Source organism: Nyctereutes procyonoides, unplaced genomic scaffold, assembly GCF_905146905.1.
Source record: "Nyctereutes procyonoides isolate TBG_1078 unplaced genomic scaffold, NYPRO_anot_genome, whole genome shotgun sequence".
NCBI classification, from domain to species: domain Eukaryota; kingdom Metazoa; phylum Chordata; class Mammalia; order Carnivora; family Canidae; genus Nyctereutes; species Nyctereutes procyonoides.
This window is the reverse complement of record NW_026575020.1, coordinates 30,725,438-30,854,071: the sequence shown is the minus strand read 5'-3', so window position 1 is coordinate 30,854,071 and position 128,634 is coordinate 30,725,438. Positions and strand designations below refer to the sequence as shown.

The 128,634-nt window shown below is 59.6% G+C and overlaps 12 protein-coding genes, 2 long non-coding RNA genes and 2 other non-coding genes across 16 annotated transcripts; 8 read left to right on the top strand and 8 right to left on the bottom strand.

Moving 5' to 3' along the window:
• Nucleotides 1–11,920: 11,920 nt before the first annotated feature.
• DIPK1B (divergent protein kinase domain 1B) lies at nt 11,921–20,195 on the top strand. Its single transcript, XM_055325200.1, has 5 exons — nt 11,921–12,172; nt 15,256–15,390; nt 17,894–18,001; nt 18,145–18,321; nt 18,876–20,195. The coding sequence occupies exons 1-5, from the start codon at nt 12,110–12,112 to the stop codon at nt 19,683–19,685; spliced, it is 1,293 nt and encodes a 430-aa protein (XP_055181175.1). The 5' UTR covers nt 11,921–12,109; the 3' UTR covers nt 19,686–20,195.
• Nucleotides 20,196–21,012: 817 nt separating this feature from the next.
• On the bottom strand, nt 21,013–24,656 carry LOC129509569 (uncharacterized). Its single transcript, XR_008664374.1, has 4 exons — nt 24,561–24,656; nt 24,115–24,176; nt 23,238–23,302; nt 21,013–22,493 (listed from the first exon to the last, which is right to left on the bottom strand). It is a non-coding gene; the product is annotated as an uncharacterized LOC129509569 (long non-coding RNA).
• On the bottom strand, nt 22,999–23,134 carry LOC129518353 (small nucleolar RNA SNORA43). The gene has a single exon (XR_008666175.1). It is a non-coding gene; the product is annotated as a small nucleolar RNA SNORA43 (small nucleolar RNA).
• Nucleotides 23,891–24,023, bottom strand: LOC129518392 (small nucleolar RNA SNORA17). The gene has a single exon (XR_008666186.1). It is a non-coding gene; the product is annotated as a small nucleolar RNA SNORA17 (small nucleolar RNA).
• A 19,499-nt stretch (nt 24,657–44,155) lies between the features above and the next one.
• On the bottom strand, nt 44,156–48,745 carry LCN10 (lipocalin 10). Its single transcript, XM_055307776.1, has 8 exons — nt 48,635–48,745; nt 47,880–48,019; nt 47,474–47,548; nt 47,352–47,398; nt 47,185–47,292; nt 46,263–46,386; nt 45,933–46,091; nt 44,156–44,264 (listed from the first exon to the last, which is right to left on the bottom strand). Exons 1-8 carry the CDS (start codon nt 48,743–48,745, stop codon nt 44,156–44,158), a joined length of 873 nt encoding a protein of 290 aa, XP_055163751.1.
• Nucleotides 48,746–50,205: 1,460 nt separating this feature from the next.
• LCN6 (lipocalin 6) lies at nt 50,206–54,882 on the bottom strand. The gene is made up of 6 exons (XM_055307702.1): nt 54,793–54,882; nt 54,473–54,612; nt 51,158–51,228; nt 50,653–50,763; nt 50,419–50,520; nt 50,206–50,294 (listed from the first exon to the last, which is right to left on the bottom strand). Exons 1-6 carry the CDS (start codon nt 54,880–54,882, stop codon nt 50,206–50,208), a joined length of 603 nt encoding a protein of 200 aa, XP_055163677.1.
• A 7,249-nt stretch (nt 54,883–62,131) lies between these two features.
• On the bottom strand, nt 62,132–64,946 carry LCN8 (lipocalin 8). Its single transcript, XM_055315275.1, has 7 exons — nt 64,908–64,946; nt 63,890–64,020; nt 63,379–63,449; nt 62,998–63,102; nt 62,825–62,914; nt 62,699–62,724; nt 62,132–62,209 (listed from the first exon to the last, which is right to left on the bottom strand). The coding sequence occupies exons 1-7, from the start codon at nt 64,929–64,931 to the stop codon at nt 62,165–62,167; spliced, it is 492 nt and encodes a 163-aa protein (XP_055171250.1). The 5' UTR covers nt 64,932–64,946; the 3' UTR covers nt 62,132–62,164.
• Nucleotides 64,947–68,342: 3,396 nt separating this feature from the next.
• Nucleotides 68,343–70,535, bottom strand: LCN15 (lipocalin 15). The gene is made up of 6 exons (XM_055307613.1): nt 70,440–70,535; nt 69,981–70,120; nt 69,832–69,902; nt 69,512–69,622; nt 68,641–68,742; nt 68,343–68,377 (listed from the first exon to the last, which is right to left on the bottom strand). Exons 1-6 carry the CDS (start codon nt 70,533–70,535, stop codon nt 68,343–68,345), a joined length of 555 nt encoding a protein of 184 aa, XP_055163588.1.
• A 6,271-nt stretch (nt 70,536–76,806) lies between these two features.
• On the top strand, nt 76,807–78,569 carry TMEM141 (transmembrane protein 141). The gene is made up of 5 exons (XM_055330505.1): nt 76,807–76,899; nt 77,182–77,248; nt 77,407–77,490; nt 77,734–77,841; nt 78,119–78,569. The coding sequence occupies exons 1-5, from the start codon at nt 76,846–76,848 to the stop codon at nt 78,130–78,132; spliced, it is 327 nt and encodes a 108-aa protein (XP_055186480.1). The 5' UTR covers nt 76,807–76,845; the 3' UTR covers nt 78,133–78,569.
• A 2,508-nt stretch (nt 78,570–81,077) lies between these two features.
• Nucleotides 81,078–81,377, top strand: LOC129512922 (coiled-coil domain-containing protein 183-like). The gene has a single exon (XM_055330516.1). It carries the CDS (start codon nt 81,078–81,080, stop codon nt 81,375–81,377), a length of 300 nt encoding a protein of 99 aa, XP_055186491.1.
• Nucleotides 81,378–81,633: 256 nt separating this feature from the next.
• Nucleotides 81,634–85,644, top strand: CCDC183 (coiled-coil domain containing 183). The gene is given in 5 exon segments (XM_055330489.1): nt 81,634–81,753; nt 83,297–83,419; nt 84,636–84,764; nt 84,864–84,915; nt 85,415–85,644. Coding segments are annotated over 5 exon segments (603 nt in total). The 5' UTR covers nt 81,634–81,684.
• On the bottom strand, nt 83,415–87,022 carry LOC129512930 (uncharacterized). The gene is made up of 3 exons (XR_008665108.1): nt 86,953–87,022; nt 84,842–86,380; nt 83,415–83,870 (listed from the first exon to the last, which is right to left on the bottom strand). It is a non-coding gene; the product is annotated as an uncharacterized LOC129512930 (long non-coding RNA).
• A 1,158-nt stretch (nt 87,023–88,180) lies between these two features.
• On the top strand, nt 88,181–109,510 carry RABL6 (RAB, member RAS oncogene family like 6). Its single transcript, XM_055328723.1, has 15 exons — nt 88,181–88,541; nt 96,410–96,544; nt 98,054–98,101; nt 99,458–99,510; nt 100,138–100,229; nt 102,339–102,479; nt 102,837–102,942; nt 104,550–104,653; nt 106,071–106,375; nt 106,568–106,718; nt 107,376–107,591; nt 107,666–107,903; nt 108,089–108,260; nt 108,689–108,744; nt 108,825–109,510. The coding sequence occupies exons 1-15, from the start codon at nt 88,412–88,414 to the stop codon at nt 109,023–109,025; spliced, it is 2,148 nt and encodes a 715-aa protein (XP_055184698.1). The 5' UTR covers nt 88,181–88,411; the 3' UTR covers nt 109,026–109,510.
• A 1,270-nt stretch (nt 109,511–110,780) lies between these two features.
• AJM1 (apical junction component 1 homolog) lies at nt 110,781–117,036 on the top strand. The gene is made up of 2 exons (XM_055338066.1): nt 110,781–110,933; nt 112,513–117,036. The coding sequence occupies exon 2, from the start codon at nt 112,731–112,733 to the stop codon at nt 115,656–115,658; it is 2,928 nt and encodes a 975-aa protein (XP_055194041.1). The 5' UTR covers nt 110,781–110,933; nt 112,513–112,730; the 3' UTR covers nt 115,659–117,036.
• Nucleotides 117,037–117,602: 566 nt separating this feature from the next.
• PHPT1 (phosphohistidine phosphatase 1) lies at nt 117,603–119,107 on the top strand. Its single transcript, XM_055338059.1, has 3 exons — nt 117,603–117,843; nt 118,262–118,386; nt 118,888–119,107. The coding sequence occupies exons 1-3, from the start codon at nt 117,684–117,686 to the stop codon at nt 118,978–118,980; spliced, it is 378 nt and encodes a 125-aa protein (XP_055194034.1). The 5' UTR covers nt 117,603–117,683; the 3' UTR covers nt 118,981–119,107.
• A 910-nt stretch (nt 119,108–120,017) lies between these two features.
• On the top strand, nt 120,018–128,056 carry MAMDC4 (MAM domain containing 4). The gene is made up of 29 exons (XM_055307499.1): nt 120,018–120,128; nt 120,829–121,024; nt 121,095–121,268; nt 121,347–121,472; nt 121,593–121,723; nt 121,807–121,891; nt 122,048–122,173; nt 122,276–122,410; nt 122,483–122,571; nt 122,648–122,821; nt 123,095–123,179; nt 123,263–123,442; nt 123,536–123,664; nt 123,797–123,928; nt 124,020–124,141; nt 124,224–124,332; nt 124,464–124,580; nt 124,708–124,842; nt 124,954–125,090; nt 125,168–125,387; nt 125,456–125,593; nt 125,679–125,797; nt 125,880–125,970; nt 126,266–126,412; nt 126,550–126,684; nt 126,780–126,907; nt 126,982–127,090; nt 127,554–127,732; nt 127,861–128,056. The coding sequence occupies exons 1-29, from the start codon at nt 120,018–120,020 to the stop codon at nt 127,900–127,902; spliced, it is 3,801 nt and encodes a 1,266-aa protein (XP_055163474.1). The 3' UTR covers nt 127,903–128,056.
• Nucleotides 128,057–128,634: the final 578 nt, after the last annotated feature.

The following is a 128,634-nucleotide window of genomic DNA, read 5'->3' as shown; positions in this document are numbered from 1 at the left end:
TGTGAGGACTCCCTGACAGGCGTGCTCACCCCTGCCTGCCCCAGGTCCTGAAAATCCCTCCTGGGTCCCACATCCAGGGGAGGGCTCCCCAGGGTGCACACTGGGCCTCCCCGCCCTGCTGCAATGCCCAGACTTGGCTGAGCCTGGTAGTGGGTGCAAGCTCCAAGCCCTGGGCCGCATGTTATCCCCAGTATTTGGAGAGCCCTGTGTCTACAAGTGGGTTTGGAGGTTTTTTAATTTGGATTCAATGAATTACCATATAGTGTTTTACTAGCTTCAGAGGCACCTTCAGTGACTCATGGGTTGTAGGAAACACTGCTCATTCTATCACATGTCCTCCTATTTTGACACCAGCTCCATAACCTCCCATAGGCGGAAGATCACGCTCGCCCCGGAACCCAGGAGCGGCCAGCCCTACAAAGCATACGGCAGCCTGGCAGGCACCAAGCCTTCGAATAGCACAGCGTCACAGGAAAGTATCCAACAGGCTGCTGGGGGCCTGGACAGGTGCATGGCCCACAGCCTTCTGGGAGAAGGCCTCTGGAGGCTGGGGCCCCGAGAAAGGCCCTCATGGAGAGGCCATGCTGGCCTGGGTGGCTGTGTGGGTTTGGATCTGCCCATGGGCATGCACAGAGGAGACAATGCCTTTGTGTACGGTCTTCCCTTTCCGTTCCCACCTCCGTCCTGTCCCGTGGATACTGCCAGGGCCAGGGCTCCTCCAGTCCAGGTCCTGGTCCCTCGGACACCGTCAGGGTGCTCGCCACAGTACGCACTTACGATCCCATGTGCACTCCCACGCATGTGCACAGCTTCCCCCCACCCATCCCGCACACCACAGTGCACCCTGGATGCTCCCTGAGTCGCCAGCCAGTAGGATTCCAGGCCTGCCCCCAGGCTTCCACATTGCTAATGACAGCATGGTGGACACCCCATGGGGTACCTTGGACACACAGTGAGCATCCCTCCGGGTCAAACTCTGGAGAAGGGGATCCCTGGGTGGCTCAGCGGTTTGGCGCCTGCCTTCGGCCCAGGGCGCAATCCTGGAGTCCTAGGATCAAGTCCCACCTTGGGCTCCTTGCATGGAGCCTGCTTGTGTCTCTGCCTCTCTCTCTCTCTCTCTCTCTCTCTCTCTCTCTGTGTGTGTGTGTGTGTGTGTGTGTGTCTCATGAATAAATGAATAAAATCTTTAAAAATAAAACAAAACAAAACCCTGGAGTGGCTCTGCTGGGTGTGTCCAGACTATGACAGTTTAGGGGAGGTGGCCCAGAAAAACCTCGGTGCCAGACTGGAAGCAGGAGCTGGAACTTTTGGACGCACGACACCCAACCCCCCTGCAATTTATGCCAGCATCAGCCACCACAGCTGTGAGGGGACAGAGGGACCAGTCCTAAGGGTCCAGTCCCAGGGGACTCGAGAGGAGTCCGACCCACAGACATGGGGAAGAGAAGGAAGAGTGGAGGGAAGGAGGAAGGAAGAGGAGAGGGGAGGAGGAAGGAGGGAGGGGTCCGTGTTCAGTGGGGGCAGAGGCTCTGCCTGGGAAGGTGGACCATCCTGGGGTCCATGGAGGGGCCACAGCAGGGCAGTGTGAGTGCATTGACGCCCCTGAGCTGTGGCCTTTTTTCTTTTTTTCAGATTTTATTTATGTATTCATGAGAGACACACAGAGAGAGGCAGAAACAAAGGCAGAGGGAGAAGCAGGCTCCCTGCGGGGAGCCTGATGTGGGACTAGATCTTAGGACCCCAGGACCACACCCTGAGCCAAAGACAAATGCTCAACTGCTGAGCCACCCAGGTGCCCCTGTCTGTGCCCTTAAAAAACAGTTAAGATGACAAATTTTAGGTTGTGTGCATCCTGCTGCAATAGAATAACTAAAAGGCAATGGGTCATACCCTCAGCAGGGGTCCTTCCCCCCCCCCCCAGGGCATCAACACCTGCCATCTGTTTGTCTTGGGACTTGGGATGGGGTTTCAGAGTCCTAGATCCTGCGGGTGTTGGTGTGGGACAGGGATGGGGACGGGGATGGGAGGATTGAAGTGATAGGTGGAGGGATGCACTGCCCTTTAGGAGAAATGCCAGTGTCTGCCCTGAACAGGCTGCACCATCAACCTTCTCTGCATCTGACTCCCGCTCACAGAATAGCCGATGCGCGTCTATGTTGCCTCTGGATGCGCCGCGGTCTCTTCCCTGGTTGTTAACGTGGGAACAGGGCAGCCCCCCCCCCCCAGGTGGCCAAGTATCGCTGTCCCCAAGAGGCAGCAAGGCAGCCGAGGAAGCCCTGGGATGGGGACTGATTGGAAGTCCCCAGGACAACCCGGGGCCAACTCTGGGGAAATGAGAGGGACAGAGACTGGGTGTCCTGGCCCGGTCCCTTCGCTGACCCCACCTGCGACTGATGCTTCCCCTCCTCGGTTCCCTTAGATCTCCTCTAGGACTCAGCTCTGGAGTTCCTTCCTCCAGGAGGCCCTCCTGGGCTTTCCAACTCTGGTGAGCCCCTTGTCTGCACCCTCGTCTCTGCCATAGCCTCCAGGACAGTCATGTGTGCCGCGTGCCTCCTGGTATGTGCAGGGCTGGGTGGGATTCACATGTGCATCTGAGCACCTACCACTGGCTCCTTGGTGACCAGCTGCATTGATGTCCCAGAGCAGCAAGAGATCACGGAGATCCACTGGGGCTTTGGACCGCGAGTTGAAGGGGGCGCAGCTCATCCCAGCTTGTCATATGCAGGGTGCGCCTGTGGCCAGTGGGGTGACGGGCCGTGTGACTCAGGGGCTACAGCCATCTGCCCCAAGAAGCAGGCACAGCCAGCAGGCAGCAGCGGCTGACTCTCCATGTCAGGAGCCCAGGCGGGGCTGGCCCCCTCCCTAGGGGCACCCTGTCCCCCACTTCCTCCTGGACACCCCGTACCCCTGCTTCCCCTCCTAGAGGACAGACTTCCTTCTAGGCTTCCCCTTGTGGTCCGGGCTCCGGGTACCCCAAGTCGGGCCCTGCCCATGGGCCCTTCTTGCCCCAAGGAGCCCTAGCCACCAGAGTGCAGTCCCTGCCTAGATGGGACCCTCCCTAGGACCCACACGTTCTCATCACTTCACAGCTGAACTAACATGAATCTGTCTCTCCGCCACCTCGTGAGGCTTTGGTTTTTAGGGCAGAGGTTTTCTTTGCTCTCCATTCACAGGTCCTGAGCGACAGTGCAGTTCTCAGTAAATATTGAATGAGTGAATAAATAATGAGCATCCAACTGCGGATCCTTCCCAGGGGCTGAAGCTTCCCCAGAGCGGGAAGGTCGGTGCTTCATTGAACCCAGGCCTAGCCTACCTGCCTGCACCTGCCCTCCTTCGTCCACAACACTCACCATCCACACTGCTCAGCACTTCCAGGGCCTGGCAAGGCCCCCAAACCCTGCAAGCGGCCCACCAGGGTGCCAGGCACACTCATACCACCCACCCCTCTAAGGCCAGCATGGGGAAGTGGAGCTGCCGAGCTTCCTGGCACGGCTCTCCCACTTCCCAAAGCCACCTGTCCTCACCCGCTTCCCCTGAGCTGTCCTGCCCCCATGCCCACCGAGTCCTGTGTCTGGGGTCGCGGGGCCGGCTTTCCTGTGCTCTCTCACTTACGGTGGGTCACTGCCCACACGCTGTGCATCCTTCATGTGGAGCTCACGGTCTCTTTGACCTCGGTCTGTGGGAATCCTGTTGATCCCCCTCAGTGGTGCTGGGGGGTCAGAGGTCAGAGGTCATTGGTGGGGAAGGTGTCGGGAGTCCTCTGAGCCCCAGACCCCCGAGTTCTGTTGTTTTGCAGTGGAAGGGGCTCGTGGGTGTCCAGTGCACTGACTGCCTGCAGGTACTGGACAGGGGTCACCCGGACAGGTGTGTCCACACCCTCACCCCTGTGCCTGGGGTGGGACCTTGTTTGGAAAAGAGGTCTTTGCAGGTGTATTGGACTAAGGATTTTTTTTTTTTTTAGATTTTTTAGTTATTTATTCGTAAGAGACACAGAGAGAGAGAGAGAGGCAGAGATACAGGCAGAGGGAAAAGCAGGCTCCATGCAGGGAGCCCGACGTGAGACTCGATCCCAGTACCCTAGGATCATGTCCTGAGCCAAAGGCAGACGCTCAACCACTGAGCCACCCAGGCATCCCATGGACTAAGAATCTTGAGACAAGTAGGTCATCCTGGGTTATGTGAGTGAGCCCTAAATCCAGTGACTAGTGTCCCTAGAGGAGATGCAGGGAAAAGGGACAGGCAGACCCAGGGAGAGGCCACAGCTCAGGGTCCTGAAGAGGCAGGAAGCACCCTCCCGGAGAGGCTCCCAGGAGCACAGCCCTGCCCACACCTGGATTGTGGACTTCTGGCCTCAGAACTTGGAGAACAAAGTTCTGTTGTTTTAAGTAACCCTTTCTGGCCACTTGGTACAGAGGCCCCAGAAACCTCACTCACCTACCGTGTGTGCTGTTCCCAGGATCCAGAGCGTAAGGCAGAGTAGGTGCCCGTCCCAGGGATGCTTGCTGTCCCTGGGCCTCAGAGGGAGGCAAACAGTGTGCACTGGCTCTGCCTGGGGCTGCCCTGTAATCCAGGCTGGCTACCTGCAGGAGGCGAGGTCTCACCCCTGGCCACGGCTCATGCAGAGGTGGGGGAAGAGTACCTGAGGCCAGAAAAGAGAGAGAGGGAGGCCCTCAAGGACGAGAAAGTCCTGTGAGTCTGACATGAAGCATGCAGCAGGGCCCCAGGAGAGAGGCTGGTGGAGCTGACCCTGGGGGCTTCCAGCTCCCCCCAAGGAGTGTGGACTGGTATTAAGCATTTCCCTTTAAAACACCTTTTGGGGGATCCCTGGGTGGCGCAGCAGTTTGGCGCCTGCCTTTGGCCCAGGGCGCGATCCTGGAGACCCGGGATCGAATCCCACGTCAGGCTCCCGGTGCATGGAGCCTGCTTCTCTCTCTGCCTGTGTCTCTGCCTCTCTCTCTCTCTGTGTGCCTATCATAAATAAATAAATAATTTAAAAAAAACACCTTTTGGGGGGGGGAGGGGAGCAGGAGGCATCGAGTGGTTCAATGGGTTAAGCATCAGACTCCTGGTTTCAGCTCAGGTCAGGATCTCAGGGTCGTGATGAGCTCAAGGTCTAAGATGGGCTCAGTGCTCAGTGGGGAAGCTACTAGTCCCTCTCTCCCTCTGCCTCACCCCCCTCCCTCTCTAAAAATAGAATAAAATAAAATAAAATAGAAGGAAATAAATAATAAAATAAAATAAAATAAAATAAAATAAAATAAAATGCCGCTTGGACTCATTGTCACTCATTCTTTCTCGGAACATTCTCCCTGGGAAGGCACTTTTCCGGGCATCCAGTCCTAAAAGCGTCGTCCTGCATCCCTCATCTGTTGCTGCGTAACCAGCACCCCAAGCATAGCCACTCAAACGGGGAATGGCTCTAGGGTCAGGAATTCACTGCGGCTTGGTGATGCAGGCGTGACCCAGGTCATTGAGAAGACTTGGCTGGGGCTGAGGAATTCAGAGGCTGGCAGCACGCTGGCTATGGGCAGGACGCACAGGCTCCTAGGTGTTCTGACCCCTACGGGGCTGCTTGAGTGTCCCCCCAGCATGCGGGCTGGCTGTCCCTGAGGTGGGGTCTCTGAAGGCTGCCTGGGGGCCTGGCCCCACATGGTGTCAGGATGAGCCAGGTGCACAGAGCTGGTGACATGGGCCTGAAATCAGCAGGAGATAGCAAGGTGGGAGCCAGTACAGCACCTGACCCTGGCATGAATTCCCCTAACGGTGGGAGGTGAGGGGGTGCTGTTCCTCTAGGCCCTACAGACAGCCAGCCGTTCTCAGGGCCCCTTACTGGCCCCCAGCCTTCTGCCGCCCTCTGACACCACCCACGGCCGCAGGGGTCACGCACTGCCAGCCTGCCCACTGATGCCTGGTTGCTGTGCGGTTAACACCCTCTCTCCCCAATTTCATCTCCTCTGCCTTCCTCCTCCCCCGTCCGTCCCCCCCCCCCCGCTTTCTCAGTGGTGGGGGGGAAGGAAGAGGTCACGGTCTTTGACATCCTGAGGTCCCAAGGTGAGGTCTGGGGCAGAGGCAGATTCAGGCCTGGATGTGGGGAGCTGGGGGACCTGTGGTGAGCCTGACATGGTTGGGGGGGTGGGGTGGGGTGTGATGGGGGAGTCCTGGCATTCAAGGGGCCAGGTGACTTGGAGGGCCTCTGTGACAGGGCCGTTGAAGCTGGGACCCACCCAAAGGGGTTGCCTTCGGGTGGGGGTGGGGGTGTGGTGTGTGGAAGTCCCAGCAGAGGGAACAGCGTTCACAAGACTCTGAGGTGGCAAGACAGATGCATTCTGGGGCTGAAAGAACAGGAGGGAAGCAGGACCATTTAGGGGCCCCAGTGGGTTGGCTGGGTGGGGCTCTGCAGTGTTTGTCATGGACCAAGGCAGATAAGGCCTTTGACCCAGAAATGTCATCTGCAGGAACCTGTCCTGAAGTTAATCATTAAGGAATGGGGTACAGATTCAGCCAGAAGACCACACGCCCAGCCTTGCTCAGGAAGGAGGAAGAGCAGACCACCCTAAATACCCAGCAAGAGGCAATGGTTACACAAACCAGGGTTTCTTCAGGCAATGGAACATCGTGCAGCCCTTATAATGGTGCTATGGTTCTGGGCACTCAGGGCAGCCACTCAGACCTACGTTGGCCATTTATTTATTTACTTACTTACTTATTTGTGTATTTATTTAATATTTTATTTATTTATTCATGAGAGACACAGAGACAGAGAAGAAACACAGGCAGAGGGAGAAGCAGGCTCCCTGTGGGGAGCCCGATGTGGCACTCAATCCCAGGACCCCAGGGTTACAACCTGAGCCAAAGACAGACGCTCAACCACTGAGCCCCCCAAGTGCCCCTATAAATAAAATCTTCATAACACACACATGTTCTTTAACAACAAAACTGGTACTGTTTTGCAATTTGCACGTGTACTGTTTTGCAATTTGCTTTCGTCATTGTAGTGGGTTGGCCGGTGTCCCCACACCTTGATCACGTCCCCTGGAACCTAAGAGTGTGACCGAACCTATGACCCTTGCACAGATATCAAGGGTCCCGAGTCGAGCTCACCCTGGATTACCTGGATGGGCCCCACATCCCAGCTGGTGCCCTTATAAGAGGAGGCGGCAGTGAGGAGTGGCTGTGTCAGCTGTGTGGGGGGCCTCTGACAAGTGCACATGGCCCCAAGCTTGGGGCCCCCAGTAGCCCCCAGGCTGCTCCAGCCTCCATTCCACTGTCAGCGCCCCTAGCCACTGGTCTGTGCACCTGTCCCCGTGACCCTAGGCTCTCAGGGCTGTAGCTCTGAGTCCAGATTGGAGGTTCCACAGGGCCCCGCCTCCTAGCTCAGACCCCCCACCCCCAGTGCACACCCAGCTATAATGCAGGCATTTCATACCTGGTCCAGCCTGTTGCCTCTGGGCCTCTGCACACTCTGTTCCTCTGCCTGGAACCCCACTCCTCCCCGGCCACACCCCTGCCCCGTCCCTCATCATCCCGGAACGCCTGTCTGCAGGGGGCACGTGTCCCCTGACCTCCGTGCAAGGCTACTGGGGCCTGGGGTAAGGGGATGGGCTATGGAAGGGCCATGTGCCCAGGGGGCCTATGTCTTTATTTCTCCATTTTTCCTGTGACTTGTTCCAGCACCCTGGAGTTTAGTGGGACGTGTGTCTATCCAGATGAAGACTACATTTCCAGGCTTTTCTGTGGCAAGCATTGTCACGTGACTAAACTTACAGGGACTAGAACAGAAGCAGTATGTATTTCCGGGTCCTTAAAGGGGGAGGCATGCTTGGCACGTCTTCACTCCTCCTCCTTGCTGGAGCGTGGAGGTGATGGCTGGCACTAGGGCAGCCATTTTCAACTGCAAGACAGAAACCACGTTTTGAGGATGGCAGCACAATAAGGGCAGCAGGAATGTAAGTTCCCAGACAGCATGGGTTCCCAGCCTTTGCTTGCTTAGCCTAGAGTGCTACATGAGAGATAAATACCTTTTTCTCCTGATTAAGCCACTTTTCTTATATTGGGGTCCCTATATTTTCACTAACTCTTGGGCTATTTCCAATGATGCAGCTGTTTGGTCTGTGTAGTGATTGGATAGTGTCCCCTCCCCACCAAACACTCCACAGATTTACATCCACCTGGAAACTCAGAACGTAACCTCTTTGGAAATAGGCTCTTTGAAGGTGAGGACACAAAGACAGAGAGAGGACAGGCAGGGGACAACCAGCCTATGGCAGTGAAAGCTGAAACGGTGGGGACACATCCATAAGCCAAGGGACACCAAGGATGGCTGGCAACGCTTGCAGCTGGGAGAGGCGGGGCCTGTCCCCTGAAACCCTCGGAGGGAGGGCCACCCTGTTGACACGTAGCCTGCGGACTCTGCTCTCCAGGATGGCTGCGGAATCATTGCCTATTACCTGCAGCGATTCAGGCCGTGGCGTTGGGTCACGGAGCCCTAGGAAGCCAGTACAGCTACTTGCAGGGTTACAGGCTACAGGCTCCCCTCTTGGGGGCTGGGCACTGTGGAAATAAGTGACGGCGGCTGGCGGTCACCGGGCCACTTGCAGACACTCAGGGCGGCGGGCGCCTGCTCCCTGACCATGCCAAGTCGCTGTACCACCCAGCCACCGTTGTACCCGGCATTCCATATGCACCATGCATGGTGACAGCCTGCATAACAGATGGGGGGCAACATGCCAGACTTCGTACACCTGAGGCGGAGGTGGTCACAACACCCCAAATGGGACTCCTGCCCGGGGTGGGGCAGGGGACACAGCCCCAGGCAGCGACCCCCAGCTCTTGGCAAACTGATGCCCTCAGACGTCAATGCTGTCTCAGGGCTGTGGGGTATGCCTCCTACCTTGCCACTGGGCTGCTTTCCCAAGCACCCCCACCCCTGCTGACCGGCCACCTCCCCCCGGGGCCCCCAAAACACAGTGGGTCTCTGGTTTCTCCTGTGATCTGATAATGGTGCTCCTTGTGTCACTGAAAACAGCCATGTGGGCTGCTGCTCAGGTGTCAGGGGCCCTCCAGTGTCCTGCGGCCTGGCACCTACTGCTGCTGAGCTGGGTGCAGCCTCCCCCAGGGTGCGCTCTTCCAGGTTTCTAGTCCCACCCCTGCACTCTCTCCCTGGCCTGGGTACGACAGCTGCCCCCCGACAAGCACTCCTTGTTCAACCACCTCCCTAGTCATGACCAGGGTGAAAGGGTTGGGGAGCATCCAGGTCCTGTTGGGATATCCAGGCTTCTACCCTGACCCTCCTGAGCAGGACGCTTCTTTCCTCTCAGGGCACGTTTTGGCCAGCCCGGGTGCCCCAAAAGGCCCTACGGGGCATACACTTAATTCTGGTCCAGCCACCTGGGCTCCCCCATGTGACCGTCATGGGCCTAGTTCCAAGGGTAATGACCACTTGGTTGAGGACACTGAGTGGCTGAGGGTGGGCCACATGGTCCCAAGTGTAGGGTATAGTGGGTCTCAGTTTTATAAAAATGCTTGGGTCCTTTATTGTACCTGACCTGTGTCAGTCAGGACCCCATCAGGTGACAGAGACTGCGTGGCAATGCGCACAGTAGAGTTTACACGACAGAGGCACGGCCTAAAGAGCAAACCCCCACGAGGGCTGAGCCAGAGCCCCCTGGCCCCAGGCTGGGCCGCAGTGGTGGAGAGGTCACCGTGGTGCCTGCAGAATCGCTGGGAATCTGCCCAGTGGGACTTCCTGAAAACCAGTGTCCAGGCTGCTGGGGGAAGGCTGCTCGAAAGGTGGTGACCCACAGGAAGCACTGATAACATCACACAGGAGCTCATCTTTCAACAAATTTGCCAGAGTAACTAGACATCCATGTGGAAAAAGCCCACCAAAGAAAAATCCCTAAACACAAAACCAAAACCCAAAATGCCACCTTGCCCTGCATCCCGCACGGTTTAGAAAAGTTACCTTCGACCAGAATCATGGGCCTGCGTGCAAAACCCAAGACAGTAGGTCCCCTCACCCACATGGGACCCGTTCTAAGACCCCCAGCGGCCACCCGAAACCACAGACAGTGTTGACCCCCATATAGGCTGTGTTTTCTCCATGACATGCATGCCTGTGACCCAGCTCATAAACTAGGCGGACAACAGCAGTGACAATAATGTAATAAAAAGGGCAGCCCCAGTGGTGGAGCAGTTTAGTGCTGCCGGCAGCCCAGGGCATGATCCTGGAGACCCGGGATCGAGTCCCACGTCAGGCTCCTGCATGGAGCCTGCTTCTCCCTCCTCCTGTGTCTCTGCCTCTCTCTCTCTATCACAAATAAATAAATACATCTTTTAAAAAAATAATGTAATAAAAATAGATTGCCGGTAATGGCATGCTGCACCAAAGTTACATGGCTGTGGTCTTGCTCTCCTGCTGTCACGCCGCCCTGTGCTCACCCCTGTGGGACACCATGAGAGGTGAGGTGCCCGCTGGAGGAGAGGCAGGAGGCAGGGGTGCAGGCGAGGAGTGCTGCGGGCGCTGCTGCTGGCCTGAGCATCCGGCAGGAGGAAGGCCATCTCCTTCCAGGACCACGGCCATGGTGGGGAGTGAGACCACAGGGACACGGGGACACTGCTGTAAAAAGTCTCTAGAGGGAAACACCGAAGATGTTTGTGCAGCTGGGCTCCACAGATTTCTCCGATGCCACTGGTGAGAAACACACAAACCACAACAGGAAAAAGTGGGTCATGGGCTTGGTCAACATTAGGAGCTTGTGCTCTTTGAAGAAGACACTCCTGGGATCCCTGGGTGGCGCAGCGGTTTGGCGCCTGCCTTTGGCCCAGGGCGCGATCCTGGAGACCCGGGATCGAATCCCACGTCAGGCTCCGGGTGCATGGAGCCTGCTTCTCCCTCTGCCTGTGTCTCTGCCTCTCTCTCTCTCTCTCTGTGACTATCATAAATAAATACATTAAAAAAAAAAAAAAACCTTTGAAGGAGACACTCCTGGCGAATCACCAGTTTGATAAGGTAGCGGCTTCCAGAAGATACAGAGAACTCCCCACAGTGAATACGAGGACACAAACATTAGCGAAGAGAAGATGGGAAAAAATATTAAACGGTTTTAGCAAAGAAGATAATGTGTTTTAACATCGTCAGCGGATAGGGAAATGCACGCCGCGGCACCGCCACAGCTCACAGCGACACCGGCAGGTGACAGCAGCTCACGGGTCAGCGAGCCGCCCGGCGCGTCCGATGGAGGGAAAACCCACCCTCACACAAACCCCACTGCGGCAGCTCAGGGCAGCCGCGCCCCCCGCCACCCCACGGCCGCCGGCGAACGCGCACCGAGCACCCAGCCCGGCCCGGCGCGGCGCGCGGCTCCACCGCGACCAGGTACGGGATTTCCGGCTTCCGCCGGTCAAGGGCCGGACCCCGAGGCGCCCCTGCGGCATTGGTTCCCGGGACGCGGGGCAACGACCAGCGCGGGGGCTGCAGGGGCTCCACGCGGGAGGGCGCGGAGGGAGCGGCGGCTGCAGGGCCACGCAGCGACAAATGTGCGCCCCCCGCGTTCCGGGAAACATGGGCGAGACCCGCACCCGCTCACACCGCGCCCGCCGCTCCCCCGGGCCTGGGACCCACACGCGGACCCCCGCTCCTGGTCCCCCTGCCGTGGGGCTCCGGCTGGGCGTCCGCGAGGAGGGCCCCGCAGCCAAAGCCCCCGGGCGCGGCGGGGGCGGGGCCGCGGGCGCCCCCTCCCAAGGCCGCCCCTCCCCCACGCCCGCCGCGCTGCCTCCGCCCCTCCCCTCCTCCTCCCGGAGCCCCTCCCCTCCTCCTCCGCGGGGTCCTCCTCCGCGGGGCCCTCCGCCGCTCCCCTCCCCCGCCCCCCGCCTCCCTGCCGGTGCCCCTCCCCTCCCCCGCCCCTGCCCCTCTCCTGCGCCCCCGCCCGGGCCGGCCGGCAGAGTGCGCCCTCGCGTGGACGTGGACGTGGACGTGGACGTGGTCGCGGACGCGGGCGCGGGCGCGGGCGCGCGGGGAGGCGGCGGCGGAGGGCAGCCGTTGCGGGCCGGCCCGCGGGGCTGGGGCTGAGGCCGAGCCGAGCCGGGCCCGCGCACGCCGGGGCCCACCATGCGGCGGCTGCGGCGCCTGGCGCACCTGGTGCTCTTCTGTCCCTTCTCCAAGGGCCTGCAGGTAGGCGTCCGTCCCCGGGGTCTGCCGCGGGTCGCGGGGCTCCGACGCGCTGCGCTGCGGGGCCCCGGGGCGGCTGCGGGGCTGCGAGGGCTGGGAGCGGCGCCGATGGGCGGCGGATGCTGCGGGGGCCGCCCTCCCCCGGGCTGGACCCTCCCGCAGGCCCGGAAACCACGCCGTGGCCAGCCGTCTCCTCTTTCCTCACTTGAAAGAGGGAAGGTTTGTGTTTGTGTTATGGAAAACTTGGGACACCTAGAAACGCTCTCTGAAGGACATAACGTCCCCCCTGGGTCATCTCCCAGCCAGCCCGAGTCCAGGGGTGTGCCCTGACCCCACCGTGACCTTGGACATGTCCCTGTCCAGCCTGGGGCCCGCTGTCTGCCCCGGGAGACCCCGCTGAGAAGCCTGTCACTTCTGCTTTGGGTGCTCCTAGGCAGGCCCACCCTGTGACCGAGATGCCCCCACCTGGCCTCCCCAGGCTGTCTCAGGGCCCAGCCAATAGGGTCCCTGGAAGGGTGGTGGTGCCCTTGGGCACCAGCGGCCTGAATGTCCTCAGCTCCCCCGTGGGGAAAAACCTCAGAGCCAGGAAACATTGGGGTTTGGTGTGGGACACCCTCCTTGACCACCTAGGACCTCGGGGTACATCCTGGTCTTGCCCCAGCCCTTGACCATGTGAGAGCTGAGGTGTCCAAAGGCCCACCCCTAGGCCAGGAAGTCGGGTGTGTACTGCCCCCTCCAGGGGCCTTGACCGGGTTGCTGCAGGGATGGGGGGAGGGGGGAGAGCTTGACCTAGGACCCAGGATGCCCTGGTTCCCTGTGCCCTGCGGAGGCCCCACCCACTTGCTGTTGTCAGGTCCCATTCAGAGCCTCAGTTTCCCTCTTGGGCTGGAGGTGAGGTTGGTGCCATCGTGCTGGCCCGAGGCTAATGTGGCTGTGACTGACCTGGTCAGTGGCTGCATCAGGAACCGGGGCCAGGTGGTCCTGGGGAGCAGTTGCATGGGACGCTCTGCACTGAGGACGAGGGACTCCCTGGGGGCTCCCTCACTGGGGGAGCCAGGCCCCTGGGGGGGGGGAGGCAGGCAGGGGCTGCTCTTGGAGGAAGTAGGTATCTAAGATCAGGATGTTGGGTCAGTGGGAGCCTGCCAATGGGGACTGTGTCCTGGGAGAGCCTCAGGGGGTCTGGCTGGGGTATGGCTAGTGTGTGGGAGGGCCCACTGCCACTTTGTGAGCCCCCAGTCCAGCGCTGCTCCAGCCTGCCCTCCTCTTGGCTGGGAGCCCCCAACCCCCTGGGGCCAGTCTCAGGGCCAAAAGCCACACACACACACCGGCTGCCACCTTGCAGAGCATTGTTCTGCCCACTGGAAGTCTTCTGACCTTGTCCTGCCGAAACAACACCCCTAGCTCCCCAGCCCCCCACCCACTGTTTCTCTGCTTTCCTGTTTTTCATTTTGAACAAATCTGACGGAAGCAGATGTGGTGGCCGGGACAAGTGGGCCCTAGGCCCAGCCTCTTGGCCTGCACAGGGCACCCCAGCCTACTGCTCCTTGGCCACTGAGGCTCCAAGCATGCCCTGTGGCTCTTGGGGTCCTCCTGCCGCAGCCCCCCCAGGAGGGCCGCAGTGCGAATGGGTGCCATGGAAGCAGGAGGTGGGGCCCCTGCCTCTCCTGAAGGAACGTGAAAATGGCCATAGCCCCCGTGCTGGGCCCAGGGGCCCCTACCTACCCTGTGTTCACCAGAGAGCTGGTGGCCCCATCTCTCAGAGCCAGCCAGGACCCAGAACTAGCAGGCCCAGCGCTGTGGCCCAGTGGGGCACATAGGAGTTGGCCGGGTAGCTGGGGCACATAGCGCCCCTCCATGCGGGTAGGGGCCTCTTGCTTTCTGCGGCTGGGGTCCAGCCACCTTGACCGGAACACTGGTCACCCTGTGCCCTCACCTGGCTGCTCCTGGACAGCAGTCCGGGTGGCCTGTGGTTTGCCAGGGTGGCTTGGGGGCAGGGTGGGAAGGGAGAGGGTGCCCCTGGAACCCGGGTTTGGGAGCTGGGTGGGAGGCCACACCCTCAGTGCACCTGCTGCAGGTGGGTCTGGGCCCCTGGCCCCTGTGACTCTGCTCATCGGTTGGGGAACCTGGCGGAGGGCTGAGCCCGCAGAGACGCCGTCCCAGCCCACCGCAGACATGGGGGCAGTGCTCTGGCAGTGGGGCTGGGGCTTGTCTCATTTATTCTTTGTTGCGGGAAAATACACATAACTTAAAATTTACTGTCTCAGGGGCGTCAGCGCACTCACACTGTCATGCATCTGTTTCCTCTGTCCATGTTCTATTTCCCAGACTGGACTCTGTCCCTGTGACACACACCTCCCCCCACCCCCGTGTCTGTGAGTCTGACTCCTCAGGAGCCTCCTGGGAGCAAGTCCTTCAGGGCTGGTCCCCCTGCACCAGGTTCACCTTCCTCGGCACTGTGTCCCCCAGGTCCATCCGCATTGTGGCAGGTGCCGGGATTTCTTCCTCTTAAACAGTGAATGATTTTCCGTGCTGTAGATGGACCCTGTTCACCTGCCAGTGGTCCCTTGGGTTGGCCCTTCTTTGGCTCTGGGGACAATGCCCATGGGGGTACAGTCCTGTATGGGCAGCAGGGCTGCTGAGGCCTGCCCTCCACACCAGCGGCCTCCACGCCTCTACCTGGGTCCCCGACGCTGGCCCCGCATCAGCGAGGACTCCCCACCCATCAGAGGACAGCGTGCACAGGGTGGTGGGAGGTGGTGGTGGTGTTCCAGCTTGACCTTGTGCCGAGGTTAAAGGTCATCATGAAATGAGAGCAAGATGGGAGAAAAATCTCTGAAAAATACTTTTATTCATCGAAATAGAGTTGCCAATCCTGTGTCCTCCTTCCTTTTGAGGTTTATTTTTGCCTGCGCCGAGATGTAAGTCTGGGAGGACCAGGCACCTGCCCCCACCCCAGAGTGGGCGCATGGAGGGTGGAGGGTGATGGAGCGGAGCAGGGTGTTGGGCCCTGGGAGAGGAAGGCTGGGAAGGCCGGGGGACCCACGCACCCTGGGTTTGGTGCATCCTCACAGGCCTCTCTCCTGCAGGGCCGGCTCCCGGGCCTCAGGGTCAAGTACGTCTTCCTGGTCTGGCTGGGCATCTTCGTGGGCAGCTGGATGGTGTATGTGCACTACTCGTCCTACGCGGAGCTCTGCCGTGGGCGTGTGTGTCAGGTGGTCATCGTAAGTGTCGCCGGGGGCCGGCCTTGGGCTGACGCGGAGCAGTGAGCCCCGGGCCTCCTTCCCACCTGGTGCTGGCCACTCAGAGGTGGCCCTGGATCCTCAGAGGCGCCAGCATAGTGGACTTTTGAGATGGATCTGATGGCACTGGGTGTGGGAGAGGCTAGGGAGTGGCAGGGAGGCAGGGGGACAGTGGGGAGGCCGCTGTGGGTGGGAAGGAGGGTGTGAGCTGGTGGCTGGAACGTTCCAAGATGCCTGGGGGGAGGACTTTTAGCAGGGAGACCGTTAGTGGCCTTGAGCGCCCCTCCCAGAGTTAGGGATCGGATGCAGTGCCAGAGTCCCAGCCTGTGGCCTCAAAGCAGGCCACTCGTGAGTGCATGCAAGTCCATGGGTGTGCATGTGGGGGAGTGGGTGCGATGAGCCCAAGTGCTCATACACATGAAGGCACATGGGCTCACGTTTGCACCCCTGGTGGCCACACCGACTCGGGCTGAGGGGACAGGACCACAGTGGCCCTGGGGGCCCCAGCAAGCCCCAGACTCCTCTGACCCAGCTCTGCGCCCTGCCTGGCCTCCCCGGCGAGCTGAGGGCCTAGGCTCTGCTGCCCCAGGACAGGCCTAGAGGGCCTGCAGGAGCCGCCCTATCCACGTTACCGCAGCCTGGAGCTGCTCCCCACCGTAAACTGAAGGGGGCCCCATGTCCCAGCTCGGCAGGCCTGCTCTGGCCAAGTTTGGTGGGGTTAGAGTGGGGGCCTGGGGACCCCCGTGACAGGATTTGCAAGAGGCTGAGAGGGGTCTAGTCCCGACTGTTGGCTGCATACCTCCCCGGGGCCCAGTTAGCACCCAGTGCCCAGCATGCAGGACCCACACTGGGGGAGAGGCCTCTGCCTCCCCCATGATGGTGGCCTCCAGGGGCCAGGCCTGAGCTGGGCACTGGAACTCAGCTCTGCCCTCAATGTCCTGGGGTCTGGGGGTTGTGTAGGGCAGATGGGGGCATCTGGCAGGGGAGGCCCTGCTGTGTGGACTGCTCAGGGTGAGGGTGGTGCTGGGGCAGCCAAGGGCCCTGAGAGGTGGGTGAGGGTTGTAGTGAGCTCTGGGGCTGGGGTGCACTGCAGGTGTGAGGACGGCGGGGGGCGGGGGGGGCGCTTAGGGATGCAGGGAGCAGCTGCCGGAGGCTCAGCAGGGGATTCTGAGACCCACGAAACTTGGCTAAGGCTGTCTCCCTGGGTTGCCCCTGGGCTGTGGGGGCACCCTCCCCTTTCCTGAGGAGATCTGCCTGCCTTGTGGGGGTTCCACAGCGTGTCCAAAAGCAACCAGGGTCATGGGGCAGGTTCTTGCGGGCTCTGAGGCTTTAGCAGGTATGCAGCCTCCTGTAGATGGGGAACAGGCTGGGACGCAGGGCCCTGTGCCCCCAGCCTGATGGGCTGGAAGTGCCCTGAGGCCACGGGGCAGTCTGCCCCCTCAGCCCCCAGGGAGCCTCTCCCCAGCCTGGAGGCCAGTGTGGCCAGGAGGCTCCTTCCCTGGCCCTGGGGGGGGAGGGTTGCTGGGCACAAGCGTTTTCCTGGCTGCCCACCCAGAAGGCCCTGTGCTGCTGGGGCCCAGAGCCCACTGCTGGCAGGGGGATGACTTTTCCCTGTGTTTCCTTTACCATCTGGGTGAGCAGCCAGCGACTGCATGACACCATAGCTGACGCCTCCTTCTCAGGCCTCTGGTTCTGTCCCAGGCCTGCCCTCCATCCTCCCCACACTGCGGTGGTGCCCTGCTCTGCGTCCTCCCATCCTCCTCGTCCTCCCCACTCCTCCCCGCGCTCGCTTCCCTCTCCTTCCTCCCAGCCAGGCTCTATGAGGGCCGGATTCCATGGCAACGGTGATGCACTTCCAGGAATGCACCCCACCAGCTCCAAGCTGCAGATGCTGGACTCCCATCCCCTCGGGGTGCCCCCACCTTCCTGCTTGGGTCAGCCCAGACCTGCAGGGCAGCCACAGTGGAGCCCAGCCTGGTTCTGGCTGCAAGCAGCTCCCACTCACAGGGCATCTAGCTAATGAGGTGGCCTGGGGGGTGGGCGGGCGGGCGGCTTGTGTGAGGGACAGCCCCAGGCCCAGAACCTGGGGGTGGGGGGGAGCCCCACGAGACCCTGCTAGTAGCCCCCTCCCATCACCCTGGGGCAGGGGCAGGGCCCCATCATGTCCAGCTCTGCTGCTCCCACTTCCTGCCACAGGGGAGAGCCCACCTTGAGGGACGGTGGGGATGGGTGGTAAGAGTGGCTGTGACTCTGCGAGAGGCTGGCAAACAAACCCTCCTGCCAGTGGGGTGAGGTGCCCAGGCCCTCCGCGTGGCTCAGATGTGGCCACAGAGAGCTGAGCCAAGTGGAGCAGCTGAAGAACCAGGGGCAGCTGGCATGTGTGATGGCGTCACAACTTGCCCCGCACCCCAGAGGACTCAGAGCCAGCCAGGGGAGGGGCCCCTCCTCCTCAGGCCACGTCCTGGTGTCTTCCTCCCATCCCCAGTGTGACCAGTACCGCAAGGGCATCATCTCTGGCTCCATCTGCCAGGACCTGTGCAACCTGCACAAGGTGGAGTGGAGGACGTGCCTGTCATCCATCCCGGGCCAGCAGGTAAGCCCAGCAGGCTCTGGCCGGGCTCAGCCCCGGGGCCCTGCTGGGAGGCCCTCCTGCCCTTTGCCTGGGGGCCCGGGGCTCAGACACAAGGTGCAGCGGGAGGGGACGTCTGCTCGGAGGACCCCTGTGGCCCCATCCAGGTGTACAGCGGGCTGTGGCAGGGCAAGGAGGTGACCATTAAGTGTGGCATCGAGGAGGGCCTGGACCCCAAGGCCAGGTCAGACCTGGCCCCCCGGCAGGAGCTGGTGCTGTTCGACAAGCCCACTCGGGGCACCTCGATTAAGGAGTTCCGAGAGATGACCCTCAGCTTCCTCAAGGTCAGTGGGCTCCTGGGGGCCGTGTGGAGTTCAGGGCAGGGGGAGTCAGAGCCCCCAGCCAGGCATGTGGCTGGACCCCAGCTCCGAGCAGACCCTTGCTCAGGGGAGCACCTATTGGGTACAGAGGGGCCCCCCTCCGCCCAGGGGGCATCTGTGTGGGGAGAGCCAGGAGCTGTGTGTGCACAGAAGGCAGGGATTGGCAGGAGCACCTTCACCTCTGTGCTCCCCAGCTCTAAATCTTGGTGCAGATGCCGGGACCCAGAGCCCCGGGAGCAGCTCCTGGAGAAGTGAGGGGGCACCAGTGGTCAGCAAGGGCTTCCAGGAGACGGCAAGGGTAGCTTTGCACAGCCCTGAGTTGTCCCCTCCCTCTGTGTACTGGGAGGTGGGCTCTCCCCAGCTGGCAGATGTGCTGGCAATCATGGGTGCCCCCCCTTCAGTGATCATCCCAGGATCTGAGCCAGCTCCATCAGGGAGGGCCTCCTGCTACCTTAGAGACCTGCCACCAGGTCAAGCCCACTGGCCCTCATTCGGGCTCCTTTTGTTCTCAATGCTAGGCGACCCTGGGAGACCTGCCGTCCCTGCCTGCACTGGTCGGCCAGGTGCTGCTCATGGCCGACTTCAACAAGGACAGCCGGGTGTCCCTGGCCGAGGCCAAGTCGGTGTGGGCCCTGCTGCAGCGGAACGAGTTCCTGCTACTACTGTCCCTCCAGGAGGAGCACGCATCCAGGCTGCTGGGTTCCTGTGGGGACCTCTATGTCACCGAGGGGGTACCACATGGCTCCTGGCATGGGGCTGCCCTGCCGCCCCTGCTGCACACGCTGCTGCCGCCTGCCCTGCACTCAGCCCTGCAGCGGTGGCTGGGGCCCGCCTGGCCATGGAGGGCCAAAGTCGCCATCGGCCTGCTTGAGTTCGTGGAGGAGCTCTTCCACGGCGCCTACGGGACCTTCTACATGTGCGAGACCACACTGGCCAACGTGGGCTACACGGCCCAGTATGACTTCAGGATGGCTGACCTGCAGCAGGTGGCCCCCGAGGCGGCCGTGCGCCGCTTCCTGCAGGGCCGCCGCTGTGAGCACAGCAGGGACTGCACTTACGGCCGGGACTGCCGGGCCCCCTGCGACAAGCTCATGAGACAGTGCAAGGACGACCTCATCCAGCCCAACCTGGCCAAGGTGTGTGAGCTGCTGCGGGACTACCTGCTGCCCGGCGCCCCTGCCGACCTGCGCCAGGAGCTGGGCAAGCAGCTACGCACCTGCACCACGCTCAGCGGGCTGGCCAGCCAGGTGGAGGCGCACCACTCTCTGGTGCTGAGCCACCTGAAGACCTTGCTCTGGAAAGAGATCTCCAACACCAAGTACTCCTGATGGACGAGGACCCCCACCCCTGGGGCCGCCTGCTCCAACCCTAAGTACTCTTGATGGATGAGGACCCACAGCCTGCTCCTCCCCATCCCAGGGGGCCACCTGCTCCAACCTCAAGTACTCCTGATGGACAAGCGCCCCCATCCTGCTCCTCTCACTCCCAGGGGGCTGCCTGGGCCCTGGAGAGCCACCCTTGCTCTTGGTGCCCGTCTTCACTCTGCCTTCCAGCCAAGGACAGGAACACAGGAGCTTGGAGGCCTGGCCTGCTCCAGCATCCTGAGGCAGTTCCTGTGACCCTCCTGCAACAAGCCAGGGAAGCCCTGTGTAGTCCCCCCTCACCCTCGTTCCCCAGCTTCAGATGCCAAGAACCCTGACAGAGGGCCTGCGGAGCTGGACCAGGAGAGGCTGGAAGGGGATGGGGGGCAGGAGGGAGCAGGTGGAGCCTGACCAAAGGGCTCCCCCTGGGCTTTGTTACTTTGAAGAACCCGACATGTAAATAAACAGCTGTTCTGAGGCCGGAGTTCTCTCATGGCACATTGGGTCCCTGGCTTGACACCCACCATCCATGGCCTACAGGGCTCAAACATGGGAGCTGCCCTCGCCCAAGCTGGAAGGAATGCAACACAGTCCTTTGGGTCAGTTCACTGGAGAAGCGTCAGCAGGCATCCCGTACGGTCTCTCCTAGAGCCCCATTCTGGGGGGCGGGAGGGGAGTGATGGGATGCCAGACACTGAAATGTCCCACTCCTGCTGAAGACCAGCCCCCATGCCTGGTAGTGGCAGGGTTCACGAGGAAGGGAGCAGATGGAGGCAGCTGTAGGTGAGTAAGACCCAGGTGTCCTGGTAACAAGGGGCAGGGCCGGCTCACTCTTTACAGAACCCCCTCCTGCAGGCCAGCTGCACACAACACAGCCTCAGGGTGAGCAGACTTCAGGGAAAGACTAGATGGAAACCCAGGAAAGAGTCAAGCATTTGCCCTCCCCCTGCACAGGGGAAGCTGCAGGAGCCCGATGCCCTTTTCCTTGGCAGGTGCCCTGCATTTGAGGATGTGCAGGCTGTGACCTGCTGGGTGAAGGGGGCATAAGGCACCCCATGGGGTCAACAGGTGGCTCCCTCTGCTTCCATTCTGCAAAGTGGAAACCCTGGAATCGTTTTGATGAAAGATAAGGTTTCTAAACCTCCACAAAGTAGTCACAGGTCTTATTACTTCTCCATCCCAGATCTGGGGAGGCTTGGGGACCTGGGGGAGGAGCAGTGTCCCCATCCTGGGCCATGGGGGGAGGGGGGAGCAGAGGCCACTGATTTTTGCAGGCTTAACTCAAAGTGGTTCTTTAAAAACGCCTGGGAAAGGCAACATGGGAACCTGGAGCGGACACTCTGTGCATGTACTTCCCTGAATGTCATAGACTTGGGACCAGAGGAGCTTTCCTACCTGCACCCACAGGTGCATGCATGGACATGCACACACATGGTGTCCTGTTTGGGCCTCAGCTAATCAGTGCAAGGAAAAGCCAAGTTAAGACAATTTTTTTTATTTTTTTTAATTTTTATTTATTTATGATAGTCACACACAGAGAGAGAGAGGCAGAGACACAGGCTGAGGGAGAAGCAGGCTCCATGCACCGGGAGCCCGACATGGGATTCGATCCCGGGACTCCAGGATCACGCCCTGGGCCAAAGGCAGGTGCCAAACCGCTGCGCCACCCAGGGATCCCAAGTTAAGACAATTTATTCAAGACCAAGTTTTCAAGTTTTGCCAAGAGAAACACTTTTATTGCAAAAAATCACTCAACCCTTCAGCTTACCTTAAAACTCATCCTACATACATCTTTTTCCCCCAACTAGATTTTTCTTCCTTGTGGGGTAGAGGAGGAATAATCCAAATATAGCACAAAAAAGTTTAGAATTGGGGCTCCTGGGACGCCTGGGTGGCTCATCGGTTGGGCATCTGCCTTCAGCCTAGGGCGTGATCCTGGAGTCCTGGGATCGAGTCCCCGCATTGGGCTCTGCATGGAGCCTGCTTCTCCCTTTGCCTATGTCTCTGCTTCTGTGTCTCTCTGTGCCTCTCATTAATTAAATCATAAAAAAAAAAAAAAAAAAGAATTGGGGCTCCTGGGTGGCTCAGTCGGTGGAGCGTCCAACTCTTGGTCTTAGCTCAGGTCTTGTTGTCAGGGTCATGATCAAGCCCTGTGTCAGGCTCCCCATAGGCTGTGGACTCTGCTTCAGATGCTCCCTCCCTCTGTCCCCCAGCCCCACCCAGCTTGTGCTCTGCTTGTGAAGATCTTACTTCCCCCTTGAACACAATGGCTGGATTAAGAACCAGGACCCTGCAGGGAAGATCTTCCTCATCCTCAGTCCCCGACACAAGGTGCACATAGGGCACATGAAGGCCTGGCACCTCCAAGCTGGGGTGTGCCCTGTCCCTGAGGCAACTCATCTGAGAGCAGAGCCAGGGCCACACTGGCCACTGGGGGGTGCCTCTGCAAACCATCACTGCATCAGAAGCAAAGGCAGACGCCCCATTTGTCTGGACCCCTTCCCTAAGCCTTAGCCTGCCTGGATTTCCTGGAGTCCAAACAGTCTCTACTAAGCCCTTCTCTTAAGGGTTCCTGCTGCGTGGGCCCCAACAGAGCCATCTCATGGGGGCAAACTTCAGCTGAGCACACTCAACTGCTTTTCAACGCTTTGCAAAAATGCCTTAAAAAAATAATAATAATAAAAAAAAAGCAAAACATATTACTCTTATTCACCTGAAATCAGTGGGTCTCTCAGCCCCAGTCTTGTGTACTCATCCCGGTGTTGGGCTCTCCACCTGCAAGGAGGCAGGACAGCCCCAGTCACATCCCTCCACTCACCAGTGTCCTGGTTTGGACCAGGGCTTACTGGGCTCCACACAGGCCTGACCTTTACAAAGCCAGGTGCGGCCCTCTGGCCTCCCTCCCATCCCCAGCCTGACGAGACATCCTCTCCTCTCAAAGGGTCCTTAAAGCAGGGGTCTGGAGGCACAGGGAGGGACAACAGGCCACTCATAGCAGCTCTCAGCCAGGGATGCACAACACACTTGCCCAAGGACTTCCAGAAAGCCCTCTGCAGACAAACCTACAGAGGGAGTTTTCAGGAAAGAGACCTCCTCCCGGTCAATCCCATTGTGCCAAAAGCTCATATACATGCATGGTGCACTCAATATCCATAAAGGGTCTCTTTACAGACAAATCAGAAAAAGCGTTTGGTGCCAGGCTCCACATTCCCAGGCAGAAGCCGAGGGTAGGTGTGCCTGCCGAGCGTACGTAGAAGCAACCGCGTCCACGGCAGCTGAGGCATGTTCGGCTACAAACCATTCTTAGTGCCCACTGTTCTGAGCACTGAGCGTAGAAATAGCCACTTCCTCTTTGCCCTGACATCCCAGGTGCAGCAAAGCAGCTGTATCTGTGGTGCCAGTAGGTCCAGCACCTGCAGGGCAGCCAGTCCCTCTCACCTTCCCACCTGGCTTCCCACCTGGCCAGGCCCAGGAATATGGCCTCCCCCCAGGGGGAGCTAGCCTCATTTCTCCTCTTACCTTCTTCTGGATGGTGCTGGTCATTTATTCTGGCCCCCTTCACAGGCTAGCTATCACCTTCCTTCCTGTAACAGTAACAAAAATGCTTAGCCCCAAATCAGAATAGAATACAAGCTGGCTGTCATTGTTATTGTTAACCCAACCAGGGGCCAGTAAACCACCTCTGCAGGATTCTGAAGAAGCTGACCGGGTGGCTAGGCAGGTGGCAGAAGTTAACTATGAATAGCGTCCTTTACCTTTTCTGCCATCACCTTGCAGAGCCCTGGCAGACAGCCCAAAGTGGAGGTCATGGACCTGGACAGCCAGCGCTGGCACCTGGAAGTAGCTTAGTGTCTGAAGCACCTGGGATGGCTTTTCTTTAGGGACTCCCATACCCTCTCAACCTGAGCTTCTTTAATCTGAATTAATTTGAACTTTACTGGATTGTTAGGTTGTGGTGTTCACTTAACCCCAAGAAGAAAATCTCAGGCGCCATCGTTTGTTTCATCCACTGTGACAAATACGTATAACTGAGAAGTTCGGCAAGTCAGACCACCTGAACTCTGAGGGACCCACGTCCCCATCAGAGGCTACCCAAGAACTAGGACAATCCAAGGGCTTTTACACGGTGGCCTGAGGCTGCCAGCTAACAGGCACCGCCAGATGCACTGTCAAGTGTCAGACTATTAATCATCCAGACGTTCACCAGCTGAACACTGGGCGTAGATAAGCCTCTCTTCTTTCTGCCACCCAATGACACAAATGTGACACAGATGCAGCCACACCTGCAACGCCTCTGGGGGCAGTGGAGAGACGAAGGACCACCTACCTACCCCATTTCAGGAGATGGCACAGAAAGCGCTGAAGTTGCAAACAACAGTTAGTTGTTGACACTAACCTGCCAACTCACCCGAGATCCCAGGACGCTCTTCCAGGCCGGGTTTCCAGCAGTAAAGCTCCCTAGAGGAAAAAAAGAAACGGACCCTTTTCAGAAACCCGACACGTGCGCAAAGGAGCTCTGCACCCACACGGCTCTGCTGCGTTTGCAACCCCAAGACCCTGCCACCTGGGCCGTGTATTCCCAGAATACACCGGGCCGTTCAACTCCCACCGCCAACCCGGCTTGAGCGAGCGCAACACCGGGGTTAGGGGCGGGGGTCCCGCCTGACGTGCCAGCCGCTGGGGCCGGTGCACACACTCCAGCCGGCAGCGCTGGCACCTCTGCGGCAGGCGGCCCGGCCAGGGAGGGACCCAGGCACCGCGGCACGCGGACGCCGCCCTACGTTTGGCCATAACGCACTAAATAACGACCGGGCCGCCTTTCCAAACCGAGCGCGGACTTACGGAAAGCCGGGACCTGCGCGCCAAACCTCGGCTAGCGAGCCGCTGCCTGAGGGGGGCCAGGCCCGTCTGCTCTCGAGAAGGCACAGCCGCCCCGCCGCCGCGAAAAGGGGCGCACACCCACACGTCGCGCCTTTTATAGCGCGTACGGCGGCCCGCGAGGGTCAGACGACACCGCCCCGAGCCTCCCCGCTGCAGCGCCCTCTAGCGGGCCCTCCCGGCGTTGACGCGGCAGGCCCCGCAGGCCCTGCAGGTGGCGTCGGGGGCGGGAGCCAGGACCTCTCCCACGCCGGGGCAGCCGGGCCCCGCAGGCTGGGCTCCTCCTCCCTGAGAGCGGGACACGGCAAAATGGAAATCGCAGTGACCCTACATCCGTGAGCGACCGAACGGCCCGAGCCAGTCTACGCAAGGCACACCGAACAGCGCCAGGCACGCCAGCGCTCGACCCTGCCTCCCCAGGTTCCCGCCCTGCACCCCACGAGCGTCCCTTCAGCGGGCGCCACCTCCTTACTCCTGGCAGCAGGGCGTCTGGCTATGGGATCTCCCGGTGCACCGCCCGAAGCCCCTCGGGAAGACCCCTGCAGGGTCTTGGCCCTCACCCTCCCAGGACAGGTCTCCCGCTGACGGGAGGATCACCTTCACCGGCCAGCCCCTGGGGCAGGGTCTGGGAGGACCGGCCTGGATGCGTTAGCCCCCTGCTGCTTCCCACCAGCTAACCCGTTACCTGCTCACTTGGGCAGGTGGGGGTGACGTCATGCATCCGCCTTATCTTGTAAGCTCCCGCTGCGGGGGGCTTCCATGAAGAGCTCCACAGCATTCTCAGTGATGAGCATCTTCTGCCCTAGGGGCAAAGTGGGGCGCCCTGAGGTACACCCACACCTGCCTCCCTCTGCAGTCTAGCTGTTGGGGCTGAAGGCTCTGCTGCCTGTGACCTTTCTCTGCAGTACTGGGCAGTACTGGGCAGGTGGGCTGCTCTCCCCTTGCAGGTGCACTGCACACTGGAGGAGCAATAGTAGTCTGGCTTCGCTGGGACAGGCCAGGCTGGTTTGAGGAAGGAAGGACACCCACCCCCATTTACCCAAGAACTTGGAGGAAGCAAAATCCCAGCGGAAACAGCTAGACCTTTGCAGACCTAATGGTGAAAAAAAAAAAAAAAAAAGAGGACTTTCCTACACTCTAGTGGGACTCCTTGGCCCAGCCATGGCATATTGGGGCCCCCTGAATCCAGTGCTGTGCCACCCTGGCCTTGCGCCTGAATGTCACACTCTGGTCTTCAAAGCAGTTGGCCACATGGTTGGACTAGGTAATGATGGCATGGACAGTGGGAGGCAGGTGCTCATTGCTCTTCTTGACCTGCTGGGACCACATGTAGCCCAGGCAGCTGTAGGGCACCACCTTTTGGAACAGTTCCTGTGGGTCAGGGTGAGTGTCTGCCTGCCAGGCCCTGCCACACCTCAGGGCTCAGCATCCGCAGCCTCCCAGTTTCAGGGAGGATCCCTGGTCAGAACTCCAGCTCAGGAAGCTGAGGATGTGGCCCAAGCTTAGGGAATCCCTGGGTTTGCTCTCGCCCACCGAGAAAACCCAGCACAGGATGGCCAGGCCCCCAGACTGAAAGAAATGGAAATAACATCTCACTTCCTCCAAGCACCAGAAGGCAGCTCACACCTGCTCACCTGGAGGGGGCATCATCCACCCATCTTCACAGGCCCTTTGCTCCACGCCCCTGCGCAGCTTCACCCTTCCTATGGCCACAAAACATAGCATCATTTTTCTCACCCATAGAGTCTGGTGCACATCAGTGGTCTAATAAGTGCTATGGCTGCAGAGCCTCTTGGGCAAATGGGGCAAGTGACCAGCGCTGGCCCCATAGGGTTTCCTTTGCCAGAGTCCCTCCCCGGGAGCTCCCATCTCTGACACATATTCCCCGTGTCCTCCCCTCCCCTTGCTCGTGCATGTGTTGGTCTCTGTCCCTGTGGACCCCATGGACGTGGAGCAGTGTTTGCACAGAGGTTTGTGAAAACTTTCTCTGGCCTTGGGTTGTGACAATGCTTCTGCCCCCTGTGGAGTGTCTTCCAGCTTTCTGCATTTCCCTTGTGTCTGTGTTGGCCACAGGGAGAACCCACTGTTTCCTGCCTGGGGTCTGGCTGTGGGGTCCCAGAAAGATGGGGTCTGGACCACTAGAGTGTGCCCATATTTACTTAAGGGGCCTCTGTTATGACACCTCCTCTTTCATCCATCATGGATTTCAATACTGAATAAAGGAAATTCTGTGTTAAATAAACACACACAAATGGATCCCTTTGAAATATGTGAGCAGACACAAAGGCACCTACTGTGGGATTCCACTCACAGGAAACATCCAGAACACGTAATGGGACAGAGAGAGAGAGAGCAACTTAGGGATTTCCAGAGCCTGGGCTGGGGGAGAAATGGGTTGGGAAGGCTTCTGGGTCAGGGTGTCCTTTGGGGACTGAGATGTTCTACAGCAAAGTTCTGTGATGTGGTGGCACAGTTGCGGGAACACACTTCATACTTATGATTTGTTCAATTGAAAAGAAGTAATTTTATTTAAAAGAAATAGTATATGCCACACAGAATGTGTAAAGATAGAAAGACAGTGAACAGATACCAGAAAGAAAGACCACAGGGGGAGGGGATGACATGTGGGCGGTGGGTCGGGGTCAGGTGATGGACTGAAGGGTGATTGTACAAGGAGGTCTCCTCGAAGGGCTGTGGGCTCTGGGTGTGTCTCTGGGAGCCCTGCAGGAACAGGAGGAGGGGCAGGGGGAGGAGTAGGGTCCCTGTCAAGACCAGGGGCAGGGGCAGGATACATGTCAGGACCAGGGGCAGAAGCAAAGTCATTGTCAGGAGGAGGCGCAAGGCCAGGAGTTGGGACAAGGGCCAGCCCTGGAGCAGGAGCAATAACAGGTCCAGGGTCAGTGTCAGGAGCAGGACCAGGAGCAAGGTCATTGTCAGGAGCAGGAACAGGGTCAGTGTCAGTACCAGGGGCACAGGTAGGAGCAGGAGCAGGAGTAGGGGCAGGGTCAGTGTGGGGAGCAAGGTCAAGAGCAGGGGTAGAAGAAGGTTCATTATCAGGAGCAGGGGCAGAAGAACAGTCAGTGTCACAAACAGGGGCAGGGGCAGAGTCATTGTCAGGAGATGGGGAAGGAGCAAGGTCATTGTCGGGAGCAGGGGCAAGAGCGGGGGTATTAGCAGAGGCAGTGTCAGGAACAGGGACAGGAGCAGGGACATGAGCCAGGTTAGGGTCAGGAGTACAAGCAGGAGCAAGTTCAGTGTCAGGAGCAGAGTCAAAAGGAAAGTCAGTGTCAGGAGCAGGAGCACCAGCAGGGGCAGCAGCAGGAGCAGGTGCAGGACTAAGGTCATTTTCAAGATCAGGAGCAGGGACAGGATCAGGACCAAATTCAGTGTTTAGAGCAGGGGCAGGCACAGCGGCAGAAGCAAGGTCATCATCAGGGGCAGGGGTAAGTGCAGGGTCAGGAGCAGAGGCAGGAGCAGGATCATGGTCACAATCAGGGGAAGGATCAGGAGCAGGTGAAGGGACAGGGTCAGTGTTAGGAGCAGGAGTAGATTCAGGACAAGAAGCAGTAGCGGGTGTTGGAGCAGGAACAGGAGGAGCAGCTAGGTCAGGAGCAGTTTCCTGAGCAGGGGCAGGATCACTGGCAGCCGCTGGGGCAGGAGCAGGGGCAGGAGCAGGAGCAGGAGCAGGAGCAGGAGCAGGAGGTGGTGTGGGGGCAGGAACACTGGTTAGTGGCTGAGGCAAGGGCAGCAGCAGGGTCAGGAGCTGGAGCAGAGTCAGGAGCTGGAACAGAGTCAGGAGCTGGAGCAGGGTCAGGAGAAGGGTCAGGGTCAGGAGCTAGAGCAGGGTCAGGAGCTAGAGCAGGGTCAGTCAGGAGCTGGAGAAGGGCCTGGGGCAGGAGAAGATGCCAACTCCCCCTGCTTGGGATACAGCTCCTCTTCCTCGTGTGGCTGCTCTGCAAGCACTCCTGTCAGGTCACCTTCTGGCTCCAGGGCCCCTGCAGGAGTCTCTGTGGACACCCCCTCTTCCCCCAGAGCTGCGGATGCAGGAACAGCCTCTGCAGGGGGCCCTCCGGCTGCAGGGGGACCATCCTTGGGCTCTGCAGGGGTGCGGGCTCCCACCCCTGCTCCTGGCTGCTCTACATCTGTGACTGGGGGCCGTGGGAGAGGGCTCTGAGGGTTCCCCTTGTGAGAGGAGAGAGGCCCTCCCACCATGCCTGCCTCTCCATGAGCCCCTGTAGGGACAGACCCAGCTGAGGGCCTCCCAGAGGGGCCACAGCCAGGAAGGACCCCCCCCCCCAGGGCATCTCCCTGACGACTGTCCCCCAGCTGGGTGCTCTGAGCCCAGTTTTGGCTCCTGGCCCCACCTCAGCCTCTGGGGTTCCTCCTTGTGGGGCCCAGCACCCACACCTGCCCAGACACCCCACCCCAGCTTCTCATACTCGTTCTCTGTGGGCCATGGCTCCTCGGTCCCTGGTCCTAGAGACCCTGGTGCAGCCCCTCCAGCCCGGAGTCTGTGGTGGCCCTGCTGGGCTGCGGGGCACGGCTGCCCCTCTCCAGAGACGTGGGGAGGGTGTCCCCTGGCCTCTCACCTCTGGCCTCTACGGTGCTCTGCAAGGACAGGGACCAGCAGCCACCCGGAGGCCTCAGAGCCCCGCCCGGCCCTCCTCCCTGTGGTCCTGCCCACTCCCCCTGCTGCTCCCAGATCACACACAGACCTGGGTGTGCACAGCCCTGCACCCGGGACGCAGCGACCCATACAGGGCCAGGGTCAGCCCTGGGCAGAAAGACACCGCCCCCACACCCCATCCCACCAGCCAGCCTGGACCTGGGGAGTGAACACCACCTGCCCACCAGGTTCTGACCCCTCATCAGCCTGCGCCTCCTCAGGGAGGGCCCACCCCACATGACCCCTTCCCCACTCCCACATGCATCCTCTGGGAGGGGACCGGGGCTGCATAGATGGGAACAGAGCGGTATAGGGCTGGGCGGGATGGCCCTGGGGTCCCAGTGTTACCTTTCCACCCTTCCTGCCAAATGGAGCCCTGACAGGACACCTCCCATGAAAGGCACTGCTGGCAGGGCGCGCTGTCCTCAGCCTGTGGTCTCCAGACGTAGAGAAGCAGCAGGAAAACATGCTGTTGGTTTGCGGATCTCCAACCAACTGAGCGGGTAGGGGGCTGTGTCCAAATGCGGGTGCCTGGTTACTCAGATTCCAAATCTCAGGGGACTGTATGGTCAGGGAAGTAAAGTCACTATGGCCTGGGGTCCCCTCACCTGACTTCCTCCTCACACAGAAGCCCTCCCCCCCCCACCGAGGGAGTTCCACAGTGGGGGCCGGAGCAGGATCCAGCTCAAAAGGTGGCTCTGACCAGAGAACTGGCAAGAGAGCTGAGACTGGAGCTACCTCAATCTCTGGGCTGGCGCAAGCATCATGTAGGACCAGGCTCCAGCTGCGGGACAGGTACCAGAGCTGAATCCACCTCCAGAGTTGATCTAGACCTGGGTCTGCACTTGGATATAACTCTGAACCCAGGAACAGCCTCCTTCCCAGCCTGTTTTATGGAGGCAAAACTAGGGAGAGCAACAGGCAAGGCTACATGGGGACAATACCTAACAGGGGTGTTCAGACCAAGGATCCCGCATCCCCTACACCACAGACCCTGCCCGGTTCAGTCCTGAGCTCCCGTTAGGGACATCTGTGTGTCCCACCACCCCAGCAGCTGCTCCCATCTGAGCAGAGACACTTGCCAGGCACCCTATGCCCCTCTGACCTCTGGTCGGGGCAGGCCCACGAGGGTGGGGACAGTGCTTCCTCACTGCTCTGCCCACAGCCTCAGAACAGTGCCTGGAAGGTAATAGCACCTCACATGTTATACTCATGTGACCCCCCAGCAGCCCAGGGATGCAGGGGGTGGGGAGGATGTCCCCCAGGTGGGAGATCTGGGCATATTCTCCTGTTCATCCATCCACACCTGTGTCCATACCAGCACCCATGTCTGTCCCTGGGAGATGAGGTGCACCCCAGACCCCTCCCTGCCCTCAGGGCTACAGCCTGATCTACGGGTCAGCATCTCACCCACAGTCAGCAAGCGGGGGAGAGAGAGCTAGAGCATCTCCAGCGCCAGACCTTGCATGAGCTGTGGAGCAGAGCCAGCTCTGGTGGGAGCTACGATCTAGAACCATCTGACACCCAGAACTTGCACCAGAGCTAGACTCATACCATCTGTGGAACCAGCTCTAGAGCCTGAGCCAGTGCCATCCACACACGAGAGCCCCCTCTGGCTCAAGCACATGGACCAGCTACACGGTTACAAAAACCTCTGACCGGAGCTTCAGAGCAAAGGCCGCCTCCACCCCCACTTCTCCCTCCCATGCTGCCCCAGTGCCAGAGTTAGGGGCAGCCTGAGAACGAGAAGTAATTCTAGCACCAGCTCTAGCCCTGCTCTGGAGGCTGTGGGCTTTTCTTTTGAGAAGCCACATGGACATGCAATTAAGTTGGTGATGTTCTCTCCTCTTGCTGCCTCAGCACCACCTCCAGATGGAGACCAGGCCACTGTACCAGGGCTGGTAAACCCCCCAGAGCCCGATGCAGCTGCAGAAGCAGCTACGGAACCAGAGCCCGCTCCAGAGCTAGAGGTGCTTCCATCTCCTGCCGTAGCGCCTTCCTCAGGAGCTCCAGAGCCTGAGCCAAGTGTGCACCAGGGTTGGGAGGCCAGCTGCACCTACAGCCAGCGTCTGCCTCAGCCCCACAGGGAGACCTGGAGCAGGCACAGGAGCGCTTGCCACCCGGTGAGCTACAGCAGGTTCTTGTACCAGCAGCAGAGCGAGTGCACCTCCACCTACAAACCCAGAGCCGCTGTGAGCACGTGCTCTTGGCACCAACTAAGGACTCATGTCCACCCTGGCACCTGCCATAGAGCTAGAGGTGGGCAGGCTACGGATAGAGGGCTTCCAGTGGACACTTGGGCCAGCTCCAGAGCAACAGTCATCTCTCCACTGGTTCCTGCACCAAATCTGGCATCAATCTCAGAGTAAGAGTTAGCTGAGGACTAGTCATTTCTAGAAGCAGCTTGTGCACGACTACCTGTTACAGAACCAGCCCCAGCCCCAGCCCCAGCCCCAGCCCCAGCCCCACCCCCAGCTCCAGCCCCACCCTCAGCTCCAGCCCCAGCCCCAGCCCCAACTCCACCCCCAGCCCCACCCCCAGCCCCACCCCCAGCCCCAGCCCCAGTCCCAGCCCCAGTCCCAGCCCCAGTCCCAGCCCTAGTCCCAGCTCCAGCTCCACCCCCAGCCCCAGCCCCAGCTCCACCCCCAGCCCCAACCCCAGCCCCAGTCCAGGCCCCAGCCTCAGTTCCAGCCCCAGCCCCAGCCCCAGCCCCAGCCCCAGCCCCAGCCCTAGTCCCAGCTCCAGCTCCAGCTTAGGCACAGGTCCTGAGCCGGGTCCAGGGCCAGAGCCAGGGGCATCCCCAGCATCAGCCGCAGCTCCAGCTCCAATGCTAGACCCATCCTCGCCCAATGCCACGCATCACCTCTCTGGAGAGGGAGCAATGGTTTTTCTTCTACATGTTTCATGATTTCTCTATTTAATCATAAACATTTAGATTCAATAGAAAATAACCTTTCATCCCATCAAGCCGTACCATGGAGGCATTAACTCCGTCCTGTACTCTGCTCCCCTGTCACTGCCAGCTGGTCCCTGTCGTCTCCATCACCCCAACGGGACCCTGTACCCACGAAGCAGTCATCCCCAATCTCCTTCCTTACTCCCTGACAAAGACTACTCTGCTCCCAGTTCCGTGCACTTCCCTCACCAGGCCCGCAGCCCCCCCCCTCAGCACCACTGGGCCTCACCTCCCTCAGAACTGAAGATCCAGACAATGTCAATGTGCTCTATGCCATGAACTCTACGACCAGAGTCACTATGTCCTGAGAAGCCAATCTTCACCGAGGGGGTGGACAAACCCTGGAGCCAACTCTCCCCTTCCCACCTGAAGCAGAAGGGACCTGAGAGTGCATACAGGAATTTGTAATTGGTCCCCAGAGCTGGCCAGTTCCAGGGCCACCCTCCCCATGGTCTGGCTGGCTGGCTGGGTAGCTAAACCCCTACAGACAGGAGTGACATAGACCAGCCAGGCACCTTTACCTCACCTGCCGGGTCAGATCACCCCCAGGAATAGCATCAAGCTGGGCCCATCCAGCTGCTGGGCATGATGCCTCACTCCCAACTGGCTGACCTGGCCTTCCGTGATCCACACAGCCTCGGGTGACCGCTGATCGGGGATCTAAGGAGTTGCTCTCCTTCCCCGAGAGCACTGCCCGTGGGCACAGAGCCCTGCCAGCTCACTCACTGCCCACTCCACTCTTCCCTCAACCTTCCTGCTTATGGGTCCCCAGTCTGTGCCTGTGGGAACCCCAGAGCACCCACAGCCCCAGCTGGCCTGACCACTGCAGAATTCAACCTTCCCTGCATCCTCCAGGCCCTCACACAGCATCCAGGGCCTGGGCCAGGGACAAGACCAGCTCCCACTCACAAGGCCTGGAGTAGCTCAGGTGGGACCCAGACCTCAGCACTGGGGACACTGCCACTCCATGACCTCCCCTAACTCCAACGTGGAGGAGATTGGCATGAGCTATGACCCAGAGGTCCCAGATGGCCAGGAAAAGTGGCTGACTGTCCCATTCCTTCTCCCTGACAGCCCTTCCGAGTGCCAGGGATCCCCCCTCACCTGCACAGAAGGGGCCAGGAAATCCCAGCTCCTAAACGGAGCTTCTAGAACCCCTGGAGCTAGACCCCAGCCTGCAGTGCCCTGCAGGATCCAGAGAATCTACTGATCATACCGATCCCCCACCCCAGTGTCTGCCTCCTCATCATCTCTGATGATTTTTGGCACAACTGAGCCAACACAGCTCCTCCTCCTCTTGAGCCACCACCATGTCCCTGGTGGCCACATGCACCCTGCAAACACTCTGTCCCAGGAGTCTGCAACCACAGCTCCTCTTTGCAGCTCTCCATCCAGCACGAAGGCAACATTGCATGTCCATGTGACTCCAGTTGGAAACAATGGTAACCTGTACCCCATGGGTGAGGAGTCCCCGTGGGGCCTTCCCCTCTCAGTACAGGACTCTTCTGAAAGGCTTCCTGTGAAGGACCTAATAGGACCTCCTGGCAGCATGCCCATCCCCAGGCAGAGGGAGGCCTTAGCACCCTGCTCTGCACAGGAAGAGAGTGTGGCAGGACTCACCTAGAGCTAGAACTGGCTCCGAAACAGACTGCAGACTTACAGACAGAGCCGGGTTGGGAGGAGGAGTCAGCTGCACCATGGCTCTAGCTTGAGCCCCAAGCTTACAGCCCTTGCCCATGTTCCAGTTGTCCCACCAGCTCCAGCAGACAGGTGTCCTGGGACAAGTTCTGAGGGAGATAAAGCTCCAGCAGCTGCTCTCACACAAACTGGACAGGAAAACCTCGTACCACATCAAACACGATTTCTAGAAAGAGAGGCATTTTTATCACCGACTCCTGTGAAAGCTCCAGAGATACTTCTCTAGCTTGAGACCTAGAGCTAGAGCCAGCTCAGGTCAGAGTCAGGTCCAGAACTACCTGTGGCACCAGATCCCAGCTGGAGCCTGACAAGTTCCAGAGCCAACACCAGCTGCACATGATGCTCTAGATCCTACACACAAGTCAGCAGTAGGTCAAGAGCCTCCACCACCAGCATCTCCAGACCTACAGATGCTCCGTCACCAATTCCAATGTCGGTGCTGCTGCAGCTCTAGAGCTACTACCAGCTCCTTCACCATCGCCAGAGCTAGAGCAGGTGCAAGACCCAGAGCTAGACCCAGCTCCAAATCCAGGTGCAGCATCACCTCCTGACACACAGGCAGATCTGGCACCCACTGCAGACCTAGAGCAACTGGGCTCTGAACTGCAAGACCAAGTCTGGCACCAGCTCCAGAGCTGGAGCGAGCTCCAGCCTCACCTCCAGGACCAGTGGAGGAGATACAACCAGGGCCAATTCAGATACCAGAGTCTTCCTGTCCGCTCTGGGGAAGGCACTTTTTCTTTTCTTTTGGCTTTTTTTTTCTTTTCGTGATTACATGTGTGTTATATTTCAAAATTAATATAAAAGAAACTTTATCTTTTTTAACATTTCAAAATATTCAATTCACTGATATTACCTACATTTCCCATGCTGTGCAGCATCGCCACTATCCAGTTACAGAACATTTCATTGCCCCAGAGAGATACCTCCCACCCACTAAGCAGTCAGGCACTGGCCATTGCCCACTGCCCCTGCTCCCTGGCAACCACTAATCTGGCACCTACCCCTCTATGAATTTTCCTATGCGGAGGGTCATACAGTATGTGGTATTTTGCCTCGTCTCTGCCACTGGGTATCATGTTTTCCAAGTTCACCCACATGATACCGGGTATGAGCACATCATTCCCGTCATGGCTGAACGAATTCCATTGTGTGAATGTGCCACGTTGTGTTTATCCGTTCACCTGTGAATGGATGTGGGCGTCGTTTGCATTATTTGGGGATTGTGATGAGTGCTGCTATGACTGCCTCTGTGCAGGCTTTTGTTAGGGTGCCTGTATTCAATTCTCTTGGTTAGGTAATGAGTGTAATGGGGTCCAATGATGACATTACAGTTAATGTCTGAAGGATATGCCACACCTTAACCATTTTCCATCTCCCCCAGCATGTGTGAGGGCTCCTATATCCCCAAATCCTCTCCAACACTTGTTATTTCTGCTTATTCAGTATATTCCCCTCGGCATCAAAAGGTATGTCATTGTGGTGTTGGCTGCATTTCCCCACTACCTAGTGATGATCATCTTCCCATGTGCTTACTGGACTGTCTAACTACCTTCTTGGGAGAAATGTCTAGTATTTTCAAGGAGGTTGTTTGTGTTCTTAATTTGTAGGAGATCTTTCTATATTCTAGATGCAAGACCCTTATCAGATTGAGGACTTGCAAATAGTTCCTACCACTCTTTGGGTTTCTTTACATTCTCCTTTGATTTATTAGGGACACCATTGCCAAATCCAAGATTTGTCCCTAAATGTTCTTAGTTGACTTCTGGAGTGTTAAGAGTTTTCACTCTTTTTATTATTATTATTATTATTATTATTATTATTCATGAGAGACAGACAGAGAGAGAGAGAATGGCAGAACACAGGCAGAGGGAGAAGCAGGCTCCATGCAGGGAGGCCGACATGGGACTCGATGCCGGGTCTCCAGGATCACCCCCTGGGCCAAAGGCGGCACTAAACCACTGAGCCACCCGGGCTGCCCAGTTTTCACTCTTAAAGTTAGTTCTTTGATCCTATTGGAGTGAATTGTTTTATATGGTGTAAGACAGTGCTCTGACTTTACTCTTTTGTATGTAGATATCTGGTTTCCCAGCACCATTTGTTTGGGACCCTGTTTTTGTCTCAATGAAGGATCTTGGTATTCATGTTGGAAAACACCTGACCGTACATGTACCTATTCCCTGATTCTCACTGGTATTCTATTGACCCACAAGTGTTGGTCTTCTCTGCTCATATCTTGTGGATCATGTTTAATCTCCTATAGAGATTTTTAAACTCTTAGTATTTTTGCATATAAAATCATGTCATATATATATAAACACACTTTTCCTTCTTCATTTCCATTTGGGAGCTTTTAGTAATTCATCCTGTATAATTACTCTGAATAAATTCCATGACAATATTGAAATGAAGTGGTAGAAGTGGACATGCTTGACTTATTCCAGAGCTTAAGGAGAAAACTTTCAGTCTTTCACACTGAGAATGATATACATATGAGTTTTTTCATCACTAATCTTTATCCTACTTTTTAAAAGATTATTTATTTATTTATTTATTTATTTATTTATTTATTTATTTATTTAAGACAGTGCCCACTTGTGTAGGGGGAGGTACAGATGGAGAGAATCTCCAAGCAGACTCCCCTCTGAGGGCAGAGCCCAATGGGGCCTCGATATCAACACCCATGAGATCGTACCCTGAGCCCACACTGAGAATCAGATGCTCAATCTCCTGTGCCCCCCACGTGTTCATCCTTTATTGTATTTGTATCTTCTATTTCTACTTTCTTGACAGCACCTTTCATGAAGGTGTTTGGATTTTGTCAAAGCTTATCCTACATTAATTCATCCTGTTTCTTACTAATGTAGCCTAGGACACTAATTAGCTATGTGGAACAGCCTTTGCATTCCAGGCCTAAATCACACTATGTCATGATGTAGAGTCCTGTCAATGTGCTGCTTGATTCTGTTTGCTAGTATCCTGTTGGGGATTTTTGCATCTCTCTTCATAATAGATTTTGGGCTACCATTATCCTTACTCGTAAGGTCCTTGTCAGTCTTTGGAATCAGGATGATGCTGGCATTCTAGGGTGACCTGGAATATTCCCTCCTCTTGTATTCTTTGCAGAATTTCAGAAGCATGGGTATTATGTCTTCTTCAACTATATGGGACACATCGCCATGGAAAGCATCAAGTTCTGGGCTTTACTTTGTTGGGAAGTTCTCAAGACTGCTTCAGTCTACGTACTTCTTAAAGGTCTACTCAGGTTTTCCATTTCTTCTGGAGTCAGTTTTGGTAGTTTGTGTGCTTCTTGAATTATCTGCTTCACCTCAGTGAGCCATGGAAAATGGAAACCCAAAAGCACCCATTCACCCATGGTGTCTGATCCATGCAAAATCAGCCCTTCAGTTCTGCCACCAGACCCCCAATACAGCACCCAAGACCCGAACAAGCCCTCACTCTAAGGCCTGTGGTCAGCTCAGATGCAGCCCCCACCTAGGCAGCAGGGACATTGCCTGCCTCAACCATCTTCCCCAGCTTGATGCAGAGGAGTAGATCAATATGGGCTTGCCCCAGGGTCCCTCAATGGCCAGGATAAGAAGATGGCTGTCCCATCCTTTCTCCAGGACAGACAGCCCTTCCTGGGACCTGGGTCCCCAATCCACACCCACAAGAGGCCAAGGAGACACAGTCTCTAGAAGCCTCTGAGCTAGATGCTGGCAAGGGGTGACCTGCACAATCCAGAGTTTCCACTGACCCTTCCTTTCCTCAATTTCCAGAGTTGACCTCCCAGTTACCTCTGGAAACCGCAGGCACCAGCTAAGCTTCACGCAGCACCTCGTCCTCCTCAGCTTCCACCACACTCCTGGCAGCTTCAGGCTCACAGGAGCTCTGTGTCTCGGGATCTGCATCCATGGCTCCTCACTGCAGCTCTGCGTGCAGCAGGTGGGCGATGATGCCTGAACCGTGTCAGCCCTACTGTGAAGATCGGCAAAAGGTACAAGAGCGTCCTGGTGAACTGGCAGATGGGGAGTCCCTCCGGTAGCCTCACTCAGGCCTCTCTGAGTACTGGCCTCACTGGAGCTGCTACCCTGACCAGAAACCATCGCTGGATCTTCCAGGCAGCAAGTCCAGGGCTGGACAGAGACAGAAGACCACATGGACACCACTCTGCACAGGAGGAAACTGAGGCAGCCGCCTCATCCCTGGCTGGGGCTTGGTGATCCATGCTTGAGTGGGGGCAATAACATGCCCACCAAGCTCCCTCCACATCTAGGAGGGGTGGCTCTGGTAAGACTGTTCAGATTGTGTTCCCTGGGTCTCCAAACCTGCAATGACTCCCGACTCCTCACCCAACCTCCAGAAAGTCCAGCATGATCTGGTGCAGACACGCTCCCCAGTGGGCACCCCTCACCCCGCTCCAGCCTCCCTAGGGCTTCCTCTCCCAGGAAGCCCACTAAGCCCTTGCCCCTCAGAGCCCCCTGCCCCACTGCTTGACCCCATGGCCCCCTCCAGGATAGCCTGACCTGCAAACCTGGGCTCAAGAGCACTTCCTCAGGCCTCTGGGCAAGCTCAGGCTTTAGGTCAGATTGCTCTGGGTTCACACCCCCAGCAGGACCATGTCACAGCCCTGTTGACCGGGAAGCTCCTGTGGTAGCTCCTGGGACCTCCGCTTCCTAGTTTGAAAATGGAGTCAGTGGGGCACCTGGGGGCTCAGTGGTTAAGCATCTGCCTTTGGCTCAGGGCCCCAGGGTCCTGGGATCGGGTCCCACATCGGGCTCCCCACAGGGAGCCTGCTTCTCCCTCTGCCTGTGTCTCTGCCTCTGTGTGGATCTCTCATGAATAAATAAAATCTTTACAAAAGAAGAAAGAAAGGAAAGAAAGAAGAAAGAAAGAAAGAAAGGAAAGAAAGAAAGAAAGAAAGAAAGAAAGAAAGAAAGAAGAAAGAAAGAAAGAAAGAAAGAAAGAAAGAAAGAAAGAAAGAAAGAAAGAAAGAAAGAAAGAAAAGAAAATGGAACCAGTGACTCGGACCTCAGGACGGTGTGCTGGGGACTAAAGCAGGGAGATGAAGGTGTCTGAAGTATTGGACTGTGGGGCGCTTGGAGGCTGCCAGGAACAGGGGAAGGGATGTAGAGGAGGAAAAGGCAGCCTGACCTCTCCAGCCTGACCTGGACAAGTCCCCGCCCAGACTGGAGGCCACCTCCACCTCCTCCGCCCCTGACCCATCCACGCAACCAGCTGAACCCTGGAGTGGCACGTGGGGGCCAGGACGGCAGGTGGGGGGCATTTCCTGTCTCTCTGTCCCCAGGTCTCCATGTCCACTCAGGCCAGCGGCCCTGCCTGGCAGGACTGGAGGTGGCCCCGCCTAGAGGATGTGAGGGTCACCGAGCAGGCCAGGGAGAGAGGGACACGCGGGACCAACCTTTCAGCGACCCCTTGGCCGTGCGCGTGCCCGCTGCGAGGTGAGGTCCCGTGCACGCGCTTTCTGCTGGTCCGTGTGCGCCTGCGCAGGATCCACGGGCCTCCTACCCCTCCTGCCGTTGGTCGGACAACAGCGCCCAACCAGAGTGCTCTGCGTCAAACCCTCCAAAAGGTGGGAGCTGCCTGGATAGGCTGAGGCCGAGCCCGCTTAGGAAGTTCTTCCTCCAGCCCTTCCTGGGATAATGGGAACCTGAGGCCAGGGGAGGGGGGACTGGCCTGGGACCCTCCGGTGAGCAGAGGCTGGAGGAGCAGGAGGGTCCTCTTCCTAGGCCAGGACTTCACCTTTCCGGAGAGGGGGCGGGGGGAGGTAGGGAGGATGGTCCTGTGGGAACCAGAGCCCCTAAGGTCCTGGAGAGAATCCTGTGCATCACTCCACGTGGTACCCTTCCCCTGGGGCATTCCCTCCCCCACCCCCTGGGCACAAACACACGACCCTGTGCAAGGGCGCCCACACCCCCACATGAACTAGCCCCCAGGTGGGGTCAGAGGAGGCCCCCTGGAGGTGACAAGGGGGAAAGATGGAAGAGTTTGGAGGCAGCTGGACTGTGGGGTGAGGGCACTGACTCCTGAGAACCTGCCTGGACCATAGCATGGGGAGGGGAGACATGCCAGGCTGAGGGCCAATGGGGCCCCAGGGTGCCCAAAGGGCACACGGTTCCCCGCCTTCTAGAGTCAGCCTCCTACCTACCCCATGCACTTGGCTGGAGATGCTCCCGTGAAACACCTGCTCTCATGCTGTATCCCGAGGTCCCAACGATGTGGTCTCAGGAAAGCCTCAGTGAGAGCCTTTCCTGCACCACAGACTTTGGGTCAGGGTGCACCCCAGACCCTCTGGCCATGTGCCTGGAGGGACCCAGAGGTGTCAGTCCAGCCAGACACCACTGTGATCCGACGGAGCAGCCCCAGCTCCCTCCTCCTCTGCATGTCCACGTGTGTGTGTGTGTGTGTGTGTGTGTGTGTGTGTGTGTGTAAGGGAAGGTCCTGGGGTGGGCTCACCCCCAACAGGAGCAGGCTGACGAGAGGTCAGAGGCCTGGTAGGGGCTCATGTTTACTCCCAGGTCAAGGCAGGCTGGGTGGAAGGGGTGGGCTGGGTGGCATCCTTCTCCCCAGGGTTGGTCCCAAGCCTATAGGTGTATCTGGCTACATCCCAGATGAGGGCTGTCCACACACCAGGCTGTGTCTCAGGTGGAAACAGCAGTGGGGGTGGCACCAGAGCAGTGACTATAGCCGGGCAGGGATGTGACATTGGGGGGCCCGGGGCTGCTCCCTGTCTTTGCAGAGCCCCATGGAAGAACCTGGGAGGAGACTGGTCAACGGGACCATGATTTTCCTACTGCAGGTGTGGGGCAGGTGCACCATGACCCCAGGAAGGGCCGGAGCAACATCAGGGTGAGGGTGGGCATGAGGAGTCCCCAGAACTGGGCCTAGGGAGGGCCAGGGAGGGGCTCCTGCCCCCAGGTCATCCAGGAGACTGACTCCCTGGGGTTCCCCAAGGGCTTTGCCCCTCATGTGGCCATGGCCTCAACCCAAGGAGTCTGGGCCACTCCCTCCGTCCACCCCTACCCTCCCCACTCCGGTCCAGCCCCAGTCCTGACCAGGTACAAATCACTCTTCACATACGTGTAAGGATGATCCGAATCAATTGTTCACACACTGTTGCTCTTCAGGAGGTGACAGGAATATCTTACAGCTTCTCTGCTGTGAACTGTCCCTTCTGTGTCCACAGCTTGGCCCCGTTGTGAAAATGAGTCAGCCCTGCACATGGATGAGGACAGAGGGTGTGGACAGTCAGTGCTGCCACCCTGGGAGCTGCCGGAGCCCGGGAAGTGACCTTTCCGGGGACATCTGTCCCTGTGCACCTCCCAATGAAGCCATCCTCCTGGGGTTCCTGCACCTGCTGCCTGAAAAGGTGAGCAGGACCCTTGACCCCACAGCAGCTCCCCACCCACCTCCTGGCTGTGAGTCTCCGGATGGCACTTGCCCTCTGAGCCTTAGGTGTCTCGTGTGGACCCCGTGTGCCAGGAGGGCTGAGCCCACACGTGGAGTTGTGGTCGGGCCTTTGGGACAGGTCCCCACAGTGCTGACCCTGTGGCCGCCCATGGACAGGGGTGCCTGGAGAGGAAGTGGTTCCTCTCTGCCCTGGAGACGTTCTCTGCCTCAAGGCCCTGGGTCCTGTGTCCTCCCCTGACCCACCCCTGGGGCCACCTGCTCACATATGGGCCTTACACCTCAGTCCCCCTGTGGCACGTGGGGACTGGACCGGGGGTGCTACAGTCCCCAAGTCCAGTGTCAGAGAGAAGAGGAGACCCCATGTGCCCCAAAGGGAGTTAGGCAGCTGTCGGTGCAGGGATGGGGTGCCGAGGGGCCGTGAAGTGCAGGAACCAGTGGAGAGATGACTGTTGCTCTGGAGCTGGCCCAAGTGTCCACTGGAGGCCCTCTATCCGTAGCCTGCCCACCTCTAGCTCTACGGCAGGTGCCAGGGTGGACATGAGTCCTTAGTTGGTGCCAAGAGCACGTGCTCACAGCGGCTCTGACTTTGTAGGCGGAGGTGCACTCGCTCTGCTGCTGGTACAAGAACCTGCTGTAGCTCACCGGGTGGCAAGCGCTCCTGTGCCTGCTCCAGGTCTCCCTGTGGGGCTGAGGCAGACGCTGGCTGTAGGTGCAGCTGGCCTCCCAACCCTGGTGCACACTTGGCTCAGGCTCTGGAGCTCCTGAGGAAGGCGCTACGGCAGGAGATGGAAGCGCCTCTAGCTCTGGAGCGGCTCTGGTTCCGTAGCTGCTTCTGCAGCTGCATCGGGCTCTGCGGGGTTTACCAGCCCTGGTACAGTGGTCTCCATCTGGAGGTGGTGCTGAGGCAGCAAGAGGAGAGAACATCACCAACCTGGCCGTCTCTCCATGTGCCCTCTCTAGGAAAACCCCCTCAGCCTTCCCCGGCAGTGCTAGGGCTGGTTCTAGAATTGGCTTTCCATCTTGGGCTGGCTCTTACTCTGGCAATGGTGCCAGAATGAGTGGGAGAACTGGTGGGGAAGATGGTTTTGGCTCTGCAATTAAAGTCAGAGCTTCTTTTACCTTTGAGGGGGTCCAGGATAAGCTGGAGAGGCTGCATTCTCTGAGGTGAGATAGCGGTGTCTTTGAGCTAATTCCATAGCTGCCTCGAGCCCAGAGTTGGTGCAAGTTCTGGTGCTTTAGATCGTTCTAAATCATAGCTGACAACAGCGCTGGCTCCACTCCACAGCTCATGCAAAGTCTGGTGTTGGAGATGCTCTAGCTCTCTCTCCTGTACTTGCTGACTGTGGGTGAGATGCTGACCCGTAGGTCAGGGTGTAGCCCTGAGGGCAGGGAGGGGGTCTGGGGTGCACCTCTTCTCCCAGAGGCAGACACGCTGCTGCTGCGGGCACAGGTGGGTGGATGGATGAGCACAAGGAACAGAGAGAGGAAGGAGCTGAGGGTTTCCAAGGACTGGGCTGGGGAAGAAATGGGCAGGGAGGGCTTCTAGGTCAGGGTATCCTTTGGGGACTGAGATATTCTGGAACAATGTTCTGTGATGTGGTGGCACAGCGTTGTGAATATACTTAATGCTCATGATTTCCTTAATTAAAAACACCAAATTTTATTTAAAACAAATAATATATACTGTATAAGATGTGAAAAAATAAAATAACTTTTAAATGTACCAGAGAGAAAACATAAAGGAGGACGGGATGAAACATTCTGTCCAGGCCTAGGGGTGGGGCTTTCCCTGCACAGTTTCAGGCTCTCCCCGCACAGGTGCCAGCTCTCCCTGCATGGGTGCCAACTCTCCCTGCACAGGTGGCGACTCTTCTTGTACAGGTGGCTGCGCAGACATAGACCATAGCTCAGAGGGGCCTGGGTCTGCTCTGGGGTCCAGGCAAAGCCTGTTCCTCCTGATTGTGTCCCAGCCCCACAGGGAGGTTGAAAAGAATGGAGTCACACCTTGTCCCTTGGGGACACTCACTTCCAGGGGCCCCCAGTAGGTTTAAGTTCAGGTCTCGGGGCTTTGTCTGCGCCTATGTGCTGGGCAGTCCCCACCGTGGCTCCCAGCATTCCGAGTCCTCAGGAACATCCCTGTGGAATCCCATCCCCTCCAGGGTGGATGGTCTGGGGGACTGGGCTCTAATTGAGGGAATAGGGCCGGGTGATGGGATGTCATTTCCAGGCTGATTGAAGAATATCTGTGATGTCTCCTGGTTCCCTCTCTCCTGTGTTCATTCTTTGTCTCTGACTCTGAGTGTCTGTGTGTCTCTGATCCAGTGCTCTGGAGAAGCGAGATCAGATAGTATGAGCTGCCCTGGGAGACCCCAAGTGCAAAAAACCTACAGAGGGTCCAGGCTAACAGACAGAAAAGTCTTGAGACCCCCACTGAAACCCAAATCTTGCCAATAGCAGGTGGGTGCTCTCAGAGACAGACCCTGCCCCAGTCGAACCTGAGTGGAGGCTGCAACCCTGGCCTCCTGGGGGCCCTAGAGGCAGAGGGTCCCAGCTGAGCTGAGCCGGGATTCTGCTCGTGAGTACTGGGTTAGGCTCATGTGTTTGTGTGGACTCTGGAGGACTTGCGGCATGCCACAGTCAGTTCTCGAGCTGTGCAAAAGGGCACCTAGGGTGTGGAGACCCTGTCCCTCAGGGGGCTGATAGCCAAGCTCTAATAAGAAAATCTCTAGAAAGGGGCTGTGGCCTCAGGAACTGTGGCTTCTGGCAGCTGGAAAGAAAAGGACTGGCATCCACAGAAAGCCCAATGCTTCAAAGAGCAGTGTTGACAACAGCACTGAAGGAAATGTGCATGGTTCCGAAGGGCTTGCCCTGCACAGGCGTGCCCCCCAGTGCCTGCCCCCGAAGCGCTAAAAGCCACCTAAATGGAAAGTCAGGGGAGGGGGGTCTTAGAGGGCGGAGCTTGAGAACAACACACCAGGAGCCACTCAGGCTGCAAGCTTCGGGGAGCTCTCCTGTAGGAACCAGGAACCCAGGCTGCCTCCGCCGGACCCCAGAGCCACCATGGGGGTGACTGCCCTGCACCCCACACTGTGTGGTCTAGGGAGGCCTCTGTAGGTCACAGACCCCAGATGGCATCCTACTGCCCCCCATTAGATGGTATGAGGGGCCCCGGGGTGGAGGTGTGTGAGGACCCCTGACCTGAGCAGGGTGGTGCCCCCTGGGGGACCGGGCACAATGCTGTATACGTGGGTTCAGGGCAGAGCTTGTCACAGCCAGGAGCCTGCGGTCTGTCCCACTAAGGACACGCAGGACATCTCCTGGCCTCTTCAGGACTTCAGGTCTGGCTCTGCGACCTGCTTTGCTCAGCAGCTGAAGCAGAAATGCCCATGTGCCTGTGCCGAGCCCTGCAAGTCGCTGTGCCCTCATCGCTGTTGTGTCACATGCAAGACGCGGCCGTCTTCAGGGGCAGTGGGTGCAGGCAGTGGGCGGGGGCAGCAGAGCCCTCCGAACCAGTCACCTCCTCCCAACCCCAAAACGTCTGAGTGAGCTCTGCGAAGAACCACCCTGCTCCCCACAGTACCCCGCCAGCCCATGAGCCCACGCTGACCCCAGATGGGAAAGCCAGATACGTTTCTGATGGTTCCCAGCACAGGGATCCCATGGGTGGCGGTGCCCTGGTGACAGCAATCTGATTCAATCCTGTTTCCTCTGTGGGTGGCCCTAACCACGCCTGGTGACTCCTGATGCCCGGCTCCTGCCTCGTTCTGTCTTCTGGGCTCCAGCTCCCCCATGGACTCCAGATGTATCCTCCAGCCTGCACCCGGTGCTCCCTCTCCTCACCTGAACCGCCCGTGGCCTGCCTTCCCTCCCCCACGCCTCACCCCTCTCTGCGGCCTTCCAAAACCAGTTGTTTCCTCTCTCAGGGAGGCCCTGCTCCCGCAGCCCCACCAAACTTACTTCTCTGCCACTTCTTCACCCCTCCTTTGAGCGTCCCTTCCCCCGAGAAGCCCTCCCTGACCTCTCCTGCCCCTTCTGGAGTGAGTCAGACCAGCCACTGTTTTGTTTGTCCAGACACGCTTCTCTGCAGTCTTGTGTGCAGGCAGCTGCATGCCTGTCCTGGAAGGCATCAGCTCCCTGGAGCGGTGGCACCTATTTTGCTGACAGCCCTCTCCCCAGGAGCTGGCAATGTCAGGCCTGTCGCAGGCACTTATGAACGTTTGGCGAATAAGTGAATGACTTCCTGAGAAAGTGCAGGACGTCAGGGGCACGGAGACTGGTGGCGCAGGCTCACTACAGAGAAGGCACGTGGATGGAGGACACTGGACCAGCCGTGCTCTATTTCGCAGCCGGTAAGGTGGCAGCCTCTTTCCACCATGTAATCTGGGAGCATGAGACAGCTGTCCCCGCTCAGCACCTGCCCCCCATCCCTGTCTCTTGATGATCATAAAGGATCCCTTTGGGGCTGACTTCACCCCCTCAATGGCCTGGGGTCATCAAATGCGTGTGAAGAAGCTGGTGGATGTGAGGACCTGCAGTCTTGGTCAGTGATCCCGAGGTCTAGGGGGCCCAGCAATGGCGCCCTGACGGAAAGGGCGAGTGGACGACTTGATGGTGCTCAGGGCCGGATGGTGTGCGCACAGGAGGCTGCAGGAGGGAGACAGGTCCTGGGGGGCTGCTCTGCGGGGCCAGGCTGCCCACAGCAGGCCTTGGCTCTTCCTGGCATTGCAGGTGTGGGTCCAGGGCTCTGCAGAGGGCACAGCTGGGCAACCACGGGGGCCAGACCAGGGGGAGTGCCTAGGGCAGGGACGGTGATGGGGGAGCTCCCCCGTCGGGCACACCTGTCACCCTCCCCCCTCTGCCCCGAGAGTCCACTCTCAGGGGATGTTTGGGTGCCATGCGCGGTGTAGACCCGCACAGAAGGGCTCGTGGCCGCGTGTTACCGTCTTTTGGGAGGACAGTCACACCATTTGCAAGCTCCAGAATCTCACATATGTCTACGAATTTTTTCATGCTCGGGAAGCTGGACATGCTCTGCCTGCCTGCAGTTGGGGAGTAGAATCCTGATGTCAGAAGTCATAGCTCCGAGCCACAGGCACTTGCAGTGCACCCCCCCGCCCCGCCCCAAGCTGGCAGGGCAGGGAAGCAAGGATGCTGCAGGGTAGGCAGCAGCGGGACCGATGGGGAGGTGTCCTCTTGCCCCCTCCCTGCTCACATGGCCCCTCCACTGTGCTGCCTCCTCCCTGGACAGACCTCCCTGGACAGACCCTCATGGCTGCCCCTTGCCCTCCACCTCCTGTCCCTGCTTCCTGATCCTGCCTTCAGCCTGGGATGTGGAGGGGCTCTGTCTCCATGCGGGTGGCCAGTCCCACTCTTGGTCTCTCACCCCCTGGGCTCCTCCTCTGCACTGGCCTCCCCCACTTACCCCTGCTGTGGCCCTGCCTATGTGGTCTCCCCACAAGACCCTGATCGCTGCCACCCCCCACTTAAACCCCTGCCCAGCCCCGCCATCTGCGTGCACCGCAAGGGCCATGCCCCCAGCTGCTGGGAGTGACAGCGGGAGGTGTCAGGGCCTTGGGAGGTGTGTGGGGTCAGCGGGGTGCCCTGATGGGATTTGTGCGCTTGTAGGAAGAGGGAGAGACCAGGGCGCTCTCCCCGACTCCACACAGTGAGAGGGCAACCGTCTGTCCACCGATCAGGCTCACTGAGCTGTGAGAATCCATGTCCCTTGTGGACGCTGCACGGCCTGTGGCACTGTGATGCAGAGCTCCCCTCCTGCCCCTCCCCTGAGCTGGTCGCTCCTCTGTCCCCCATGACCCGGATGTCAGTGCTGGACTCACTGAAGAACAGCAGGGTCCTGGAGGCGTGGCCAGCTCGGCCCAGGCGCACGTAGACCACACCAGAGCTGTAGTCGGTAGACAGCACGTGGAAGCCCTCCACCCCTTTCACTGGCCAGGAGAGAAGCACAGGGCTGCCCCTCAGGCCTACACAGGGCCAACCCCACCACCACCACCCCAGGCCAAGGGTCCTGGGCCCCGTGGGCCCCCCGCCCACCTTCCAGGGGTCTGTGGCCATGAGGCTATGGATGCTCCCACCCTGGTCACCTCTCCATGCCCCAGGCTGTCATACGCACAGGTGTTCCTGAACATGGCCTTTTTCCTATCTTTCCGCAGAATTACCGTGTGTGCCTGGCACCCCTGTGACCTAGGGGGCAGGCAGGAGCCCTTTGTTGCCTCTTTTTGTGGAACGTTCCAGCTTGGATCAGGGCCAGTCCCCCAGCTTAGGAAACCCTCCAAACACCCTCTGTCCACCAGGGGCCCCGTGTACTGTGCTGGCCTCTCCCAAAATCAGACCTTGAATTTTAGGGGCAAGACAGGGTTCAGGGCAGCAGGGACCATCCCCATTAGATTTCCAGATGACCCTGGGTCTGCCCTGCCCCACACTCCCTCCCCCTGTTGGATGGGGAGATGGCCCAGGCTGTTTGTGTCCAGGGCTCTGTGAGGGCTGCGCCAAGCACCCTGTCCTGTCTGCTCACCGGCTGAAAGCCAGCACCACCTTCAGCTGGCCGGCTTTGTGGACCTTCACCAAGGATGCCCCAAGCTTCCTCCGCTCTCTGCCTGGCAAGAATCCCTGGTCATCAGAGGCGACAGCCAGAATGTACCAGAAGCCTGAAAACTGTGGAGAGCATGCTGGGGAAGCTGTCCCTTCCCAAGCCCCCAGCCAGGCCCCCAGGAACCCAGGGCACAGGGGCCCTGGCTGCTCACCCAGGCCTAGGCAGGCAGATGACACGCTGGCCAGGGCCCTGGGGGCTGGGCTGTGGACACTGTGTGCTCTAACTTTCTTCCAGCTCGGCCCTGCAGCGCTGTCCCCCTGACTTCTTGCCACAAACCCACAGTCCCTGGCACCCCCGCAGTCCACTCAGCCGGGTCCTCGGCCACCCTCACCAGAACCTTCCAGCCACTGGTGATCTTATTATTCCAGAACAGGCTCTGCTCATTCTACCTCTGCCTACCTGACATCTCCAGGTGCCCCCAGGCTGCATCTGCCTGGGGCCCTCTGCCCGACCCCTCCTGCAGGGCCATCAGCTCCCTGGGTGAGGCCAGGGTGACAGACCCACTGGGCTGGCCAAGGCCTGTGCCAGAAACTCCTGCCAACCTCGAGGTACTGCCCACCATCCCAGGATAGCCTTTTGAAGATTGTCAGAGAGTGATCTTCCAGCTGCCACACATGCTGCATCCCAGCCCCGATGGCCATGGTGTCTGGCTTGGAGATGACGGGCACAAGGCTCACCTTGTTCCAGTTGAGGATGTGGGACTCCCTGGGCAGCTGCTCCTGTGGCTTGGAACCTGTCGCCAGCACAAGGGCCAAGAGCAGCCCGGACAGCAGGCTCCCAGGCCCCATCTTCACCCACCTTCCTCGGCCATTGGGGCACTGAGTATAAATCTCCCCACCCACTGACCCTGAGCCTGCCGTGGGTGTCCAGCCAACCCAGAGCCTTGCACCAGCCTGTGGTGAGCCAATTGGAGGGACAGGGGCTTTGGACCCGCTCTTGGCCCAGGTGCTCAGCCTGCCCAGTGCTACCAAGGTCACCCCCCAGGGCCTCGGGGCACCATGAGAGACCCCTGGGCCTCCCAACCTAGCCCCTGGAAGAGAGGCCCATGGCCAGAGAGTGTCACTGTGAGTCACTTCACATGGATCCTTTTCTTTTTTTTAAAAAAAAGATTTTATTTATTCATGAGAGACACAGAGGCAGGGACACAGGCAGAGGGAGAAGCAGGCTCCATTCAGGGAGCCCGATGTGGGACTCGATCCCAGGACTCCAAGATCACGCCCTGGGCTGAAGGCAGATGCTAATCCGCTGAGCCACCCAGGGATCCCCCACAGGGATCCTTGGATGTGAGGAGCGAGAGCACTTAAAGACAAGGCTCGGATGGCGCCAGCACCAACCAGGGCTGTCCTCCCCCTGACCTGAGCGGGTGCTGATTACAGGCCGCTGAGCGTGCATGTGTGCGCGTGTGCACACGTGTGTACATGTGTGCATGCGTGTGTATGCTTGTGTGCAAGCGCACATTCTAATGTATGCACACGCCCACCCCCTCCCCACGCACCGCACCTCTCCTATGGCCGGACTTCTGCCAGGACTTGAGGCAGGGCCCCACCAGACCACAGGAGGACCTAGGGCTCAGGTCTTCGGGAATCATGCCCTACACCCTTGCTCCAAAGCCCCAGGCTGGGACAGCCGTGCTCTGTGCCCTGGACGCCGGGGCCCCCCAGCCAAGCTCCCTGGTGGGCACCATGCCCAGTTCCATCAGCCTGCACCTGTCCAAACTCCACAGGGTGTACTCTGACTCAGACCATCCTCCTGTCAGCCCAGGGACTGCAGCAACTTCCATGAGGAGCGGCTGTCCCCAGCCCAGGCCCCACTCCTGAGTCCCCCAAAGGGACTCTGTTGAGGGACACAAGCACAGCACAGCCACCCTGCCTCAGAGCTGGCTCTGCACCATGTGTCCCGCCATCAGTGGGCCTACCCCACCCATCCTCCTCAGTCTGCACCGACTGGAGCCCCAAGAGGGCAGTGCCCCAGCTGACACTGCTGTCCACCCTTGGCACACAGGAGAGAGGCATCTGCAGGGGTTTGTGGAGTCACTTTATTGGGAAATGCAGTGAGAGTCCCTGGCAGCAGTCCGCCCCACACCCAACACCCAGGCGGCCGAGCAAGGAGGCCAGCGCCCAGCCAGCCTCACCAGAACGCGTCGGGCACAGTCCTCCCAGGACTTCGAAGCACTCACTGAAAACCAAGAAGAGCACTGGGGGACCCTAAGTTCTCCCCCGAGGGGTGTCTGCCCCCACCCCGGTCCCCTTCAAGGCTGCAGAGCTCGGGGGGAGGGGGTGGGATCTGGGTGATGCTCAGGAAAGCGGCTTACCTGGAAGACCTTGTGCACACAGGTGACTAGGGGGCAAGAGAAGCCGTGAGGATGTTTGGGCCTCGCCTGGCACCCCCAGCACCGGGGACGGGGTCTGTCCACAGCCTCCCCTGATAGGATGCTGGCCCCTAAGCATTGGGCGACACTCACAGTCCCGCTGCAGAGACGCCTGCTGCTGGGACAGGAAGCCCAGGCCCCAGCTCCACCTGGTGAAGAGGCTCATGGCCTCCTGGCTGGCCAGTTCCGTCCGGCCTGCGGGACAGAAGGGGAGCTCTCGCCACATGCGCCGCCATGCCCCAGCCACCCCTCCTGCCACCTGAGGCTCTGGAGCCCCTCTCCGCCCTGAACCCTGGGGGATGTGGCTGCCCTTGGTCTCCGCCTTACTGTACAGCTCCACGGTGCTGAAGGCCTCGTCTTTGAACTCCAGCTGGGTGAACACGATGGCATAATCCCTGAAGTTGGTGCCCAGCACACGGTAGTCCAGAATGCCTAGGGCTGGGGAACACGTACCCCCGAGGGTAGCACCTGATCTCACCGGAGCGCCATCCAGCAGAGCACTCCCGGGCATTGTCCCCTGGTCCCCAGAGCCACCTCACCGGGGCCTCAGGGACAGGTGGCCGGCGGGTGAGTGTCTCACCCCCCTAGTCCTGTCCCACCTCAGAGGGAGGCCCGGGGTCCCAGCTGGGCACGCCAGGTCGAGGCCTCCAACCTCAATATCAGGCTCAAACCTCTGACCAAATGAGTCCTTTCACTTCCTCGAGGAAGTCTGAGAGAGGGACTTGCCCACTGCCCTTCCCACAGAACCCCTGCAGCAGAACCCATCAGGGACAGCCAAGGAGGCAAGCGCATCCCCACGGCCTGCGTGAGCCCATGGACGCTGGCTCCTTACCGGGGTTCTCAAACACCCATCCCGAGTTCTGTCTGAGCAGCTCCACCACGTTCACGTCACACCTCTCCAGCCTGGGAAACACATCGCCCACACTCAGGACCAGGAGCCGCAAGGGCACTGCCGCTGGGACCTGGAAGCCTTGTCTCACGAATCCAGCCTAGGCTGAGAGTGAGCACGACAGCCCTGCACAGTGCGAATTGCTCCCTTCCACCTCCCAGGAGGCCTCCCACACTGCCCCCACAGGAACCGCACAGAAAGGGGCCTCAGACAGACACAGGGTCGCCTGCAATTTGAAGCAGAGACGCGGCCTCCAAAGGGGCCAATGTTCCCCTCCAAAGGGGCCAATGTCCCCCTGAGCAGTCAGTCCATCAAGTGAACAAACGCAGCAGAGATGGTCCTCGCTCACCAAGATGAGCAGACGCCAAAGTTCCTGCAGCAAACACGGTGAGGGTAGCTGGGAATTCTACAAGGAGGAGAAGGGGTGAGAGCCTGCCAATCAACCAACACAGAGCCACATAAAGTTGTGGCAGGTGAAACAAGGTTTTGGCAAATAAATAGACTGATCACAGGAACGAATACAAAGTCCAAAAATAGAGACCTCTGGATGGCACAGGCTGTTAAGTGTTCGACTTGTAGTTTGGGCTCAGGAGAGGATCTATGGTTGTGAGATGGGGCATCAGGCTCCCTGCTTAGCGCAGTCGGCTGGAGACTCTCTCTCTGCCCCTCCCACTAGTGCTCTCTCCCTCTTTTTTTTTTTTTTCTCTCTCCCTCTCTTGAATAAATCTCTAAAAAAAAAAAGAAAGAAAGAAAGAAAGAAAGAAAGAAAGAAAGAAAGAAAGAAAGAAAGAAAGAAAGAAAGAAAGACCTAGGGACGCCTGGGAGGCTCAGCAGTTGAATGGCTGCCTTCAGCTCAGAGCGTGACCCTGGGGTCTTGGGATCGAGTTCCCATCGGGGTCCCTGCAGGGAGCCTGCTTCTCCTTCTGCCTGTGTCTCTGCCTCTCTCTGTGTGTCTCTCATGAATAAATAAACTATTTTAAAAAGAAAGAAAATCCAAAAATAAAGCAAAAAGCCTGAGTCAGTGGAGGACAGAGGGCAATTCGATACATGATATATGATAGTTGGGTAGTAATCTGAAAAAAATGAAGCTGGTCCTCCCTTCTTCCCAAACGCGGCAAGGGTGCCAGTAGCCCAGGGCGTGGGAAACAGTTTCCTACCTGACAGGATCACAAAAGCCAGGACCCTGTGTACATCTCTATGCAAAAATGGAAAGAAACCCTTCAGGTATATTAAAAACAAAAATAAGACAGACAAAAAAAAGCAACATCAATGTTATAAGAAAAATGACAAACTGGGAAATATATTAGCAACTATGTTCGGTTGGCACAGACAGGTGGTGAACCTCCCTAATACTTAAGGGTTCTTACAGACCAGTAGAAACACACCCAAGGGGAAAATATGCTGACAGGCCTGGCGTTGGAGGAAGCAGGAGAGGCATTTTGGCATGCATGGCAACCGTTGTCACTCCCGCTGTTGCAGGAGCACATGAAGCTGACCCAGCCATCTGCAGCCCGACAGTTGACAAGGAGCAAGAGTGAGGGAATGGGGGGGGGGGGGCACAGGCACGGGCCTGGGAACTGGTCACATGGGACATGGAGGCACGGCAGCTCCTGCAGACCTATGCTTCTGGCGGACCCTGCAGGGGCAAAGGCACTGGGCCTGCCTCCCACACCGTGTCTCCAGCTACAGAAGGTTGGGGAGCGCCAGGGTCTGTGCAACAGCAGGGCCATGGTGGAGGCCAACACAGCTGTGTAAGGAGCAGCGCGCCTCACTGGGTGGGATCCCTCTGCAGGGTGCCCAGGAGGAGTGAAGGGAAAGTCTCAGACATAGACTAGCACACCCAGTCCACAGCAGCATCACTTACGAAACCATGCAACCATGTAGCCCGTCCACACCATGGAATGTAAGTCAGCCTTAAAGGAATCCCTGCAACTGCCACAACTCGGATGGACCTGGGGGACACGGTGCTGAGGGAGGTGAGCCCAGCGCAGGGGGACCAGCCCTGAAGGACCCACTCTCAGGAGGCCCCCGAGGAGTCGGACCCACAGATGCAGGGAGGAGAGGGCTGGGGCCTGGGGAAGGGGAGGGACGGGAGGGGGGATGAGTGTTCAGTGGGGGCAGAGGCTCCGTCTGGGAAGGTGGACCGTCCTGGGGTCCACGGAGGGGCCACTGCAGGGCAGTGTGAGTGTGCTGATGCTCCTGACCTGTGCCCTTAAAAACATTGCCATGGCAATCTCCACACTGTTTATCTTACTATAAATTTTTTAAAAGTTTAATAAAATAGAATAAAATTTGAAATGTCTTCTTTTTTTAAAGATTTTATTTATTCGGGAGAGACAGATAGAGAGAAGCAGAGACACAGAGGAGAAGCAGGCTCCATGGAGGAAGCCCGATGCAGAACTCGATCCCGGGACTCCAGGAGCACGCCCTGGGCCAAAGGCAGGCACCAAACCGCTGAGCCACCCAGGGACCCCCCAAAATCTGAAATGTCTTAAAAGAGAGCAGAGCCTCTGTTCATGGCTACAGACCAATCCCAGCACCCATGACGCACAGCTCCATGACACATGTGTGCTGGCACATGCCTGCCCATGTGTGAGGAGCCACTAGGCGTCACAAATGCATGTCACCTATGTGGAGGACCCCCCACCCTGTATGCCCCTGGGACCCTGATTTCTGAGCCATGCAAATTTACTTCCTGTCCTAAGACCAACAGACGAAATTCAACAACAAAACACAAGAGGCCCCCTTAGCAGGTGTCCCTCCTTAGAAAGACCTGGCAAGAAAAATAGCTTCATCTTTCTTCCACCTTCCAAATCTTCCTTGTTTTTGTGTTGATAGAACCCTGTGTTTTCAGTGGCCTTGCACAGGGCTTGAGGCTCTCCAGATGCCCAGTTTCTGTGTTTGGAAGCCTGATTCTACCAGCCTTACTGGGACACAACCAGGCATGTGGGTTTGGGACCACCATCATGGCCCGTGTGACCGAGCTCACCCAACACAGTGGAGCTGCCATCATACCCCAGACCATCTCTGTCCTTGCTCGTCCCATGGCCAGGCCTGGCCCAGGTGTACCTGGGGCACCCACCTCCTGCGGGAATGGGAGGGAGGGCCCCCAGGGGCCCCAAAGAACCAGTGGCTCTTAAGTACCACGAACCAACGCGTGAGCCCTCTGTAAGCAGTAGCTGCAGAGGGGCTTGTTCCAGGAGGCCTCTCCCACTTGGCACGAGTCCCACCCAGACACAGGGTGCACACCTCACTCACCTGTGCCTGGAGGACAGCATTTTCAGGTTGTTTTCTGGAGTAAGGGTCACCACGACGCCCTCAATGTTCTTCGTGGCCTTCTCCAATGCAAAGCCCTTTTCACCTGAGGCCACAGCCAGAATATACCAGGACCCCAGAAGCTGGTGGAGGAGGGCCAGGTGGCGGCATCGTCCCTCCAGCCCTTCCAGGCATCCTCTCTCCATCTGGAAGCCCAGGGCCCCTTCCTCAGGCTAGCCCATCCCCCCCATAGCCAGTGCGGGTCCAAGCCAGCACTGGGAGGGTAACCCAGAGGCCCTGTGGCTCCACAGAAGAGCTGTTACCTGCTTAGGGTCCAGCCTTCCCAACCATACTGCCCGGGTCCTAGGCAATGAGACCAAAGCCACAAAAGCAATCAGCAGGACACCCCTCATCCTCCCAGAGATGTTCATACCAGCATACATGCCTCAGGGCCAGGGGTATGCATTCCCTCCAGCCCCTGAAAACCCATTTATACATCTTTGAATGGGTCACTGTGGGTGGCCACTAACCACCAGGACAGCATTCTGGCCTCTCTTCTTGCAAAGTGGGGAAATTACCCAAGGGCGGGTGGCATTATTATTCAGTGGTGGCCTCTGTGTCCTGCCCAGATGTGCCGGAGAATGGGGAGTGGGCCACTGGGGAACGTGTGCCAAGCTTGTTCTTGGTCAATGCTGCCATGCCAATCCCTGTTTCTGTCTGCTTCTTTCCATTGGAACCTTCTGAAATGAGCACCCTAATCCCAGTCATACCACCTCATCTCCTCCCCTAGGGAGTCAACACCCTCCCTTGCTTAGTCTGGGAAGGCCAGAGACCCTGGTCTTTAACCCTTGCTGGCTGTAGGCCAAGGCCAAGTCTGAGGGGAGGCACAGACAGTTCTTCCAGTAGCTGCAGTTTGGATCTCTTGCTTCAAGCATTAAATTTTTTTTTAAGAAGGAAAGAAAGAAAGAAACAAAAAAAAATTTTTAAAGCTCCTACTCCCTCCTGACTCACTCATTATTCTGCTCTGCTGGCCTTGGCCTCCTGCTCCCACACAGTCAACACCCAGTCCAGAATGTTCTGTTCCTTCCACTGGTCCACCCCCACTGGTCTGAACTTGCCCACTCTCTGGCCAGCCTTGGCCCTGCTGCCTCCCACCTCTGTACTCCATGACCCCAGCCAGGCCCCTCAGGAGCTGCACATCCCCCGGGGTCCCATGGAGCTCTGTATGGACCTGGGTCATCTGAGCCCCTTGATAGGATCTACCTGAGCCCCTGAAGCCCAAGAGGAGGTGGCTAGGAGGATCCTTTACTGGGAAATTGGAGGGACTGGTGGTGGAAATGTGTAGACCACATTTCCAGACCCCTTTGCCAGTTGGCTTCCAGGGGTTCTATCAACACAAAAACAAGGAAGATTTGGAAGGTGGAGGAAATATGAAGCCATTTTTCTTGCCAGGTCTTTCTAAGGAGGGATGCCTGCTAAGCCACCACTCCAACCTCTGCTTGGGAGATGAGTTTAGGGGTGAAAAAAGTAAACCAGTCCTTGCACAAATGTGCAGCCAAACTTTCCACTACCCCGGGGTGGCCTGGGAAGTCTCAGGTTTGTTTTTGCTTTGTTTTGGGATTTTTTTAATAGATTTTATTTATTTATTCATGAGAGACACAGAGAGAGAGAGGCAGAGACACAGGAAGAGAGAGAAGCAGGCTCCATGCAGGGAGCCGGATGCAGGACTTGATCCCGGGACTCCAGAATCACACCTTGGGCTGAAGGCAGGTGTTCAGCCACTGAGTCATCCAGGCATCCCAGTCTCAGGTCTTGAGCACAGATTATGGTGGCCCCTGACTACCAGCTTCCCCGATGCCAAGCAGAGGATGAAATACAAAGACAAAAATATCATCCTACTCTTCAAATTAATCCTGTTGACCATGTTTTTGTCATGTACAGTTTCCTGACATGACATTCGAGGAGACTAAGATGAATGGAGAGAAACATAGCTGAAGAAAGAGATAGTAGAAGCAGATCCATAAATGCTCCCTGCGTTAGAATTGCAAGGTAGGCTCTCCTAGTCCGCTGGGGCTGATATCACAGGAAAACACATACTGGGTGGCTTATAAACAACAGACATTTATTTCTCACAGTTCTAGAGGCTGGAAGGTCCCAGTCAAAGTGCTAGCAGGGTCAGCGGGGGCCTCTTGTAGATCACAGACTTCTAGTGTACTCATGGTAGAAGAGGTAGGGGAGCTCAGTGAGGTCTCTTTCATAAGGGCACTGACTCCATTCATGGGGGCTCCACCCTCATGACCTAGTCACCTTCCAAAGGCCCACTTCCCAATGCCATTATATTGGGGGGTTAAGATGTCAACCTGAATGTTGAGGGTAGACACACATCAAGACCACATAGGTTGGGATCCCTGGGTGGCGCAGAGGTTTGGCGCCTGCCTTTGGCCCAGGGCGCGATCCTGGAGACCCGGGATCGAATCCCACATCGGGCTCCCGGTGCATGGAGCCTGCTTCTCCCTCCGCCTGTGTCTCTGCCTCTCTCTCTCTCTCTCTCTCTCTCTCTCATAAATAAATAAAAAAAATTTAAAAAAAAACTACATAAAAAAACATTAAAAAAAAGACCACATAGGTTGTGAAAATAGCAGGATTGCCTTGCTTAACAAGTTGACAGCCACATTTGAAATTATATTTTCACAGTTCTCATAATACAGCTGGAAACCATAAGTGGTATAGACAAAAGACATCTGTGTAACCAAAATAATCTTACACATTGCAGATTTGAGGGGTACCTCGGCGGCTCAGTTGGTTAAGCATCTGCCTTTGGCTCAGGTCATGATCTCAGGATCCTGGGATCAAGTCCCGAGCAAGTCAGGTTTCTTGCTCTTGCCCTGCTTGTGCTCTCCCTCTCTCTCTTTCTCTTTCTCTCTCTTTCCCCATGTCAAATAAATAAATAAAATCTTTAAAAATAAATAAATCTTAAAAAAAAAACCATGGCAATTGAGGAAAAATATGTATACAGCAGGCTCTCATGAGCCAGAATGAACAGACTGCACTGCAAAGGAGACATCTTAAATCCTGGGAAAAAATAGATTTTCATAAATAAATTCTGTCAGGACAACTGGATATCCATTTGGAAGAAGATTAAAGTGAAGCACATTCACCTCATGTGTGAGAGTAAACATCAAATAGATCAGAGATCTGAATGTTAAACCTGGAAATGGGACCATATGAGTAATAAAAGAAATCATTGGTGAATTTCTCCATAATGTGGATATAGGGAAAGGCTTTCTAATTGCACCAGAGTTCACTCCTGAAGGTGGGACCACTAGGAGGCAAGTGTATTCACAAATAAGGGGTTCATGGCAGGAGTTTGATCTCACGTCGCTGTAGGAACTCATTTTACAGGCCCTGTAAGGCTCTTGCCTTCTGGGAATTCTGGGAAATCTCATGCAGGCTAAGGAAAATCAAACCACTACAAACCCATAGGCCCTACTAACTATTCATCAAAATCCAGATGTAACAAAAGAAATTACTGATAAAAACTAACTATATTTTTAAACTTTTTATAGCAAAAATAAAGCCATTAACAAAGTCAAAAGATGAATGATACATCTGGAGAAAGTATTTCTAACATATACAGTGTGTAAGGGATAACAGTCATAATCTATAAGAAAGTTTTTTAAAGTAAGAGGAAAAAAGGCCAAAAACCCATCAGAAAAATAGACAACATAACCAGACAATTCACACAAAAAAGTTAAAGTGACCCCTAAACAAATGAAAGATGTTTGTTATGAATTGCATCCCCCCCGCAAATTTGTATTCTGAAGTTCTGACCCCAGAACCACAGAATGCAACTCCATTTGGACATGGAGCCTTTTTAAAAAATATTCCTTTTTAAAAAATATTTTATTTATTTATTCATGATAGACAGAGAGAGAGAGAGAGAGAGAGAGAGAGAGAGAGAGGCAGAGACACAGGCAGAATGAGAAGCAGGCTCCATGCTGGGATCCTGACGCAGGACTCGATTCCAGGACTCCAGGATCGTGCCCTGGGCCAAAGGCAGGCACTAAACTGCTGAGCCACTCAGGGATCGCCTGGACATGGAGCCTTTAAAGAGGCAATTAGGTCAAAATGAAGTCATTCGGGTTACATATACCTGGAGTCCTTGTCAGAAGAGATTAAGGGACAGGCACACACACAGGGATGACAATGGAGACCGGATGAGAAGATGGCCATCCACAACAGGCCACGGAGAGAGGCCTTGGGAGGAACCAGCCCGGCTACACCTGGATCTCAGACTCATGCCTCTGGAGTTGGGAGGGAACACACCTCTGGTGTTGAAGTCTATGATACTTTGTGATGGGAAGGGGCAGGGGGAGAGAGAGAATCTCCAGCAGGAGTGGATCTCCCACTGAGTGCAGAGCCGGACATCCCTGAGGTCGTGACCCAAGCCAAAATCAAGAGTCATATGCTTCACAGACTGAGCCCCCAGGTGCCCCTGATGTATGTGATCTTGACTTTGGGATCATGGTAACCCATTACTCCCCCATAAACAAGTGGGATGCAGCCGTGTTATAAGGCAACGACGCAACCACATGAAGGGGGCCTAGGAACCTTGGGCAGAGGACTTCTATCATATTCTCAGGCCGAAGAGTAAGGGGCTATAAATCCCGGTTTCTGCCTTTCTAAGACTTGCTTTCAGTGCGCTCGGGGCCGGGTAGGAGCAGAATGGTTTCCCAGGGCTGGAGAGGGGGCAAGTGGAAGGGTGGCTCTCTCTGCTGAGAAGCCTCCACATCATCACACCCTGGGAGAAGCCACACTGAGTGTACCAGGTTCCCAGACCACGGTGTCTCAGGACCGTTCTCTACAGAAAGGAGCCAGACCCCTTGGAGAGATGACCCCAGGGCTGAGTCACAACAAACCTAACAGGAGCTCAGGGGGATTCTGGTGCCAGAGAGCAAACGTGTGTTTGCAGAATCAGGGAAATGGGTCAAAAAGACTTGGGGGCCATCCTGAAGGAAACCCTGCTGGACAAATTCGGACAGGTTTGTGCATCAGGATAGAGGATGGCAATACATGACGAGTTGTGGAAGGAAGGGAGGAAGGGAGGAAGGAAGGGAGAGTGAGAGAGGAGGGGAGGGAGGGAGGGAGGAAGGGCACCAGAATTGCATAAGAGGCAGTAAACACGTGCAGGAGGAGGGAAGGCTCCTGGAGGAGGAGGCCAGAGGATGCTGAGCCTGTGTCCCACTCTCCAAGAGTCCCCACAGTCCTGAGCTCCCGTGGACCTGAGTGGGTGTTACCTGTGACATCGCTCATCCCAAGGACTGCACTAGCGCTTCCTTCTTGCACTGCACAAACTCTAGAGACAAATTTCTCTGCACTCTGATCTGTGTAAAAATAGCTTTATTTCCTAGAACAAGAGTTGGTTTCCGAGACAGCCCCCCAACCCCCCCCGCCCCCCGCTTCAGCCTGTGAGGTCAACTTCTGACTTCCATGACCCAGGCCGGGGCGCTCAGGTCTCCGCAGCCTCGGAGATGTGCTTCATCGAGGTGGGCATACTTTGGCATCTATCTCTTCTGATATTTTTCCACCTCATCTTCGCTGCCTTCTGTGGCTAGGACAAGGCTACACGCCTGGCCTTGCCCCCACCCCCCACCCCCACCCCAGCCATTCTCTGCTCCCCTCCAAGGCTCCGACATCTGTGTTGATTCGTCCAGGGTCACAGCCACGACCTCTGCCACCTGCAGCGTGCCAAACCCGTCCAGGAGAGCCCTGGCTCGGTGCCCCACAGCACTAGCTCCCCACCAGCTCTCTTCACAGCCTCTGCATTGGCCCCATTCGTTGCCCTATCTGTTCTCCCATGAGTCCTCTGGCTGTCAGCGGGCGTGTAGTTCTGCCATTTCCCAGCATGTCCAGTGGCTTGGGCACTTGTGTTGTCTGGCAGAGGCCCTGGATGCTGCTGTCATCCTCTGAATGGGGTTGGCTTTTGTCAGGGACTGAATGGTGTCCCCAGGAATGCCTCACTGGAGCCTTAACCCCCACTGCGCTGTGTCTGGAGGTGGGGCCTCTCAGGCAGGTTGGAACCTGCTAGGACAGGCACCCTCCTAAGAGGAGGGGGGCACAGCCAGCTCTCCCTGGCAGTGGAGCTGAGGTCATGTGAGACAGCGGGAAGGCCACCCACAGCTGCAGGCAGGAGAGGGGCTCTTGCCAGAGACCACCCCAATGTGGGGCTTCCGGTATCCAGATGCACAAGGAATAAACCCCTGACGGCTCAGTGCCACGACTGGCCCGGGGACTTGGTGACCGCTGCCCAAGCCCAGGAGCACGACCCCACAACAAGTCCACCTGCAGGCTCCTCACCTCACACTTGTTGCAAGCTTCATCCAGAAAGATCCATGGAACGTCCAAATTGTCCGCCAAGGACACTGAAGCTGTCAGAATGCAGCTTCCAGATGTCACTCCTATGGGTCTTGTGGGAACACAGCTCAGGATTCAATCCAGCAGGTCCCAGGCAGGTTCCCCACCCCAGGCCTCGCTCTGGGCTGGTCTGCACGGCAGTCGCTGGACCCCTGAGTGACAATGGGGTTTCTGTGCTCTTGTGGGGTAGGTCTTCACCAGGTCCCCAGAACTGCTTGACCTCAGGCACCACTCTCCAGCCTCACCCACAAGGCAGCTGCTCCCCACAAGCCTTGTCCTCCCCGCTGTGCCCAGTGCCATGGGCTCATGCTCACCCCACATGCCCTGCCCTGACCAGGCCACCCTGTCTGCCTCCGGTCTTAGCCCCCACTGATGGAAGAAAATGGGCTGATGAGATAGTCAGTGCACATTATGGGGTGACAGCGTGCGGAATGACCCTGAAAAGACTGAGCCAACCATGCAGGGGTGGGTGGGAGAAAGCCGGTGGTGGAGAGAAGAACAGCCATGACCAGGGGGCCTTGGACATGATGCCCACAGATTTGAGGTTGGAGCAGCAGGGAGCCTTGCAAGAATGTAGGCAGAAGGGCAACATGACCCTCTTTCACCTGGGAGACCTAACCAAAGCTCTACTCAAGGGCACCGGGCCTGGTGCGCTCAGGCTCTCAGGGAGCAGGGGGTAGCCGGCACCATGACTCTGGGGCCCACGCACCTGGGGGCCTGGCCTTGGGCTCTGAGCAGGGCAGGCTGGGTATGACCCTCAGGCGGGAAGGACAGAGAGGGCACAGGGCTCGCCCCCTGCATCTGACTGTGTGGGCCCCGGGCCCCCAGGGGAAGGAGCCCTGCCTGGCCACAGCACCCCCAGCTCAGCCCTCTCTGGGAGAAGTTCCAGCCAGGGATGGGGTGGGAATGGCTCCCGTTCACCAGCAATGCACACAGTGAGCACAGGCCACCAGGGCGTCGGGGTCACTATCACTTTCAGGGCAGTAGTGCAACCCCCACAGCCTCATCTGTCACCCCTCAGGCCCCGCTCCCCCAAGAAAGACACTCGGGCAGTGGGTTTGGCAGTGGGGTTTATTCAGAGCAGGTGCAAGCAGCCCCTGAGGGGGTGGGGGCGGAGCATCCTGGCCTGGGGTCCTCTAGATCAGCTCCTGGGACACAGAAGAGCAGGGCCTTGGGATCCCTGGGTGGCACAGCGGTTTAGCGCCTGCCTTTGGCCCAGGGCGCGATCCTGGAGACCCGGGATCGAGTCCCACGTCGGGCTCCCGGTGCATGGAGCCTGCTTCACCCTCTGCCTGTGTCTCTGCCTCTCTCTCTCTCACTGTGTGCCTATCATAAATAAATAAAAATTTAAAAAAAAATTAAAAAAAAAAAGAAGGGCACGGCCTCAGGGCAGCGCCCGGCCTTCAGAGACCCCTCAGGGCTGCACTTAGGCGCATGGGTGGACCCAGCATCCTAGCAGCAGAACCGTGAGCACAGCCTCCCTAGGCCTCAGTTTCTCCACATGCAAGGTAGGGTCACAGCCCCACATGTCGGGACCATGTTGTGGGGGGGGATCATGAAGGGGATGTACCAGCATCCCGGGGACACGGGGAACCAGTGCCCGCCTGCCCCCACCCAGGGGGGTGCTGGCGCCCGTGGGACAGAAGGAGGGGGTCCCTCGAGGGCCTAGCCTCCCCTGTCACTCTCTCAGCCCCCAAGGGCCCTCTCGCAGCCTGATGTCAGCACCCTGGAGGCCCAGGGTCCCGAGTGCTCCGGGGCCCCGTCAGGCCGGGAGACTCCAGCTTGCGAAGCTCAGCAGACTGGGGCAAGGCTCACCTCCTTCAGGAGTTTGGCGCACCTCCCTGCGGGGCGGGGTGGGGGGTGGTCAGGTGCTGTAGGACAGGCCCCTTCCCACCTCGGGGGGGCCCCCACCCGACGCCCCCCAGGAGGCCTGGGGCTCACCGTGCCGGGCTACCAGGTAAAGCCCCGTGTCTGCGGTCAGCTCCCGGAACCTCCAGAAGCCTGGCCCATACTCGTCCTCGAGGCTGCGGGCTGTGGGGGGGCGCAGGAGCACTGAGCTGGGCTGTCCCAAGGAGGGCAGTGGCATGCCCACCCCCCACCCCGGGCGAGCTTACTGAAGTACTTGAGCACACGGAAGTCCTTGCCTTGCCAGTGGAGGGACAACCGCAAAATGGCATACTGCTCGTAGTCCGTATCTACCACTTGGATCTCCCTGTGGCCTGGGGGGTAAGTGGGAAGGAGGGACATGCCCCCCTGCAGGCTGTGGGGCCTGCCCCCTCCTTTCCCGGTGTCTGGACCCTCCCATCATGTGAGGCAAGGGGAAACAGCAGCCCTTGAAGGCCACCCCACCTTGTGCTGAGAGAATGGGAGCATCTGGGGCATAAGGAGAGGTACAGGGAACTGCACGGGAAACGGTGTAGAAAGATAGCAAAGCCAGTGTAGTGGGCACGCAGAGCTGGGGGCTGTAACTGTAGCAACAGGGCAACGGTTCTTACCAGGGAAGACGAATGTCCCCGACACGTCTATCTCTGAGCCCACTATGTTTTCTGTCTCACAACTTCCTGAGCTGAAAGCCAGTGAAGCACTCATCAGGGCAACACCAGCCGGGATTCCTCCTGCCAGGCTCATCCCAGGGGTACAGGGAGGGAGGGCTCCGGCAGCATGTCTGTGCCCAGGGGAGCCTGAGCCAGGACAAGGCAGGGGTTTGCAGAGCTGGGGCCAGGCCAGCCTCTCCCTCAGGGGCTCTGACCTCCTAAGAGCCAGCCACACAGGCCCATATTTCCTTCCTATAAGTTCATGGGGCTTTATCAAAACTCCATGCTCATCTTTGGGAGATGTAGGTGTCAGGGGAGATGTCTGCATGCTGCCAGGGGGACTGGGGGCTGAGGTCTCAGGATTTGGACACAGGGACGACTGACACCATGTGGATCCACAGCTGCAGTTGGCGCGGTCAGGCGGCTCCCCGGCACTTGGCCTCGTGCATCTGTCCCTGCCATGGCCCCGTACCTGTAATATGCAGCCTTCACCAGCAGTTCATGCCCGCTCAAGGTCAGGAACAAGGCTTCCAGCCTCTTTGGGGTCTTCAGTGCCAGGTTTTGGCTGGAGGCCACACCAACTTCCCTCCAGAATCCTGCAATCTAGAGAGAGAAGCCAGAGCCCCGTCCAGGAAGGCAAGCCCCCCAGGGCCCCTGAGCAGGACACTGCTGGTCTCTGAAAGGACAGCAAGCAGCGGTCATCACCCTTCTGAGGAGTCCCTTCAGCCCACCAAACAGCAGCACCCCATCCTTGGGGCCAGGACGCCGGGGGCGCATCCATGGTCAGAGCCTGAGAGGGAGTAGCAGCCAGCGACCTGTGTCACCCGCAGGAGGCAGTGGCTTCGTCTGCCACACTGGGAGCTGGGGTGGGAAGGTCCTGCCTTCAGAAACCTCCCGGAACCTGGGCTGCCGTCTGAAACGTGGAAACCGATCATTTGGCAAGAGGAAAGAACGCACGTCCCCAGTGCATGTCACCTCCAAGCCTTCGGAGGTGCTTCCGGCTTGGCCACTAGAACAGACCTGGCAAAGAAGGACCTCGGGCAAAGAAGCATCTAGATGGGAACCAGAGACCAGACAAGCCCCACCCCAGGAGAGCGGCCACACCGGAGCAAGTGCAGCAGGAAGCTCCCCACACGGAGCCTCATGTGCCTGTTACTACCAGAGCTCTCTGGGCAGGGACCCCACTGACCCAGGAGCAGGAGGTGGCCACACTGAGCCCCGGTCCCGGGATGCTGGAAGACCACCTGGCCCACCCACAGGAGACCCTCAGGAGGGCTCTGACCCTGCTGGTCCCTGGGCGCTTGCTCTCACACCTGCTTTCAAGGGGAGGGCTGACCCGGGTGGTTCCTGGGGCCCTCAGCCACCTGCTCTGTCCGGGCTGAACCGGGTGGGTCCTGGGGCCCCTGCTGTATCTGCTCTGGAATTGGCTGGGGGTTGGAGGGACCGGGTCCTGAGTCACTAGACCTCCCCACGTCGGAAAGAAAAGCCACCTTCTGCAGATCCAGGTCCAGCATGGCTGTCTCCCCCTGCACCGTGACAAGGCCCAGGATGGCACTCAGCAGCCCAGCCTCCATCACTGCTCCCCTGGCCTCTGCTCCTCCAGCACCAGGTTTATATTGGGAAAGCAAGCCCATTGCACAAGAAGCTGAGGATGTCATCAGCACACGTGGCTGAGAGCACTCAGAGGAATAGCCCTGTGCCCAGGCACTGCACAGGCCCAGTGACATCCACAGCCACTAGGCTGGGGTTGGCCTGCACTGGAGCAGTGGTGCCACCACCTTCCTGGCCCCAGACGACACCTGACACCTGCAGTGGGGCAACCAGAGGACCTGAGAGGTGGAGCCCCCCCCCACACCGTGGGGACACAGCTCCCACCCTGTGGGGGCCAACAGACGGACATGCCACGCCCAGGCCCCACAGGCTCAGAACACCTTCCCCACAGGGTGCACGGTGGTTTTCAGGCTTTCTCCAGCCAGTCTTGGCCCAGACGAGGAAAGGTTCTGGGAGGGTGGGGGGTGGGAGGGTGGCTGGCTGAGGCAGCAGGGACCTGGGAGGACCCACCCTCCTGTTGGGGGAAATGAAGGAGGGTCTCCTTTCCCTGGGTGCACCCCCATGGAGGAGGCGCAGGGGCCGGGTTAGGGGGAGCTGCGGGAGATGGAGGTGGGGGCCACAGGGATCACCGGAGAGCTACCTTCCCACAGTTCATGTCCTTGCCCACTATGACAACATCCACTCCCGGGCCAGGCCCCCTGCCCATCCACCCTGGACACACTCAGGCCTTGGCGCACAACCAGGTATGACCCACCCCCAGAAGAATGGCCTGAGAGAGGCCCTGTCTTGCCAACCCACCCAGCCGATGAGCATAGCGGACACAAGCCAGTGTGGAGGGATGCCAGAGCCACCCCTTCCCCAGCTGTGTACCCTGCCACTCGATTTTATCCCTGAGGACAAGCATGGCAAGTAAAAGAGGAGCCGGCCTTCACGGGCAGCAGCCTGGGCCTCCTAGCTGCATGATTCAGACCAAGCTGCATGCTTGGGTTTCCTGGCTATAATGGCCACAAAGGAGAGGGACAGGCGCCATGTGGCCGGGGGGCCCAAGGGCGCCCAAAGCAATGTCTGTGCAGATCAACATCCTTGGTTCTTGACGGGTGACAGGCAGCCTCCCCAGCTTCAGCGCCAGGAAAGCCCACCCTGGAATGGCTCCAGGCCTGGTCAGCTGAAGGGGAGGCCCCCCCACCAGGGGGACTGGCTGCCTTGGTTCCTGGCCACTGCACTGTCTCCCACAAAGGCTGCCCAGTTTAGGGTCAAGCAGGTGTGGAAAGGTCCAGCTAGGACGGGGCAGCCCAGAGGTGGCCGGCCCAGCAGAGCCTGAAGGGGCCACCACACAGTCAGAGCTGCGGGGGCTCCAAGGAGACTGAGGACTGGTTGACATGGGCCCCAGCCTGGTGCCAGCCCAGGCTGCAGAGAGGGCCCCCGGGGATGCACTCAGCCAGGCAGGAGACAGAGGACAGGAAGTGTGGGGGGCAGGATGAGCATAGATGCCCCTCAGTGGGTCTGCTGCCTGCCTCTGGCTTCAACCCATGAGCAATGAAGCAGGACCCCACTCCCTTCCTGCCCACCCCACGCCTGGCCCACGCCCGGCCCTTTGAAGCACAACCTGTCGGGACAAGACAAGAGCGCTGGCGGCCGTGCATCCAGGAGGGCTGTCTTGCATCCCCTCATGTCACAGGGGGTCAGCATGGAGCCCAGGCCCTGGAGCCTGACCACTGGCTGGAGCCTCAACCTGGACCTGTGCTGGGCAAGTCATTGACCTCTCTGTGCCTCGGCTTCCCGGGTAAGGCAGGCAGCAGGCTCCCTGTGTGTGTCCTGGGGTCCATGGTGGAACAACTGGGCCAGGCCAGCTGCAAGGCTTCCCAGGGCTCCAGCCACGACCATGACCCCATTCCAGGCCTCACCGAGGTCTTTCTGGCATGTGCAAGCTCAAGGTCACCCCGCGGCAGGAGGGAACGCCCCAACAAGTCCAGTGTCGCAGTCCCCACTCTGCTGCGCCTCCGGCTCTTGCAGGCAGGGGTCTGTGCGTGCCTGGAGGAGCCCCAGCAGCAAGGCACCCTGGCTCCCTGGAGGTGCTATGACCCCATGGGGGCCAGGCCAGGTACATCAGACAGAGTACCACCCCTTGTAGGTACCAGGCTGAACTGGAACTTCCTGGTCCCTCAAGCCAGGCAGTGCCCAGGGCTCAGTATCCCCTGCACACCCACTACCCTGCCTCAGTTTCCCCAGGAGCCCTGGCTCAAGACGGGGCTCGCCGTGCCCTCTCCAAGAGCCTCTGCAAAGAGGTGAGGAGCCTCTCGACTGCAGATTGTTTATTGAAAGGAAAGGGGGGCCCAAGGATGGGGAGGACAGAGTTACCCCAGGCACAGGGGGGACGCTGGGTCCAGAGAAGTCAGGGCGATGAGGCCTGCTGCTCCAGCTCCCTCTGCGCAGGTAGGAAAGGCACAGTAACCCCAGGTATCCCCAGTCCACAGCACCCCTCGGCCACTGCCAGCTGGACCCATGCACGGCAGGGTGCCCCATGCTTCTCTTGCTCGAGGGCCAGCAACAAGGGGCTGGCATGGCCAGAAAGCGCCAGAGGGGCCCCAGAACCACAAGACCCCCAGACTCAGCACCTGAGAGGTGGTCTGCTTGGGGCACGTTCCCTTGAAAGCTGGGGTGAGGCACACAGCTAGAGGATGGAGCTCACCCTGGCTGAAGGTGAGCCTCCCCGAGGGTGCTGCCCCAAACCCACCTCTCCTCCTACCCACAACCGTGTGTGCTGGGGGCTAGCCGTGTCCTCCAGACCTGCTGGGCAAATAGCCAGGACGGCCAGGGAGAGTGGAACAACAGTGGGGAAGCCAGATGCGCGCACTGCACAAGCATGCAGGCCTGCCGGTAGGGGCACTGGCTGTCCCTGACTGGGTGGCTGCCTTGTCACTGCTGTTCTGTAGCGTTTTACATAGGCTCCCAAATGATTCACTGTGAACTTGGTCAGGGGCCAGACAGTCCCCAAGAGTCCACCTGCTTCCACATCCCAAGGGCTCCCGGGGGCCCCAGCCCTGTGACAGCAGTGACCTGAGAGGTGGCAGGTCCCGCGTCATGGGACCCTTTGGGGGAAACCAAGGCCCAGACACCCCAGGGGGTGAGCCAGAAGCCATGGTAACTAGTTAAGGCAGCCCTAGGAAATCAGAGGAGACTTCCTGGAAGAGGTAACATGGAAGCTGAGGCCTGAATCATGAAAGTGAATGGCCGGGCAGCTGGGTAGGGGGTGTGGGCAGTGGGATCTGTACATGCAGAGCTGGAGCTGCCCACACAGGCCCAGGAGCACAGGACAGAGGAGTCGCCTTGTCTCCCTCCTACCTGGGAAGGGCCAAGGTGGGTCTCTGGATGGGTCAGGAAGCCTCCTTGCCTGCAGAGGAGCACACATCTGCGGGAAGGAACACGGTTCGTGAGAGGCTGAGCTGCCTGGCATTGCCCACCCTCCCTGCAGCCCCACTCTGGATGCCCTGGGCCCCCAAACAGCCCCACCCACTCAAAGACTCTCCCTTCTGGGCCTAAAACCTCGTCCTTAGTGCATGCTGAGGGGAAGGCAGTGGGCCTGCCAACCTACCCTAATAAGACAAGGCCACATCCTGCCGTGTACCCCCCGGGGGAGCAGGAAGGGCCTGGGGCAGGCCTTGGTCCACACACCTGACTTGGGCAGCATGACCATCATGTCATCGGGGAGCCCCACAGTGGGGTAGAAGTCCTGGAAGGCCTTTGCGGCTTGGGGACTTGCTTTCTGGGTCCGGCCTGAGGCACAGCAGGGCCCCTGTGAGCTCCGTGGCTCACAGTGGTGAGGGGGGGGAGGGGAGGTCTCCTGTGGCTCATAGAAGGGAGGGGAGGAAGGTGGAGGTCTCCTGTGGTTCACAGAGGTAAGGGGAGAGGAGGGGGGTGGAAGTCTTCTGTGGCTCACAGACGGGAGGAGAGGGGGGAGGAGTTCTCCTGGTCTCAGTGCTCCTCCTTGAAAGTTGCCATCAGGTCTACCATCCAAATTGGGCAGGCTGTGCAATGCATAAAAGTGCCTGCCTGGCTGAGGGACCAAGGCGACTGGAAGGCACCGAAAGGGGTGTCCTTTCCTAGGTCATAACCAGGTGTCTGGGAGGTTGGGATGACCTCGCTGTTCCCCAGGGTCACATCCCCCCGGGCCCCATAGCCCTCAGGCTCCCAACACCAGCCTCCAGCCATTGCCCCGACCCCATCTGCCAAGGTTCAGAAATGAAGGCAAAATAGGATCTCAGCCCCCACTGAGCTCTCAGACAGGGGAGGATGGATCCCCACCCTCAAAAGGTCAGGCCAGGCCCTCAGTGCCCCTCGAGTTAAGTCCTACCCAGGCAAAGATTGGGGTTCCTGCCATCCCCTCCCGGTCCTTCTTGGCTTGAACTTAGGGGTGATGGTGGGGGAAGCGGGTTCTAAAGGGGTGGGGCCCCGGGGGAGACAGGGAGGGTGTCCAGTGAGGCCTGGCCGGGGCAGAGGGGGTGTCTGGTGGGCCCAGTAGGGAAGGTGGGCAGCGGGGCCTCACTGTAGAGCTGGACCATGGTGCTGAGCGCCCCCTCCAGCTCCTTATAGATGTAGAGCACGGCGAAGGTGTCATAGTCTGTGTCTGCCACGCGCACGTCCAGGTAGCCCAGGGCTGCGGAGGCGGTGGCCAGTGGCCTGGAGAAGCGCGCAGGGCCCAGGTGCAGCCTCCCCCCCCCGCCCCCACAGCCGCCCCTACCTCGGGGGAAGAGGGAGGGGGAGGGCAGGAGCCAGGGATCGGGCTGGTCCCAGGCAGGAGGCCACCCCAGGTCACCCTGCAGAGAAGCTGTCAGGGATCCCTTGAGGTGGGTGGGCGGGACCTACCTGGGACTCTGAAGTGCCCCTCAGAGCCCACCCTCAGGTACTCAGCATCCAGCTGGTGACAGCCGTCAGCCCTGGGGGGACAAACCCAGTGCTTGCCCTCAGCTGCTTGCCTGGACCCCTGCCCCCACCACCTGGCCCGGCCCACTCACCGAGGGAACTCCATGTGGACACTGAGGTTGCCCCCTGGCATGGCCCTGATAGTCCTGCTGGACATGAGCAAGTGGTCCTTCTTGCCCAGGAAGACCTTGCAGTCGGAGACCATGGAGACCACGTACCAAAGGCCTGAGAACTGCAAGGCAGATCTATGGCCGGCTTTGCCCAGCACCCTGGGCCCCAAAGCCACATGACCATACAGGCTTGTCCGGAACCACACAGCCGGGGGTCCCCCAGTGCCCAGCTCTTGGCATGAGCCCCTGTTCTTCCACCTTCCCCGGGCGGGTTACATGACCTCAGTCCCCCCCAAATGGGAAGTGGGTCAGTGACCACCCTGCAGGGTTGGTCAGCAGTGAACAGAGAGAGTCCTGGGGCTCTCAGACAAGGCACAGGACAAGGGCCCATGGGCTTGGCCCCCCCACCTGCCCACGGCACAGTGCAGGGGTCACTGTTACCTTTTTGGAATCAAAATCTGGCTGTACCAGGACCTCAGCCCAAGCCCCGGACAGCCAGAGCAGCACTAGGACCTGGCCCAGCAGGACACACCTCATCGCCATGCCGTCCTCCACCTGACACCTAATCTGAGCCTGGGATGCCGGCTTTATAGCACAGTCCAGCTGGGCTTAGGCTGGAGCAGTCGGCAGCCAAAGGCACGTGGCCCTGGAAACTCTGGCCCCTTTGTCCATTGTCTGACACAGTCACTCGAGATCCCCCACCAGCCCCAGAGGTCATTTCCTGGAGGGCTCCAGAGAGGCGGACTTGCACCTCTCACCTCTCCCAATCCCGTCTGAGCATCTGTCCCCCAGACCCGCCAGCCAGTCACCGAGGACCAAGCAGGGACCTGGTCTTGGCCTCCAGCCACCTCCATACTGGCTGGGGCTCGGGGCCCAGGGTGAGTAAGGCTGTTCTACCAGCAGGCCCCCACTCAGGGTCTGGGTCCCCAAAGTCCTCACTTGTTCCTCCCCATGCAGGAGTGAAGTCACCATTGGCCAGCCCAGCGGTGACAGAGGCCTGGGTATGTCTGCCTCTAGACCCCGCTGCCCCCCAGAGGGTGGAGCTGAGCTGCCACTTAGGGTGGATTATGGTGTCACACCACCTTATCAACAGTTGCATAAGCAAGTGGGGGAGGGTGTCGCCAGGATGGCGCCACAGGCTGGTGGGGGCTCCCTGGCAAGGCCTCCACAGTGACCTCCCGTGTGCACCAGACTCCACTTGAGAAGCACCTCGTGGCTTCCGGGCGCACCACTGATGGGGCAAGCGTCCGGGGAAGGGCAGTGCTGCTCAGTGCTCCAGACTGGAAGGGCCTATGGGGTCAGAGAAAGACCGTCCTCCCCCAGCTTGTCCCCCAGTGGGGAGGGGGGCAGGGTTGAGGGCTTCTGAGAGCTGCCTTCTCTGGGTTTCAGGAGATGCCAGCTCTTGCCAGCTCAAGGCCAGGCCCCAGGATCACTGCGGAGAACATGGTGAAAATCTTCCCTTGAAAACATCTACAAAACAGGCATCTGATAAAGGACTTAAATCCTGAATCTATAACGAACTCTCAAGATACAATGATAAGAAAAACAAGCAACTCGCGTTAAAAAAAGAAAAAAAAAACAGGCAAAAGATTTGGAAAACCACCTCACCGAAGACATCCAGGCGGAAAATAAGCACGTGAGCCCTGTGTGTGAGTACGGGTACACGCCAGGGGACAGCAGTCTGGGACTGCTTACAGCTCTAGAGCCGCCCGTACCCGCCACCGGGCTGGCTCGGGTTTGGTGGATCCTCAGAAAGGGCAACATCCCTGTCCTAGGACAATCTGACAACCGCACACCTCGGTATTGACATGGGAACATTTGCCAACACCTGCATGTGGATGTTCGGGGGCTTTATTCACAACTAGCCGAAGGCCGAAGCCCCTGAGCATCTCCTGTGGCCAGGTGGCTGGACGGGGCCTCCGTGGCAGGAGGAGCCGAAAAGAAACCGTCCACCTGGGGAGGTGCACTCACTCAGATCCCAGGTGCACCCCTGAGTGAAAGAAGCCTTTCTGGGAAGACCCCAGTGAGGACTCCTTCCTAGGACCTCCCAGAATAGGTCCCTACAAAGCTGCTTGGGGGTGGCAGGGTGGGGGTGCAGGCATGGCAGCCCGCAGAGGGGCACGCAGACCCTTTTGGAGCCAGGACAGTGGTGGCCACATGTCTGCGTCCATCTACTCCCACAGAGCTGTATGGCAAAGAGTGAGTTCTGCTGGGTGTAAATTCTACCTTGTTTTACACGCATATATAGGAGCTACAGATACATGTAAGATCTTCCCCCAAACATATGGGTGAGGGACAGGAAAGCCAGAGGGGTGCCGAGATCCCCCTGCCCCAAGGCCAGAGCTCCACAGAAAGTGTGGGGCCAGGAGACACGCGGACAGCAGCCACAGGCCTTCTGGGCCAAGCTGAAGCATCCACCCTTCCCAGGGTCAGTGAGGGCCAAGGGACTGACTGCCACAGCCTACGGACCCCTCAGGAGCCTCCGAGGTGAAGGGAGCCAGCCAGCCCATGTCCCTGGAAGGGTCTTCAATGCAGTGCAGCCACCTTTTTACTCTGTCCACACAGTGGGCAGAGCAAACCTTAGGGAGCATAAACCTGGTGTATCCCTGCTTAAAATTCTCCAGAGTCATCATGGCACCAAGAGTGAAACCCAGGCCCCAGCCCCCAGCACCCCCAGCCTCTAGCCTTGCCCCCAGCCCCTAGCCCACCCACCCTGTGACCCTTCCAGCACCAGCCCTGGAGCCAGCCTTTCCCTGCGCGGCTTGTGGCCTCTGCCTCCTCCACAGCCCTCCTCAGACCCCAGCCTACACCCCACCTCTGGCCTCTTTCCTCCAAGCTCTGAGTTTAATCCATATTTTCCTCTGTGGTGACTTTCTGTCCCTGCTGCACACTATATACGCCATGGACTTGGTGACAATGAGAGCAGCAGGTGGCCTATCAGCTTCTGACTCCCCAGCTCTGGCCCCAGAAGGTGCTCAGTTCATAGCTGCACATAAAGAGCATGAAGTCACATAGCCCATCACTGAGGCTGCAGCACAGGGTGCATGATGGCATCAGCCTGCCCGGTCTTTGCAGTGGGCACTCAGGCCACAGCCTCACCCCTGTCACCCCCAGAGTCCAGCACGGGGATGGTTGCCAGTGCCTCCGGTGCTCCTGCTGGTCCCTGCCGCTTGGGGGCTCTGTGGCGGGGCTCCCCACATGCCTACAGAGCCAGGGAGGCCTGAGGTGGGGCATCTGGCCCACAGGCAGCATGGTGCTCCTGGGACTGCAGGTGGGCTCTGCTGCAGAGTGGCCTCGACGCAGCTGCCAACACAGGATAAACACAGGAACAAGGGCTGGCCGGCGCCAGGCCGCAGACGAATGGGGGAGAGGGACCTGTCTGGGAGGCTGCCTCCCCTAGGAATCCACGGAACAGGTGCAGAACAGGCGAGTCCTCAACCAAAGGGAGGTCAGGGCTGCCGGAGCTTTGGGGCTCCCAGACAGCAGACATCATTGTCGCTGGAGGCTGATCCTGGTCGTCCCTGCCCTCTAGGGAGACGAGGTGCACAAAGGAGCAGATCCCCCTGCCCCAGGGCCACGGGCTGGGTGGCATCCAGCGAAGGCCACCCTGGCCCTCCTAAGCAGCTCTTCACTCAGGGCTACCCCAAGGGGCTCAGCCACTTTCCCCCAAAAGCTCTGAGAGCAGGTCACCAAGCAGGCTGTCTGCCCCGTCAGGGCTGGTCCACCCTCAGGTGTGAAAAGAAGCAGGGAAGGTGAGCTCCCCAAAGCTGGGGCCACGCCCTGGTCTTTTCTTGCCCTGCAAACATCCTCTCCAGCTCCAAGGGCCAGGCCAAATTGAGCAGAGATGCCTTGAGGGGTGCCCCCCACTTGTGGGTGGAGGAACAGGCCCTGCAGACGGTCAAGGAAGGCCATGGCCATGACAAGGCCACCTCCTCCCCTCCCAGAGGGAAGCAGGGCCGGCAAGCTCCTCCCCTGCGGGGTTTGTGGAGGGGTGGGCTCCTCATGTCCAGCTGAAAGCCTCTCCATCCAGCTGAAGCACAACTGCCCAGGACGAAGGAACCAGAGCTCCTCCAAGCACCCTCACCTGCTCCTGCCCTTGTGTCCAGCTCAGGGCAGCAGTCACTGTCATCCAGGCACCAGCACTGGTGGGCAAGCTGGTCCTGGCTGACTGCCCTGCCTCTTCCCCTCCCAGCACCACACTGTGAAGACTAAGGGGCACAGGTGTGGAGAGCTGCCCCCTCGCCCCACGGTCCCTCTGGTCTGCCCTGGGGTTTGAGCCCCGAGAGGAGGAAGGCCGCAACTCGGGGGCTGGCTGGAGCTCGTACCTGCAGCTCAGACCCAACACTTCCCCTTGGAGGTTCTTGTTCCATCCCGCTCACCAGCCCACAGGGCTGCCCCAGTTCCCACTCGCTTGGTTCCCTACCTCCCTGCTAACCCAGGAGCCCCAACATCCTTCAGTAAACTCTCTTGGCTGTGGTTGGTCAGGGCTGTTGACCATCTCCCCCAGGCCCAGCCCAGCCAGGTTTCTGCTCCCACAGTACTTCTTAATCCCAGACCACTGTCCTCAGGGGAAGAGAAAGAATCTCCAGGGCTTTCGAGTCTCCACCCTGCTGACCACAGAGAGAGCCCAAACAGTGTGGACGATGTCAAGGGCCCCTGGGCCCCCTGCCCAGTTGGGCTCTGCCCCAGGGAGCCCCAGCAGGAGCTGGGAGGGGAATTGAGGTTCCTGTGTGCTGGCCAGGTCCCCCCTGTGGTCCCCGGGACCTCACCTGCACACAGTGCCCCTCTACATACTGGAACCGGTCCCTCCTCCACCCTGTGACCTGGGGTGCTCTGCTCGGCCGCTCTGAGCTCTAGCCTCCTGCCCTGGCCCTCAGAGTCTCCTATGCTCACCCTCATCTGGGTAAACACACTGTGTACTTTCTCCTAACTTGCCTGTGTCCTCCATGTCCCTCCAGGAAATGGATCAGGGCTGGGCACATCTGCAGGGCTTCAGGAGGGGTCCTGCCCTCACCCTCACCTGGAACCACCTGGAATCCAAACCAGGCAACTGCCCTCAGTGCTCCTGTCCCTCAGTTATCATCCGTACCCTAGTTACGGGCTGTGGGCCACCCAGGGACCCTGCCCCAGCTTTCAGCTTCAGTATACAGGGTGTGGCTCCTGGGGTGGGGTGTCATGCATTTGACGGCAGGCCTGAGAGCCCTCAGCCATGTGGACACTTGCAGGGCTCAGGGGGTGGCCTCAACCACCCAGGACCACACTTCCTGCCTCCAATCAGCCTCTGCTTCAGGCCTTGGGAATCCTCCCATTTGTTGGGGCTCCTTTGCTGGGGCAGCCACACTGATGGGAATGAGAAGAGGGAGGAGGAAAAGTGGGGCAGGGGAGGGGAGGGGTGGAGGGAAGGGAAAGGAAGGAAGGAGGAGAGAGGGAGGGGGAGAGGAGGGGGAAGGGAATGCTACCCTCAGCACTTAACCTGGGCCAGCAGGGCAGGCCTGTGTCCAACTGCGTGTGATGACTGTGATTCTCCGAAGGACCCCAGATGGGAGTGGAAGGGTGCGGAGGGGTGCTGCATGTTGGAGAAGGGCAGGAGCACACAGACTGGCTGAGGTGGAGTGTCTGCACTTTCTTGGGCCCCCTTCTCATGGGGAGAAGCTGAGTTGTGAGGAATGGGTGGTGCAATCTCCAGGACAGGGCACGGCCAGGCCAGGCAGGTGCAGGCTGATCCGCCATTAGTGATAGTCTCCTGTGGGGGACCCAGATGCACTGGGAAACGGGGTGGCCTGCTCTCTGCACCATCATGCCCTCCTCTGCCTCTTCCCTTCCTGGGCCCTGGGCCCACCTGCTCACACACTATCTAGGAGGCGGCCTGCGGGAGGCAGGTAGTTGGGAAGACAGAAGCAGCTCTTCGAGCACATGGAGCGTGGGCAGCACAGGACAGCCTTCCTAGGGCGCAGACACCAGTGAAGGTAGTGGGCCTGGGGGCTCAGGACTAGGTGGCCATCTCCCAAGTTGACCCCGGCTCTGCTGGCCTGCAGGGGAGCCAGCGACAGGAAGGATCATCGTCCAGGCCCACCAGGGGGAGATGGTCACTGCCTCTCCCACAGGAGATCCACCCTCTGCAACTTACCCGGAGGGCTGGGGCTCAGGACAGCCCCTCCCACATCCTTCTCCATAAAATAATGTCTCCAGTCCTTGTTAGTCAGACTTGTCTGCGGTTTTGCTTTGGCTTGCACATTATAATTGCAATTCTCTGCAATTCACCAATAAACTCATATTTGCTGGTAAAATAACTTTTATTTTTAAGGTCAACATGACCATTTAGTGACAAGCCAGAGCCTCAAAGGAGGAATCTGGCCCCTCCCAGAATGCCCAACCTTGCCCCCACCGAGGAAATGTGCCCAGGCCTGGCCTCATCCTCAGGCCAGCAAGTAGCTGGGTCCTCCACTGTGTTTGGGAGCACAGGTGAGTTAGACCTGTCCCAGATCCGCAGGGGATCCGTCTCTGAAGCCATGACCTGCCACCTAAATTGCTGTCCACTGTCCCCCAGGATACCTGGCCAGGACCCAGCCTCATTCCCCTTCTACTGCAAAGGCCATCTGGGTCGCATCTCCCAGACGACCCACCATCACGCAGACCTCCACGTTTACCACTCTCTCAGGCCCCAGCCCCGCCCCTCCTGCCTGCGTGGCCCCGCCCCACCGCCCATTCCGGACAGGCTCCGCCCCCTATCCGCCCTGCCCTTCTGCGCAGGCTCCGCCCCTCTGTTCGCCCCACCCTTCAGCTCAGGCCCCGCCCCCCCGCCCGTCTGCGCAGGCTCCTCCCGCCTGCTCTTCTGGACCCGCCAGCCATGGTGAACCTGGGCCTGTCCCGGGTGGACGACACCGTGGCCGCCAAGCACCCGGTGAGAAGGCCGATCTGGGACGCGGGCCCCGGACCTCAGAAGCTGACCTGAGCGGGGCGGGTGGGGGCTCGGTGGGAGGGATGCCCACGTCAGGGAGGAGGGACCGGACAGGGATGGCGGGGACCCTCCTTGTTAGAGGGATCGATCAGGGCAACCAGGGTGGAGGCAGGTGGGATGTGTCCAAGCCCCCAGGCCTCACGATGAGTGGTCCCCTCCCCGAAGGAGGGCCAGGAGGGCCTGTGAAAGCGGAGGGAGGGGACTGAGCCTCACCCCCGCATCCAGGGTCTGGAGGAGTACACCGCGTGCCAGTCGGAGGCCTTCTTAAAGGGCATTTTCACCTTTATCACAGGTAGGCTGGCGGGCTTGGGGAGACCGCACCCGCCTGGGACCCCAGACCCCCAACAGGCGGTGTCAGTGGGCCATCCTCAGACTCAGATGCTGGGAGCCTGCCCGGTGCTGGGTCACTCACCCGCCCATAGGGCTGATGGGGACCTTGACTCTCGGCAGGCACAGGTGCAGCCGTCGGCCTGCAGATGCTTATTCAGAGGAGGTTTCCGTACCCCTTCCAGTGGCACGTGCTAGTGGCCGTGGGTGGGTACTCCAGGGCTGCTGCCAGAGGGGATGCAGGTCTGCTGGGGATGGGAGGCTGTGGTCTGGCCCCTCCCGACCTCCTGGGATGTGGTCCCAGTTCTGGGGGGGGGGGGGGAGTCCTGCCAAGCCCACCACCACCACCTGCCGGGAAGAAGCCTGTGCCCAGGTCCCCATCCCCTGAGAAGTCCAGAGACCCAGGCCCACCCCCCACACCACCCGCCACCCCCCCACCCCACTCCCCAGTCACAGGCTCAATGGCCAGCTACTGGGTGACCCGAGTGGAGTCGCACAGATGCAGCAATCTCTGGCTCTTCCTGGAGACAGGGCAGCTCCCCAAGGACGGGGGCACAGGTGAGAGGCCAGGGCAGCGGGAATCAGAACCCGAGACTCTAGTGCCAGGCAAGCCTGGGGCCCAGGGTGCAGGCTGCACAGGCCTCTCTGCTCCAGCCTGTCCAACCTGGAGGGGCAGGAGTGGGTGGCCTTCTGACCTCCTATGCAGGAGGGGCAGGGGAGTCCAGAATGTGGAGTGTGGCCCCCGAGGGTGGCATACAGCAAGCGTCCTTCTTGGTCGAGGCCTGGTGAACAAGCTTAAGCTGTGGTTCCAGCTGTGTCCCTTTGCCTCCTACAGATCAGCGCAGCTAGGACAGCTCCAGCTGGGAGCAGAAGACCTGGGGCCAGAAACTTCTAGAACACAGCCCTAAGGGCCTCCGCACCCCACACTCCCCCGTCCCCCTCACATAGGCCCTCCTCACACCCTAAGGGGTGACCCAGCGGTGTCCCCTACATACGTGCATGGCCAGGTCTGCCAACCCTGAGCAAACCTTTGCTCATGCCCCTGCCCAGATCAGACCAGAGAGGCCATCCCTGCGGTGGTTGGCCTCCCATAGGGCAGTAGGAAGCATGGTGGACACTGAGAAATGGACAAGACCAGAGAGACCCTGGGCACTTGGTAGAAGGGACTTCTGCATGCCCTGGGGCCTGATACTCCCTGTCTGGTCCCCGCATGTCCCACACTCAGAGGGGACAATGGCTTCGGGGGGGTTGCTGGACAAATAAATGTGTTGCCTTTTTCCTCCTAAGTTCTGAAACACTAAACATCAGAGCAGTAAGAAGCTGAGAGACACATGTCACCTCAGCACCATACAGCGGACACTGAGGACCTGCCAGGGCAGTTCTGACACGGCCCCAGAATCAGTTCTGCAGGCCCTCTGGGCTGCAGATGACCACCCGCAGGGCCTTTCCAGGTGGGGTCTGCTTCCACGAATCTAGGCATGGAGGAGCAAAGCAGAAGGTGTGTGTCCAGTTCACGCCTGGCCCTCAAGAGGCAAGAGACAGGAAGTGGCCATGCGTACCTGCCTACCATTCCAAGCACACCTACCAGATAAGTCACTTCTCTCCAAGGGAGGAGGAAGTGAGGGGTGGAGGGAGGCCAGAGCTAGCTCACTGGAGTCCTCTCTGCACAGAAGAGGTCCCCTGCACACGTGCATGGCCAGGTCTGCCAACCTTGAGCAAACCTTTGAAGAAGTCCTCTCTGCTCCTGAGTGGGCATGACTACATACCCCACCTCTGATAGAGGAAGAGGCGGAGCACATAAAACCTAGCAAATCCATCGTCCCATACAATGGCCTTCCCAGTCACACTGAAGGCAGACGACACAGGACCACGCTGCTCCAGCCCCAGCTCAACTCCTGCACCTCTTGGCCTGGCCAGTCATCCAAAAGAATACTGAGCACTGACTATGGACCAGGGAACGTATTAGTGGGAAGGCAAAATGATAGGAAGCCCAAGATAATCATGGTGCAAGCAAGCTGGAGCTGGAGTGGTCTGGGGCAGACAGGTGGTCAAGGACTGTGCCACCTCCTGATGGCCTCTATTCCAGATCTGCCTCACGGTCCCAGGCAGCTGTGCCAGCTCCAGCCATCCTGTCTTCATCCCAGTGACTAGGGAGGAGGACAGTTGACTCCACCTGCACTTACACTCCCTCGGCCAAAACAAAGTCGTGGTACCCCTGGTGCCAGGGAGCCTAGGGAGACAGCCTTGTTCTGGGAGGCCATGTGTCCCACTAAAATACAGGAGTTGTATATCTGAGGAAAAAGGGAGCACTGATACTCCCAGGCAGAGAGCTGCCATAAGACTCAAGCATCCAGAGGACAATCCCAAGGCTAGCCAGGGAAGGGGTTGGGGTGGGCCAGGTCCAGATCTCCAGGGCTCCCTGAACTGGACATTGAGAACCTCGGCCCCCGTCACAATGGGCCAAGATTCCAGCGACAATCTGAGCCGCACAGGGTTCTGCTGAGCAGGCCCAGCACAGGGAGGGCGGGAGGTGTAGAAGGTCCCTGGAGGACCCTGATGGCCACCATGAAGATGCGAAGTGAGGCAGATATGGAAGAGCAGATCCAGGAGCTGAAGACAATCACTCGGCTCCAAGGTGAGCCCATCCCCAGGGGACCAGCCTATCTGGTCTCCTCCTGGTCTCAGGGGCTTTAGCAAGTCCAGGGCAAACAAGGGACAGTGGCCATTCCCCTACGCACTCCCCCCACGAAGCACACTTCAGAGAAGGGACCAAAGGGGCATGCCATGCAGGGGGCTTCAAGGAGATCTGTGAGCCAGAGGGGACTGGCCTGCTTCCCTGGTGGTGGGTCTGGAAGGGCTCACAGGACGTGCCATCTCTGGCTGCCACCTCACCCTTCCCACAGCCATCTACCAGGAGCCATCCCAATAAGCACTGTTGAGCAGTGAAGCCAGTGACCCTAAGGGGGTGGGAGGAAGGACCCTGGCTGCAGAGGCAGCATTCCTGTGCCCACCCCCCTTGGGCCTCCCTGATGTGGAGCCTCCCCAGCTCAGGAATCCGCTGGCGAGGCCAGCCTGTAGCCCACATTCTGCGCCCCCTGCCTGCACCCACCACCTCCTCCAGAGCAACGTTGGGCCCTGCAAATCCAAGCCGTAAAAGAGAAGACCGTCAAGAATAAAAATATGCTGGCTCTCCTGCGCAGCAACATCCGCCGTGGGACCCAGGACTGGGTTTTGGCCAACAATGTGAGCAGTGTGGCCCCCTCCCTGCTGTCCGCTGGCGGGGATGGGGGTGGCAGGGCATGCAGGTGCTCAAACAATCCCACACACAGGCGGAGGGGACGCACCTCCTCTTCTTCACTCCCCTAACCTGTCCGGATCCTGGCGGCATCTCGGGGAAGGGTTTCCCGGGACCTGTGATCCTGGCTCCAGTCACTCCCAAAAGCCTGGCAGGCAGGGTGGGCCTGACTGGGGTCCTTTTCGGGGGGCTACCCCCTACAGATCAGGGCCCTCGGGCCATCTGGCTACGGAGGGGAGGCCTGGGCCCTCCTCTGCAGGCTCCCACCACCTCTAAGCTGGGAGGCTGGATGGGGGCCTCAATGCTGGGCCCGCGGAGAGTGCCTGAGGCTAGGGTACCCGAGAGACCAGGGCACCCCCCAGCTCAGCAGCCCTCAGCCTCGCCCAGCCAGCACCCCCACCACCACTAAAATGACGTCGCGGGGCCAGTGGCGGGCCTAGCGAGGGCCCGACCCCAGGGATCCCGCCGCGCCAGCCTCTTGCGCACCCACGAGCGGGCCATGCCGTCCCCGACCCAGGTGGCGCGGGAGAAGCTGCGCAAGTATGTCTTCGACCTCGTGAACGTGCACAACGTGCTCATCCACCTGGCGCGGCAGCGGGGGCAGAAGCTGGAGACCGTGCAGCTGGAGTTGTCCACCTTGAGGCAGCCTGACGCCACCAAGGAGTTGCGCGTGCTCCAGGTGGAAGGCGGGGCGGGGCTCTGTCAAGGGGCAGGGTTTCCGATGACAGGTGGGACGTTTGGAGGGGCGGGGTCAGATGAAAGACCACACACACACACACACACCCTCCCACCCTCCTAGCCTCCTGGGTCAGCCTCCCAGTGGCCATCCAGGTGGTCTGTCCCCAAGCACCGTGTGCCCTCGGGCCACCCCCAGATTATCCACCAGCTGGAGAACAACATTGAAAAGACCATGATAGGGGGGTCCCTGGGTGGCTCAGCGGTTTCACGCCTGCCTTTGGCCCAGGGAGCAATCCTGGAGTCCCGGAATCGAGTCCCGCGTTGGGCTCCCAGCATGGAGCCTGCTTCTCCCCCTCCTCTGCCTGTGTCTCTGCCTCTCTCTCTCTCTATGTCTATCATAAATAAAAATAAATTTTAAAAAAAAGACCATGATCAAGATCACCACAAGTCAGAACATCCACCTGCTGTACGTAGACCTGCTGGATTACCTGAAGAAGGTGAGCCCCTAACCCCACACCTCAGCAGTGCAGGGAAGCTACCTGGCCATGAGTGCAGGAGTCTCAGGCCCCAGCCTAGGTGCAGGGCTAGCATCTCAGCGGGGACAGAGGGCTGAGGCAGGCCGGATACATCAGAATTGTTTGGATTTTCTTTGCATTTATTTGATGGTTGTTATTTTGCCCCATCCTTTGTCATTTGCTTGGCTTCTGAGGGCAAAAAATGGGCCCTGAACCCTCAGAAAGAGCCCTAACGTCCTAGAGGGCCAGCCACCTGTGAGCAGGCCCGTAACCCTGGGCTTGCTGTCCACCTCTTCCAAGCCAGCCACCCTTCCCCCAGCAGGAGAGACCTGCAGTACAGCCCCACTGTGGGGAGGAGGAGGACCTGGGACAGGAGGGCTGGCCAGTGGTGCCCTGGTGCTGTGAGAAGCAGTGTGGCAGGCGGGGCAGGCAGTGTGGCAGCCTCATCCTGAGGCTGGCATGGGGGGAGCCCTGGAGGGCAGTGTATCCAAGGAGGTGACAGGTGGACATGTGGTTTAGGAGGGTGGGAGTGGGATGGGTAGGCATTGCAGCTCCTCCTGGCTGAAGTCCCAGCCCCCAGCTTCTGCCTGTAGCCCACAGAGGCAGGTGTTATGATCCTCCCGCCTGTCCCTCTTGCTGGAGGCCCTGCCACCTCACTGTCCTGGGCCCACCTCCTCACACCCCTTCTCCTCCGGCTATACTCCTGGGTCCAGCCGTCCTTCATTTGGGAGCATTATGTCCCCGCACAGGGCCATGTTCTTTTCAGAACACATGCATTGTTTTTCTTAAGCCAACACAGGGCTTGAACTCATGACCCTGAGATCAACACCTGAGCTGAGATCAGGAGTCAGATGCTTAACCAACTGAGACCCCAGGCACCCCCAGTATATATGCATTTTTAAAAAAATAACTCCCATGGTCAGCAATGATTCTACATGATACTTATTAACAGCCAAGTACTAAGACTCAGATATATTGGTATTTATGAACCTCAGGGACACTCAAGAGAGGTTAAGTGGCTTCCCAAGTTCCCAGAGCCAGCTGCTAGGGGCAGCTGTGACTTTGAGCCGAGTCTCTGACCCCACATCCTTGTTTCAAGCCTCCCTGCTCCCTTCAGACAGCAGCCACTCCCCAATAGCAGGCTTCCTGGGCTGCAACCCCTCCCACACAGTGGGACACCCCATCCCTGTCCTCGGGGCTCACAGCCTGGGGTACGTAATTGGGGGCAGGCACGGACCACTCTGGAAGGGCAGCATCTGGCTGGCTGGCCTGTGGCTCCCGAGCCGTCACTTTCTGTGTCCACTTGCTCTGGCCCCTTTCTTTTAACTTTTTTTTTTTTTGAGATTTATTTTAGAGAAAGAGGGTGCACAGTGGGGGGGGGGCGCAGAAGGAGAGGGAGAGCATCTTAAGCAGACTCCACGCCCAGCAGGGCTCAATCTCATGTCATGATCTGAGTCAAAATCACGAGTCAGACGCTGAACCGGCTGAGCCACAGGTGCCCCTGCTCTTGCCCTCTTCAATGCAGGAGGTGGCAGGGTACCCCACAGAGCTGGACAAGCTGCAGAATCTCATGGACGACTACTGCTCAGAACTGTCAGACATGACAGTCATGTCCCAAGATGCCATGATGATCACGGATGAGGTCAAGGTGAGCTGGAGCCATAGGGCCTGGGGTCCTGCAGGGCTCCCTCACATACCCATCTGGCCCAGGGTTTGTAGGAACACCCCCAAACCCATCCTGTCTGCAATTACTAGCTGCCTCACACACACACACACACACACACACACACACACACACACACACACGATGGCCCTGGATGGAGAGGGTCCCACCAGGCAAGGGAGCCTTGAGGTAGACACAAGAGGGAATTCACCCGGCCCTTCACCCGGTCTGTGCCAAGGCCTACTCAAAGCCCCTGCATCATCCTCACGAGGAGAGCAGGGTAAGAAGCCATCCAGTAGTCTGTGAGGAGATATCATACAGCCCTGGGCCAGTGCTGCAGAGGGAGGAGTGGGTGATGTGGGGCCACCCTGGGGCACTCACCTGCTCAGAGAGATGATGCTTGAGTGGAGCTCTGGAGGTCAGGGGCATCCGAATCCTGGAAGACAAAGGAAAACAAAGGTCCCGGGGCATCACCATGCCAAAGGAGACACAAGGGGCCAGAGCAGAGAAGATGCAGAAGAATGGAGCCTGTGAGCCAGTGAGGCCGCAGGGTGGCTCCCCACCCATCCTGAAACTCTGGGACCAGATACAGGGCAATGGGATCAGATCTGTGTTTCAAAAACAGGCTGCAGAGACCCAGGGGAACCAGAGTCCAGATGCTAGTCACCTGGGACAGACCAGTGGTAAAACTGGGTGCCTGAGTGTCAGGGGGCCCAGAGGTCTCTAATGGTCACCCCCTGAGGCCTGGCGCCCAGTCAGATGTGGATGGGGAGGGGGAGAGCAGTATCCAGGACACTTAGGCAGGTGCAGATAGATGATGGCTTCAGCCACCACAGCAGGACACAGGGGAAAACACGGGGTTGGGGAAGACGCCGAGTTCCCTTTAGACACGTGCAAACACTCCCCATGTGAGAGAGTTCTTGGTGGAACTGGCCGAGGAAGCAGGGAGCCTGGGCTGCAGGGAGAATTGGTCATCCCCAAGCTGTGACTGGAGGGGCATCAGGTGAAGGTTCCTCAGAGGTGGGGGGAGGGGGGAGGAAGTTGAGAGGTCGGTGGAGGGCACCCAGTGTTTAGGGGAGGAGGGCACAGCCAAGAGCCTCAGATGTTCCTCCCACATCTAGAAGATGGGGTCTGAATCTGAATACAGGATTCCATGGGGCCTTGGTGAGACATGACCCTGTCCCACCTCCTGGGTCCCCAGATGAACATGAGGCAAGGGGAGGCGATTTTCATCAAGGAACGCAGGACACGGGAGAACTGGCTGAATCAGCAGAAGCAGCTGATTGACAAGATCCATATGAAGGAGACCAATGAGAAGTACCACCGCCGGGTAGGTCCCTGCAGGGTACCCTCTGCAGTGCAAGGACAGCTGGGCGGGCCCCTCCCCAGCAGAGGGGGACTGCTCACCTCACATCCCCCTTCCCTCCAGGGCTGGTGGGACTTGGACTCCCCTCCAATCTGATGGGTACAGAAACTGAAAGGTGAGCGCTCAGCCCTCTGCCACCCCCAGCCAGGGTCCCAAGAGGCCAGCACCAGCTCAGGCCATCCTGTCAGGTCTCTGTGAGGCCAGGGCAACCCTGCCTCCCTGCAGTGCTACCTGCAGAGTGCCAGCAGCCCCAGCCCACACTGCCCTGCACTGCTCCCAGCCTTGGGCTCACTGCCAGGAGCGGCTGGGTCCCCAGCTTTTCAGCTATCCCCTGGAACCCCAGGGCTCAATCACCCAGTGATTCCTCAAAAGAGATAAATCCAGCCTTTTGGGCCCCTGTGCTGCCTCAGAGAAGTACCACAAAGTACCCACATGGACCAGGATGCTTCTAGACAGAAGGGCCAGTGGAGGGGGGAGCAGGTGAAGGACAGGCAGCTTGCTGGTGGCCTCCCCTGATGCCTGGGCATGTACAGAAGTGACTGACGGCCCAGAGCAGAGCTCCCAAGCCACTTCTGCATGCCAGCCTTTCTTCCTTTCCCTTCTGCTCTGCCCAGTGAGGAGAAGAGAGATCTCCAAGGCCGACATCGAATACCAGATAGAAGTCACAGCTTTGGTGGAGAAAGTGAAGTCTGGGGCAGCCCCGGTGGCGCAGCGGTTTAGCGCCGCCTGCAGCCCAGGGCATGATCCTGGAGACCCTGGATCGAGTCCCACGTCGGGCTCCCTGCATGGAGCCTGCTTCTCTCTCTGCCTGTGTCTCTGCCTCTCTCTCTGTCTCTATGAATAAATAAATAAAATCTTAAAAAAAAAAAAAGAAAGTGAAGTCTGCTGTGCGGTGCACTCATTTCTGGGTACTGCCCTCAGGCTCTCCTGGGGTGTGGGTGAAAGGCAGGGAGCCCCTGCCACAGCCCAAGACCCAGCTGAGCCCGTTGAATGAGGGGACATGGAGGTGTGGCCCCTGTGGCAGGGAGCAGAGCACACTCTGGCCTGAGTCGCATTCCAGGGGGCATGCGGAGCCTGCTGGGATCCAGGATCCAAGGGCTGCCTCCTCTGCCGACAACTACATCCCTTCCCAAAGGGCTAGGACTATAGTGAGAAGCCACTTCTGCCTGGCCCTCAGTTTAATCCGATCTGGGCTTATTATTAGTTAAGCCTTAGCAGCCCTGATATAAGCTTGTCCATCCTGAGACAAGTGGCTCCAAGCCAGGCAGTCTTCCAGGGGTGGTCTCCTGGTCTCTGCCTTGGGGCATCTGTCCTCTTTGCCTGAAGCATGGGTCACATGTGGTGACTCGCATCAAGTGCTACACCTGGTGCCTGGCCACGGTCAGCATCATCCCTGACTCAGAAGAGACCAATACTGTGGGGCTTGTGCCCACCTGGCCCACACCTGCTCCTCCCCACACAGGCCCCACCAGGACATCGCTGGCCGGTTCCTGGCTCAGAGAAACACAGAGGACAACCTGGAGCTGCAGATGGAGGACTGTGAGGAGCGGCAGGCACAGCTGGAGGCGCTGATGAAGAAACTGGAAGTAGAGGAGGTGATGCTTAAGTTCCGCCAGACGCCCAGCTCCATCAGGTACCCCGAAATGCCTCTGCATTGTGCCAGGGCCACCCAGCTGGGTCCACAGGTCTACGGACTATGGAGGCCCCAGCAGGGGCTGCCACATGCCCACGTCAGAGCTCTGGAGCCCCTGGATTTAGCGCCCAACTCTGGGTTGAGGCCACCTGGCCATGAGTCTGAGCCACCCCGCTCCCCCTCGCTTCCACAGCTTTAAGTCTATGGAGAAGAGAATGAAGGACATGCTGAAGGAGGAGGAAGAGTGGCTCCAGGTGGCCTACTCCAGCATGGCCAAGAGCCAGAAGCTGCTGTTGACCATCCAGACAGGCATTGACAACCTCTCCATCCGGCTGATTGGCATCCCTCTGCCCACAGCCCAGGTACCGGCTGCAGTGGAATGGCACTGCCGGCATGAGTCCCTGGGAGGACCCAGAGGAGAGACAGGATCCTTTTCCTGGCCTACAGAAAGAAGTGGCGCTCTCTGACAGCCTGAATGTGTTCAGCAAGCTGGCGTACTGCGAAGTGAAGCTCCTGTACCTGGCTGACCAAGTGCAGAATCTGTCCATCAATGAGGAGGTAGTTCTAGGCTGGACGTGCCTACTCATCCCACCTACCCTCAGAGCTGACAGGTCAACACAAAGGTGAAGGATACCCTGGAGTCCTCCACTCTGAAGGAGAAGCAGAACACCAGGATCAGCTTTGAGGACCTGGAAGAGGATATGATAGGTACAGGTTCATGGTTGGAGGGCCAGGCCACCCCCCGGGGTGGGGGCAGATGGCTCTCTGGCCAGACAGCCTGGAGACACAGTGGGAGCCACAGGGATGGAAAAGGGTTATCCCCAGTACCCACGGGATTTTGATTGAGGGAAGTGACTTAGTGAGGACACGGAGGACGGGGGACGTATTCGGCTTCCTGACAAGTGGGAGCGGACGTCCTAGGCCAGAGCCCTTATTGGGGTTTCTGCAGGAAGGGAGGAGGGCAGGGTGAGCAGCTTCCCATGGGTTGGGGTGTAGGGCTGTTCCCAGCTGGCCTGGCCTTGGCTGATTGCGGCAGGGGGTGAGAGTTTGATAAAGCAAGTCCAGGTGTGGGCTCGGGACCGCTATTTGCTGAGAACCGCCAGCGGCGAGCTCCTGCCTTTGCTAAGCACCGGCCAGCCCTGCAGCAGCGGTGGCCTCTCCCGGGGTGCGAAGACCCCCACAGAGAAGGTGGGGGGCAGCGGGGACGGCTGGAGCTGCGGCTGCAGGGCCCCCTTCCTTCCCTGACCCCCCCTCCCAGAAACCTTCCTGTTCGCAGACGTGGACCACAGCTACGTCCCCTCGCGGGCCGAGATCAAGCGGCAGGCCCAGCGGCTGATCGACGGCCGGCTCAAGGTGGCCAAGAAGTAACCCCAGGAAGGCGAGCCCCGCCTGCCCCCAGGCCGGCGCTTTGTGACACGAATAAACATTTTTCCAGGACTGCTGGGGGCACCGCGGGCAGGAGGCCCCGACACGGAGGGGGGCCGCGGAGTGGGGGGTCCCGGATGGGGGGACCGGGAGCGCGGCGAGGAACGCTGACGGTTGTCCCGCCCGCTCCGGAAGCCGGACGTGGCTCCACGCCCACCTCCGCCCGTGCCGCCCCGCGCATGCGCATGCGCACGCCCCCGCGCCACCGCCCGAGTGGGGCCCTCACGGCGCCCCTTAGCGGCGCGCCACGCCGAGTCCGCCTCCGCGCGCGTCCCGTCGCGCATGCGCGCATCGTCTTGGCCCTCGCGGCACCCCGTAGCCGCGCGCCTCGTCAAGCCAGCGCCAAGATGGCGGTTCTGACAGACGGAGGGCGATCGCGCCGGGGGTCGCGGGGGCCGGAGCGGAACCGCCGCGGCTGAGCCCGCGAGCCGCCCTCAAAGCAGGCGCCCGGCCGCCGGGACTCAGGACATGGTGCGATCCGCGCCGAGCCGCCGCCGCCGCCGCCGCCGCTGAGCTCGCGGGCCGCGCCGGGCTCGAACGTGGGAGCGGGAAGATGTTTTCCGCGCTCAAGAAGCTGGTGGGGTCGGAGCAGGCTCCGGGCCGCGACAAGAATATCCCCGCCGGGCTGCAGTCCATGAACCAGGCCCTGCAGAGGCGCTTCGCCAAGGGGGTGCAGTACAACAGTGAGTGCGGGCTGGGCCGCAGGGCTCCTGCCGGGGGAATGTGGACAGCGGGGTCCGAGGGCGCGAGCTGAGGAGGGCGCTGCCCCACGGGGTCCGCAGGTCCGGCCGCGGGGACTGGGACGTGGCGGAGACCGGGGCGCGGCCGGTGGGTGGATGTGGCAGGTCGTGTTGGTCTCTGTTGAAGATGTGCTGAGCCCTTACCTGTGGCAGGTACCCTAGGGGCGTTCACTGGGATCGGGAGTTGTTGCTGCCCTCGGCCCGTGGCGTTTCCCTCTGACCCGTGGGTCTTTCCCGAGGAATACTGGCACGCTAAGAAGTCTGTGCGTTTAGCTTGTACGGTAGAATTAGCGCAGGCGGTTCCTGGTGCGTTCTGCGGTGCCCGGATTGGCCCGGATAACCTCGTCTAAGAGTGATTCTTACATAACGTGGGGAGAGCTCTGTGGTCTGTGACGCCTGAGGGGTGGGGGGCCTCCTCGTCCGTCAGCCACGTGACAGCCTGCCCCGGAGCCGAGATCCAGCTAGTCCTGGTGCTTTGAGCATTGGGATTTTTCTTTGTAGACTTCTATGCAGTTTGAAGGGAATATCATCTACGCCACATATTCCTGCCCCACCCCCTCCTTCTTTAAAGAAGCATTTGTAAAGGATATATTTGGAAAAAGCTCACAGAAGGCCCAAAAACTCTTACTTCTTGTAGGAGACTTCTCTTCCCCCCCTGAGGGAAGGAGGAGTTATTTTCAGATGCCCCAAGAGCCCAGAACGTTTCCAGTCCTGCTATAAATTATGTAAATTGCATAGCTCCTGGACGCCAACCGTTCTCTTGACCTCTTTTAAGATTTTCCATCTCGCTGTCCCTTTCCTAGCATTATTTAAAGGCTTTTTATGTTGTTTTCTGCTTTTAATATGTTCCCTTTCAAGTATTTTCATATATTTCTACAAGATTTTTGGACCCCTCCCATCCAACCCCCTTTGCTACTTTAATGGGAGCCCTCTGGTCTCTATGGTGACCTATTGCAAGTAGTCATGCACAAGATGAAGAACGTAACTGGAAAGACCTCTGTGCAGGTTTTTTTTTTTTAATTTATTTATGATAGAGAGAGAGAGAGAGAGAGGCAGAGACACAGGCAGAGGGAGAAGCAGGCTCCATGCACTGGGAGCCTGACGTGGGATTCGATCCCGGGTCTCCAGGATCGCGCCCTGGGCCAAAGGCAGGCGCCAAACCGCTGCGCCACCCAGGGATCCCTCTGTGCAGGTTTTAAAAGAGAGGTTGTTTTAGTTGTATTCAACTCACAATTATTGTACGTATTTTTCTCACATTCAAAGAAGAGAATGGTAAGTTGAAATACTTGTACGCATCTACAAAGTCTACATTTAGATTCCCTTATTTACCTTTATTACTTATAGTATTGTTTTAAACTTAATTCTAGTCCTGTGAAAATCAGAGCTGGAAACTGTAAACTTTTCACCTTCTGAAAAGCATTCCCTGAGGAGTGTACTCCCTGAGGGCCACATTCTCTAGCCTTGATTGGTTATAAAGAGGGTGGCGCAGTAGAGTTGTTCCAGAGTAGTAAACCCAGCCTCAGATAGTTGGGGGACAGGTTATGATTCCCTAAAACTGCAGGAAAGGGGATGAGATTGAGAGAAATTGCATTTACAGGGAGGTCTCCCTGTAGTTAAACAGTATGCAACTTTGAAACTTTCTGATTTCTTTTATTTATTTTTCTAAAACATTCTACTTAGAAGAGACAAGCAAGCAATCTGATGATTATACATTCAGGATTTTTTTTTAAAGATTTTATTTATTTATTCATGAGAGACACAGAGAGAGGCAGAGACCCAGACAGAGGGAGAAGCAGGCTCCATGCAGGGAGCCCGACATGGGACTCAATCGTGGGTCTCTGGGATCATGCCCTGGACTGAAGGCGGCGCTAAACTACTGAACCACCCGGGCTGCCCTAGATTCAGGATTTCTATAGGCAAGAGCCGATGATGTCCAAGTGTAGATGTTGTCTCTTACAGAACCTAGTCCTAGGGCAGACAGGTCATTTCCTATAAATTGCTCTGATAATGAGAAGTGTCATCAAAACCTGAATGAGATACTGGGCCATAATTATAGTTTGAAAGTTATTTGCATTCAAAGTGGAAGAAAGACTGTTACCTGACTTTGTCTATCCTTTCTATTGCCACTGGACACAATGTATTAGCCCCACTTGGTGAAGAAGCCTTAACTGGGGCAGCTTCCTGAGTAAGGAAACACCAGACCTAATGGAACTTGTCAGGATTGCCCTTGCTCAGGCCTGCAGTCCTCACAAAGAAAGCCTCCAAATGCTGGGACAGCCAGAGACCTGGCCAGGTGGACCTCTGTGCTATAATTTAAAAATGAACATAAGCACTCTCTCACTCAAAGTTTTGAAAGGTTTCAGGATAAGAGAATTTTTCCAGGGTAAGAAGGAACCAGCTTTAAGATTACATCAGGATTGTGAACAGACAGGTCATGTTTGAAAAAGAACCAGTGAACCTCTTGGAATGAAAAACATGGTCATGAAAATTAAAAAGTCTATATACAGGGTAGCCCCAGTGGCCCAGCAGTTTAGTGCCACCTTCAGCCCAGGGCGTGATCCTGGAGACGTTGGGCTCCCTGCATGGAGCCTGCTTCTCTCTCTGCCTGTGTCTCTGCCTCTGTCTCTCTCTCTCTCTCTCTCTGTCTCTATGTGTCTCTCATGAATAAATAAATGAAATCTTAAAAAAAAAAGTCAGTAAACAGGTGAATCAGCATAATAAGTAGATTAAAGAGAGAATTAGTGCCCAGAAGAAAGATGTGCAGTCTAGAAATGAAGCAGATTCCAACACATGCCTGATAGGACTTTCAGACAGAATAGCAAGAATGAGGAAGAAGCAGTATTGGAGGAAATAAAGACTGAGGATTTTCCAGAATTCATGAAATACATAAAACTCCAAGAAGTCCAAGTCCAGTGTTTCAGAAACTTACATCGCTAGACACATCATTAGAAATGTTCAGAACATCGGGGTGCCTGGGTGGCTCAGTCAGTGAAGGGTCTGACTCATGATTTTGGCTCAGGTCATGAGATTGAGCCCCGTGTTGGGCTCTGTGCTCGCCAGGGCGGGGTAGGGAGTCTTCTTGAGATTCTCTCCCCCTCTTCCCTGTGCAGCACCCCTATCCCACTTATGTACGCATGATCCCTCTCTAAAAAAAAGAAAAAAAAGAAAAAGAAAAACAGAACTACAGAAACTATGTTCAGAGAGCCAAGCATCATACTGAGATGACATGGAAGATGAGGGCACTCAGCTTGCTTCCTGCACTTGGTAAAGCTGGTGCCAGAACAGAGAAGGACAACACACAAGGCTGGGTGACCATCCAGTCCCGTCAGTGAGCACGGACCAAATAATCTAGTGAGAGGTCAAGAAATGAGATCTAGAGGGTAGCCCCGGTGGCGCAGCGGTTTAGCGCCACCTGCAGCCTGGGTTGTGATCCTGGAGACCCGGGATCAAGTTCGACGTCGGGCTCCCTGCATGGAGCCTGCTTCTCCCTCTCCCTGTGTCTGTGTCTCTCTCTCTCTCTGTCTCTATGAATAAATAAAATCTTCTTAAAAAATGAGATCTAGAAAATCATCAGAATATTCATAACAAATCATTGCACTGAGACCAAGTAGGGTATTCCGGGAGTTCAAGGATTAACAGAATATATGTATTCTGTGCTTTACTGGTGGACTCAAGGAGAAAAGGCAGGTGTAAGAGAAAGGGTCTGATAAAATTCAACACCTATTCATAATTTACCGAAGATAAGAGAAAACCCGCTTTTTTTTTTTAAGATTTTATTTTATTTTTTTAAAGATTTTATTTAGTCATCAGAGACACACAGAAAGAGGCAGAGACACAGGCAGAAGGAGAAGCAGGCTCCCTGCAGGGAGCCCAATGGGGGACTTGATCCCTGGACCCTGCGATCACACCCTGAGCAGAAGGCAGATGCTCAATCACCGAGCCACCCAGGGGCCCCAAGATTTTATTTTATTTTTATTTTATTTATTTTTTTTTTATTATTTTATTTTTAAGTAATTGCTACACCTAACATGAGGCTCAAACCCACAACCACGAGATCAAGAGTCACACACTCCACTGACAGAACCAGCCAGGCACCCGGAGAAGACCCACTTCTAAACAAAGCAGGAACAGAGGGAACTTCTTTTACTTGTTCAAAGGTGTCCATCAAAACCTGCATTTGCGGGACCCCTGGGTGGCGCAGCGGTTTAGCACCTGCCTTTGGCCCAGGGTGCGATGCTGGAGACCTGGGATCGAGTCCCACGTCGGGCTCCCAGTGCATGGAGCCTGCTTCTCCCTCTGCCTGTGTCTCTGACTCTCTCTCTCTCTCTCTCTCTCTCTCTCTCTCTCTCTCACTCTCACTGTGTGCCTATCATAAATAAATAAAAACTTTAAAAAAAAAAACCCTGCATTTGCATGTACTAATAAGACAGGAAGCGTTTCTTTTAAAATCCAGACCAAGGCAAAGACTTCCCACTTCCATTGAGCTTTTCCATTGGTAAATGGAATTTATCCCAGCACAAGGAAAAATAAAAGTGGGGAGGGGCAGATATGTGCCCTTCCTCAGGGAAAAAAAATTAACATAAAATCAAATTTACTAAATTTTCCCTTTGTTGGGACACTTTTAGGTGTAGGAAGCTGACCACTCATGGCTTCTTTACCACCGTCCTCAACCTCCATTTCTAGCCATGTGTGAAGTTGATAACCTGAACAGCCCTTCCCCTAAAACCATTTTAAATGTTTGAATAAAGCATTTAGAAAAACAGTGTATCACACAGTTCTTGAACTTAATAAAGTTTGTACAGGTGTTCATTGCTCTTTTCTCAAAAGCAAAAGGGAGTAAATACTGGGAGGGAAGCCAGCTGTGAAGCTAACTTCACCCTGAGGGCATCTGCCTGACCCTGGCAGGTGGTATCTGGTTGGAGCAGGAAGAAAAACAGCTGAACCCATTCTAGAAGGGCGTCTCCCAGGGGTTCCTGCATAAAGCCAGGTCTCTGGTAAGCCCATGGATGACTGCCCCATGGGTTTTCCTTAAAATCATCAATGTGGTCTTAAAAACCGCAGGTGGAAAATTTACTTAAGGTCTCCCCAGGTGGTTAGTGTTCTAGACAGCAGGCAGAAATGTTACAGGTGCCTTCTGATGAATGCAGCTTCAACCGCGACCTTAGCGGGACCCTGTAGGTAAAGTTCCAAGAAATGATGAGCTACCAGTGGAAGATCAGGAAACCCAGGAAATGAAGCACCCAGAGCAGGATCCAGCAGACACAGCAAACATCAGACCCTGGCCTCTGGAGATGTTAAGTTTCACAGAATGTCAAGTCAGTACACAGTCACTATTGTAACAACTTTGGTGGCAGATGGTAGCTGCCCATAGGGTGGTGTCACACCAGTATGTTGTATGCCTGAAACTAACATGTTATACATCAACTATGCTTCAATGACAAATAAAGTAAGTATAATATGTTCAAAGGAATAAGAAAAGTTTGAGGGATCCCTGGGTGGCGCAGCGATTTGGCGCCTGCCTTTGGCCCAGGGCACCATCCTGGAAACCCGGGATCGAATCCCACGTCGGGCTCCTGGTGATGGAGCCTGCTTCTCCCTCTGCCTATGTCTCTGCCTCTCTCTCTCACTGTGTGCCTATCATAAATAAAAAATAAAAATTAAAAAAAATAATTAAAAAAAAAGAAAAGTTTGAAAATATAAGTAGGAATTTGAAGACTATACAAAAAGACCTAGTAGTTTGGAAAAGGAACTTGTCTGGGCAGCCCCGGTGGCTCAGCGGTTTAGCGCCGCCTGCAGCCTGGGTTGTGATCCTGGAGACCCGGGATCGAGTCCCATGTCCGGCTCCCTGCATGGAGCCTGCTTCTCCCTCTGCCTGTGTCTCTGCCTCTCTCTCACTTTGTGTCTGTCATGAATAAATAAATAAAATCTTAAAAAAAAGAAAGAAAAGGAACTTGTCTCTGGAAAGCTAAGAGAAAGTAAGAAACTACAACCATAAAACAATAACATGACTAGTGATATCCAGAGAATAAAGAGTGCAATCCTGGCCTGTGGTCAGGATGGTCTGGGGCCTGGTGCTGTGGATTTATCCTCCTGCCCTCAGCCTGGCCAGGGGTCTCCTGGGGACAGGAGCCTGCTGCCTCCAGGGAGGTAAGCGGCACATGGCCTCTGCCTACCTCATCCTCACTGAACGAGGCAAAGGGACAGAGGCCCCTGTGTCTTCTCTGGGTCCCACCTGTTGGGAGACTGCCCTAAACTGGCACACTTCCTGCGGGGTGTTCAGGCTCATCATGGTGACTCAGGACATCCCCAGAGCTGCTTACAGCATAGACCTGCCCTGACCTTTCTCCCAGGTTCTCCTGGGTGTTGGCTTCTGGCTGCAATCAAGTCTGGCTTGCCCAGGCCTTGAGGGCAGTGGCTTGTATCCGACCTGGTGAGATGGTAGAGCTGGTGGAAGAAGAGTGGCCCTGAGATCTGACTGGGGGGTTCCAGTTAAGAACAACTAGCATGTCCAGAGACTACAGCTGGGACTCGGGGAGCATGAGATGGGAAGAGGTTGATGTGACCTAGTTTCACAGGAGGAGTAGTGAGTGTTTGAGAACATAAGGGCCTTGGGCGCAGGAGGGGGTGCCAGGAGGGGATGGCCAGGGGGGCCAAACCAGGCTCTAGGGCAGCTCCCCGAGCCCCAAGGCATGAAGCACCCCCACACACACACACACACCACTCCTTTGTGCACCTGCTGAGGGGCCAGGACCATTGCAGGCCCCCCCACAGGCTGCCCACCCACACATCTTCTCAAGCCACAGCCGGCAGTGGTACAGTCCACTTTGCTCTCATTCTTGCCCCTGCCCCCTGGCTCTACATAGCATTCCTGACTGTTCTTCATCTTTCTAGAACAAACCAGACTGTGGTACTCTTTTTTATTTTATTTTATTTTATTTTTTTATTTATGATAGTCACAGAGAGAGAGAGAGAGGCAGAGACACAGGCAGAGGGAGAAGCAGGCTCCATGCATCGGGAGCCCGACGTGGGATTCGATCCCGGGTCTCCAGGATCGCGCCCTGGGCCAAAGGCAGGCGCCAAACCGCTGCGCCACCCAGGGATCCCCCAGATCCCCCAGACTGTGGTACTCTTAAACTGAACCCTGTGCCATCTCCCAGAGGCGGCTGGAAGTATATCCCACTACACGGTGCTGCGGGAGTTGGTCCTGGCCTGCCCAGAGTCCATGTACTCTGCTGCCTGCAGGCTGGTTCACTGCCACATGTACACACTCAGCAAAAAGGGCACTATGTAAACTCATGTGCAGCAAGTAGAATACTGGCTTTGCTGTAACCCCACATGTGTGGCCTTGAAAATGGTGGTGCTCTGCAAAATTGTGTGCTAAAAATACCAGGGCTATGAAAAAGTAGGTTAGGAGCAAGCTATGGAAATCTAGGGAGCTGACTGAGAAACCAGCCTCCAACCTCTCCAGCGGCCTGACTCTGACTGTGTGAGTCAGGGGTTCCCAGGACATCCAGCTCCAGGGGAGGCTACTTTCTTGCAGGTGCAGAGTCTGAGCGGGGTTTGACTTCATCAGCCAGGGAGGAAATGCCTTCGGGGCCCTCTGGGGAACAGGGAGGGAGAGCAGGGGCCTCGGCCCCTCAGGGGTTTCCCAGCCAGCCCACGCCCAGCACTCGGCTCAGTCCCTGCTCACCAGCCATATAGGCCATGCTCTGTGTGAAGGAGAACCTGTGTGGCATATGGACTCCATTGGTGAAGTTACAGTTTGCCCCTGGTTTGATTTGCTTACCCAATCTATCCTTTTTCCTCACCAGTGAAGATAGTGATCCGAGGAGACAGGAACACGGGCAAGACGGCGCTATGGCACCGGCTGCAGGGCAAGAAGTTTGTGGAGGAGTACATCCCCACACAGGAGATCCAGGTCACCAGCATCCACTGGAATTACAAAAGTGAGGGCGGGGTGTGTGTGTGTTGGTGGGGGGACGGGGCAGGCAAGAGGCAGAGCTGGAGTGCAAGCCCGTGCCCCTTGTGCAGTGGGGGCTTTCATTGGTTCTCCCCAGGCCTGGCTCCTTAGAGACCCTTCCCCGGCTGTGGTGTCACCACGGAAACCCTGTAGACAGGAGGGAGCCTCCTTGAACTCCAAGGTGCTATCATGGGGGTGCCCATTAAATCTGCCCTTGAGTTGCCCCGGAACCCCTCTCCCACGGGACCCTGTCCAGAGAAACATCCCAGGCAGTGGTGGGGGCTCTACATAGGGAGCTGTGCCAAAGACCAGCTCAATTCCAGAGACCAGCAACGGCAGAAAGTTCCAGGTTAAACACCTAAGAGCCTGGTAGGCTGGTACTTCCGCTACAACCTGCGCCAGGCCCACATGCACTCCGCCAGCAGGAGGGACCCCTCAGTCCTTTAGAGCCTCTACGCTTTACATCTGCAAGACCACTTCATGGGTGGGATGCGCCTCACAGTCCCCGGTTGCAGCTGGGAGCAGCAGGCCTTGTTGCTCTTCTGTCACTGTGGCAGCCCCATGAGCAGTGGATGTTATTTTCCATGTCCAGAATTCATGAAAGCAAAAGTCCTTTAAACTGTTTCAAACATTCCTTTTTACTAGGGAAAAAAAAAATGGAGTTGTCAACAGTAGGGCACATGAGGCCTGTAGAAGTTGTGATTCCCACTGAGTGATGGCCCAGCCACACCCTAGGACAGCTGCTTGGACCAGTGTTACCCCAGCTCACCAGCTGGAGCTGATGGAGCCTTAGGGCCACCTCCCATGACACCCCCTCCCGGTTGAGGTGAAGCTGGTAGTGCCAGTGTGCTCTTGTGCCCCTCAGCTTAGGGACAGGAGCATGGCAGTTCCCCACCTGTCCCTTCAGAATCCTGAGGATGGAGGGATGAGCCTAGCACTCAGACCCACCACGAGGAGACATAGTGCAGGCCTTGGGTCCTGACGTCCATCCCTGGTGAGAATCACTGAAGAAGGGCTAAGGGTCTCCTTTCTATAAAGAAAAAGCACAGAAAGACAAGCAGTTCTGAGAAAGACTGGAACACAGTCGAGGCTGGTCACTGATGAGAGGCCAGAGCCTGCTCCCTGGGTGCACCTACACAGGGTACCCTGGCTGTGTAGACCCGGCCAGGGACCCGCCTGTCCCAAGGACACCTGCAGGAAATGGAGGGTAGGTCAGCTGAGAATGGGCCAGGGCCGTTCACTGCAGCCTGAGCATAAGCCTAAAACAGTGATGCACCTTGCTGTCCTCCGGGGGCAGGGAGAGGGAGAGGCTGCCATTTGTGTAGAGGCCATGGGTGGGTGTGAGGCGTCCTTGGAGACGGTGCTGGTGGGGAGCCCCACCCACCTGGTGAAGAGTGGAACGCAGCAACTCCTGGACAGCCCCTAAGAGCCTGAGTGTGACCAGAAGGTCAAAGGTGGTGGTGGACCCTAATCTTCATGTCTTCCCCCATTTTAGCCACTGATGACATCGTTAAGGTGGAAGTCTGGGATGTAGTTGACAAAGGTGAGTCGTATCTTTTTATCATGAATACTTTTTCCCGACGCTTCCTTCCGTGTTGTGTCTCGGGTCTTTCGACAGAAGGGCCGCTCACAGAGGCTGTTAGAGGCCTGGGTCTGTGCTGTTCCTTTTAGTTTCTGGGTCTTAGATCAACTCCCTCCTGCATCCGGGGCAGAGGAGGCGGATGCACAGCAGTGACCAGTCAGGACCATGGCCTTTGCTGTTTAAATGCGTGTTTGACCCACTGAGACAGCGCCTGGCAGTGGGGAACTCACAGGGGCTGGCAGAGGAGGAGGGTTCCAAACCCAGGGGCCTGTGGGGCCTGTCCCAGGAGCCTTTCCTGCAGCACTGTCAGCGCAGTGTCCCCGGGCCCTGAGCCAAGAACCAACTTGCTGGCTTCCGAAGCCACCAGCCCTTGGGGGGATGGGGCCCCTTCCCGTGAGCGTGTTAGGTTGTCACTGGTGGGAATGCGCTGTGGTGCAGCAGAGACACATTGCCACCCTGGGGATCACTGGCATGTCCTGCTTCTGCCTATGGGAGGCACAAAGCCCACCCACCACACGCAAGGACGACTACAGCAGGGATCCCGTGGTGGTGCTGGAGGTACTGTCCTGTGGCCCCAGAGCAGCACCCGGGAGGGTGCGTATGGCCAGCCCCTGCTGACCCGGGATGCCCGCTGTGCTCACAGGGCTCTGAAGGTGGCCAGAGGGTCAGAAAGAAGCTGTGGAGACCAGCAGTAGCAGGTTTTTAAATAAACCTAGTGTGTGGGGAGGGAAGGGCTTTCTTAGTTTAGCCCAGGCTATTCCTAAGATGGAGGGACCTAGAATTCCCAGGGTGACACACAGCCCTTCCTTCTCCCTTAGAAGTATCTCAGAGATAGAGGGGAGGTGACAAGGATGGTCTGGAGCTCTTTACGGCTCAGGAGCCCCTAGAGCAGTGCCAGCTGCTGGTGTGCTCAGGGCCTGGGCCCAGCCTGGGAGGCCTGGGAGCATCCCTGGCCTCAAGGGCAGCACCTGAGAGGCTGGGCTGAGCACTCCATCAATCAGGGAAGGAAATGGGGGGGACATTAGGACCATCTTGCTGAGCAGCCCTGCTGTACTTGCCGGCACCTTCCAGTTTAGGCCAAACTATAGCAACCCATCAAGGTCTCTTTCCTGGCTAGGACAGAGCGGCTCCAGCTGTCAAGGAGGTCTCAGTAAGGTTGTGGTCGCTTCCTGCCACCAGTGGGGTTGCTTGAGTGCCAGCTGTGGGGGACGTGGCACCTACCAGAGGTGGGGGCTGGTGGGTAGGATGGGGGGAAGAAGTGTCCCCACCCCCGGGGCCATGATTCCCCCTGTAATCCTTGTCTGTCATCCTAACAAGGGAAGTGCAGACGACGAGGTGATGGCTTGAAGGTGGAGAATGATCCCCAGGAGGTGGGTAAGCTGCCCCTACCCCCCGCCACCATGGGGCCCACCACTCCAGGTTGGGGGTTGGGACCCTCCCTGGTATTTCAGTGGTACCAGCCCGCCCCACTCCTTATGGTACCCTGTGTTGCCTACTGGTGTATTTTGGGATGGCTGGGCTTGCCTGAGCTGCTGGTGGTGACACCTGCCAGGCCCCTCCTACGTGGTCCAGGTTTGTCTGGCCCTCTGTGTGACCCTTTGCTACTGCCCCCAGCACTGCAGTCACCTGTCTCTGTGCTCTAGAAGGTTCTCTGCAAGTGCTTTCCTCAGGTCTGGAATGTACCTTGGCCCTCTGAGTGATGGGAAGTTTGTGAGGCTCACAAGTAGGATGTGGTTGGTGAGTGGAGAAGGCCCTAAATCAGGGGCAGAGTTGATGTGGTCCTGGAACCTGAATGGTTTACTGCTAGACCCTTTTAGGCAAAGTTTTCTGACCTGAGCTCTAGATCGTCTCATTCACGTGTTTTTTTCCAACATGAAAATGGCTGTTATCTTTCGGGTTGTGCAAGTCCTTTTCAGCCTTCCCCAGGAGACAGGGCTCATAGCTGTGGGAGCCTGACCAGAGCACTGTCTCTCATGGCAGTTGTGTCCTGTCCCCAGGTGGAGTCCGAGATGGCCCTGGACGCCGAGTTCCTGGATGTATACAAGAACTGTAATGGGGTGGTCATGATGTTCGACATCACCAAGCAGTGGTAAGGGGGCGCTGGCTGGAAATGCCCATCGAGGCTCCTAGTACTCTGCCACTTGGACCGCCACCCCAGTGGTCTGTCAGGGTTGTGGTGATGCCTGCTGGTCACTGCTGGTGCCACACAATTAGAGGCTGTTCTTGGGCATCGTGCACGCCAGCAGTTCAGCCACATGGAGGCCAAGGCCCGGCCATCTCTGGGGAGGTCCATGAGCACAGACGGGGAACATGTGGCAGGTGCCGGCGGGCTAAGGTGGTACAGCACTGCAGCAGGGGGCACACCTTCCACAGCCCTGTGGCCCTTCCTGAAAGTACAATGCAGAACCAAGCGGCCACTTGTTTGGGGCTCCCCAAGACACTTCTGACGTTCTTTGACTAAGGGGACTCAGCTAAGATCCCAGGGAAAGACTACGTCAAGGCGCAGGGGTGTGAACGTGGGGGTGGCCAGGTGCCAGCTCCCAAGGGGCCCCTCCTCATGGAGTCACGTGGGCAACATGACATGTGTCAAGTGGGGTCTGCCAGGGAAGATGGGACACACTTGATTCCCCAGGCCTGCCTGGCGCCAGTGTTCCCTCCCCCCCCCCCCCAAGCAGAAGCACAGTATGCAGGTGTAGGGGTGTTGCTCTGGCCAGGTAGCTGCTGGCTGAGACCACCAGGAGTGGAGGCCCTATACCAGTGGGGACCAGCCTCCCCCGCAGGCCTTTCCAGGAACCACGGCCTCAGGCCTGCTGCCAGAAATGAATGTCTTCAAAGATGCTGAAGGAGGAACTGACAGAAGCCTGATTTAGAAATGGCCTGTGGGCCTCTACTCCATTTTCCCATATTCAGTCTGTTTTTAAAGGGTTTTTTTTTATTATTATTGCATATGTAGTCCACATTCACCGTAGCAAAATTGATCCTGCCATCAGAAGCTGGCACGGGTGTTGTTTGGTAGGAGCCAGCCAGGTTTTCCTCCGGGTGTTCCACGTACAGACTTCTGTTTTCAGAACACTGGGATCTTTTTACCTTATCTGTATAGACGCCGCTTTTATCCAAGAATAGACTCACGCACAGTTGCAGGCGTCAGCCTTCCATGCGTTCACTCATTAACCCTGAGAATGCCCACAGGGTTCAAATCTGAGGGATCTGACGGGGTCTCCCACTGGCCCACCTCGGGGGCAGGGGCTGCCCACCAGCACAAGCAGGAGAGCCCCTTGGGTGGCAGCAGGCAGCATAGCCCTTGTGGCATGGTCATGCCTATACGAGAGGCAGCCACCCCACTCTCCTGGGGTCAACACTAGGGATGACCTGCTCTTCTCCCATATGAGCTACAGTGGTCCCCTCAGCCGGGGAATTAGAGGTGGCTTTTCCTGCACAGAATCTGCTACAGGCGCTATTAGCAGCTGCTCAGCTTCAGGCAGGTTCTTGGCATCACTGAAGGCAGGAGGACTACAGGAGCAGGTGGGCTGCACAGAGCAACTCTGGCCTAGGGAAAGAAAGGTACATGTGGGTCAGCCTCCTGGTGCTCAGATGCTGGGCCATTTCTTGACGGCCTGGGACCTGAGAACACTCCCTGTAGGTGGTGCCAGTCTGTCTAGATCCTTGCTGTGGCAAACAAAAACCCCCTCGTGGGTCAGCCAGCATTTTTAGTGGACAGTACAGGCCAGAACAAGGCCCAAGGGCAGGAGGGCAGGCGCTGTTGGCCCTTTGTTAACATTTCCAGTGACTGTGAGTCAAAAATAAAGCCCAGTTTGTCGTGCGTATGTGCATGTCTGCAGTTCCCACTGGCCGTCTCTGGATCGGACACCCTTCACAATGCCCGTCAGTGATTCCCTGACGTGCCATCTGAGAGCAGCAGCTGTGGGTCCGGGGGGCTGGACAGCAAGCCCTGGGAAAAGCCCTGGGGGAGCCCCAGGGACTGCAGCCCCAGAGGGGGTGCGAAGACACCTCACCGGAGGGACCCCCAGGAAGGGAACTGGAGATAAAATGGCAAAAGCAAGGGCTGTCCTACAGGGTGTGGGCACTCGGCACCTGTGCTCTACGTGCTCTGGGTCCTGGGCCCAGGACACTCGACCTGGTGGCGTGGGGGTCTCACAGTTGACACTAAGGACGTCTCTCTCCACCTGTGCCTCCTAAGGACCTTCAACTACATCCTCCGGGAGCTTCCCAAGGTGCCTACCCATGTGCCAGTGTGTGTGCTGGGGAATTACCGTGACATGGGCGAGCACCGGGTCATCCTGCCCGATGACGTGCGTGACTTTATCGACAACCTGGACAGGTGGGTGGGTGGCCCACTCCTGGGACAAAGCCCCGGCCAGGACCATGCTGTGGGCAGTGAGGGTCCTGAAAGAGGTCTTGGAATGAGGACAGCAGAACCAAGGGCTGGCAGCTGGCTTCCTGGCACCAAGCAGGCCTGTGGTGGTGGGGGAGCAGGGACCTCTGTCCCTCTCTGCAGCAGGGACAGGGGGGTTGGGGCAGATGGCAGCGAGGCACTAGCTCTAGTCTGTCCCCTGGGGGCTGGGCCCTGGCACTGAGGGCAGCCGGCCCAGGTGTGGCCTTGGCCCAGAGGGGCTGCGCCCTGCTGTCCACTGCCAACCAGCAAGCCTCCAGACCCACTTGTTCTTTTTGCAAACAGGCCTCCAGGCTCCTCCTACTTCCGCTATGCTGAGTCCTCCATGAAGAACAGCTTTGGCCTAAAGTACCTTCACAAATTCTTCAACATCCCATTCCTGCAGCTTCAGGTGAGCCCGCACCCCCCCACCCCCCATGGCGTGGGGAAGCGAGTGGCATTCGGTTTCCCAGGGCCGTCCTCCCGAGCCCTGAGTGGGCTGCTCGGCAGTTCACCTGGACTGTGGCCATGGTCAGGACTTCCTGTGCTGGTGTTGGTGGCCGCAGGGTGGCCCACTCCATCCCATCCCCTCTACTGGGCTAGCCTGAGACCCAAGTTCTAGAACTTTCGCCAACACAGCTGCAGAACAGAGGGATCCTTCAGATGCCGTTCTTGGGCCACTTCTGACTAACGGGGCAGGAACTGGAGGTGAACACCAGTGGGTGCCTGGGCCCTACTCCCTTCCAGCCACACCGACCCCAGATGCCCTGAACATGGCACGCCCCCGCTCCTTGTGGCTGGCTGGCTGCCCGCCCTTAGGTGGACCCAGGCCCCTCTGAGGTGTAGCTACAGGAAGAGCCCCACCAGGTCCCACCCCTGCTGTGCAAGCACAGAGCCTGGTTTACAGCCGTCTGAGCCCAAGTACTGGCCTGCTCCATCTTCTCTCTGAACATCTTACTTTAGAGTGATTTTAGGTTTACAGAGAAGGTACAGAGGGCTCCTGGGTCCCTTGCTCAGTTTCCCCTGGTGCCAGCCTCTCGGGTTTCCATGGTGCTTCTCTCCAAAGTCTGGAAGCAGCGTTGTTGTACCAACTGATGCAGGGCTATTCCCCAGGTTTCCCTCCCAGGCCCAGCCCCGGCCTCCATATAGCCGTTCTGCTGAGCCTGCTCGGGCTGAGTATCTCAGGTATCCCCATCCAAGGCCCGTCTGACATGGGCCAGATCTTCAGGGGGAAGACCACAGAGGCCCCTGCCTTTCTTGCCACATCATAGTGGAGCAGGCAACGTCTTGTCAGCAGGATGCTGGCCTGTGGCACCTCTGCAGCCACAGTGGCTTCCATTCTTCCTCCAGTACGGGTACAGGCCTGCTCAGGGAGTGGTGGTCTTTCCTCTTGTGTCTTTTTCTCTGGAAGGAAATAAAGGCCCCACAGACCGAGTGGTTGGTGGCGAGTTCCATCAGAGGGAGGTTGGTACGGGCATACTTCTCAGCGGTGCCAGCTGCCCGTGCACCCTGCTTTCCCTCAGGGCTCCGGGTGTTGCGTGCATCCCTCTTAGACCTGTGTAGCTTCTTACCCAAGTACAACAAGCACACCAATCCCAAGGGGAACACCCCGGGTTTCCTGTACCTGGCAGTCTGCACTGGCCATGCTGGAGGAAGCAGCAGAATGTTCTGTGGGTCATGGCTGTGGCTGCTGCACCTGTATGGGCCCAGTTCCTGCCCCAGAGGTGGTGTGTGCTCCCCTCAGCATGCTGAAGGATGCAGCAGGGAGCCTTGTGTTTAGCATGTCAGAGCTGCCTCCCCTTCTGGAGGCACCACGTGTGGAGGGGTACAGTCGTTCTAGGTATTGCGCACGTCACCGACCATGCCCTTAGAGCCACACTGAGCTGCTTGGGTGGCACGCTAGCCCTCTGGCCAAGGCCAGGTGGCCTCCCTGTACCCTGATGCTCAGCTGCTGTGAACCCCTCAAGGGCTGGCCAAGTGAGGACATAGGGCTGAAGGGGTCTGTGCTTCCTCCTCTAGAGGGAGACGCTGCTCCGGCAGCTGGAGACGAACCAGCTGGACGTGGACGCCACACTGGAGGAGCTGTCAGTACAGCAGGAGACGGAGGACCAGAACTATGACATGTATGTCAGCCCAGGGGCGGCCCTTGGAGGTCAGCCCTACAGGCCACCTCTGTGGGAGGCGGCCTCACTCCAGAGGCCTCTGAGCTGGGGACTCTGCCCAGCAGACAGCAATGAGGAGTGCCCCCACCTGGGCAGAGCGGACAGCTCACGGCGGGGGGGGGTGTTAGTGTGCTGCTCCAAAACCCACAGCATTTCAGCGTAGATGCGGGCAGGGAGAACCCAGGCTGCTCCAGGCAGGGGGTGAAAGTGGCCTTCACCGTGAGGTCACCCTTGCGGCCTTTTCTGTTCTCTGCACCAGGGTGCTTTACCTTCAACACTCAGGAAAGTAAGTGCTTGTCCGGAATAAGCAGCTTGAATTTTCAGTGGTGCCCATTTCACCTAGGGAAGCAGGCACTCCCTGCAGTTGGGCCTTCTTTAACTGGCCTGACCAGCACCCAGGGGGCCCCAGCCTGATGGGCACGACTGGGGCTCGGCTGACCCAGGCCAAGGGTCCACCTCGGGCCCTGCTGACACTGGCTCCCAGGCCTTTGCGTTTGGGCTCCCAGCTTGTTGCCATTGTACAGTGGGTCTTCAGAGAGCTACTTAACCTTGGGAGGGTCTGCTAGACAGGCTAGGAATGGAGCCTTCCAGGTGGGTCGTGAGCAGCCCTTGGGCAGGCCTGGGCACTGCCTACTCAGGGTCCCAGGGGCACTGAGAGTTGGGGGCCCTGTCTGCCCTCCACGGCTCCCGGGGAGGTACTCTCCCTTTCAGGAAGGTGGAGGCCAAACTACCCGTAAGGGCAAGTTCATCTTAGATTTTATTTGGTTCCCATAGAGAGCACCTAAATGTCAGAGATCTGGGGGGGGGGGTAGGCTGGGGGGGGCTGCCAACCCCCACAGGTCTGTCCCCAGAGGGACTTGCAGAGGGCCTTTGGGTCTCCTTGGAGCCAGGGTCATTTGTTGGTTCTGGAACTAGTAGATGGTTCTGGGGGAGTGAGTTTTCCTGCATGTAGGCTGCTTGGCTGGTGAGCACCACCCTTGCTGTGGAACCCATCCTAGGAATGCCCAGCTTCTATAAGCTTGGGTACGTGGCACTGGCCGGCATGTTGCCCCCTAGGGAGATGGCCCCTGGAGCCTCCTCTCCATACGTGCCCCACGGCCAGCCCTGGGACAGGCTGCGAGAGGAAGGCAGCACTGCTGGGAAAGGGGCTTGGGGCCCTCTCCACAGCAGGTCCCATGTGTGCTGATGGATGAGGAGCTGCCAAGCCTGCCCGTCAGCATTCACTAGCCCCTTCCTTCTGGGACACCCGGCTTGATGTGATGGAGCCCATTAGGTGTGAGGTTGAGGAGCTTGGGGACCAGGACACTGCTGTCACCCTGCTCTTAGAGAGGAGACCAAGGGGAAGGTGGTTACTCACTGCCTGCTCTGTTTCCCCCAGCTTCCTTGAGATGATGGAGGCACGCAGCCGTGGCCACGCGTCCCCACTGGCAGCCAACGGGCAGAGCCCATCCTCAGGCTCCCAGTCTCCGGTAGTGCCTCCCAGCGCTGTGTCCACAGGGAGCTCCAGCCCCAGCACACCCCAGCCAGCCCCACAGATGCCCCTCCACACCCCCTCAGCCTGCCCCTGTCCCCTGCCCCCCACGGAGGCCCCACTGCCCCCTGCAGCCCCTGCCCCACGGCGCAGCATCATCTCCAGGCTGTTTGGGACCTCACCAGCTGCTGAGGCAGCCCCTTCAGCCCCAGGTGAGCCCTGGAGTGTGAGTGGCCCACGGCGGGAGCGCCTGGTCTCTCTGGCCCTGGGAGCTTGCAGACTGGGCTGGGATCCTCCTCCCTCCTGGCAGGCAACCCCACAGCCCAGTCACCTGGGCACAGCCTGTGTTGAGCCTGGCAGGAGTGGGCACTGGACACATGGGAAGTGGCTTCTGCTGTCCACAGAGCCAGCCTCAGTCCCAGAGGCCCCAATGAAAGTCCAGAACGTGGAGGATTTTGTTCCTGAAGAAGGCCTTGACCGCAGCTTCCTGGATGACAATGGCCCCCAGCAGAATGAGAAGAGAATTGGAGCTAAGCTCCCACAGGACAGTGACAGGTAAGGGCAGAGGCCAGGTGGGCCATGGGTGAGCCAAGGGGACAGAGGGAAGGACTCCCTGAAGGCCTGCACCCCAGGAAGAAGCCTGCTTGAACCAGGGGTTGGGCCAGGCAAGACACAGGGACCAGCATTCAGGCCTGGCCTCCCACCCCTGCTGCTCCCTCATCACCAGTTCCTGGGTGTCTGCAGTGCATACCCCCCTGCACTATACCCAGGGCACACCTGCTGGTCTCCAGCATCCCCATGTCCCTCCAGAAATGCAAAGTAGCAGAACAGGGCCAGCGCCAGGCTGCTCTCCCACCCCCAGACAGCTGAGCCCATCCCTGCACCGCACCCCACCCGGGGGCAAAAGGGCACCCACTTTACACACTCTGCTGTGTGGCAGCATCTCCATCCATCTCCTTGGCCCCACCTCGCCCCCCACAGTCTATGCCATGTCTGCCATACCAGCGGGTTCCCTTTGCAGAGGGCCCCCAAAACCTATTCTGGTCCTGGACAGGTCCCCCTTGCTGTCTGTTCTCCCACACATGCTGAGTGCCAAGGATAGAGCAGCCCTGCGGCCAGTGCCCATGGGTGCCCCAGGTCTGGGGCTCAGGGTGGGGAGGGGGCTCTTTGCGCCCCCCCCGTGACCTCTGACCCCCTGACTCTCTTTTGCAGTGATGAGGAGGCCCCGGGCGGGAACCCACTGGTAGCAGGTTTCCAGGATGATGTGGACATTGAAGATAAGCCACCTAGCAGGCCCCTGCTGCCCGTGGGCCCCATCAACAAGGAAAACATCACTTCTTCCAGTGAGGAGGAAGCAGAGAAGGTGGCAGGGCACCCCAAGGCCACTGTCCCCATCCCCCAGAAGTGCTCTGAGCCAGAGACCAAACGGTATGTGTATGGGATCCACCCTGGGGGTGGTGGCAGCCAAGGGCACCCTGACTTCTTTCTCCCTTGTCCCAAAGGCCCTCCACAAAAGCTGCCAGGCTGCACAGGGGTATGGCTCCCAGGGCTGCAGAGTCCCACCAGCCAAGCACCCGCAAATCCCCCGCTGAAGGCCCCTCTGGAGGCCATGAAGAGGGCAAGAAGGAGCAGGCAGCGTCATCAGAGAGTGACCCTGAGGGGCCCATTGCCGCCCAGATGCTGTCCTTTGTCATGGATGACCCTGACTTCGAGAGCGACTCAGACCCTCAACGGAGAGCGGTGAGGAGGGTCTGGGGCCCACTCCGGTGACTGCACAGCACAGGGGCTGCCATGTCCTGGCTGCCACAACGGACCCTGCTGGCCACCCGGACCCCAGGCTTGTCACCTGCCTGAGAGATGCAGGAGCCGTCCTACAGGGTCCCATGACAGGGCACCAGCCACCCAACCTGCCCACTCTTCTGCAGGACGAGTTCCCGGTGCGAGAGGACCTCTCAGAGGAAACTGATGAGGATGCTGCTCCTGCCCAGCCCCCGCCACTCCCCAAGCCCCCTGTGGCCTCCTTCAGACTGAAGAATGACTCGGACCTCTTTGGGTTGGGACTGGCAGAAACTAGCCACAAGGATATCAGCGATGAAGGTACTTTGGGGGCCTGGGTGGGCTGGGGGCACTTGGCTGAGTGCATCAGGGCCATATGGGGGCTTGGCAGTGTGTACTTTGAGTCCAGCCACCCCGGGAAAAGTTGCATGGTCAATAGGCCTGTGGAACACTCATGGTGCTATGTGGCCCCGGGCAGCCACATGCTCCCTATCCCCTGAGCCTAGCTCGCCCCAACGAGCAGTGTCACCAGAGACATGTCCCAGAAGTTGCTTGTCGCCAGAATGCAAAGAAAAGGACCCTCCCAGGCTCGTGCTGGGGCTGAAGGTCTGCCTGCAGGCCAGCATGTGCTCCCGGCCGAGCAGAGGCCGTGGTGTCACAGTCTCTCTTCTGGGTGGTGCCAGCAGCCAGGGGGACCCCTCCCCACACCTCCCCAGGAGCTTCAGGCACGTGCTGTCTTATCTCCACAGATAAGGAGGGCAAGCCTCCCACGAAAGAGAAGAAGAAGAAGAAGAAAAGCAAAGAGGTAGGCACCCTGCCTCCTAGGTGCCCACTAGGCAGCGCGGGGTCCCAGGGCCCCCCCAACCTGAAGTGCCCCTTTCCCAGGAGGAAGAGAAGGCTGTGAAGAAGAAGGGCAAGCATAAGAAGAGCCGGGACAGGGAGGAGGGCAGGCAGGAGCGGCGGCGGCGGCGGCCCCGGGGCACCGAGAGGACAGAGAAAACAGCAGGGGACGAGTTGGAGGCCTTCCTGGGGGGCGCTGCCCCTGGCGGCCACCTCCGCGGGGGTGGGGACTATGAGGAGCTGTAGGCCTCGCCTTGCTGACTGCCTGCACCGCTGACCACCTGTGCTGGATGGGCCACAGGCCCACTTGCCACTCACTGGAGCTGCTGGGCCTGCCTGCAGGAAGGGGGTCAGCGGGCAGTGGGCGGGGCTCTGCAGGCTGCAGGGCCCCCCAGCGCTTCTCAGGGATGGGACTGAGGCCCAGGAGGCCGCAAGGCTGTTTACAGGGCGGGGCACATCCTCGTCACTGGCCTGGCTCCTGCTTGCCCCCAGCCCGCTGCACTGGCTCTCCCAGGCCCCCTGCACACCAGGTGGGCCCTGCTTCCTGCCCCTGCCGGCATGGGGGTCAGACGCCAGGCAGCACTGGCGCCTCTCCCGGGCGGGCTCTTCCCGGGCCTGGGGTCCAGCTTTGCACTGCGCAGGGCTTGCTGTTGACCCAGCCAGGAGGCCCTCACTGTTTGCTCTCGTTTTCCTTCAACACTCCACCCATAAAGCTCTCCTGTTTTACTGAGTGTCTGTGTGTACTTCTCCCTGTAAGGCTTGGTGGGGGGCGGGGAGGGCTGGGCTGTCCTCAACTTCCCTGCTCTTTCCCATGTGGTCCAGGGAGGGGGTCTGCAGAGGCCTTCCCAGCAGGCCCACTCCAGGTGACCTGTGTGTGCAGGCTGCCCAGCATCACCACTGCCCTGCACCCCTGTCCCAGCCCCCCTAGGGCAAGTGCAAGTCTGCTCTACTGGCCCCTGCTCTTCCATCTGGTCCTCAATGCCTCCCCTCCCTGCTTCCACCCAGCATCTCCCTGCAGACCCTGCCCCCTCCAGCTGCCAGTAGGGCCCAGCCCCCACCCACCACCCACTGTTGCCATGAGAACCAGGCCCACGGAGGGAGGGTGGAGGTGGTAGTTAGGCCTCCCCTCAGGCCTGAAAGCTTCCCCTTACCCAATTCCTGTGCCTACACTACACAGTCTGCTCCCTAGAGGCTGCAGGGCAACTGTCACTGGGCTGGGGGCCAGGCACTAAACTGACACCCTAGGGACTTCCCTGAGCCCACAACCTGCAAGATGGACTGCCCAAGTGGAGCCCACTAGAGGTGGGGACCAGGCTGACAAAATGAACTTGCTCAGGGTCCTAGATCTACTGGATTTACGACAGGGCGGGTCCTGCCCTTGGGAGCCAAGGGCATCTGTGAATCAATCCTCTGCCAAGTCAGACTGTGCCCAGGCTCAGCGTCTTGCTTGGGAGGGGCTAGAGGGCCAGAGGATGGAGGTTACCACGTGGTTGGCAAGTGGACCATGTACAGACCAGCCCTCCACCCACCCAGATGCAGGTCCCAGGGGGCCGAGCAGCAGGCCCTCGCCCAGGACAAGCTGAGCATCCCAGGCCTCCATCAGCGGGTGCCCATCCGGCCTCAGGTGCCTACAGAGTTTGGCACCTGGAGTGCCGCGGAGCAGAGTACAGGCCAGTGGCCCGGAGCGGCCCATCTGCTCCTGCGGGGGCTCAGCGGAGGCGTCAATTCCGGAGCTGTCAGGATTCCCAGAGCTTGGGACTCCTCCAGGGTCCTGCCCCCAGGCCGCCGCCAAGCCACCGCTGCGTACTGCTGGACCCGGGGGCTACAGGAACCGCAGACAGGACCCGCAGGGTGCTCCCTGGGCGCGGGCACCCGGCTGCGCCCTCGGCTGCGCCCTGGACCGAGGGAGGGCTCCTCACTTGGCGCTGGGCGCCACCACAGCCCCCGTCCGCCACGCGGGTCCCAGGCCCGCCGCACGGCCCCTTTAAGTGCAGCCCCGCCGGCCACCACCGGGGGCAGCACTGAGCGGCCGGCGGCCTCCGCGCCGCTGCCTCGAAGCTTCTGCCGGTGCCGGGGACGCCGCGGAGTGGGGAAGACGGAGCGGTCGCGGGCCTGCGCAGCCCACCGGGCGCGCGGCGGGGAAGCGGCGTCCAGGTGAGGGATGGGGGCCGCTGCCCGCCGGGCGCCATCACGGGCGGCACACCTGCAGGGACGGGGGCCCACCCCAGGGCTACCCCAGCGGGTCCCCGCTCGGGGCGCTCAGGGCGGGGGCAGGGCTGTGCGGCGGGGAGGGCCCGGCGGGAGGGGCGCGGGAGGCCTGGGACCCCTGCCAGGGCCGGCCATCCCCACAGCCGCGGGAGGGGCGTCACCCGGGGCCAGCTCCTGGGCGCTGCAGAGGCCAGGCCAGCTGTTCCCTCCCTGGGGCGGGGCCTCATGCCCTGTCATCGGACCCCCATCCCGGGGCGCTTAGGATGGACCCGGGAGAGCAAGGGGCGAGTCCTATGAGCAGGGCCGCAGTTGGGGTGGGACAAGCATGGGGACGTGGTGGCCCTGCCCCAGAAGAGCAGCCCTGCTGGCAGAAAGCCCCGGGCACACCTGGACGCCGAGGGTCCCCTGGACCAGAGAGCCTGCCAGGTGACGGCCCAGGTCCCTGCTAGGCCTTGCTTAGCCCAGGGCCTGCTTTCCCTTGGAGGAGAGCCTGACCAGCCCGTGCAGACCTGAGCACCCCCGGGGGTGGGGGTGGGGGTACAGATGGCCCAAGTGGACCCCTGCCCAGCCCCCACTGTGGGGGTAGAGGAACCTCAGGTTGCCATGGAGCCTTCCTGAGCTGCTGTGGAGATGGCCCTCTCCGGAGGAGCTGTAAGGGGGGGCTCTCCCCACCCACCCCAACTTCCCCTGCGTGGTGTGGCCTGGCTCAGGGAAGAGGGGCAGCCATGAGCTCGGGCCTCCAGCCCCCACGTGGGCCTGCAGCGGGTGACTGGCTTCCAAACTGCGGTGCTCAGGCTGCAAAGCCACGGACCGGCTCTCTGGGCCTTGTCAGGACAACCCCAAGAAGCTTGGTGGCTGTCAACCACCCCGAGATACTGGGGATCAGGGAGGTTTCTGCAATGAGAAGGGGTTTCTAGGGGCCAGCTATGCTCTTTGTGGGGCATTATTCTGGCCCGGACCACACAGAGGGTCAGGAGTGGGGCAGGCCAGCCCATCATCAGCCCAGCGGCCGTGCCAGGACCTGACAGGGTCATCTCGGTGCCCACTGGGGCCTCATGACTGGGGCTTGGTCCCAGTGCAGCTGCCACAGCAGGACCCCATGCCCCACCTGGTCAGCAGGTGGGCAGGGAGGCACAGTGACTGTGCAGAGCTGGTTCAGGCTAGGGGCCAGGGATGCCTTCTCAGCACCGCCGGAGGGCTTGCTCTGCACTGGCCACTGGAGGGGGGTCTTCAGTCACCAATGGGTCTTGAGATGCCAACACCTTAAAGAAATCTGTAAATCTCACATTAGGATTCAGTTATTCCTGCTGGGACCACCCCCCCCCCATTCTTCCTGCCCCAGCAAAGGGGTTCCACCCAAACCTGCCCAATGGTTATTAGTGGGGGCAGAGGAGCCAACCAGGGACACAGGCCCCGGGGAGGAGCTTGGGAAGCACAGCAATGGCACAGCCTTTCTGGCTGACTGGCTCCACCCCAGCAGAAAGGGGCAGCAGCGGAGTGGCCAATGACTGAGTTCCTCCTGCAGGTGCCTCTGACGCCGGCATGGAGCAGGTGCCTGTGGCCTCAGCCAAGGCCTGCAGCCAGGACTGCTGTGTCCCCGGCGTCCCAGGTAAGTCAGGACAGTGCAGGGGTGTAGCTGGACCCAGGCTGCAGGGGGACCACCCTGACCCGCATCTCCCACCAGGGCCAAGGCCCCCCAAGGCAGAGTAGGCTGCAGCCGCCAGCCTAGGGACCTCTTTTAAGATGACCCGCACGGACCCACCAGACCTGTTGGTGTCGACCGTGTACCAGGACATCAAGGTGGCGGCCCCGGGGCCCGCATCGCGGCGCCCGCCATGTGAGCGCTCCGTGGCCCCGCCGGCTGTGCCCGCGCCTTTCAACAAGCGCCACTGCCGCAGCTTCGACTTCCTGGAGGCGCTGGACGGGGTGGCCATGGAAGCCCGCATAGAGCCGCCGCCCCCAGAGCCCGCCGCGCAGCGCTCCCGGCCCCGCGACGCGGATCCCCGGCGCCGCGCCCGCTCCAAGAGTGCGCCCCGCGCGCCCCCGGGCCTGGCGCCCGCTCCCGCCTCACCGCCCGTGTTGCCGCGCCGAGGCCGGGAAGCCCAGCGGACTGCGCGGGCCGAGGCCTCGCCACACCGGGAGCCAGCGTACCCCGCGCTGCGCGCACTCGCCAACGAGCTGCACCCCATCAAGCTGCAGCCGCAGCGGGGCGTCCCTGGCCGCATCGCGCCCCTGTGCGCTGCCACCGGCCGCTGTGCGCCCCTGGAGCAGCCCGCCGGGCCCGCACCCCACGTCCGCTGCCGCCTGGACATCAAGCCCGACGATGCGGTGCTGCAGCACACTGCCCGGGGCTCGCGGTCCTGCGGACCGACGGAGACCACGCCCTGGGCACGCGCCGCCCCGCAGTTCCACGGCCTCACGGTGCCCGGGCCGCGGCACATGGCGCTGTCGCGCACCCCCACCCCCAGTGACACGTACTGCGGGGATCCCCGGGCGCTGTACTGCGATGGCCCGCTTCCTGGGCCCCGGGACTACACAGAGCGCCGTGGCCCGTCCTTCACGAGGCCTCCAGGCCCCACCCAGTTCTTCTACACGGAGGAACCCGAGGGCCACCCCGGCAGCTTCCCCGCCAGCCCGGGGCCGCCCTTCGACAGCTACTATGGCAGGCCCTTCCCTCCGGAGGAGCCCCCCGTGCCCAGCCCCAGGCGCGGCAGCAGCTACTACGCAGGGGAAGTGCGCACCTTCCCAGTCCAGGAGCCGCCCTCCCGGTCCTACTATGGGGAGGCCACCCGAGCCTACGGCCCGCCCTGCGGGCCACGCTATCCTCCCGAGGACCCGCGGGCCCACCCCGCTCTCCACCACTTCTACACAGAGGACTTCGGACGGTACCGCGACCGCGATGCCCTGGCTCGGACTTACCCACACCCGCGCAGCAGCCCCGCCTGGGTCGACTGGGGCCTGCGGCCTTACCGCACCCTGCAGGTGGTGCCTCCTCCGGACCCTGGCCCGCTGCTCGCCTCTTGGCATGGGGGCACTGGCACCAGCCCACCCCGGCTGGCCACCGACAGCCGCCACTACTCTCGGTCCTGGGACAACATCCTGGTGCCTGGGCTGCGCCGGGAGGACCCCCTGGGCCGGGGCCGCAGCTACGAGAACCTGCTGGGGCGCGAGGCACGGGAACCGCGGGGTGCATCCCCTGAAGGCCGGCGTGCCCCAGTTGTTGTGAACCTGTCCACCTCGCCCAGACGCTATGCAGCACTGTCACTGTCAGAGACCTCGCTGTCGGACAAGAGCCGCATAGGCGAGGGCCTGGGCCGCAACTGGTACGTCACACCTGAGATCACCATCACTGACAACGATCTGCGCGCTGCGGAGCGCCCGACTGCCAGGGGCTGGGAATTGCCCGGGGGGCGAACCCGGCCGACCCCACCCTCCGCCCCTGAAGCCCCCACCGGTGGCCGCCAGCGCAGCCTCGAGCAGCTGGACGAGCTCATCACCGACCTGGTCATCGACTCTCGGCCCCCCGCCGGCCAAGCCCCAGAGCCCCCGGCGGATGGGCTGGGCCGCCAGCTGCGCCGCTTGCTGGACTCTCGGCCCGCGGGTCCCGGGGCCCCCGCTCTGGCTCCGCGATCGCCCCCTGCGTCAGCCGGCAGCGCCGAGGAGCCCGCGGGCTCGGGACAGGCGGCCGACGCGTCCCCGGAGCCCAGTGCGGATGAGGATGACCTGATGACGTGCTCCAACGCGCGCTGCCGGCGCACCGAGACCATGTTCAACGCCTGCCTCTACTTCAAGTCCTGCCACAGCTGCTACACCTACTACTGCTCGCGCCTGTGCCGCCGCGAGGACTGGGACGCACACAAGGCGCGCTGCGTGTACGGCCGCGTGGGCAGCGTGTGTCGCCACGTACTGCAGTTCTGCCGGGACAGCGGCCCAGTGCACCGCGCCTTCTCGCGCATCGCGCGTGTGGGCTTCTTGTCGCGCGGTCGCGGCGTGCTCTTTCTGGGCTTCCCGAGCCCGGGCTCTGCTGACAACTTCCTGCGCTTCGGCCTCGAGGGGCTGCTGCTGTCGCCCACCTACCTGTCGCTGCGCGAGCTGGCCACGCACGCAGCGCCCCTGGGCAGCTATGCGCGCGAGCTGGCGGCCGCCGGGCGCCTCTACGAGCCGGCCGAGTGCTTCTTGCTCAGCGTGTCGGTGGCCGTGGGCCCCGGCGCCGCGCCCCCCGGCTCCTCCGCCCGGCCCGCGCCCGCGCCGCGCAGCCCTGGGCCCACCGTACGCAAGTTCGCCAAGGTGGCGCTGGCGGCCGGCAGCCCCGCGCGTCCGCCCCCGGCTCGGGGTCGCGAGCCCGATATGGAGACGCTGATCCTGACCCCGCCGCCCGGCACGGCGGGCCTGGACCAAGAGGGCGAAGCCGGCCGGCGCGCGCGCGAGGTCGCCTTCATCCACATCCAGCGCGAGCTGCGGCTGCGCGGCGTCTTCCTGCGCCACGAGTTTCCGCGCGTCTACGAGCAGCTCTGCGAGTTCGTCGAGGCCAACCGGCGCTTCACGCCCACCACCATCTACCCCACGGACCGGCGCACCGGCCGCCCCTTCATGTGCATGATCATGGCGGCCTCCGAGCCGCGCGCGCTCGACTGGGTGGCCAGCGCCAACCTGCTAGATGACATTATGTGAGCCGCAGGGTCGCGCTCGGGCTCGGTCCAGCCCGCTCAGGGCCAGCCCACCCCGACCCCGCCTGGTCCACGTAGGGCCCACCCCCCAGGCCCACCCCCAGGCCCACCCCCCAGGCCCACCTCGAGCCCCACACAGCCCACTCAAGGTCCGCCAGCTCCCGCAGGGTCCGCCCCCGAGCTCCGCCCGCCCACCAGGTGCCCCGCCCAGCCCCCGGGCCGTCCTCTTGTTCGCCACAAGCTCCGCCCAGACTCCGCCCCATCGCGTTCTCCACAGCCCCCCCACAGCCAGCCCTGGGGCCTCCCCGAGGCAGGTCCTCGGCCGCTTGGTGCTCCCCGCTGGGAGGCGGGGTGGGCCCGAGGACCGCTCGGCCCTGCCTTCTCGCGGAGAGGTCACTACCGCAGACCCCCCGCAAAGATCGGTCAGCCCATCCGGACGTCCGCAAGGCCTCCCTGGACCCTCCAACCCTGGTCGCCGGACCCAGGATCCCGGGTTGACCAATGCCAGTCCCATCCCTTGAACGTGCCCAACCAGCCTCCTGTGGGTTGGGGCGCGTGTCCTCTCTGGAGGACACCCTGACCAGTCCCGCTGTGTGCGTGTCTCTGCACGGCTGTTCCCGCTGGCTCAGGCCCCGGATGGAGAACCGCAAGCTCCCGAGTCCGCACATCCGCGGCGGCGCTGGCCGCCCTCCGGTCCTGACGGGGCCCTGCAGGAGAGTTTGGGACAAGCAGCTATGGAGGGGCGGAGGGCTTCAGCCCAGGCGCAGGACACCCAGACACAGGAAAGGGGCACCTGGGAGAGGGCGCTGGCAGGATCCAGCCCGGCCAGGGCAGAGGGGAGGAGGAAAGACGCATGGGATGGATGAGCGCGAGGGACCCTCAAGGCCGTCCAGAGGGGGGCTCCAACAGGGCTGGACATTCCCAGTGGGAGCGGGTGCCCCAGGGGGTGTCCCATGGAGGGGTGGCCTTACCCTAAGCCGTGGGCTGGAGACACGAGGCCGGGGGCCGGGCTCCACGCATCGGCCTGGCCCTAGGTCCATAGCGCGAGTGACCTGAGGGCACTAGGCCGGGCCTCGCATGAGCCCTCCCGGAACCCCCAGGACTCCCCATGGGGCCAGGAGAGGACACCGTCCCCACACCCTGCTCCCGGCTCTTCCCCGCTCGCCCCCGCCCCCTGCCAGCCTTGCACTCCCGTCCATCCCCCAATGCCTGCGCGCCTGCCTCCACCTAGCGCGTTTGCACCGGCCACGCGCCCCGCTCACCCCACCCGCCTTCGCAGCCTCCTGAGGTTTCGGCCCAAAGCCCAAGGCCTGGCTGGCCAGGAGCGACCCTGGACGGGATCCCTGCCAGGGGGCGAACGCTTTGGAACCAAGTAAAACAGAACTCGAATATAGTCCTTGCTTCATCTTTGGGGGTGAGGGAAGCAGGGGGTGGGATGGGAGGTTGGCCCTCCGACCGGCTGGGCTGGGTGGGCACAGGAGGGAAGGGAGGAGGGCCTTGGGGCGCGGTGGGAGAACACAGAGGGAGGACCTGGGACATAGTGGGAGGATAAGGAAGGAGGACTAGGGGAGTGGTGGGAGGATGGTGAGGGAGGCTTGGAGAGGTGGGGGGAGGACGAGGGGAGGACGAAGAGGGAGGCCTTGGGGACGCGGAGGTGGGGGACCGAGGAGGAAGGGCCAGGGCCGGCCCGTGTCCCAGGCCTTCAGGGATGCTCCCTCTCGACCCCTAGATGGGAGTCCGGCACTGTCCGGCTAGGACAGAACTGCTGGGCGGGCTGCAATGGTCACCACCCATTCCCGGGCCTGGCCCCTTTAAGGGGGCGGGCGTGGCCTCAGTTGCAAGGAGCTAGGCTGCCATTGGCCAGCTCGCGCGGCAGGTCGGCCGCACGATTGGCGGAGGTTCTGGGCTCGGGCAGCATGCCCCCGCGCGATTCGCCCCGGGGTCCCAGGGCCCGCCTCCCGCAGGTGGACTCGACCCGGGACCGCGGGGGAAGGGCCGCGGCGTGCAGGGGCGGCGGGCTGTGGGGAACATGGCGGCCGCGGACCTCGCCCAGATCGCCGATGTGGACATCGATTCCGATGGCATCTTCAAATACGTGCTAATTCGAGTCCATGCGGCGCCGCCTTCCGAGACCCCGGCCGAGGAGAGCAAGGAGATCGTGCGCGGCTACAAGTGGGCCGAGTACCATGGTGAGGGCGGAGCCGAAGGGCGTTTTCGGGGCGGGGCGAGCCGGCTGTTGGGGGCGGAGCCAACAGGTTCGGGGTGGGGCTGAGGCCTGGGCGGGGCCAACAGGGTCGGAGCAGAGCTGAGGACCTTGGCTGTGTCCACAGGCTTGGGTGGGGGCGGGGCCAACAGGGTCGAGGTGGGGCTGAAGGGCGGGGCCAGCCGGCTGGGGGAGGGGCTGAGGGGCTTGGAGAGCTGATCCCCCACCCACCAGGTCTGATTCTGGGCTGGCTTGAGGGGGGCTCCTGGCGGGCAAGGCCCGAGCCCTCCCTCCTAGACCCCGCTCTCTTGCCCGGGTGCACGCCTGCCTCCCCTCCTGGGGTCTCGGCCCGGAGGGGCTCCTCCGGTGGCCGCGGCCCGTGCTGAGCCACCTCCCCTGTCCAGCCGACATCTATGACAAGGTATCTGGAGATATGCAGAAAAAGGGCTATAGCTGTGAGTGTCTCGGAGGCGGGCGCATCTCCCACCAGAGCCAGGACAAGAAGATCCACGTGTATGGCTACTCCATGGTGAGCCCACGCCGGGGGCAGGAGGAGAGACCAGCTCTCAGGAGCCCTCACGCCCTGTAACCGGTTGGGGGGGCGGTGCCAGCCCAGCTGCAGACCCTTTCCCTCCAGGGACTTGCCCGTTTCCCACTGGGGGTGAGGGGCGGGGAGGCCACTGCTGGGCCAGGGGGCTTGTCCTTTTCCTACAGGAGGCCTGGCTGGGCCGCCACCGTCCTCCGGTTCTTGGGGTGAAGCTCAGATACCCCTCCCTCTTCCTTCTCCAAGCTGCAGTGACAGCCGGGGCTCTCTGTGCACCTAGGCTGCACTCTAGTTCAGGGCCCATTCTCCAGGACCTCTCACCCTATAGCCACCTTTCCTCAGGAGAGCTTCATGGGCTGCACAGCCAGTGGGGGACAACCGTGTTTGGCTCCCACCGGGGACCCCGCCGCAGGCCGGCTCCTGGGTGTTGCTACTGGTGGATGCCCAGGGCCAGGAGGGGGCTGTGAGATTGGCTTCTCTCTTCAGGGTTATGGCCGCGCCCAACACTCCATCTCCACCGAGAAGATCAAAGCCATGTATCCTGACTACGAGGTCACCTGGGCCGATGATGGCTACTGAGGCCTGCTCCACGGGCCAGCTTTCTCCCCTGGCCAGGCAGTGGAGACCCACAGTGGCCTGGCCCAAGTGCCCAGATTTGCCTCACCCACAGGAATTAAAAATGTTATCGCTCCTGCTGTTCCCCAGATGCTGTGTGTCTCGACTCTTCTGTTTCCCAGTCAGCCCTGGGGACCCCTGACCAGAGAGGGTAGACGGCAGAGAGCTGGAGGCAGCCCTGGAAGCAGCGAGGCCCCTGCTGACTGCCCCTCACCTGGCTCCACATCAGGGGGGCCCCAGGGAGTGGCAGTGCACACTCAGCCCTTGTGTCTGATAAGGGGCCCTGCACCACTACCCCCATTTATGGCCTGATTGCTCTTCCACGTGGCTCCTTTGTCCAAGGACACCTCGGAGGAAGCGCTCTGAGCCCTTGCGCAAGGAAGTAGCACCAGGTCCCTCGGGGCCAGCCGACATCAGGGTCCCCTCGTGATCTGCTGTTTGAAGTCATGTGTGGAGCGACCCAGGAACCCTTCCAAGACCGGTCCCATGGCACCTGCCCTGCAGCCACAGGCTCCAGTCTCCCAGGGCCATGGGGAGATAAACTGGGTGTAGAGGGAGTCAGGCACAGCTGAGCGGGGCTGGCCCTGGGGCTCCCTGTGAACGTGGGTGCATCTCGTGGCGCCTGCCTTGCATGAGCTCACGGGGCCTCATGGGAGCTGCTCCAGGCCGGCACTGCTGTGACCACATCTCACAGATGAGGAGATGGGTCTGAGGGGATGAGCTCCTGGGGGCACAGTGGTAAACGGGACCCAGACACCAGGGCCTGTGCCTGGCAACACCAGCCACACTGCCCGAATGATTGTTGCCAGATTAACAATTGTGATTTCTACGGGAATAAGCCGACAGGAGGCCAAGGACTGAACACTGAAGGGTGAAGACCCCAGCTGCTTGGGGCAGGGAACTAGGCCACCTTGGGGGCCAGGGTCACAGCTTGCACACACTGGGCACCTGCTCCAAGCTCTGGGAGACCTCAAGGCCTGAGTAGGGGCAGGGAAGTGGCCATGGCCTGTGGCACCACAGTGCTTCTTCCAGCGGGGCCTCCACTGAGCAGGGCTGGGCAGCAGAGGGCACAATACCTGGGGCCTGACCTTTGGTCTGAAGGCACTGGGCAGGTGGGAGCCTACCTGGGCCAGGGGCCCCTCTCCTGGGCACTTTTACAACCGGATGTTCATCCTCAGCACCACGGGGTGGGGCCTGCTAACAGGCAGCAGGTACAGAAGGGGCTGGGTCCCCAGTCTCCAGGTAGAGCAGAGTCAGCCTGTGGGGCCACAGGCAGACAACCAAGCAAAATAGCCACCAGGCTGCCCAGCAAGCACCCCGTCTCTTGGCCTCCTTCCCCCTGGGAACCCACCATGCTGCTGCCTGGACACCTCCTACCTGCCCTGGTCCTGCTCCTGGGTGAGTTGTCAGATCTAGCTGTTGAAGCAGGGCCAGCCCTGGGCATAGATGCTAGCCCTGCAGGGCAGGAGGGTGCAAGGGCCTGGGTGCTGGGGAGACAGAACTTTCGGGAAAGGGGCAAGAATTCTGTTTCCCCTGGCCCCAGTGTCCACAGGTCCCAAGGCAAGGGGGCCCTGGAGGCAGACCTTACTCCACCAGTGCAACCAAATGGAGTCTTGGGTCCAGGGCAGCCTGGGCTCTGCTCCCCCTTCAGGGGGCTCCCATGTTGGGGGCCCTTAGTCCCGTGCACGCACCCTCCCTGATCCCGACATGCTGCCACCGTCTCCCAGGCCAGATGTACTCTGCGGGACCCTGACTGGGAGCCCCAGGCAGCAGGACCCAGCCCCCTCCCCTACCTGCCCTCTTGGCCCCCAGGGCCCCAAAGCAGGTAGACAACACTGTGGGTTGCCTGGGTTTGGGGGGCATCCTGACTCCAGCCACCTGGCTGTCTCTCTGCCAGCAGCAGGGTCCCCAGGCCGGGCCTGGACCCCCAATACCTGCAGGGCCCCTGGTGAGGCCACGTGCAACTTTGTGTGTGACTGCCCGGGCTGTTCCGACGAGACCCAGTGCGGTGAGCTGAGGCCGGGCAGGAGGCAGGTGGGCCAGCCCTCAGCAGGCACTGCTGACCTCGTGCTCCACAGGTTACCACGCAGCCTCACCTGCCTTGGGTGTCCCGTTCGCTTGCGACTTTGAGCAGGACTCCTGCGGCTGGCGGGACATCAGCACCTCAGGCTACAGCTGGCTCCGGGACCGGGCAGGAGCCACGCTTGAGGCCCTGGGGCCACGCTCTGACCACACCCTTGGCACGGACCTTGGTGAGGCCTGGGTGGGTCTCCAAGATTCCCCCCCCACACCCATTCTAGCCCCACCACCTGACCTTTCTGCTGGGCCAGGCTGGTACATGGCTGTTGGCATCCACCGTGGGAAAGAGGCTGCTGGTGCCACCCTGCGCTCTCCTGTCCTGTGGAATGCGGCCCCTACCTGTGAGCTGAGACTCTGGTACCATGTGGCCGCTGGAGGTGGGTGCCCTGCAGGGAAAGTCCAGGAAGGAGGGAGGGCTGCTGCAGGGCCTGGGGGGCACCCCCCGAGGGACAAGCGGCCAAGGCCTAAGCCTCCCCAGGACCCTCCTCCCATTACAGCTGTGGCTGAACTGCGGCTAGAGCTGACCCACAGGGCCGAGACCTTGACCCTGTGGCAGAGCTCCGGGCCCTGGGGCACAGGCTGGCAGGAGCTGGTGGTGACCACTGGCCGCATCCAGGATGACTTCCGGGTGAGCTGGGGGTGCTCTGGGTGGTGGGGGTAGTAGGGAGGGTCTGACCTGGACTTAAGTCCTAAGGACCCCACTCTTCTCAGGTGACCTTCTTTGCCACTCGAAATGCCACCCACCGGGGCACCGTGGCCTTGGACGACCTGGTCTTCAGGGACTGTGGGCTGCCTGGTAAGCCCCCCACTGCAGGCTGTGGACCCACACCTGGAGGGGCAGTGGCTCAGCAGGAGCCCCTCACCTGCTCACCCCCACTGACAGCCCCTCCCCCAGCTGCCCCAGCCCCCAGGGTTTGGGGTCGGGGTGATAGGCTCCCCTCCCTGACCTCAGCCCCCCAGGCCCACTGCCCCCTGGGGCATCACCACTGCCAGAACCTGGCCTGTGTGGCGCCCCACCAGCTGTGCGACGGGGAGGACAACTGTGGGGACGGCTCTGACGAGGACGCATACTCCTGCCGTGAGCTGCAGGGCCCCCTGAGAACCTGGTGGGGCGGGAGCGGGTGGAGGAGAGGCCCTGCTGGCAGCCTAAGACCTGCTCCCCTCTCCCCACCTGCCCCAGGCCACCACATAGCCACCGATTTTGAGATGGGCCTGGGTCTGTGGAACCACTTGGAGGGCTGGGCGCGGAACCACAGCACAGGCGCCTGGCATCCAGCCTGGCCACACAGGGACCACAGCCAGAACAGTGCACAGGGTGAGTGGGACCCACAGGCTGGGGCACCCCCAGTCCCCCCACCCCCCCTTGCCCATACCAGTCTCTCCCCAGGCTTCTTCCTGGTCTCCGTGGCCGAGCCCAGCAGCCCCGCCGTCCTCTCCAGCCCCATATTCCAAGCCTCGGGTGCACACAACTGCTCGGTGAGGCGGGTGGCCCCCACCTTCCCCCGGGGCCCAGGCTCCAGGGGCCCCCTGACCTTCCTGGGCTTGTCCTCAGCTCGTCTTCTATTACTACCTGCACGGATCCGAGCACGGCTCCCTCCAGCTCTTCTTGCAGATGGAGAACCCAGGCTCACCCCAGGTCTCCATCCTGCTGCGCCGGCGCTGCGGGGAGCTGGGGGCTGCCTGGGTCCGAGACCGGGTCGACGTCCAGAGCGAGCACCCCTTCCGGGTGAGGCCTGAGAGAGCAGCAAGCGGTGGGGGAGGGGGGTCCAGGGGCCCCCACAGACACTGGCTGCTGTCCCGGGAGCTACCTTAGCGGGAAGCTGGTTTGGCGTTTAGGAGCCCAGGGAAGAGGCCTTTGGGAAGGAGCAGTCACTCCCACCTCTTGCAGGGCTGGCGGGGGAGGGGGGGCGGGGGACAGGGGAGGTGGGGAGAGGGCTGGAGCCAGCCGACCTGGGAGGACAGAGGCGCCGGGGCACACCCTGACCCCCTGTGTCCTCAGATCCTGCTCACGGGGCACACGGGCCCAGGGGGCGTCCTGAGCCTGGATGACCTCATTCTGTCAGAACACTGCCAGCCAGTTCCAGGTGGGCCTGTCGAGCCCTCTGTCCATCCCTCCATCCCCAGGAGAAGCCCCACCCCACCCCTGACTCCTGGTCTGCCCCCACAGAGCTGTCCAGCCCGCCTCATGGGCTCTGGGCCCTGGCCCTCCAGCCCCAGCCATCCAGCCTGCCACCTCAGGACTTCTGCGAGCCCGGACATCTTTCCTGTGGGGAACTGTGCATCCCCCCAGAGCAGCACTGTGACTTCCAGCAACAGTGTGAGGGGGGCGAGGATGAGCAGGAATGTGGTGAGTGGTGGCTGGAGCCGGGGGAGGGGGGGGCAGAGCGCCTCTCATCCTCTGTGCCCTCCCGCCACCACTGGGTGCTGGCTGCTGTTCCAGGGACCACGGACTTCGAGGCACCCGCCGCCGGGGGCTGGGAGGATGCCAGCGTGGGGCGGCTGCAGTGGAGGCGTCTCCGGGCCCAGGAGAGCGGGGGCCCAGGCACAGATGCTGGCGGAGTTGCAGCTGGTGAGGCCCAGGGCCCTCCCTGTGGGCTGTGCCCCCCAAGGGGTCTTTACTGGCCTCTTCCCCCAGGGACTGTGTCCGAGCTGGGGGGGTCCCTGGCGGGAACTGTCTCTGACAGACCTGGCTCTTTCTTAGGGCACGTCCTGTCCTTGCAGAGGGCCTGGGGCCAGCTGGCGGCAGAGGCCCGGGTCCTCACACCTGCCCTGGGCCCCTCAGGCCCCCGCTGTGAGCTCCGTGTGGCTTACTATTTCCATGGTCACCCTCAAGGTACCCCAAGGCCAACAGGAGCTCCTGGGTGTGCCTGCAGGAGGGGGTCGGGGGACGGTCTGGGAGGACCCACCATGATCCCCTCGGCCAGGCTTCCTGGCCCTGGTGGTGGTGGAGGGCGACAGCCGTGAGCTGGTATGGCAGGCCCCGAGCAGCGACAGGGGCTGGAAGGTGGATACCATCCTGCTGGGGGCACGCCGCCGGCCTTTCCGGGTGAGCAGGGCAGCCTGGGGGCCAGGGGGTGCACAGAGCCAGGCCTGACCTCACAGCCCCCTCCCTGCTGCTTCTCACGAAGCTGGAGTTGGTTGGGCTGGTGGACTTGGACGGCCCCGGCCAACAGGGTGCCGGAGTGGACAACGTGACCCTGAAGGACTGCAGCCCCGCGGCAGCCATGCAGGACTCAGGTCCTAGTCCCAACCCCGGGGCCTACCACCCAGACCACCCCAAGCAGGACAAGTCTCCCACCCTCTCAGGACACGAGGGGGGCAGGGGGATGCTCGAGGGTGCTGACCCCTCCCTGCCCCACCCCTCACAGAGATCTCCTGTAACTTTGAGCGGGACACATGCGGCTGGCACACCGGCCACCTCACCGATGCCCACTGGCGCCGAATCCAGAGCCGTGGCCATGGGTACGACCACACCACAGGCCAAGGTAGAGTGAGGGCACCCACCTTGGGGGTCAGCTCTCAGACTCCAGGGGGAGGGGAGGCCTTCACACTGGGCCCAGTCCTGCCTGGAACCTGGCATCTCTGCAGCTCAGCCCAGTGTCCCCACTGCAGGCTACTTCTTGCTCCTGGACCCAACGGACCCCCCGGCTCGAGGCCCTGGCGCCCATCTGCTCACCCAGCCCCAGGCCCCCTCAGGCCCTCAGGAGTGTCTCTCCTTCTGGTACCACCTCCATGGGCCCCAGATTGGTGAGTGACCCTGGTGCTGGGCAGAGCATCCATGGAGGCCTGGGGGGCTCTCTGTTCTGTCTCTCAGCCCCTCGGGGGCTCTGGTTCCCTCCTCCCCTGCCCTCCATGTAGGGACACTGCGCCTGACAGTGAGACGGGAAGGAAAGGCAGAGGTACTGCTGTGGTCGCGGACCAGCACCCAGGGCAACCGCTGGCACAAGGCCTGGACTACCCTGCACCACCAGCTGGGCTCAGGCACCAAGTACCAAGTGAGGCCCCTGCCTGATGGGGAGGCAGGAGGGTGGGGTGGGCCAGGCCCACAACCACTGACCCCCTCTGCCCCCAGCTGCTGTTCGAGGGCCTCCGGGACGGCTACCACGGCACCATGGCACTGGATGATGTGGCCGTGCGGCCTGGGCCCTGCTGGGCCCCCAGGCAGTGCTCCTTTGAGGACTCAGCCTGTGGCTTTTCCAGTGGGGGCCAGGGCCTTTGGACACGCCAAGCCAATGCCACGGGCCTCGCCTCCCGGGGCCCTCACACTGACCACACCACAGAGACCGCTCAGGGTATGCATCAGGGGTGATGGAGGGTTGGGCAGAGGGGTCAGATGGGGGCTGACACGGACACTTCCTAGGGCACTACATGGTGGTGGACACGAGCCCCCAGGCCCTGCCCCGTGGCCAGGTGGCCTCCCTGACCTCAGAGGTGCACCAGCCTCTGGCCCAGCCAGCCTGCCTGACCTTCTGGTACCACCTGAGCCTCAGAAACCCAGGTGAGGGGCTGCGCCAAGGCTGCCTGGGGGCCCCCGCGTGGCCTTTCTTCCTCAGCTGACTTAGGTTGGCCCCTGGGTGTGACAGGCACCCTGCAGGTCCATGTGGAGGAAGCCCAAAGGTATCAGGTGCTCAGCATCAGCGCCCATGGAGGCTTTGCCTGGCGCCTGGGAAGTGTGGATGTGCAGGCCGAGAGGGCCTGGAGGGTGAGTGTTGGGGGCAGGCAGCCCATTGCCTTTGAGGGTCGTCTGGAGCGCATGCGACGCTGCCTGCCCTGTACCTGCCCAGGTGGTGTTTGAGGCGGTCGCCGCCGGCACGGAGCACTCCTACATTGCGCTGGATGACCTGCTCCTCCAGGATGGGCCCTGCCCTCAGCCAGGTGGGAGTCCCTCAGCCAGGTGGGATGGGCCCTGCCCTCAGCCAGGTGGGAGTTCCTGCTCCTCCAGGATAGGCCCTGCCCTCAGCCAGGTGGGAGCCTCAGCCAGGCGGCCTGGCCCCAGGCTCTGCTATGCCCCACAACGCTACTAGCTCCATGCCAACCCCAAGATGCCTAGTCTGGCCCCCCATCCCTGGCAGCAAACTAGAGAGGGGCACAGACTGCACCGTTCAGTGGCTGGGCTCCTTGGGTGGGGCTGGGGGGAGTGGCCCCCACTCACCACCCAGCTTTCTTGCAGCTTCCTGTGACTTCGAGGCTGGCTTATGTGGCTGGAGCCACATGCCCTGGCCTGGCCTGGGAAGCTATAGCTGGGACTGGAGTAGTGGAGCGACACCCTCCCGCTACCCCCAGCCCCCTGTGGACCACACGCTGGGCACAGAAGCAGGTGGGTCTGGGCAGGGGAAGGGGCCTCAGGGCCATGCACCCCATCCCAAGCAAGGCTCCCATCACAGTCAAAGGTCACAGGTCAGGGGGGCCAATTCCATCCAGTGAGCAGGGCGCCCTGCCCTCTGTCGTTTCTAGGCCACTTTGTTCTCTTTGAAACGGGTGTGCTGGGTCCAGGAGGCCGGGCAGCCTGGCTGCGCAGCCAGCCCCTGCCTGCCACTGAGGCCTCCTGCCTCCGCTTCTGGTACCATGTGGGCTTTCCGGAGCACTTCTGTGAGTGAGGCTGAGGCAGCAGTGCCTGGGCATTGGAGGGGGCAGGGGAAGGGGCAGGGGCTGGGGACCTGATTCGCCCTGGCCCCCTACTACAGATAAGGGTGAGCTGAGGGTGCTCCTGAGCAGCGTGCGGGGCCAGTTGGCCGTGTGGGGCACCAGTGGGCACCTGCGGCATCAGTGGCTGGAAGGCCAGGTGGAGGTGGCCAGTGCCGAGGAGTTCCAGGTAAGGCCTGGAGGCCCCAGACACCTCGGGCAGGCCCGTCCTCCTCCAGGCAACCACTTCTCTCTCCTGCTCAGATCGTGTTTGAAGCCACTCTCAGCGGCCAGCCGGCCCTGGGGCCCATCGCCCTGGATGATGTGGAATACCTGGCAGAGCAGCACTGCTGGCTGCCTGCAACCACCCAGGGTAAGCCCTGCCTGGTCGCACCTCTAGTCGGAGCCTCTGGCAGGCTCAGCAGCTCGTGGCTCACATGGCTGCCAGCAACCCTGCCTCAGGCCCAGGAGGTCAGGACAGCGACCAAGGCCCAGCCCTGCACCAGTGCATCCCTCCACCAGGTGCCTGTCTCCTCCCCTTCTGGGCTAGGCCAAGTGGGCCCCGCATCTCCTTTCTCTAGGCCGTCCTTCCCGGGTGGGGCCAAACCCCAGAGGAAGGCCTGGTCAGGCCAGAGATCACCACCAGCCTGCCTGGAGCCCCTGCCGGCTGCTATCCCTTCATGACCAAGAGCCAGTTCTCACTCAGGGGTGATTGGGGGCTGAGACAAGCGGCCTTGGCCAGGAGCCCTGTGCTGGCACGACTGGCGGGGCCTCAAGGCCAGGCCACCCCCATGCTCCGCTGTCAGGGCAGGGCTGACATATGCCACGGCCCACAGGGGATACATTATTGGCCGCCTCAGTGCCAACTGTGGTCAGCAGTGCCCTCCTCATCCTTGTCCTCCTGGTGCTGCTCGGACTCGTGGGGCGGTGCTGGCTGCAGAAGAAGGGGGGCTGCCCCTCGCAGGGCGAGATGGCAGCTGAGGCCTCAGGCTTCGACAACATCGTCTTTAATGCGGTAGGAGCCCCTGGGTAGGGACAGGTGGGCAGGGGCACTGGGGAGAAGGCTTCCTGGCCGGCCCAGGGCTGTCCACCTGCATGCGCCTCTGTCACCCACCGCTCAGAAAACCCTCTTCCCCCACCTAGGATTGTGTTACCCTGCCGGCTTCGCTTACCAACAACCAGTAGATGACTGAGAGAAGCCTGCTCCCACCGTCAGCCCTGCTCCGCAGAGTAACACCCGCCCCTCCCCCAGAATGCACCCACACTGCTACCCACGAGCCTGGGAACGGTCCCCACCCCAACAATAAATGCCCTGGTCTATGAGGGCAGCCCCCGCTTATGGCCTGAGGTCTGTGCATTGTACTATCAGCAGGAAAGTGGGCTCTTGGGGTCCTCAGAACCAATCCAACCTGCCTGAAAGGATGTGCTTGGGGGTACCTCCCACACCTGTCAGTGACTCAGGTGACAGGTAACAGGCCACACAGGATGGGGCCAAGGGCTAGAGGACCCAGAAACAGACAGTGGGACCCTGATAAGCCCTGCCCCAGGCCAGGCAGGCACCCCAAAACTCAGGCGGCCCAGGCCACCCTGTAGACTGACCTGGGCACTGCCCAGCCCTGCCCTGTTGGATGATGCTGCATCTGATTTAGGACAGGGAACAACCCCGGTGGGTGCAGGTGACAGAGTGGAACATAACCAGGTGTGAGGTAGTAGAGAGCTGGGGGGACAGGGAGGTTGTCCCGCTGTGCCCACGGTTCCACATAAAGGTTCCATGGTAAACATCCTGTGTCTCAGGGTATCCACTGTCCCATGGAGTCCAAGTGCTCCCCAAAATGATGCCTAAAGCTGAGATCACAGCTTTGAGGCACAGCTGATGCCAAGCAGCTCAAGGGCAGGCTAAGTGGAGGTTCTCGTCCT

What these genes read in the sequence shown, in the direction of transcription:
- LCN6 (XM_055307702.1), bottom strand. Translation starts at nt 54,882, where the DNA reads ATGAGGGGTGTCCTGCTGATTGCTTTTGTGGCTTTGGTCTCATTGCCT. An exon ending in ATGGGTGTTTGAGAACCCCG is followed by an intron (nt 50,764 to 51,157) that starts GTAAGGAGCCAG and finishes CGTGTTCCCCAG; the next exon opens with CCCTAGGCATTCTGGACTAC. An exon ending in GGCGTCTCTGCAGCGGGACT is followed by an intron (nt 50,295 to 50,418) that starts GTGAGTGTCGCC and finishes CTTGCCCCCTAG; the next exon opens with TCACCTGTGTGCACAAGGTC.
- LCN10 (XM_055307776.1), bottom strand. Translation starts at nt 48,745, where the DNA reads ATGGGGCCTGGGAGCCTGCTGTCCGGGCTGCTCTTGGCCCTTGTGCTG. An exon ending in ACATCCTCAACTGGAACAAG is followed by an intron (nt 48,020 to 48,634) that starts GTGAGCCTTGTG and finishes TGCTCTCCACAG; the next exon opens with TTTTCAGGCTTCTGGTACAT. An exon ending in ACCCTTGGCCTGGGGTGGTG is followed by an intron (nt 47,293 to 47,351) that starts GTGGTGGGGTTG and finishes TCTCCTGGCCAG; the next exon opens with TGAAAGGGGTGGAGGGCTTC.
- MAMDC4 (XM_055307499.1), top strand. Translation starts at nt 120,018, where the DNA reads ATGGCCTGTGGCACCACAGTGCTTCTTCCAGCGGGGCCTCCACTGAGC. An exon ending in GTACCATGTGGCCGCTGGAG is followed by an intron (nt 121,473 to 121,592) that starts GTGGGTGCCCTG and finishes CTCCCATTACAG; the next exon opens with CTGTGGCTGAACTGCGGCTA. An exon ending in CGAGGATGAGCAGGAATGTG is followed by an intron (nt 123,443 to 123,535) that starts GTGAGTGGTGGC and finishes CTGCTGTTCCAG; the next exon opens with GGACCACGGACTTCGAGGCA.
- RABL6 (XM_055328723.1), top strand. Translation starts at nt 88,412, where the DNA reads ATGTTTTCCGCGCTCAAGAAGCTGGTGGGGTCGGAGCAGGCTCCGGGC. An exon ending in TCTGAGCCAGAGACCAAACG is followed by an intron (nt 107,592 to 107,665) that starts GTATGTGTATGG and finishes CTTGTCCCAAAG; the next exon opens with GCCCTCCACAAAAGCTGCCA. An exon ending in CAGACCCTCAACGGAGAGCG is followed by an intron (nt 107,904 to 108,088) that starts GTGAGGAGGGTC and finishes ACTCTTCTGCAG; the next exon opens with GACGAGTTCCCGGTGCGAGA.
- LCN15 (XM_055307613.1), bottom strand. Translation starts at nt 70,535, where the DNA reads ATGAGGTGTGTCCTGCTGGGCCAGGTCCTAGTGCTGCTCTGGCTGTCC. An exon ending in GTCCACATGGAGTTCCCTCG is followed by an intron (nt 69,903 to 69,980) that starts GTGAGTGGGCCG and finishes TTGTCCCCCCAG; the next exon opens with GGCTGACGGCTGTCACCAGC. An exon ending in GGTCATGCTGCCCAAGTCAG is followed by an intron (nt 68,378 to 68,640) that starts GTGTGTGGACCA and finishes TCCTTCCCGCAG; the next exon opens with ATGTGTGCTCCTCTGCAGGC.
- TMEM141 (XM_055330505.1), top strand. Translation starts at nt 76,846, where the DNA reads ATGGTGAACCTGGGCCTGTCCCGGGTGGACGACACCGTGGCCGCCAAG. An exon ending in CCGTGGCCGCCAAGCACCCG is followed by an intron (nt 76,900 to 77,181) that starts GTGAGAAGGCCG and finishes CCCCGCATCCAG; the next exon opens with GGTCTGGAGGAGTACACCGC. An exon ending in GCACGTGCTAGTGGCCGTGG is followed by an intron (nt 77,491 to 77,733) that starts GTGGGTACTCCA and finishes CCCACTCCCCAG; the next exon opens with TCACAGGCTCAATGGCCAGC.
- DIPK1B (XM_055325200.1), top strand. Translation starts at nt 12,110, where the DNA reads ATGCGGCGGCTGCGGCGCCTGGCGCACCTGGTGCTCTTCTGTCCCTTC. An exon ending in GTGTGTGTCAGGTGGTCATC is followed by an intron (nt 15,391 to 17,893) that starts GTAAGTGTCGCC and finishes TCCCATCCCCAG; the next exon opens with TGTGACCAGTACCGCAAGGG. An exon ending in TGACCCTCAGCTTCCTCAAG is followed by an intron (nt 18,322 to 18,875) that starts GTCAGTGGGCTC and finishes TCTCAATGCTAG; the next exon opens with GCGACCCTGGGAGACCTGCC.
- LOC129512922 (XM_055330516.1), top strand. Translation starts at nt 81,078, where the DNA reads ATGCCGTCCCCGACCCAGGTGGCGCGGGAGAAGCTGCGCAAGTATGTC.
- AJM1 (XM_055338066.1), top strand. Translation starts at nt 112,731, where the DNA reads ATGACCCGCACGGACCCACCAGACCTGTTGGTGTCGACCGTGTACCAG.
- LCN8 (XM_055315275.1), bottom strand. Translation starts at nt 64,931, where the DNA reads ATGCTGGACCTGGATCTGCAGAAG. An exon ending in TTACCTGGTAGCCCGGCACG is followed by an intron (nt 62,725 to 62,824) that starts GTGAGCCCCAGG and finishes CCCGCCCCGCAG; the next exon opens with GGAGGTGCGCCAAACTCCTG. An exon ending in GCGCCAAACTCCTGAAGGAG is followed by an intron (nt 62,210 to 62,698) that starts GTGAGCCTTGCC and finishes TATTTATGATAG; the next exon opens with GCACACAGTGAGAGAGAGAG.
- PHPT1 (XM_055338059.1), top strand. Translation starts at nt 117,684, where the DNA reads ATGGCGGCCGCGGACCTCGCCCAGATCGCCGATGTGGACATCGATTCC. An exon ending in CAAGTGGGCCGAGTACCATG is followed by an intron (nt 117,844 to 118,261) that starts GTGAGGGCGGAG and finishes TCCCCTGTCCAG; the next exon opens with CCGACATCTATGACAAGGTA. An exon ending in ACGTGTATGGCTACTCCATG is followed by an intron (nt 118,387 to 118,887) that starts GTGAGCCCACGC and finishes TTCTCTCTTCAG; the next exon opens with GGTTATGGCCGCGCCCAACA.